Genomic DNA, 139,657 nt, shown 5'->3' on the forward strand with positions numbered 1-139,657 from the left:
GCCTCGGCCGCCCATGACCCTGTCGCTGGTTCACCACTGTTCCTTCCTTGGACCACTTTTGATAGATACTGACCACTGCAGACCGGGAATACCTCACAAGAGCTGCAGTTTTGGAGATGCTCTGATCCAGTCGTCTAGCCATCACAGTTTGTCCCTTGTCAAACTCGCTCAAATCCTTACGCTTGCCCATTTTTCCTGCTTCTAACACATCAACTTTGAGGACAGAATGTTCACGTGCTGCCTAATATATCCCACCCACTAACAGGTGCCATGATGAAGAGATAATCACTTCACCTGTCAGTGGTCATAATGTTATTCCCGATCAGTGTATATCCCCTAACTGCTATTCAGTGAAATTGTTTTGTATTGAAATTACATATCAGAAAGTCTTTTTATGTCCTCACTCACATCTGACTATAAAAAATTGATGAATCAGCACATCATTTTTTGTTTCAATGGGAGAACGTATATTACTTTAAGCAAATATCGTCTGCGAGTCTGATGAATTCCTCCAGAGGTGGACAAAATAATTTAAACACAAGTTGAATTATATAAAAAGCAAATAAATAACCAAATGTATTTATGGTGTTCCACAGTTAATAACAAAATTAACAAAAATGACAGTGGACAAGAAAATGCAGAGCAACCCTGCTGTTCAAATTCCTCATCATGAGAGAGAAAGCAACCTCTTACAAGGTGATGGCAACTACCTGTCTGATGGGGAGGACATCTCTTTTCCGGGTCCTCTGATGAGGTGAGTGCTTATTTCTCCTCTGAGATAACACACACACACACACACACACACAAACTGAACATTCAGCAGGAATGTTTGGAAACATATCATCAGCTGGTCAAGGTGTATGTTCAATAATCTGTATCCATCCATTACAGCAGTAAGATCCAGATGGAGGACGTGATGCGTTTTATCCAGAGGAAATCCCAGGAGTGCCTACAAAAGGTGGAGGAACCTGACCAGAAGGAGACCTATTTCTTCTGGAAGGTGATGGAGCTGCGTTGCAGCAAAAATGGAGTAAGCGTTTTAGTTGACTTTCACAGCAAAATTACTCACGATAAAAGCAGCAAGAGATTTAATAAGCTAAATTTGTCAGCATGAATAAATATACTGTGTCTAGAGTAGTGATGGAAGTTAAGCATGTTTCTTTTACAGAAAGCAGAGCTGGCAGATGCTGCAACTGTCCTTTTCAAGAACTACAGGCTTCTGAAGAAAAGGGTATAAACTTGTCATTTTATGTTGTAATATGTTATATTAGCTATACCTTTGTTTATTAATGCATCAGCATCACCATCTGTCTACTTTTTGTGTTGTTTTTGCTTTATTTGTTGCTGTCTAATGTGCCAATTCCATCTACAGAGAGCGGTTAAGAACCAAGATAACTGGTGTCTTTCTCTGGCGAAACTTTTGTGCTCTGCCGACCCAGAAGACGAGATATTGGATGCTCTGATTCAAATGGGACAGGACCTTGGTATGGATAACATAAACAATATTCTAGGAACTCCGCATGTTGTGATCGGATCATGAACTCTGGACTGTTGCACTGACCCAAATCCTTACATGCATGTTTGGTCTTTCATCTGCAGACTCCAGAGGACTGACCTATGCTGCACAGCTGTGCTACGTAGCTGCAACGGAGGAGTTGCAGATTTTACAGAGCCCCAGCTTTGAGCTCATTGGCTGTAACAGGTATTGTGTGTGTGTGTTCGTGTGTGAGAGCGCTTGGGTATGATTATTCTTCTGACTTGCTACTAAGACACTTTTCTCTTTGTACAGTCTGCCAATCAGGCAATCAGCCATAAGGGAAGCAATTGAACGAACGGAGGTGTATGAATACATATGCTCGCTGACCACAGGGCTTCCCCAGCCAAATTTCCAAGTTAGAATTTCTCTTTGTATTCCTTTTTAATATTCTTTTTACCAAACTTAAGGATGAACTTTTTTGCTAAGATGGAATGACTCCGTCTGTCTTAGATCTTCAAGTGCTATCACGCCAGCAGGCTAGCCGAGCTCGGCCATTTCGACCAAGCCCTCGAGTACTGCAAGGCCATCGCTACAGCAATTGCTACTTTACCACGGCAAATCACCAAGACCACGATGAAAATGACCATTGCGGTAAATATGATTATTGATACTTGTAAAATGATTCCAAGGTTTTATATACAAAATATTTAGTCGGTTTATTTTCCCTGTCTGTCTCGTAGCTGTCTGAGAAGCTACACCAAGGGAAGGAAGAAGAACCGGAGTGGCTGGTAAACCTTCGTCAGCTGTACGCGGACGGAGTGTATAAGCTGAAGAACTCCGGACGTGGCCTCATGACTAGTGAGATGTTCAGTCTCCAGCGTCCACGTCAGGAAGGCCACATTACACCATGGGGTATGTTCATCCACCATTTGGACATAAAACTGTACCTAAAGAATCACACAGCAAAGAATTTACAGTAATGATTTAAAGTCCGGTAAAGATTTTTAGCACACGTCTGTCAGATCTTTAACACATTACACTGGGCCAAAACAGTCTAATCAGCTTCATATATTTTGCCTGAAAAGGTTTATTAAAAGGTTTGAATTTAATATGGTCATATTTATATAAAGTGTACGTTAGTCTTTGGGTAAGAGACAGAAGGGATCAGAGCTTAGGTAGCAGAAAAGATGATTTCAGATTGATTTTTCAAGACAACACACTTCTTATTTGTTACTGAATGATTGTATATTTGTTTAACAGAGGTGTTTGAGTCCCTGTACACTCCGGGAGAGCTGCTGGGTGAAGGAGGCTTCGGGAGCGTCTGTGCAGGAGTCCGTAATGCTGACGGAAAACAGGTAAGCGGACTGCACATCTACAGTTCATTTGCACTAATCGACACAATTCATCACAACTTATATGTCTTAGTGAGGTTTTCTATAAGAATGTAATTGTGTTGTATATGCGAACAGGTTGCCATTAAATACGTGGGGAAGGAAATGAATGAAGCTTTCATCACCATTGTAAGTAAACTTCCTTTACTTCTGAGGTTATGTGTGGAATTATGTGTCAATTACTAATCCAAGCCTTTTATACTGTAACATTTCTGTTTACCATAATTTAGACCTAATCACGCCGCACCCATGCTAAGTGTGTCTGTTTATATTTCAGCCTGGAGAGACAAACAGCCTTCCTCTGGAAGTTGCTTTAATGCAAATGGTGTCCAAGCCATATTGCCATGAAAATGTCTTGGAGCTGATCGAGTGGTTCGAGATGTCGGACTGCTTCATCTTGATCCTGGAGAGACCAATCCCCTGCACAGACCTCCGAAAATTCCTAAAAGGTCACAAAGGGCGACTGTCTGAATCACTGGCAAAACACATCATGCGTCAGGTGGTTCAGGCCGCTCGCCACTGCTCTGAATGTGGTGTCCTGCACCGTGACATCAAGCCGGAGAATATTCTCATCAACAGCGACACACACCAGCTGAAGCTGATAGACTTTGGCTGTGGTGATTTGCTGCAGGACACCCCCTACAGATATTATGCAGGTAAGCACATCATAGGTCTTGGAAAGAATAAAAACATGCAGTGGAGAACCATTTTTGTGACGTTGCTCCTTCTGTCTTTTTCACTCAGGAACTAGAGTTTACTTCCCACCTGAGTGGATATGTGAGGGCGAGTATATGGGTGATCATGCTACCGTCTGGAGTCTGGGAGTTCTACTGTTTGACATGGTATGTGGAGAACTGCCCTTCTGGTGCGAGAAGGACATCGTTGCCCGGGACTTGCACTTTGCTAACGACCTGTCCGAAGGTGAGAAAGTCCAAACACATCAAGTTTATATATGTATAGTAATGTTGGAAAACTTGCCTTTCACAATAAATGAATCATATTAATTGATTTTCCAAAATCTAGAATGTCTGACTAAATGTCTCTCTCATCACTACACACAGGTTGCCGTGACCTGATCCAGTGGTGTCTAGAGCTATATCCTCACTGGCGCCCAACGTACGAGCAAATCCTCAGCCACCAGTGGTTTGAGGAACCTAAGAAGAATGTCAAGGTGAGTCAGTGAGAAGAGATTAGACCGTAATATATCGAGCAGAAACATGCTATACTAGTCCAGATTACATGGCTTGTACTGCTCAGTAACAGAGATTGGTGTGCTTACCTGATTCTATGAGATTACACAAATCTAATCACATAGAGGCTCAAAATAAAACAGATTATCCTTGATAAAATAGTTTTCAATGAGATCATCTAGAAGTAACGCTAACAACCCATTAACACACAAAGTAATCTGTGGCTATAGAAATGTTCAGCTCAAAAATAACGCTAAGAAATATGTAGAACACGTTCATTTCACTCTTCTATTCTAGGAAAGTGAAGGCTGTTTCTGTTTAATTCATTTCTGAAGATGTGTTTGCATTACATGCAGTCAAATATTAGGCATATCCAGTATTATTTATGACGTGTGAATTAAGTATGTACAATACTTTTTTCTGGTACAGAACCTGTGTCCTCTTCCTGAGAACATCATCACGCCATGGGGTATGTTAGAATCCACCATTTCCAAAAATGTTGCTGTAATGTGTTGCTAGTGAATGTATAACTTTTCTGCAGATTTTCTTATTTCAGCTTGATTTGAATGATGGTCTGTTTGTTTAACAGAGGTGTTTGAGTCGTTGTACACCCCGGGAGAGATGCTGGGTGAAGGAGGCTTCGGGACAGTCCGTGCGGGAATCCGTAATGCTGATGGCAAGCAGGTCATTAGACTGTGCATGACATCTACAGTCCATTTGCACTTAGTAACCATTGTTAAGCGTTTGAAAAATGATCGATGTCCCTGAGGGACAATCCCAGGGTTAAACAATAACACTTGCCTGATTGTCTGGGGCAAAAATAAAACACACTATGTCAGAACAGCCGAGTTAAAAAATCATAATTTTTGCAGGGAACTGTTTAGTAACTGAACTATGTAACTGGTACCACTGTGACGTATTTAAATGTTTAATCTTCAGCAAATGCTGAAAATTGGTCTGATTCAGTTGTGTGTTCAGTCAACGTAAAGAAACCGCATTATTTAGTGTCAATCATCTGCAAAGTGAGAATTGCAGCAAACTGTTGGCAAAATGGGAGTATGAGGCTAAGCCAGTCTGAAGCCTATTGGAATAGATTCATTTTATTTCTGATCACAACTCTGTAGAAATTACGAATTGTATATGTTCTGTTCATGTTTTACAATAAGAATGTGCATGTTTCTTTATGTCTGAACAGGTTGCACTGAAATATGTGGAGAAAAAAACAGAAGATAAATTCATCACCATTGTAAGTAAACTTCTACTTCTGAGATTCTTCTGCAGAGACGACATAGAGTCCAAATAACACCCACCTGATAGACCAAATGATGTGTCCGTTTACTCAGTCCTACTAAAATAATCCTAAACTACTTACCTTCAACTTAGAGTTCACATTCAGATTGTATTCCCTATCATCCATAATAGATATCTGAATCATTACCAGTTCATACCTTCGTATTGTATCATCTCTGATTCAGTAGTTTAGAAGAATTCGCTCCAGTCCAGGACTAACTGTATCTGTTCGTATTTCAGCCTGGAGAAACAAGCAGCCTTCCCCTGGAAGTTGCACTAATGAAAAAGGTCTCCAAGCCGCTTCCTTGTGACAATGTGCTGGAGTTGATTGAATGGTTCGAGATGTCCGATTGCTACATCTTGGTCCTGGAGCGACCCAGCCCATGCATGGACCTAAAGCAGTTCCTTAAACATCACGACGGCAGATTGTCAGAAGCACTGGCTCAGAAAATCATGAGCCAGGTGGTTAAAGCCGCTCGCCACTGCTGTCAAGCCGGTGTTTTCCATGGTGACATCAAGGCGAAGAACCTTCTCATCAACCCTGACACGCTGGATGTGAAGTTAATCGACTTTGGCTGTGGAGCTCTGCTCTCTGACACGCCCTACACAGAATATGAAGGTAAGTGCATAATAGGTAGGAGACAGAATCAAAGAGAACGAAGTGAAGTTTCCACAGTGCTGACGGTGCTCCTTCTCTCTTTTTTGCTCAGGAACTTGGAGTATCTCTCCACCTGAGTGGGTGTGCGATGGAGAGTATTTCGGATATCCTGCCACCATTTGGAGTCTGGGAGTTCTCCTTTTTTACCTGGTCTGCGGACACATGCCCTTCCATAATGAGGATGACATCTTTTACAGGAAGATGTACTTCGCTCCCGGCGTGTCTGAAGGTGAGGAAATGTAGAAGCATCACCATTTAGAACTGCTGAAGTTTGTGAAACTGGCATTACAAGATGAATTGATTTTTGAATAATATTAATATCTATCTAAATGTCAAAGCACTAGCTATAATATCTCATCACTGCACACAGGTTGCCACAATCTGATAAATTGGTGCCTGGACTTGGAACCTGAATGTCGGCCCGCATTTGAAGACATCCTAAGCCATGAATGGTTTAAATCTGGTGAAGGATCTGAGTGAAGGCGGAGCTGTTGAAGACCCTCGAAAGAAAGAAACAACCAAACATGAATGTATATATAAATGTATATACTGTATACACAAATAAATTGTTTTATATATAAATGAAACTCCATTGTAGCACCAGTTATTTTCTTATTTAGCCATGGATCATTGTCCTGTTGCATGTTCCACTTTCACTCCAGCCTAAGCTGCTGAAGTATAGTCCTATACCTGATTTGGAAATAGATGTACACACATGGACAAAATTGTTGGTACTCTTCCATTAAAGAAAGGAAAAGCCCACAATGGTCAGTGAAAGAACTTGAAACTGAGAAAAGTAATAAATATAAGTTGACTAATGAAAATCAGACATTGCTTGGTTCATGGGTGTTTCTTGGGTGTTTTTAGCTCTTGAGTTTTGGGTCATTATCCTGTTGACCTGTGACTGAGACCACGCTTTCTGACCCTGGGCAGCACATTTGATAGTCTTGAGATTTCATTGTACCCTGCACAGATTCAAGACCTGTGCCAGATGCAGCAAACTAGCCCCACAATATAACAGAACCTCCTCCATGTTTCACAGTAGGTATACTGTCAGTATGCATTTAGCAAATTCCAGTCTCGCTTTTTTATGATTTCCTTTCAACAGTGGAGTCCTCTTCGGCCTTCTTCCATTTAGTCCATTTTGGCTCAAACAGCGATGGATGATGTGATCTGACACTGATGTCCCTTGACCTTAGAGTTCACCTCTAATCTCTTTGGAAGTTGTTTTAGGCTCTATGGTTACCATATGGTTATCTGCCTCTTCAATTTGTCATAAATTTTCTTCTTGTGGTCACATCCAGGAAGGTTGGACACAGTCCAGTGGACCTTAAGCTTCTGAGTAATGTGCAACTGTAGTCAGAGGAATATCAAGCTGTTTGGAGATGGCCTTTAACATGCTTGTCTATAATTTTCCTTCTAATCTCCTGAGACAACTCTCTCCTTAGCTTTCTGTGCTCCGTGTTCAGTGTGGTGCGCACCATGATACCAAACAGCACAGTGACTACTTTTCACCCTTTAAACAGGCAGACTGACTGACTACAAGTGGGAAGACACCTGTGATGCTAATTATAGGACACACTTTAGTTGAACGTGTCAATCTTTTCGAGTTCAAAAGCATTGTCTGATTTTCATTAGTCAATTTTCAGTACAATTTTATTCATCATTACTTTTCAAGTTATTTCACTGTCCATTGTGGGTTTTTCTTTCTTTAACGGAAGGGTAGCAACAATTTTGTCCATGTGTGCACATGAGCTTCGGATGAAAGACGAAAGAGTCAGTAATCACACCGAGGTCTTTTTCTGCTGAACATAAGAAAGCTTACTTGCACAAGGCAACGTGATCAGGCTTCAATTCAGTTTCCTTATAAACATCGCATGTGAAACCTCACACATACATAATGCTAATGTGCTTATTAGGAACAGGATTACTTCAGATATTCTTCAAGGATCTGTTCTTCAGTTACACTATCTACATAGGCAAACCAAAATCCCTGCACTTAAGCACATCTACAACACCCAGTGGCCACAAGCTTCATCAGAGACACGTCACACCCGGGTCACCACCTCCTTCATTCCACTCACATACCTAAATGTTCATGCATTATTTGTAAGATTATCACCTTGAGAAAATATTGTCCTTACTCTGGACATTTTTAAGTGATAAAATTAGATAGATATCATTTATTAAGGATCAGATATATTAATTATATATAGATAGTTATCGATACCGTGAAATCCTTTTTTATATATACTGTATATGTATCCTCTGTATATATATGGGGTGTTTTAAAGAAAACTAACAAATTAAAGACACATCCACCAAAGTGCAGGGGTTTAGCATAGAAAAAGCAAAAGGTTTTTATGAACTGTGTTTTATGAACCTTTGCAGCTATAACAGCTTCAACTCTTCTGGGAAGGCTTTCCACAAGGTTTAGGAGTGTGTTTATTGGAATTTTTGACCATTCCACTAGAAGTACATTTGTGAGGTCAGGTACTGATGTTGGATGAGAAGGCCTGCCTCACAGTCTCCACTCTAATTCATCCTAAAGGTGTTCTATCAGGTTGAGGTCAGGACTCTGTAAAGTCCCTCCACAACAAACTCGCTCATCCATGTCTTTATGGACCTTGCTTTGCCATGTTGGAACAGGAAGGGGTCATCCCCAAACTGTACCCACAAAGCATAAAATTGTCCATAATGTCTTGGTATACTGAAGCATTAAGAGTTCCTTTCACTGGAACTAAGGGGCTAAGCCCAGCCCCCTGAATTCAGTGATTTGGAGGGGCGTCCCCAAACGTTTTTCAATACAGTGTATTTAAATGTATTACTTATTACTAAAGCAGAAGCAGAGCCCTTGTAAGACTACAGTATAATATAATATCAGATGAAACATTAACACAATATTAGTGTGAAACGTGATAATTCACATCATACACTTGAACACCAGACATTAAAAACATCAAGTCTTTATTGAAATCTAATTTGATTCTTTTCTGTTTTCAGCTCATGGCAGGGTACAAAAGATTAGGCACAAGAGACTAACAGCAACACCACTAAGTCAGGAAAAGGGAGCCCTAGAAATACAGAGCAGGAAAATAAAAGATTGACAAAACCAAAAAAAAGCAAAGTTATTATTCATAGCTACTAAAAATCTTTAAGCGGTTCTCATGAGAAAACCATATGATTGATTAGAGACGGCAGAGAATGTGTTCACTTATCACTACAGTGTATTCATATATGGAAATCATTTTGACGTCCATTTTCATCTGCGAGACAGAGGCTGCAAAACCATGATGGTTAGCTTCTTCCTTATACACTAGAATGGGATCATGGACTAAAACATAACTCCTATCTCATTTCATTTCATCAGTTTCTTCTGATATATTACAACTAATTCCTTGGGCAATTAAGGCATCTAACTAACGTATACATTGATATGGATTACATGTAGCTGTGTGTAATCGCCCATCTTCTCACTTACTCAAGACAGGTTCAAACACTAACTGGCAGAGTCACGCGTCAGTGACGTCACTTTACTGATTGGCTAGAGAAGGGCAGTAGGTTGAGAAGCAGTGGACCAATGGGGACTTTTATCCCGCCCCCTAATCTGCATAAAACTCTACGCGTGATTTTTGGAATAACAAACACTAGCATGCTGGAAAGAACACACTAGCATCCTTGTGATTCACGTGTTTTGAGGAGTATGATATTTTTTTGTTACAAGTACGATATTTTTTACAAGTATGATTTTTTACAAGTACTTTTATTTTTTTACAAGTACGTTTTTTTTTTACGAGTACGATGGTTTTTTTTACAAGTACGATATTTTTTTACGAGTACGATATTTTATTTTACGAGTACGATATTTTTTTACGAGTACGATATTTTTTTTACGAGTATGATATTTTATTTTACGAGTACGATTTTTTTTACGAGTATGATATTTTATTTTATGAGTACGATATTTTTTTACGAGTACGATATTTTTTTACGAGTACGATATTTTATTTTACGAGTACGATATTTTTTTACGAGTACGATATTTTATTTTACGAGTACGATATTTTTTTACGAGTACGATATTTTATTTTACGAGTACGATATTTTTTCACGAGTACGATACTTATGGTGCGGATTTGACGCTATCGATCACCAGTATGAAATACTCAAACCTATACCAATAACCATGCCACAGTTAAAGTCGCAGTGATTTCAGTGACTTCAACTATGGCATGATGGTTGCTATCAAGTGGGCTGCTTTGAGTATTTTCCCCATTCTGATGTTTTATGTGAGCAGAAACTCGTGCACTGCATCTGCATGATTTCATGCACTGTGTTTGCTGCCACATAATTGGCTGATTAGATAAATGCATAAATGTCAAGGTGTCCCTGATAAAGTGGACGTGGAGTATTAGACTTTGCTGACGACAGACGTTGCTGTCTGGCTACCTCTCTGTTTCAAAACAGAAATAAAAAAAAGCTTTGAATGCAAGCCTATGGCAGCCACATGTCTACACACTAGCTAGGCGTCCTACTTAGGGTACTCAAGTGCACAGAGCGGACAGTTTTGCGGAAGTCAGTAGTCTCAGCCTCAGACGTCATACTCATGAACCGTTGGCTGAACCTCTGATGCATGTCAAATACTGTAGTGTGTTTGATTATGCCTGTATCTCTGGATTTCTGTCATATTCATTCATATACAATGTTTATAAGCGTTAAATAAAAAAAATCGTTATCTGATTGGATTCGTGTGTGTCGCGTTTTTAATGGTCCGCCTAGAAACAAAGCCCCCGTGACGCTCTACTTGCCTCTTAGAAATGCTTCTAAGCATTTAGAATTGTGACAATGAGCGGTTATGGGGATGGCTTTTCCGAATTATGTGCAGTTCACCATATAGGCGCATTAATTTTGGACGACTTTATTAAATGAAGGTTCTATTGTTGCACAACGGGCTATTTTGTAGTGATTTTGCCCCGCCCCTAAACATAACGCTGAACAAAGCGAGCTGTGATTGGTTTCTTTACATGTCAGTCAGTCGGTTCTTGGCCAATAAACGTTGCTATAGCGTCCAGACCTTCTGCCGTTAGTCTGAAGGTTTGGCTACGCGTGACTAGGCTCTCCATGACCTTCCTGACGTGAAGCACGTCTCGTGTTCTCGAGGTATTCCAACCTCCTGAAATGTTGGAGGATTGGAAATGGCAAAGAATTCAAGATAAACGACTCCTCCGAGTTTGGTAAGCATTCGGTCGTTTTTTCTGTCGTTTCGGTATTAATATTAGGACTCCTGGCAAAAAGTTTCATTCAGACCTGATGTAGCATGCTAGCGCGTCCAGCAGGCAGTAAGCGTGTTGGTTGGGTCAGTGATATAAGGTTTAACTAGCTTTGATTAATTATTAAAACACAACTGTTAATGTTCTAGTCCCCAACATTTAATAACATTTTAAATTATTAAATAAAAAAAGTAGAAAACTATTAGTGAAGATGTCGTCATAGTGTCCGTGGTTTTTAGTATTATTACGTCATCAAACACGCGCTACCCAGGACCATGAAGAATAATACAGATCATAAACTTGACTGGTGTTTTGACAGCGACGTATCTTTTTGTCTTTGCTCATTATTTTCAACATCCATCTGCTTTAAGTGTATTATTGTTGTGCATTTCAGTTGTTACAGCTTTCTCCTAGACTTCATTTAGAAATTTTCTGGGCTTTCTTTTTCTTTCCTGATTACAGCTTTTTGCTAAAGCCACTTCACTGGGAACAATGGTGAAGTATTTCAACTGTGCAGCCTCTCTTAAAGGCACATGGGACCAAGTTTCTCAAGCCTTCTGGCAAAGATACCCAAATCCGTACAGGTAAAAACCAAAGATTACAAGATCTATTTTAAATCCCTTTTATACGGCAATTGTAGCAATTTCTGGCAATTCTCATTCAACATGGCTGTTGATGGTTGTGTTTTGAAATATAAAGCAATATACTTTAGATACACTATATTGCCAAAAGTATTCGCTCACCCATCCAAATAATCAGAATCAGGTGTTCCAATCACTTCCATGGCCACAGGTGTATAAAATCAAGCACCTAGGCATGCAGACTGTTTTTACAAACATTTGTGAAAGAATGGGTCGCTCTCAGGAGCTCAGTGAATTCCAGCGTGGAACTGTGATAGGATGGCACCTGTGCAACAAATCCAGTCGTGAAATTTCCTCACTCCTAAATATTCCACAGTCAACTGTCAGCTGTATTATAAGAACGTGGAAGTGTTTGGGAACGACAGCAACTCAGCCACGAAGTGGTAGGCCACGTAAACTGACGGAGCGGGGTCAGCGGATGCTGAGGCGCATAGTGCGAAGAGGTCGCCAACTTTCTGCAGAGTCAATCGCTACAGACCTCCAAACTTCATGTGGCCTTCAGATTAGCTCAAGAACAGTGCGCAGAGAGCTTCATGGAATGGGTTTCCATGGCCGAGCAGCTGCATCCAAGCCATACATCACCAAGTGCAATGCAAAGCGTCGGATGCAGTGGTGTAAAGCACGCCGCCACTGGACTCTAGAGCAGTGGAGACGCGTTCTCTGGAGTGACGAATCGCGCTTCTCCATCTGGCGATCTGATGGACGAGTCTGGGTTTGGCGGTTGCCAGGAGAACGGTACTTGTCTGACTGCATTGTGCCAAGTGTAAAGTTTGGTGGAGGGGGGGATTATGGTGTGGGGTTGTTTTTCAGGAGCTGGGCTTGGCCCCTTAGTTCCAGTGAAAGGAACTCTGAATGCTTCAGCATACCAAGACATTTTGGACAATTCCATGCTCCCAACTTTGTGGGAACAGTTTGGAGCTGGCCCCTTCCTCTTCCAACATGGCTGTGCACCAGTGACCAAAGCAAGGTCCATAAAGACATGGATGACAGAGTCTGGTGTGGATGAACTTGACTGGCCTGCACAGAGTCCTGACCTCAACCCGATAGAACACCTTTGGGATGAATTAGAGCGGAGACTGAGAGCCAGGCCTTCTCGTCCAACATCAGTGTGTGACCTCACAAATGCGCTTCTGGAAGAATGGTCAAAAATTCCCATAAACACACTCCTAAACCTTGTGGACAGCCTTCCCAGAAGAGTTGAAGCTGTTATAGCTGCAAAGGGTGGACCGACGTCATATTGAACCCTATGGATTAGGAATGGGATGTCACTTAAGTTCATATGCGAGTCAAGGCAGGTGAGCGAATACTTTTGGCAATATAGTGTATAACGTGGTAAATATTTTGATGAGAGAGAAAACTTTTCGACAAACCAACATCGGTTGAAATCATAGATGCATTTTTTAGATTATGGCAAAAAGAAGCTTAGTTATCGCTCAGGATTCTGTTATCTGGCATTGTTTTGCCGCAGTGACTTCTGGGTCAGTGTTTAATGCATCACTGATCTCTAGAACAAGTACTCAAGATTGCATGAGAATACTTTTCGAGTCCCAAGTAATTCTGTCCTCTTCTCGGTAGTAATCATGTGTTGACCGAAGACATCATCTTTCGGGAGGTTACTCCTGATAATCGCCTCATTTCCCGGCGACTCTTGACCAAAACCAGCCGAGTGCCACGTTGGGCAGAAAAGTTTTTGCCCGGCCACATGGCACGCAAGGCCTACATCATCGAGGACTCTGTAGTGGATCCCCAAAAAAGGACCACGGTCTCTTTTACCTGGAACATCACTCATGCACGTCTCATGGTGAGTGAACCTCTGTATCTGTAAGCTTCTCCTGAGGCTGCAGATGTCACTGATGCACAATTTAATGTGACTCACTGATGACCTTTACATTTCCTGTTTGAATTGTGGACTTCTAAAATGGTAGATTTGCGCCCTGCATGTCTGACCTGACTCGTACAGAGTTGAAGTTTGTTGAATGTAGGTTAATGAATCTTATTTTGCCAGTAATGTTTCTTTGTCTATTACTGAAACGTTCATAGTCATTCATATGCAGATAAATAGTCTTTGGAGCTGAATAATTTAGCCATTAGATTGGCTGACATTCTGGTATTGAATAGAAATGTACTTCTCATAAATTTAAGGTTTGCGCTGTCCTTTTGTTCACACTTTATTCAAAACACAAACATGCACGATATGGCAAAAATATCTGGATGCATGGTTTCAACACATATGTGAGCAAAATGTCTTTGTATGCTGGGCATGAAGAGCCCACACCAGTTCCAGTTCAAGTGAAGACATGGTGGTTGGTGTGGAACAACTCAAGTTGCCTGCACAGAGCCTCCACAAAACATCTTTGGAATACCGACCACATCTGGAATACCGATCATATGCCTGTTTACTGGCCTTCTAGCCGGTCATCAGGACCTGCCTTACCTACATCAATACCTGACTTCTTGTGGCTGAATGAACACACATCCCAAAATACAGTGTAAAGCAGTTCCAGAAAAGTGTAGGGTGTTATTTATATAGCAGACTGAATAATTGTTTTAAATATGTATTGACCACTTATTTTCTTTCATTAGTCCGTGCAGGAGCGCTGTGTGTACACAGTCAGCCTTGACAACAGCAACATGACAGAGGTCAAGAGAGAAGCGTGGATCTCCTCCAACCTCTGCGGCTTTTCCAGAGCTGTTCAGGTCAGTGGGTTAGAGGGGTTAGAATCATGACTCCGCCAAACCAGGCGATAAGTCATGGTGTTTTAAATAACATCGAGCCAGCAGTGACTCGAGTTTAATGTTGTTACAAGCAGCCACTGAAAATAGCAGGAACAGTTGTGGCTTGTTGACAGCTGAACAGCTGCCTAGCCCCTAGTCTGTAGTTTAAAGTGCTGAATCTCATGCATTACATGGCAACATGCTTGTCTAAAAATCCTGTTTTTCTTTTTGTTAAATAAAGGAATTTGGCCTTGCCCGGTTTAAGAGCAGTGTAGTAAAGACCATGAAAGGATTTGAATACGTCTTGGCCAGAATGCAAGGTAAGAATCTGTTGTGATGTGAATAATTTAGGTTGTAAATTCATTGTTTTTTTGTTTTGTTTTTTTACTAAGCCACGCTGTCCTTCTGTTCAGGTGAAACGCCCACAAGAACACTGGCAGAGACTGCAACAGAGAAGGCTCGAGAAACGGCTCTCGCTGCTAAAGAGAAGGCGAAAGGCCTGGCCTCTCATGCACAGAAAAAACAATATGTATGATTTTGAGACTTTGATGGGGGCACCATCTTTCTAAGCTTGTGCCGGGTTTCATCTACTGCACCCATTCCCTCACTTACGCCCTTCAATTTTTATCACTAACTTATCAGTAAATTGGATTCGGTTGTGGATGCATGATCCTGTCACGGCTCACGTAGTCAGCATTTTTATACAATGTGAGTGGCTATGTTCAGATAGGTAGCAGAAATCGGATTTATAAGGGTATCCTGTTTTGGTGGGAAACATCAGGGTGGGTTTTTTTCCCCCCCATATGGATTTAAACCTCATTTTTATCTTTATTTCAGATTTCAGGGCATTGTTAAGAAGTGTAGACAGTGTTGCAGCAGTACATTAGTAATAACCGCATAAGGCGGTTTAGTTTACATTATCTGTGTTAAATATATATATATGACGGGGCATTGCTGTTATATAAAACATGATCCTTAATGTCCTTTTCTCACCTACATAAATACTATATCATTCAAATATTTTAGATTAAATGTGCCACCCAGCTTTCTAACTAGTGTGGACGTTTAGTCTGAAATGAACATTTTAAAGAAATGATCTGTTTTGTTATGCTGTCTGAACATAGCCTATGTGTTTCTGCTCCTATCCTAATTTACAAGATATTTTAAAATCATTTTGTTAATTAATATATATATTTTTTTAATTGTTTTTTTTTTTTTTTTTTCCTATTTGTTAATTATGAAGAATATCATCTCAGAATCCAGGTTCAGATGTGCTCTTAGCTTTAAAAAAAATCATCTTTCTGTTTTGCTGTATATGATTTTATTGCTTCAAATTGAAGTGATATGAGCGTTGCCGGGGTCCACATTACAAAAGTCATTGCCCATGTCTGCTGCACAAAGAAAGAAACACAAACGATATAATTGCAGCAAGATGGCAATGCCTGGGTATATGCTTGAATCTTAGTGTTTTAAAGTTATACACTATATTGCCAAAAATTTTGGGAAACCCCTTCAAATCATTGAACTCGGGTGTTGTTTTTCAGGGTTTGGCCCCTTAGTTCCAGTGAACTAAGGAACTCTTAATGCTTCAGTATACCAAGACATTTTGGACAATTTCATGCTCCCAACTTTGTGGGAACAGTTTGGGGATGACCCCTTCCTGTTCCATCATGACTGCACACCAGTGCACAAAGCAAGGTCCATAAAGACATGAGTGAGTTTGGTGTGAGGAACTCGACTGCCCTGCACTTGACCGAGTCCTGACCTCAACCCCATAGATTCTTCTAGAAGCACATTTGTGAGGTCAGGCACTGATGTTGGACCTGGGTTCACAAGAGTTTCTTTCACTGGAACTATTCAATTATATGGAGGGGGTGTTCCAAAACTTTTGGCAATGTAGTGTATTTACTGGGAAAACAAATCCTGAAATATAAAGTACATACTGTTTAATGTTGAATCTGTGAAGCTCTTAATTCAGTAGCATTTGCTTACTGTCAATAAAAACTTTTTTAATCAAATATATTGATCACCAGAGTTATTTCTTATGTGGGTTTTCATTTCCCATGCACAATCTCTAGCTTGTACCTCTCAGTAAGGTCAAAATGCTTTCAGATAGTCAAAGTAAAACAGATTAAATTGCATTGCTCAGAAAAAAAATGAACTGGGAACACGCAAGGCAGTCGCTCTTGAAGACTATCTGAAAAACAGCCTCATTAGCAACAGGGATTCTTTTTAATCAAATAACTCCATTGCTGTGTCAACACCATTAAGAAAGAAAGAGGCTATTTAACTAAAGGGACACAAACTTTATTTGAAGGACATTAAATAATTCAAAATGAACGTCATGGGACAGTAGGGTGGTGTTTTCCCCCTCAGGGGAATATACAGAATGGCACATGCCCAAGAGTTAACAACTGCTCAGGTCACAAATGCCAAAAAAAAAATATCTCAGTTTTTCACGCTGAGACGGTTAAGGATTCACCGAATTCACATCAGAGGTCATTTTGATTCAATTTAAGACATTTATTTCAGTTTTATATGACTACTGGACATCAGAATTCCATCCCAGGGATGAATAAACGTGTCCAAAAGGTTCAACAGAACCCCAAGACAACAACAAATGGTGAATGAGTTGAGACATCAGATGTACAAATCACATACAACACATCCACCATTAAGAGAGCCCTCTGTCACTATAGCCCGAAACAGTGAGAGTGAAGTTTGCAGGTGATTACAACGTTTTTTTTAAATGAGTCTTCTGTGGTCTGATAAAGCAAGCATTAAACTGACCATAAGGATCAGCTCTGTGTAAGGAGAAAAAAGGAGTTTACTGTATTTTGAAAACATCATTCTCACTGTGACGCATCAGAAAATAGAAGGAATTCTGAGAAAGCAGGATCGTCTAGAAATACTGGATCGTCTAGAAATACTGCAGTAAAACCTGAAAAATCTGAACGTTAATGTGCATGTCAAGTTTGGAAATTTGAGCTACAAAATATATGCTAAAATAAATCTGTTTTATTATTTTCCATTTTATTTGTAATGCATATGAAATTCATCATTCTCTAAGGTGTGTTTTTTTCTATTCTTTTAATCCTAGTCTTGACCAGTCTTATTCCCACAGACAATTATTATAATCATAGTGGCCCTGATCAATATACACCGATCAGGTATAACATTATGACCACCTGCCTAATATTGTGTTGGTCCCCCTGTTGCTGCCGAAACAGCCCTGACCCGTCGAGACATGGATGCCACTAGATCCCTGAAGGTGTGCTGTAGTATCTGGCACCTAGATGTTAGCAGCAGACCCTTTAAGTCCTGTAAGTTGTCCTCATAGTCGATGTGTTAGAAGCAGGAAAAATGGGCAAGCGTAAGGATTTGAGCGAGTTTACAAATTGTGATGGCTAGACGACTGGATCAGAGCATCTCCAAAACTGCAGCTCTTGTGTCAGTATCTATTACAAGTATCCTTTACATCCTGTAAGTGTACTTTAAGTCCTGTAAATTGTGGGTTAGGGCCCATGGAGGTCAGTATCTATCAAAAGTTTCCTTTAAGTCATGCAAGTATCCTTCAGGTCCTGTGAGTTGGGGCCGCCAAATGATACTGGACACTCACAGGATTATTCACTTCACCCGTCAGTGCTCATAATGTTATGGCTGATTGATGTATAGCATTTTCTGAAAATAAATGAATGTGGTGACATGTAATACCATACAAGCATCCAATTTGCTTCAATATTAATAAATGTGACCTTTGTCTTTGTCCCACAGGTTGCTATGAAAACACTTATTCCAACAGGTCTGAACACCTCCGCTCTGGAGCCCTAACCCCCTCGGCCTTTCGAAATTCAGCACAAGTGTCAAGAATCTATTCAGTGCTTATCCCACCTACGGTACCTATGCGGTAAATAACTCTGGAGTTTTAACAGACTTCTCTGAACATAAAAAATACCTTTCCAATACAGACTATTTCCTTCACGTTAGCAAGTTAAAAACTCTCAAATGACCTCCGAAACATTCAACATGAACTTGGACTAGAAGTCAAGTTAAATACATAAAATATTTATTTGTACAAAAAGGTTTACATTGGTAAGAAAAATGCTACATACGAATACACATAGGGCAGATAAATACAAAAGTGATGGCGATCCAAAGGCGTACAAAAAAATCCATAAGGCTTTTGGTGTTCACAATCACATATACAGTGTACTATTTAGCTGTGTATATTTACACTGAATAACTGAACATTAATTAATTGCATAAATGCCAGGTTCAGCAGGATTGCTGATATTTCAACAGAATTTATTGTACATACACATTTTTTTTATTTTATTTTTTAAAAAAGTCCTAAGTATTAGATACACCTTCCAGGTGAAGCCTAGCAACTACGTTGGTAGGAACGTGGGGGGGGGGATGCTTACTATTAATCTACATTTTCCATCTAAAAATACACTGTTTCTGGAATCATTTTTAGGAAAACTGATCTGAATGGCACCTAAAATTAGCTTACCTAAAAACTAGTGCAGGAAAAAAGTATCATGTAAGGCATGAACCACTTTCAGTAGACACGTGTATAAATCAGTAGGAAATACTTGACTTAAACATGCCACTGCTAAATGAAGGAAGCTGGTGTAAAGACAGATAAGATCATGCCAGCTGATCAATACTGAATTTAATTTGTATCAATGCCATCATCGGATTAACTTTCTATCCAGAGATTATTATAGATTGAATTTAACTGGGCAAACGAGATTGTTTACTAGAAGAAGTTTTTCCCCCACTGGCTGCACAGAATACACCTCCATGAGTGCTTTCCAAAAACACTGATATGGACACGATCTGCATTTGACATGAAACGAACAAACGCCTTAAGTACGGATGATGAAGTTAAGTGCTGATGCAGCTGCTTTTGTGCAACATATCAAAACATTAGAGAGCAACATTTGTTAAATAAGTGTAAGGTCTAAGTGCAAGCAAGTATATACTGCAGGATGACCCTGACACAGAGCCAATTAGCTGCAAGAAGAATGACAAGGACATTAAAGGACAAAAAAATACATGACCGAACTGTCAGACCTCCATTAAAATCACTGCGTATCTAGAGCACCACGTCATAAAAAATATCATATATTACCAAAAATCCAGTAATGCTTGCAAACAGCCTGAGTCTGATGGTTATAAAATGGCAGCGGTGTGTTTCTGTGGCAAGCTGTCATGTTTTTGGTTTGAGGCCTCTTTTTGTTTTTTTCTTCAGACTTATGATAGTTTTTTTTTTTTTTTTTGGAATGTTTCAGAAATTATTGAGAGCGGTTTTGTATTCGTCATAACCAGGAACGGCCGGAAGTGGAGTAACTATGATCTGCGTCGGTGTGCGTCAAGCCCAGGCCGTCAGAGTCCAAAGTCCACACCATGCTCTCAACATCAATCTCCACATCCTCTGCAATAAGAGAACAGATAGTACATTTTAACACTACACATTTCTAACCCCTTTTGCTTTTTATTATACAGATTGCCTTAATCATGATGTGTAAATACACTACTTTATACTTAACAGTCTGTCTAAACAGAAATGATAAGAATTATAAGCACTGTGAAGGGGAAAAACAAACACTTCTTGATAAATATCAGTTAAGCACTAATAACCAAGAGGGAGTGCGTCATTATTTCAAATGTCTATTTTTAACAAAGGACATTTCATTCTCCACAAAAAAAAAGAAAAAAAAAAAAAAAAAAGAGTTCCACTGCAAGGGGCCTTTGTAACGATAAGAGAAAAAAAAAAAAAAAGTCATTTGCCAAGCCTGCAAATCAAGTGGTCCCATCCAGGGAGTATTTCCACCCCATTACCGAAGATGAAGAACATGTCTACAAGTTGGTTTAGTTCGTCTCCTCAGTCTGGATGTACTGTCTGGACTATTTTCAAAACTAATCGTAACTTGTATTTCAATTGCGGTTTCATAAAATGTGACAGTTTAAATGAACATACAAATTGTACACTGATCAGGCATAACATTATGACCACGGACAGGTGAAGTGAATAACATTGATTTCATCATGGCACCTGTTAGTGGGTGGGATATATTAGGCAGCAAGTGAACATTTTGTCCTCAAAGTCGATGTGTTAGAGGCAGGAAAAATAGGCAAAAGTAAGGATTTGAGCGAGGGCCAAATTGTGATGGCTAAACGACTAGAATGGGGCATCTCCGAAAAGGCAGCTCTTGTGGGGTCTTCCCGGGCTGTAGTGGTCAAAAGTATCTATCAAAAGTATTCTTTAAGCAAACTGCTGCTAGACGTAAAGGATCTACTGCTAACATCTTGCTGCCAGATGCCACAGCACACCTTCAGGGATCTAGTAGAGTCCATGCCTTGATGGGTCTGTTTTGGCAGCAAAAAGGGGGGACCGACACAATATTAGGCAGGTGGCCATAATGTTATGCCTGATTGGTGTATATTACAGTTTGCATTTTCATTTACACTGATGTACATAATAATGTGTCTGCCATATTTTCAATGGAAAGTCCATCTTTGCGATTGCATTTCCCTTTGCGTATGGCAAAACTCTAATTACAATTCCATTTGCATTCTAATACCTTGCATAGAAACTGTCAGAGTTGGACTGGGAGTATAATATGGGACGTGTTTGTATTTGGACATGAAGTCAGTCACAGTCGATGAGCAAGAATGAAAATGTGCAGAACAGATGATTGTGCCTTGATATATATTTGAATCTCTTGTCCAATAATTAAAACCAATGGCTCGGTTTTTACTTTTAATTAGTTTTGAAAACAGTCTGAAAGATACTTCCATCCATATTTTACACAGGTTACCTCAGTATGAGGGGAAAAGAAATCACTTATTTTTTGGATTGCTAATTTACTAGCAGCTGAATGGTATTGCTTTTGTCCTTTATCCAACAGCAAGGATAATTAGCTGTGTGAAAAAGTCACTCTAGAGAATAGTTAAATCCCCGGTGGCCTACAGTTTATGCATATCTGATGCAGAAGTTAAATAAATAATTATAAAAAAATAAATAATAATAATAAAAAAAATACACAAACAAAAATAAAAAATAATGTCACAGGTTTGCAACCTCTTGGAATAATGCAGCGGTTCCCATGACTTGGCAACTCGTGATTAGTGGAATGATACAGATTTAGTGAAAACATCTTGCTGTTATTAGACGTGACAAGTATAGGATATTTTTCACCAGTCGGACTATACGCTCAGAACTATTGTACTACTTAATGTACTCTGATGATAGTTTGCAAAAACAATTACCTCTGTCTGAATCGGATCTTTCGGAGGACATGGCCGATCCCAGGCTGTCATTACGCATCCTCTCTGTGCCACCCTGCAGCTGTTGCAGACGCAGACGCAGCTCCTGCTGCTCCCAGCGCAGCCGGTCCTTTAGTAGCTCAGCCCGCTCGTCTTGCTCCTGCAACTTCTGCAAGCAAACCACCAGCACAATGAGACTCCAGTGTAGTTGACACTAAACACATCCTGCAATCTATACTGCCAGGTTATGAAGCATTTTAAGATGTGTGTCATACACATACAACAATCAAGCATAACATTACAACCACCTGCCTAATATTGTGTTTGTCCCCGTTTTACTGCCAAAACAGCCCTGACACGTCAAGGCATGGACTCCACTAGATCCCTGAAGGTGTGCTGTGGTATCTGGCACCAAGATGTTAGCATTAGATCCTTTACAGGACTTAAAAGATACTTTTGATAGATACTGACCACTGCAAACCCAGGGCACCCCACAAGAGCTGCAGTTGCTCTGATCCCGTCGTCTAGCCATCACAATTTTGACCCTTCGTCAAACTTACTCAAACTTTGAGGACAAAATGTTCACTTGCTGCCTAATATATCCCACCCCCTAACACTTCACCGGTCTCAATGTTATGCCTGTTCAGCGATGAATATGAGAAAGCAGATAAGATGATTATGTATGTGTAAATAACACTTCATATTTGCTTTCAGTTTTCTTGGGTGCAATAAATACATCAAGCCATCACCGAACAATCATGCTTTACCAGGCTTGTACTTCAGATTCTGTATATTTTAAGGTGTACCTCACTTCGGTCTACTCTTAGTTAGTGAAATGCTGCTCAACTGTATCTGGTGCAGCCATGCAAGCCCAAGGCATGACACTACCTCCACCATGCATGACAAATGAGCTTGTTAATGTTGCATAAAGAGCAGATTTTTTTTTCTCCACAGTTTGGCCTTTCCATCACCAATCTTGGTTCCAGAACTTCGTGGCTCATCTCTTTCTTTCTTTCTCAATACCAATCCGAGTCTACTATTGATAAGTGGTTCGGATCTTATGCTATGTCCTCTATATTCATGCTCTTGAAGCCTTCTTGCATGTATGGTTAGTGACACCTTCACCACTGCTCTGTGTAGCTGTTGATGATAATGACCTGTTGTTTTTGGGTGCTCCTTCACAGCTCTTACAAAGTTTCGGTCATCAACTACGGTTGTTTTCCTTGGCTAAACTGTTTCCCTGTCTAATTATTAGTTATTCCCCACTTTCTGAGCTTTTTTCCCCCACTTTTAGATCTTTCTTCTTAAAAGATCTTTAATCTTTAAGAGGCTTCAATCTTTTCTCACCTTTATGTGCATCTGTGCCCGTCTAAGCAAGTTCAAAGTGGTGTTCCTTGAAGAGTCTGAGGACAGTGGGACCTGCTGTTTCAGCTGCTCCAAGCAGTGCCGCAACTGAGCTCGTCTGCACACAGAAATCAGAGAAATTTACAGTTTTTCCTCCTCACCCAATTTTAACTGCTTGTAATAACTCACTGGAATAGAAGTTAGATAATATGGATGTGATCATACCTGTGCTTTTCCAGTTCATTGTGAACTGACCTGGAAAAAACACACATTACACATTTAAACCCAACAAATGATGATACTAGTTTCAAGAATATATGCTATTTTTTATGAAATTTCAAATTGTCTAAGGCCATTATAGTTAACATATAGTGACCACAAATTATACACCACAAGCATTATGGACACTGCATACAGACATGATCCCAAAACCTGCCTGAAAAGTTTTTGGCTAGATATACAAATCTACCAAGCAGAATTTATGAGTTTGGGTATATATACCCAATAAAGAGATCCATGTCACTAGTTTTTTCATACATTTGTTCATAAGTTAAGTCTGTCACATATACATTACTGCACAGTGAAATTCTTTTTTCGCATATCCCATCCTTGGGGGGGTTGAGGTCAGAGCGCAGGGTCTGCCATGATGCAGCGCCCCTGGAGCAGGTGGCAGCTTGGTGGTGCTGGGGCTTGAACCCTGATCTTCCATTCAACTACCCGGATATAGGTGTTTACATCAAGGCATTTTGGTGTGTAGTGGTTACTATGATGCTAAACTATAGTCAAACCATTTCCACTCCTCCTTTACTTAAGATTCTCTAGTCACCTTACTGATACTGCGTTATTTTCATAAAAGAAATGAGCAGGACCAACTGAAACTGTTTCCATCTATCAGCTGGCAAAGGTGGTCTACATGTTTAACCGGTCTGTGTTTTGGCATCTAGTAATGGATCAGATTAAGCAGGGTTTTTAGCTGATAGCTAGATACTTGAAATGCTTGGTTATATTTGTCTACAATTGAACTGTGTGGAAAATCTCTGTACATCTTCTTACATTTGAACCAATAATAATAATAATAAAGAAAATTTTATTTTGAGACAGTTCTGGGTTTCTACAGGGGATGTGGGAGCTTAGTGGCTTAGAAGTTTAGTGGACTACTGATCGGAAGGTTGTGAGTTCAAATCCCAGGTCCACCAAGCTGCCACTACTGGGCCCCTGAGCAGGGCCCTCAATTGCATAAAATGAGATAAATTGTAAGTCGCTCTGGATAAGGACGTCTGCTAAAAGTAAATGTACTTACTACATAGTCACTGCTAGACTTCTTAGACAACACTTATCAACGAGTAATTGATAGACTGCATAATTATGCCTAAATGAACCGTTTCAACTCTCAGGATTTTTCTATACTAATACAAAGAAAACAAAAGGAATACGCGCATGCGCGGTAGGATTCGGCAAACAACTCACCTGCTGCTCCCAGCTGAATTCTTTTTAGTTTTTGCTTTGCTTCTTTTTTCTGTCGTTTTACTGTAAAATGGAAGGACCGAAGCGTAGCCATGCTCAGCTTCTGTTAAAAAAAACAAAAGAAAAACAAACAAACAAATAAATAAATAAAAAACGATAGTGCTCCAGAATAAACCGTGTACTTTGGTGGTGGACGCCCGGATCAGAACTGGTACAGTAACGTTAGCTAGCATGCTAACTAGATACCTAAATAAAGGACAGGGGGGTAACTAAATGAAATGGTTAAAAATATATAGAGAGAAAATAAATAAATGAATAAAATCGTTATGGCGAAGTCAAGACCAGAACATTAAAGAGGTTTTCATTCATTCATTAAGCGATAAAAATCCAAATGCAGTCAATCAGCGCGAGCGCAGTTTTCATGTTTTCGTCCTATTTTTTTGGCGCCAGCGGTTTAATTATTTAATGCATTTCCTATTGCATTTTTTTTGCACAATCGTGGTGATAAATAATGTTAAAAACACACGGTTCGTCTAATAATGTTTGTATAACTAAAGTGAGGTTTAATGGCAGTGTACGGTGGGAATAGTTTTTCAAATTTACCGCCGTTCGCGCCTTTGTGTACAATGGAGGGGCTGAAAAAGAGCTCGAGTCAAACACAGCGTTCCCATGACTAAACATCATTTTTAAACCAGGAACTAAAAACATAAGGACGAAATCTTGAAAGTCGGCGTTAAAAATATATTAGTTTCACTATATAAGAAGCACATTTTTTTTTTAATGCTGAGCGGCTTGATTGTCTGTAGCGGGGGTTGGTCTCGTTCTGTGATAATATAATCACAAAGAAATAACAACATACGTTCATGTTACAATACCTCTTTCTTTTCTTTCCAAGTATTCGGCAGCTTGCAGAAGAACTTGGATATTGCATGTGTTAACTTCCATCCTGATTAGGGATTTAACTAAAGATTAGCACCAAAAGCGGCAACACCCGTGAAGATGTGTGTGTTTTTGTGCACAGAGAGATTTTGGCAGCTCAACTCGAGCTGCTCCAGCTGCCACGTAATACGCGTCAGCCTATCACGCCCTTTCACAAGGTTTCGCTTAGTGTCTCAAATGCATCCTTGCTCACTATATAGGTACACTAGGGAGGGCTAATAGCAGTGGTAGTAGCATGAGAAGGAAGCGCACTAGGACTAGGAACCTAAGTGGATTTTGGTGTTGTGCATCAAACTTGTATGGTTTCTTTTCGTATTATCATTTTGAGGCAAACGGTGCACATCAAATTTGTTAATAATTTACTAATAATATAGATAATTTGTTTTAAACGTATAAAAATAAAAATATTCAGAGATTAAAAAAAAAATACGCCGTTTCTCGGCTTTTGTTTTGGGTTGCTAAGGCGGAAGCGGATGTGACTCCATGACGTTATTTTTGTTATGTATACCAGCTGATCAACAGCGCGAGCGTTGCAGTCAAGCCGCGACGTTGGAAATAATACAAAAGAAACGGTCTATTTTCGTGTCTAATCGTGTTTATTTCCGTCCTTTGTTCGGTTTGTATAATTCAGGATTAATTCAGCAGCCAGCAAAAACCTTTTCCAGATGAGCGACTCGACCGCCAGTGTGCTGTACAGGTTGGGCCACAACAAACTGGCCTGATACGCTGGCCTTAGGTGTAGCAGCAGTTATTAACTGATATCCAGGAAAATACGTGGCGGGTGGTGGAAATAATGGACATTGTAAAAGCTGTAAGAACTTGCAGTGGTCAGTGACTAAAGATCAGGCAGTCATCTAGAGGCTAACACAGAAGGAAAGTGTTTTAAGTTGCTAGCAAGACATAAACGTCATATAATTAGGCTACCTGTTGGTCTCTGATGTCAGACAGCACAGCCATTGCCATAACATATATATATAGCTACCAGAGAAATTGAGTACAATGTGGTTAAAACTCTTTTTCTTGCTCCTGTATTTTTTGGTTTTGTTTGTCCTGGCTCGATTTTTCGAAGCCATTGTGTGGTATGAGACTGGGATCTTTGCCACCCAGTTGGTGGATCCTGTAACACTGAGCTTTAAAAAGCTGAAGACCATCCTGGAGGGCAGAGGACTGGGATACTCCGGTCTTGCTGAGAAGAGGGATGTCAGAGAGCTGGTTGAAAACTCTGGTAACTTGGTTTTTACATGTAAAGATAATGCGATCAAACACCTGAGGTCTTGGTAGTGATACAGAAATATCTAGTTTTTGCACAATGTGAAGTTATTCACAGTAGATACACTATATTGACAAATGTTATGGGGCGCCCCCCCAAATCATTGAACTCAGGGGTTGGGCTCGGCCCCTTGGTTCTAGTGAAAGGAACTCTTAATGCTTCAGCATACCAAGACATTTTGGACAATTTTATGCTCCCAACTTTGTGGGAACAGTTTGGAGATGACCCCTTCCTGTTCCAACATGACTGCACACCAGTGTACAAAGCAAGGTCCATAAAGACATGGATGAGGGAGTTTGGTGTGGAGGAACTTGACTGGCCTGACTTGAGTCCTGATCTCAACCTAATAGAACACCTTTGGGATGAATTAAAGTGGAGACTGCGAGCCAGGCCAAAACTGCGGCGTCTGTCTTTACATGCACATGAATGTAATATGGAGTTAACCCGCCCTTTGCAGCTTTAACATTTTCAGTTCTTCTGGGAAGGCTTTTCACAAGGTTTAGGAGTGTGTTTATTGGAATTTTTTGACCATTCCTCTAGAAGTGCATTTGTGAGGTTGGGCACTGATGTTGGACGAGAAGGCCTGGCTCACAGTCTCCACTCTAATTCATTCCAAAGGTGTTCAGTTTGAGGTCAGGACTCTGTGCAGGCCAGTCAAGTTCCTCCACAAGAAACTCACTCATCCATGTCTTTATGGACATTGCTTTGTACACTGGTGTACAGTCATGTTGGAACAGGAAGGGGTCATCCCCAAAATGTTCCCACAAAGTTGGAGCATGAAATTGTTCAAAATATCTTGGTATACTGAAACATTAAGAGTTCCTTTCACTAGAACTAAGGGATCAAGCCCAAACCCTGAAAACATCTGATTTGGAGGAGTGTCCCAAAACGTTTGGCAGTATAGGGTATGATGCACTGAGAATCATGTTATTGGGTTGTGTCATGGTGTATACTGAAAATGTTTCCAAAAGTTGAAGGCATCAAGTGACACACTACTGGTGCAGCATTAGTAAATATAAATGCAGTCAATGATTATTGACAGAACACTGTTAAAACCTTTCTCAAAAAAGTTCCTGTTCCTGTCATTCTTCCTGTTTTCCCAAAACAACTAAAGACCACCAACATCCAATCAATCTGGCCAAGGAGGCATCTTTACTTGTTTGTCCATCATTTGGTCATGTCAGTTGAAAAAGCTCCCCCATTAGCATTGATTTCTATGATCTCTGAATGTTTTCAGGACATGGCTTTGGAAACACTGAAGGTAGACCAGTATTTGTTTCAGTATTGAATTTCAAAGCAGTAATCTTCAGATAGCAGAAATGCTCTATACTTCTAAATTATATTGTTAGGAAAAGATTAAAGACACTAAAATAAAAATCAACCTCAGTCTGTATTTACCAGTGTAACGTTAATCATATATATATTTTTTGCTTTTCAGGAGACCTGATGCAAGGGGAGCTCTATTCAGCTTTAAAAAATGAAAAAGAAGAAGCAGGATCAGATTCCAGCACCAGTTTTAGTGGGGAGATGCACTTCTATGAGTTGGTGGAAGACACTAAGGATGGCATCTGGTTGGTCCAGGTAGATATTATCCTGCTTATAAGCATGTTTTCCTGATCTAGTTCCATTATTGGCAACACTTACCTGATCTTTTGAGGTTTAAATATAAATGAATGAATGAACACGGCTTACAAATCATGTGTGTATTCTGGAAATACATGCGTTTTTATCTAGGTAATAGCCCAAGACAGAAATCCACTACTGAGCACAGTCAACTGGGGGAAGATGGTACAGAAAGTTTCTCGCTTTGGCATTCGCACTGGCACGTTCAACTGCTCGAGTGATGCCAGGTCAGGAATTACATTGCAAGTGCATACACTTGATTTGAGTTTCTAACCAGTTGGTAATGTCTAGATTGTAAACATATAGAAATATTTTTATTGTCTTATTTGTTTTTGTATTACACTCTAATTTGTTTTTTTTTTTTTTTTTGTAATACCCTCTCCTCCCCAAATTATCAGATATTGCCATAAACGTGGCTGGATGAAGTCCACTTTGATCATGTCAGTCCCCCAGACTTATGCTTCTAAAGGAAAGGTCATACTGAAAGAGTATAACGGTAGGCGAATTGAAACCGAGCACATCTTCAAATGGATGACTGCCCATGTTGCCTCTCGCATCAAGACCATCCGTTTCTCACAACAGTTAATAGATGACTGGTACCAGAGAGATACGCAACCTGTGAAGATGTTTTTGTTTGCCAAACTGCTCCAGCCCCCTGCCTTCTTCTCAGCCCTCAGCATCAAATTCACAGGGCGCATAGAGTTCATCTTTGTCGATGTTCGCAACTGGGACAACACCACTTGCTTGGAGGAGATCGGGGTGCAACAGATGCCCTCGTATATTCTCAAAACACCAGAGGGTATCTACAGATATGGCAACAGCACTGGGGAGTACATTTCTTTGCATGCCATGGAAACATTCCTACGCTCTGTTCAACCAGAGGTCAATGATCTATTTGTTCTAAGCTTGGTTATGGTCAACCTGATGGCCTGGATGGACCTTTTCATAACACAGGGAGCCACGATTAAGCGCTTTGTGGTTTTGATCAGCACACTAGGTACCTATAATTCTTTACTCATCATTTCTTGGCTCCCTATTCTTGGATTTCTTCAGCTACCATATTTGGATAACTTCTATGAGTATAGTCTTAAACTGCTGCGCTATGCAGACACCACCACTCTTGCCTCTTGGGTTAGGGCAGATTGGACCTTCTATTCTTCACACCCAGCACTTTTCCTGAGCACATACCTGGCCCACGGGCTCCTCATAGACTACTTTGAGAAAAAGAGGAGATGTGGCAACGAAGACCAAAATGCAAACAACCTGGAGTGGCTGTCCAGCCTTTGGGATTGGTATACCAGCTATTTAGTACATCCCATTGCCTCCTTTCAGAATGAGTCAGACTGGGATGATGATCCTAATTTCCTTTTAGAAAGGTTGGCCTTCCCAGACCTCTGGCTTCGCCCACTTGTTCCCATCGACTACATCAAAAATCTGCCCACTTGGAGGTTCAGGTGCACAAAGTCAGTGGGGACCACCAGAATGGACCAAGATAATCCAACAAACAAGATAGACCATCTGTCATTCGTGGAACCAGGCAGTGAGCAGCGAGAACAAGGCTACAACTCCGAGAGGGCTCATACCAGTAAAGAAAGTTCTGTTGGGAAGAGGTCTCAAGATTCTGGGTCTTGTGGAGAGGAACAGGACACTGATTGGTCCCAGTGGCCCTGTGGTATGCTTCATTGCACAGAATGTGTTGTTTGTTTGGAAAACTTTGAAACAGAATGCCTTGTCATGGGACTGCCGTGTGGCCATGTGTTTCACCAGCAGTGCATCGTGGTGTGGCTGGCAGGCGGGCAGCACTGCTGTCCAGTGTGTCGATGGCCATCCTATAAGAAGAGACCAGCCAGACAACCCTATGCAGATTTTCCACTCGAACCAGAATAGCATATACCTTTCATTAAAATTCTCATACATAACTTATGAATCCTTGATGTGCCCATTGTAAGTCTGTAGGCCTATAGATTCATCTTATTGAGTCCTGTTTTTATTTGTGGTGATATTAATCTGCATACACATTAGTGTGTTATGCCATTTTCTTTTTGGACACATCAAGTCTAGACATGGACTATATATTAATTAGAAACATTAAATTAACCTTTTTAGTCCATGACTAATGCTTAATATATACCAAAAAAATTCGCCTACTGGGTACCTAAATCTTGCTAACATGATTTAAGTATATACCTAGAGATTGTGTGAAAAGTACGTTTTTATAACTGGCAAAGTGAAGCACTTTTATTTGTATCAAAGAAGGTAACGGCATAACTATTGAAAAGACAAGTAGCTTTCTTAGCTCTTAAAGTTTTGAAGTTTTATTGATGAATTAAAAAAAAATCCCTGTCATAGTTCCATGTATATGTTTATCGTGTATTCAGTATAGAAATGCAATCAATTACAATTAAAATTTCAGACCTTGTATAACACAAATCAACCACAGCTCTAGGCATCTCAACTGATGATTAGTAATTACATCTTTAGACCTTTCTCAGGTGGACAGCTCTGACCAGTATCTAACATGGTGGACTTTTCTTAGCGGTTCTACTAAAATTCTGGTGATTCTTTAGTTAGTTGCTGGTTATTTGAGTAGTAGTCTGTAAGAGGACAAGGATTAACGCAATTAAAAAGCTGTACTGTCACATCTAGCAAAACTGGCTTTAGTGTTTAAACAGCATTGGCATGTAACAATTAAACTCAACGTTCTTTTATATCGGAGTTTTCATTTCCAGTCCAATTTAAGGCAGAGATTGTGGTATGATATTAATACAAGGAGTCTCGCACATAAACTCACTATATAGGGGGAAGTTCTTTACACAAGTACCCGAGTTGTTTGATGTCTGAAAGGGAAAAACGCCCACGGAAATGTGGGTGATAATCCAGTTTTATCTGCATTTACTGGTCAGTTAGAGATGCTTAAATGTAGACTATGGGCACATCGAAGTCAGATTCACCTAAAACACCTTCTCTCAAGTCTTCTCAAAATAGAATTTTGTCCTGAAAACAAAATACAATAAATGTCAGTCTTGCATAATAACTGTGTAGTAAAAACAAATGTTAATATTTGTTAAAGTAACTGACCTGTTTGACTGTCATTTTAATTTTGCCAACATCAGGATTCATTCCCCAAGTACGACTCTTCTACACGGCCCACTGGCCTTCTTAAAGGTTAGCTTGCTCACATCAAGCTGACCTAATCAGGCATTGTAAACATGGGAGGATGTCTTGACCATCCTAACCGGCATTTATTTCAGCATTGCATTTTGTCAACTGTTCATGCAGACTGTAAGATTTAGACAATTTAGTAAATGTAGCTTTTCAGAGTCAGGTTGTAAGTCTGTAATTTTATTTCAGTCATCAGAGACCTCTAGACACATCAACCTTATGTTTAATCCAAAAAAACAACAACTTAATCAAACAAAAATGGAAAAACCTGCTTGCATACAAGGTAAAATGGCCAAGATTGATCTGCCTGCTAGATCCATCTCTAGTCAAATATTTTTTTGCCTTATTTTTCCCCATGAAGCATGGAATTTGTTTTCCCTCTGGCCAGAATGTATGTATTGTAATACCATTATTAATGACCTTACCCCACTGACTTTTTGTGTAAATTTGAAACAGAAATTGGATCATTGGCTTAATGTGATGTTCAATTCATTAAAGTTGACTTTCACAGTTTTATGGCTTTTTATGGCCTATTTTATATCTGTTTTTCAAAATATAAATGATCATCAAGTTTGTTATACATTTCATTTTAGTGATTTGTGATTAGTTTCAGTGATTTTAGTGTAATTAGGGAAAAAGGATGTTCTGAGATTTGTGATCGATTTTAACTGCGTTAATGCGTTGGACATTAAAAACTGATCAAAAGCTACATTCTCAAAGTATCCAAGAAGTACAGACTCTAGTTTTATGAAGAATGGAGAAGTTATAACAGCAAAGGAAGGACTATATCTAGAATTGTTTGTTCAAAATGTGTGATGGTCAGATGTGCACAAAGTTTCGCATAATATTTTGCATCTTAAAATGGGTGAGTTGCCTGGTTTCCTACTAAAAAACATACACTCACTGCTTTAGGAACACACGTGCATTTGCACATGCAAGTCATCAGCAGTGCAATGCATACAGCCATGCAGATACTGTGCAAGAGCTTCAGTTACTGTTCACATCAAGTGTCAGAATGAGGAGACATACTCAAACCGGTCCATCTGATACCAACCACCATGCCACAGATCACTGTAACCTTATCTCTGACATGGAGATGTTGGTGCTAGATGAACCGGTTTGAGTCATGTAGAAAATGCTGATCTCATGGGATTTTCACACACAACAGCCTTTAAAGTTTACACAGAATGGTGCAAAAAACCAAAACATCCCGTGTGGAAAGAGTCTGCAGGCTACAACACCTTGTTGAAGATGAATGAGCAGACTAGTTTAAGACCGTAGTAACTCAAATAAACACTTTGCAATCATGCTGTGCAGAAAAGAATCTCAGCATGCACAAAATATCGCCTCCTGGGCTACAACAGCAGAAGACCACATCAGGTTTCCACTCCTGATAACCAAGAAAAGCAATCTGAGGATATCATGGGCATAGATTCACCCAGTCAGGACAGTTTAAGATAAGAAAACCCAATGGATACTTGTTTATGGTTAATAGCAGTGGAGTGCATGTTATTTTTGTCTTTCCTTAGGCTGATTAGATAGCTGCATGAATATGCAAGTGTTCCTAATAAAATGGACCGCGCGTGCTAAACGAACTTGTCTGTGGATATTTCCTTCTTGTGCCTTCAGTGTTTCAGGTAAAGATGGAAGATTCAATAACAAGAATGAATAATTGAAAATTAAAAGTAAAACGTCGTAAAACGTGAGAAACTTTAATTATACACTCACATATTTTCCCCAGTGACGTGACTCCGTGACAACTTTGGAAGACGTTAGTACGCATGCGCAGGATGTCCGTCACTCGGCGGAACAGGCGGTATCTATAGTGTGGGGTGGAATTGCTAACCGAGGCGTGAGCACTTTTATAATGTTTTGCTGAGCTGAGTCGTAAATCTATTTATTGAAACCGAGACGCAAAGGAGGAACAGCTACGATGCTGCGTGTGTGCTGGAAAGGTGCAAACACAGCGGCACGGGTAAGCTTCCCCCTGGTTAGCTTGCATAGCTAGCTTGCTAGTTTAGACGAGTGCGGTCATTCAGTGACCCACAGAAACAGGCCTGCGCCTATGCTGCTAATGTCCTTGAACGTAAGTTTATTTTGTGCATCCGGGTTGTTGTGTTTCGGGTTTAACACCACACATAAGTTATCCTTGAATGACCAGAGTATGTTATTTGTCACCGCTGAAGATGTAGTTGGCAGTCGGTGATTTTTTTTTTGCAATGAAATGCAAGTGTACGTAAACTGCGTAAGATGAAGTGCGGAGGCGGGGCTTGTGAAGTTGAATGACAGGCAGCTAAACCAATCAAATGAGCGCCTCACAGGAATCCATTCAATTGAAGCCTCGTATTCTTCATGGACGTGGATGTGGGAGGTCAACATGTGATTCATGCTTTCCCCATCCATTCATGTGAATCTGGTGAAGAATTTAAGATCTCTTTGAAAGTATTTCTTTCCCTAGCTAGATTCATTGGTGTCTAAGTTGGAATGGATTAGTAAGGTATATTCAGGCTTTATGTCTCCATTAATAGCTTGAAGACATGACCTTGCAAGTTTTTTTCCCCCTTAATAGGTGAATAGTTTGTTGCCATTATTCCTTTGTAAACAAACTTGATGTGAATTAGTGCAAATCAAAAACAACAATTCATAAACTGGAGCATTTGTACATAAAACGGTTGAATATTTTTCTTAACTTGTATTCGTGTTTGATTACTTTTATTTTTGTCCTCAGAAATGCCTGTGTGAAAATGTGGCGGTCCATCCCCGGCAACACTGTCGTCGTTATACGTCAGCTGGACAATCTGGGTAAACACATGTTTTCAAAACCAACTGTTTAAATACAACGTGTAGAATTGTGCTTCTTATTTATATACACCGATCAGGTATAACATTATGAGCACTGAGAGGTGAAGTGAAAAACACTGATTATCTCCTCATCATGGCACCTGTTAGTGGGTGGGATATATTAGGCAGCAAGTGAACATTTTGTCCTCATAGTTGATGTGTTAGAAGCAGGAACAATGGGCAAGAGTAAGGATTTGAGCGAATTTGACAAGGGCCAAATTGTGATGGCTAGATGACTGGATCAGAGCATCTCCAAAACTGCAGCTCTTGTGGGGTGTTCCCGGTCTGCAGTGGTCAGTATCTATCAAAAGTATCCTTTACATCCTGTATGTGTCCTTTGAGTCCAGTGGGCCCATGGAGGCTCCACCTCTCAATTTCCAGGACTCAATGCCTCGACGACTCAGGACTGTTTTGGCAGCAAGAGGGGTACAAACAATATTAGGCAGGTGGTCATAATGTTATGCCTGATCTGTGTATAATGAACATTTCTCTGCTTGGCAATATTTAGTATGCAGAACTTGTCATGTAAATATGTTTCACATTTTTCTGTTAAAAAACTTCATATTTGTGTACTGCAGGTCTGCTGCAGGTAAGATTGTGGCTGCCAGTCTCCTGACCGTCGGTGGAGGCCTAGGTGGTACAATCCTTTACGCCAAATGGGACCCGAAATTCAGAACAAACATTGAAAAGAGCGTACCCTATTCTGATATGCTGTTTGAAATGATTCTTGGTCCCCCTCCACCTCCAGTTGTCCCTTTGCCAAAGAAACCGGTAAGAGCAAAACCTATAGAACCTGACCTTTTGGTCTGTCTCCTAGAAAATGTCCTTATCTTTTAACATTTTATACATAAGCTACAATCTCAGAAGTCCTGTAAAGTCTCACTTTACGTGTATGGTAGGCAAAGTTTGAACCACTGCAGATATCGTCAGTGTCTGAAACTTCAAAAGATTCAAAACAGCCAAAAGTAAAAGGCAGAGCTAAAGAAAAGCAGCCGGAGTCAGCGCCTGTGGAACCCATCCCTGCTCAGCCTGTAGAGGAGACTCCTGCAAAGTCATTACAGACCCTCGAGGGTGAGTGTTTTCAGAGTGTATACACAGTGTTTGAGAGAAGTGTCTGGAAAAGTTCAGGAATCAATAGATAACTCCCTGTCTATTTGTTTGGCCCAAATTAAACAAAGTGGAACATATCACTCAAATGGTTTTAATTTGCTCTCTTATGTTGATGAAATGTTTTCTAAAAGTTAGAATTTAGTCATTACAGTTTACTTACAAGTCACTTAAGGTTTCATTTAAATTCTGTTATGTTTATTGCATTTGTTATTTGTACCTTTTTACTAGAGTCTCTTATGACTGAGAACACTGTGTTTACCCAAGACAGTCTAATGTCTAATTTCCATGCATTTCATTATTTGCCTTTCATTATAAGTAATACTACATGCTTGAGTATCAATCGGCAACAAAGACTAAAGACTTTTTAAATCCTGAAGCTCTTTCATACTGTGGAGCTGACTCTAAAGCTATTTTGTCATTAGCTTATTGGAACAGGGCATTTTATTAAAGTGGGAATCAAATTGGCAGAATGTGGACAGCTCTGATTTAATTTATACCCTCATATAGTCAGCTTGTGACTCAGCAGTTTCCATCATCATTGGCATGGCACCTGATGCGAGTTCTGCTGTTGTTGCAGAGGCCTCAGCTGAGGCGGCCCATATAATTTCAGCCATCAGTGAGGTGCCGTCTGTTCCCGCACCGGGCACCAGCCTCGACCCTACATCAACTCCGACCAAGTCTGGGGCAGGTTAGAGCTTGCCATTGATGCCTGCCATTTCCACATCGTTTGCGTTGCTGTCTCTTAACCATACACTACTAACCCCTTTTTTTTCCCTTTGCATCAATCCCTAACAAAAATCGAACTCCTCTAAATCACAGACTCCGTATTACTAATTCTCTTAAAGCCTGAAATCATCTCAGGCCTGAAATCATCTTGGGCTTGTTTTTGTATGCCTTGGTGAAAAGATGGAAGTAAGATATTTTGTGTTCATTGCTCTGTGTGATCTACATGTGTTTTTAGGTGAAGAATGTCATGAGTGTTCTCACCATGAACCGGTACTGAAAGAGCGACCCATGGAGGAAGTGGCTGCCCGCTTGGCTCAGCAAGACCAGGCTGAACAGGACACTCTGGCTGGTATGTGCACTTCTTTCATATTTACACTTGCACAAACATACCTATTTCACACCCTATACCTAATATTTAGAATAGAAGTATGGAGGGAAGTAGTAGCTTAGTGGTTAGGTGTTAGACTACTGATCAGAAGGTTGTGAGTTTGAACCCCAGGACCACCAAGCTGCCACTGCTAGGGCACCTGAGCAAGGCCCTTAACCCTCAATTGCTCAGTTATATAAAATGAGATAAATGTAAGTCTCTCTGGATAAGGATGTCTGCCAAATGCAATAATCATAAATGTAAATATAAGCATAAATGAAAAGGAATTTATTGTTTCCAATATATTAGGGCTTTTCAACCTTTTTTTGGCCAGTGATACCATTTTAAAGGACCTAGAATTGGTAATATTTAAGTGGTGGTTATAGCATGTAGGTTCTTAATCATTTAACAGTGCTTATCTTTAACTTACCTACTTACTTATCAAAGTGAGAGACAAATAGTTGAAAGTGCTCATCTCATTTCTGCTGTTACATTCAACATGTCTACTTTGATTAACTCTGTGGTCATAAATTAGTTCTAACTGGTAGCAGAAGTATAATTATTCCGTTAATCAGGTTTGTTTGTTCATTTGTTCATTTTTATGAGCACAAAGTCCATTTAGACCAAAACCATAACATCCCATGCACCTTTCTGTTCTTTCTACGCTGATTTAGTGAATATAATTGATTTGTGCAAATGTCTATAAATATTAAAAGCATGCCTTACCACTTTACATCATCATGCAATGTTTGTTAATCCAATGACATAAGGCTTTTGTCATACTGAATTCAGTCAGCACAACAAGAATGGGATGAATGCCAAAATAACGAAGTTCTGTGGTGGGGAAAAAGATGCATCCATCCATTTAGAACCAGACATGACCCAGTTATATATACAAGGTGTTGTTTAGGGTATTCTAGATCGTGCTTTAAGTAGAACGGCAGTATATCAGTCTGAAATAGCTTGGAGCAGATGCACAGAGCACTTATCTGAAACATGACGGAGGGAGAGTTTACCCAGAAAGGGCCTGAATGGCACACTTTTTAAACACCTTCTATAATCATCTTTATTGATGATACAATTTTTGTCACCAGTTTGGATACTGATGTATGAGGAGATTGTAGCATTGCCGAAAACGACTCGATTAGTTCCATGTACCTTCCTGTATGTGATATATTTATATTATACCTCTATTTGTTAACATGAAATATGTGGACACACGCATAGAATGCACACAATATGAAATGCGATGCTTTTTGTATTTTTGTCTTGTAGTCTAGTCATCAAGTAGGATGATGCTGATTAATAGCAATGATCTATTATTGTGTACAGCTTTATCATTTGGACTGGAGGAGACCCTGGGAGCCTCGGCCAAGGTTACCCTACATGCCATTGGAGCCCAGGAAGCAGCACTCCTCTCCATCAACGCCCACACACAGAGACTCCGAGAGGCCATGGACTCAGAGGTGAACACTCATTCCGTTTAGGAACCCTTTGTCATTTATATATGCTATTATGACCGCAGAAGAGCCAAACAAGTTGTGTATCTAGAATTACTGACCATTGCGTTGGCGTTTTAAACTCTCTGGTATTGACCAGCTTACTCTGTAACTGTCTATATTTGCATTATCAGGATTCTCCAGATAAGAAGTCAGCTCAGTGGAAAGAGCTGGAGGATGCACTCAGTCAGCGCACACATGCCGTGAACCAGGCTGGAGAGGCTGTACTCCAAGCCAAGTACTGCCAAATGCTTAAAGGAATAGTTTCTAATATTAAATTACAATTTTATATGGGACATTTCAGCCCATTTAGCTTAATGGTTAGTCACGTTTCTGTTTATTTTGAAGTCATATGACTGCAGAAGCTTGTATTGCATCTAGTGCAGTGATGATTCTACAAATCGATGCACTTGGCAATAAACATGTTTAGCATATGATGAATTAATGAATATACAGTTGTTTGTAGGAATTAGCACATTGCATCACTATTCCTTGTTACCATTACAATGAAGTAATCTTTTTATTGACTGATTTCTGTACATTTATTCCTATTTTTTTGTGTTTGTGATCAGAGAACAGCTTGAGAAGCTCAGAGGAAAGATCAACAATGCTAAGGAAGCAAAGATTGATGCTGCCAGACCACAGATTCTGGCTGCAGAGGAAAATCTACACAGTATGATTGTGGATCTGGACAAAGCTGTAACCAAAGTATGTGTTATCAGACTTACTAATGTAGTCATATACAATATATTGCCAAAAGTTTTGGGACACCCCTCCAAAGACTGTTAGCCAGGCCTTCTCATCCAGCATCAGTGCCTGATCTCGCAAATGAGGAATAATAAAAAAAAAATAAAAATTCCCATAAACACACTCCTAAACCTTGTGGAAAGCCTTCCCAGAACTCTGTGCAGGCCAGTCAACTTCCTCCACACCAAACTCTCTCATCCGTGTCTTTATGGACCTTGCTTTGTGCACTGGAGTGCAGTCATGTTGGAACAGGAAGGGGTCATCCCCAAACTGTTCACACAAAGAGCATGAAATTGTCCAAAATGTCTTGGTATACTGAAGCATTAAGAGTTCCTTTCACTGGAACTAAGGGGCCAAGCCCAACCCCTGAAAAACAACACCTGAGAGGTGTCCCAAAACTTTTGCCAATATAAGTGTATGTTTTAACAGCCAATTATCCAGTTTAACAGAGGGTCACACTTGGTGTTTTTTCCTTGTTTAGAGTAATTGCATAATTTAAAGTGAGACTCTGTTCAAGCTTATCCTAATGTAGCATAATACTTAGTCTATAACTTACATTTACAATGATAGCATGCTAAAGCATAAAAATGATGCTTTATTCTAGTTTACTGGTCTTTTAGTAGCTTTGTGATGGTGTAAAACCCACCTGCTAATCTCCATCCTCCAATTCTGTCCAGGTGCAGGCGGCTCAGTCTGAGGCAAAGATTGTGTCTCAGTACAGTGAGCTGGTGAAGGAGGCCAAGGCTCAGTTCCAAAAAGAGCTTAGCAACATTACACCTGAGGTCCAAGCAAACTGGAAGGGTCTCAGTAAGTAGCCATACCCTTAATCCATAATCTTATACAATTCACAAGTTTTAAAGTTTCCTCTGAATTGTGGAAACAGACCTTGAGGTTAGTTGTGGTGGTTCCTTTATATTTAGTTTCCTTTATGTAATTATCAGGAGCAATTCTGTATCCCCCCGCCACACCCCCCACCCTTTATATGTTCCTCTCACCTAAAGCAGGGAAGCTGAGTGCTGATGATCTGAATTCACTGATTGCCCATGCTCATCGCCGTATTGACCAGCTAAACCGCGAACTGGCCGAGCAGCGAGTGCGTGAGCAGATCCGTATCGAAACCGCACTGGACCAGCAGAAGCATGAGCACCAGAAATCTGTGGAACAGGCTGTGGTCACTGCACTGGAACACCACCATGAGGAGATGAGACTCGAGCAGGAGAAGAAAGTAAGTGACCAATGGATGCTGTCAAAATGTTCTACGTGGGGTTTGTGGGAAATGGATACTGGGGAGGAAATATATGAAGCAGATTGGAGAGCAGCATGCAAAACACCTTGCTGTTAAGCAGATAATGCATTCTGGGAAATATTGCACAGGTTACATATTATTCCGGTTCACAGGCACAAAATGAACACCAATTTTTCCAGCTTCTGCAATAAATGCAAGATTGCTGAGGGAGTCCTCATACACTGCTTTTGGGAGTGTTTCAAGGTCCAACAGTTCTGGTCAACTTCTGTTTTCTTAGAATTGGAGAAAGTTTTCTCCTGCCCTCTGCAGTTAGGACCTAAGATCTGTCTACTGGGCCTTATACAGGAACTCCCTTATGGTTTTAAAGGTACTCAGCTCTTGCGAATATAGTGCTTGCAAGTGTATTTTGTTGCAGTGGATAGTGGTCATAACCCCTTCTGTGGCCCAGTGGATAAGTATCGCTAAGGGACTTATCCCTGACGAAGCCTACTCCACAAACCCTTTAAGTTTCATAGGAATTGGGACTCCTTCCTTAAATATCTAGGTGTAGAGGTGGAACATGTTATCCCTGGGAATAAAAAAAAAATCTAGCGTGGAAGGGATCGAGGTGAAGTTGAGTGAATCCCCCCATTTTAGTGATATATTCCATGTATAATGTCTGTGATTTCCCTTTTTTTTGTTTTTATTTTGTTGTATAATTATTATTATTATTATTATTATTATTACTATTAGATTATCCCTTTATTAATTAATAATTTTATTAATTAAATCAAGAGATATAAAGACAAATATACAAATAAAGTTCTATGTAAATCTATGTAAAACATAATATTTAAATATTAGGAATAGCATGCAGCTGCTGTTGTATTTATACAGCTTAGAAGTTTATTGTAGGTCACTTTGTAATTTAGACTGTATTGTAACATGGTGATTTAACCGACTCTTTGTGTTGGTGCTGCAGGTGCAGGAAGTGCGGGAGGTGATGGAGGCAGAAATGAGAACTCAGCTGCGTAGGCAGGCAGCCGCACACACAGACCACCTGCGCGACGTGCTTAAAGTGCAGGAACAGGAGCTGCGGGAGGAGGCTCAGGAGGTAAGAGCATTCAGCGCAAACACTTGGTGAAGTATGACATCTCTGCTCACTCAGAAAGGCATGATTATTTCCTGAGCTTAAATGATCTCATGGTCATGAAAAATGCTTCAAAAGGAATCTTTAAATGTTCAGAGACATTTCTGTCTGTCTCAAATTAACTGTGTTTTAATCAATTTTTGTTTGCGTTTTCAATTATTAAATTATTATATTATATAATAAAATATTATTATTATTTATTATTATAATAAATTTGCCAGACCAGGCACAGATATATTGGGCTATTGTTGGTGTGATAAAGTATTGTGGTGGCATATTTAATTCATTTGAGTTTGTTTATATTTAAGATTTAAAAAGATATGTAGTCATGTAGCCCTACACTCATTGTGTATATGAACATTTTATATTCAAAGGTATTATGAGGACAAGATCAACTACTAATTTCCCAGGCAAAAATATAAGTAGTGAATGTGTATTAGAGCAACACTAATGACTCAGATTTCATTAAAAGGAGAAATTCAATGCTACGGTTATTGGACTAAACCTGCTTTCTGGTGTAGAATCTGACCAGTAAGATAATGGAGCAGGAGATGCACTATCGGCGTTTGGCCCAGGAGCAGATAGACTCCTTCACTCTGGACATGAACTCTGCCTACGCCAGGCTCAAGGGCATAGAGGAGGCCATTGACAGTGAGTCTTGCATTGCAATTTTTTTTTGTTGGTGCTGTTTTTTTTACTTAAGGCCCAGTCAGCTATAGAAAGCATGTTGTTATTGGCATCCTAAAAGGTCTGCAGTGGGATAAAATGTGGCTACCCTGCAACACATGTTATGCAATTTGCAGACAATTCCATCTGCTGTTTCCTTACAGGTCATGTAACTGCTGAGGAAAAAGCACGTCAAGCTCATCAACTGTGGTTATCTGTGGAGGCTCTAAATTATGCAATGAAGACTGCAGTGGCAGATTCACCCTCTGAGCCTCTAGAAGGCGCTGTGCTCGCCATCAAAGAGAGTTGTGCACAAGATGAGTTTGCCCAGGTCTTGGCTTCAGCCCTACCCGAGGAGTCGATAAAGCGTGGCATTTACAGCGAGGCCTCACTGCGTGCTCGCTTTTATGAAATCCGTCGGCTAGTCCGACGCGTGGCACTAATAGACGAGACGCGTAACAGTCTTTACCAGTACTTCCTGTCCTACTTGCAATCCATCCTGCTTTTTGAGAAGGAACAAGAGGTGCCACCCAGCAAGCTGGCACAAGAAAACCTCGACGCTTTCAAGCTGCTCGCCTACGCCACCTACAGTGTGGAGCGTGGTGACCTCGAGTTAGCTGCGAAGTTTGTCAACCAGCTGCAAGGCGAGGCACGACGTGTAGCTCAGGACTGGCTCAGAGAAGCCCGGCTCACTCTGGAGACCAAACAGGTAGTCAATTTGTTGTCAGCATACGCCAATGCCGTAGGCTTAGGCACCACACAGGCTCCTTAAATTACTCACACCCGATTAAGAGTTAAAATGAATGAGGACTGCTGTCCATCTGCTGCTAACAGCAATCTGCCCTCCTAAGATTAATTTATACGCCAGCCCAGGTTGGGTTGGTGTTATTTGTTTTGGCTTTTTTTTTTATTATTGTTAAAAGCACTTTTGCAAGAAGGCTTTGTCCGGAAATAATGGCCTGTCACTCAACATCTGTATTCATAATCTCTCTAGGTACATAACTACACAGCATTACACTGTTTAAATTTAGAGTGTGTGCGGCTGACACATGGACCATCGGGTGAGGAACACTGTCTGAACCATGTTTGTTCACAATTCAAAGTTTTAGGTTCAGTATCCTAATCGGTGATTAGTCCAGGTTTTTGGAAATGGTCATATGTCATGCTATGGTTATGAATCTGCCCCTCTGTACTGGATGTTAATAAATCAAGGATGTTGATGCCTGTTTCATTGCTTCCCTTCATGACATGTTTGCTAAGGAGTCTAGGCAATAAGTGACTATGGTGATTTAAAAATAAAAACAGGGCATATTGCTTGTATTTGTATAATTAATCATCATACCTTTAATGGATCTGACCATTCATAATCACTATTCGAGCCGGATTACTGGCGCCTGTGGATGAACTGAAACTGTACGGTTATTTATGACTACAGAGCAGTATAAATCTACACCGTCCAGTCCACAAAGTAGTAATGGACAAAGGTCATTATCTGTAAAACTGGGAATAAACCTTTTTTTGGGGAATTCAGGAAAATTATACATAATGTAATCACCCATTTTTAACTAAAATTTAAGCTTAATTCCTGCCTAATACTGAGTACTGCATATATTTGGTAGGTTGATCATAGAAAATAAAAAGGAGGATCAAGACTCACTGTTTGTATTAAAAGACAAAATCTAAAGTCAAACTTTGATTACAGGTTGCATTTTATTATTGTAAAGACATGATAAATTACACAAAGCACTCACTGCCTTTTAAATCACTCGTATGTAGAAGACTCCAGCTCAGATAACATCACCCTGATGGCAAAAAGAAAGAAAGAAGCATATTCAATTATTTCTATTCATGCATCTATAATAATAATAATAATAATAAAAGAGACTTACTTTTGCTCATCAGTTAGCTCAAACTCCTTCTGCACCCTCTCGATGAGATGTGGAGTAACCGGAAGGCAAAAACTGGCAGAGATCTGGACCAGCTCGACCGCCTGCTGAACGTCATTGTGTGCCTTTATACAGGCAAAAAACTCATTCATCAGGTCCTCACTGTGAGCAGGGAAAGTGTTTTAAGGTTTTTGGCTAACAGATTGCAAAGGAAAAAAAAAAAGGAGAAGTTTGGGACAGGAGCCATACTTACGATGGAATTCTGTTGGTAGATTTGAAGATGTTCAACATTTCCCTGGAGAAAAAAAAAACAACCCAAAAACAAATAGGTACATTATTCATCCTGTATCATTCTTACTATCCAGTGTTTACCATGGCTTGCTTAAGTATTTATCCCCTTATGTAACTTATGACCTAGATATGAAATGGCTTTAACTGGGATAGTGTCAACTCTGCACAAACTAATCCCTAATACTGAAGTGGTGGGAAAAATAGTTTATAGATAATTAAAAAGATTTTACACAGCAAGAAGGTCCTGAGTTCGACTCCAGGGTTCAAACAGGTAGGGGCCTTTCTGTGTAGAGTTTGCATGTTCTCTGTGCCTGCGTGGGGTTACTCCGGTTTCCTCCCACAGTCCAAAAACCATGTACATTAGGTGGATTGGTAATTCTAAATTGCCCATAGGAGTGAGTGTGAGTGTGTGTAGTTCTCTATTTATGTGTGTGGCCCTGTGATGGACAGGCGACCTGCTCCAGCAGATCCCCGGGACCCTGATTAGGAATAATGCAGGTATTGACAATAGATGGATGGATAAAAAGATTTAAAATTCAATTCATTTGTTGTAAAACAATTAGTTCTGGTGCATAATCAGTCGAGTCAAGCTACATTCAATTAGCTTGGGGCCGTGATGGGTCAAGTGGTTAAAGCTCTGGGTCATTGACCGGAAGATCGGGGGTTGAAGCCCCAGCACCGCCAAGTTGCCGCTGTTGAGCAAGGCCCTTAACCCTCTCTGCTCCAGGGGTGCTGTATCACGGCTGTCCCTGCGCTCTGACCCCAACCTCCAAGGATGGGATATGTGAAGAAAGAATTTCATTGTGCTGTAATGTATGTGAGACAAATAAAGGCTATTTCTTTCTGAGTGTCTTATGATTTCAATATAAATACAGTTCTTTAAAGACAACTAAACATCATAAAGCTCTCAAACAGTTCTGAAAAAGCATCTAGTCATGGTTTGGTTATGAAAACATCCCACAGAGTATGATTAAATCTATTATTATTTTTTAAAAATGGGAATATTATTGCACAACCACAACTCTGCATCGAGGAGTCTCTCTAACAAAAGTCTTTCTTGAGCAAAGAGAGACCAGAAAGAATCAAGAGAAGCAACCAAGAGTAGTGCTGAATGAGCTGTAGAAAGTCGTATGTATGAGGAAAGAAGCCGTTAACTGGACAACTAAAGCCAGGACATGCCACGATGCTGGAGGAAAGTTCAACAGGAGTGATTGCTTATGCAAGGCACTCTATATGGATCCCTTTCTCAGTGCCATTCTTACCCAGCCTCCTGTATCCTTTCTGCTGCCAGCAGGATGGAGGTGATGCTACTGAGGGAATTTGTTGACCAGTTTAGTGGCACTCTGCCATGGTCACTCGGCATGAACAGTCTTTTTATATCCAGAGCACAATCTGCGAATGAATGCTGAACCTGCAAAATACATACAAGGTTATTTATAGATGTTTTTCATTCTAGACCAGTGCTGTTTGTACAGTTTAACAACCTGTATCCTTCTTTTATCTGTTTTACTTAATGAATGGAATACGTCAACAAACGTAATTTTTCAAACACTATCATATTATGTATCCTTACACTGAACTGCAATCTTAGCTAAGAAATGTAAAAATCATTCTTTAGATAGGTTTGAAAAATGGACCTAAAGTCTAAAAGCTTATCTCTCTGGACAAGTACTGATTCTCAGTCAACAAAATCGGTGGTCATAGCAACAAAATGCATGTCTGAGACATACAGGAGACTAAATTACAGAGAAAATAAAAAGGAAGACTAGTTTCAGGTTTTATAATGGTGGAAACAAGGGTCTGTATCTAAAAAGACAGATAATGCTGCTATAGGCTATAGTCTGTCCAGGACAGGGATGCCTGGATGACCCTCACCAGTGGCCTGTGCCCCAGGAAAGCGCTAGGCTTAAATAATTAAAAGTACTTCTCTTTCTGTAAAGGTATTACCTCTGTGCTTTGTTTCTCCCGAGCCATGAGGGAAAGGATCTGCTCCAGCAAGTCCAGTTTATTGTCATGTCCCATCCGTTTGATATCTTACACATAACACACAAAGTGAATTGGGGGGAAAAAATCTTTGTCCTTCACATATACACATACACTATATTGCCAAAAGTTTTGGGACACCCCTCCAAATCACTGAATTCAGGTGTGGTTTTTCAGGAGTTGGTTTGGCTCCTTAGTTCCAGTGAATAAAAGGAACTCTTAATGATTCCGTATACCAAGACATTTTGGACAATTTCATGCTCCCAACTTTGTGGGAACAGTTTAGGGATGACCCCTTCCTGTTCCAACATGACTGCACACCAGTGCACAATGCAAGGTCCATAAAGACATGGATGAGCGAGTCCTGACCTCAACCTGATAGAACACCTTTGGGATGAATTAGAGCAGAGACTGCGAGCCAGGCCTTCTCGTCCAACATCAGTGACTGACCTCACAAATGCGCTTCTAGTCGAATGGTCCCATAAACATACTCCTGGAAAGCCTTCCCAGAAGACTTGAAGCTGTTATAGCTGCAAAGGGCATATTAAATTCATGTGCGTGTAAAAGCAGGCATCCCAAAACTTTTGGCAATAGTGTACACACATACTGTTTTTGACTGCACAAAATCACAGAAACCTACATGAATGATTTCAGGAGTTACACACACCTTTCCATATCTGAGGAAGCAGGTCTAATCTGTTGTCTGTGTCAAGTGCCTGAAGCAAATCTTTTATTCCTTGAGAATTGGGGAAAAAAAGCTGCAAGCAAGAGCACGAGTACAAGAAACATGAAATATCTGCGGTGAAAGATCAGCACTTTTTCCATTTGTTTGCCTTTATGTTTTTCTACTCACTGAGGGAATTAACTCTCTGTACCACTTTAACACCACGTCAATGTGCTCCATCATACAGAGAAGATTGAAGAACCGCCCACTGTAACAATAATAATAATAATAATATGGGGTTAAAATGGGGGGGGGGGTCATACACTTACAATAAATAAACATTATACAACTTCTCATTTCCTCAAGCCTGTGTATTTATACTCACTAGTAGATGCTCTGGTTATAGGAATCCCCCAAAAGCTGCCAGTTGTCCCCTACTTCAAGCAGGCTGTGCACTCTGTAAGCCTGTTCAATGTCCTTATTGTCCAGGCACTGTAGAGAAACAGAGAGACAGAGAAAGAAGACGTTGTTGTTGTTGTTTGGCAGAAATCAAATAATCAGAATGCAAAATGTACAAAACAATCAAAAGTTCACTTACAATTCTCATCACGTTTGGGAAGAATTGCACTGCAAAAGAGTGAGCGTGTGTTTATTAAGTTAATCCCAGATATACACATTTACCCTAGAGCTGTGTTAGAACTTTGCGTCACACTAGGGAACTGTACATGTTTATTTTACACCGATCAGGCATAACATTATGAACACTGAGAGGTGAAGTGATTATCTCCTCATCATGGCACCTGTTAGTGGGTGGGATATATTAGGCAGCAAGTGAAAATTTTGTCCTCAAAGTCGATGTGTTAGAAGCAGGAAGCATAAGGATTTGAGCGAGTTTGACAAGGGCCAAATTGTGATGGCTAGACGACTGGATCAGAGCATCTCCAAAACTGCAGCTCTTGTGGGGTGTTCCTGGTCTGCAGTGGTCAGTATCTATCAGAAATATCCTTTAAGCCCTGTAAATGTCCTTTAAGCCCCACCTCGCAACTTATAAGACTTAAAGGATCTGCTGCCAAGATCTTGGTGCCACAGCAAACCTTCAGGGATCTAGTGCAGTCCATGCCTTGATGAGTCAGGGCTGTTTTGGCAGCAAAAGGGAGGCTGACACAATATTAGGCAGGTGGTCATAATGTTATGCCTGATCAGGGTATTTATAATTTATATATTTATTAATTGTCAGTATTGTAGTGTCTCATGAAATATATAAGTAGTAGCTAGCTTCCGTTATACCATCATCTGGGTCCTGGGCAGTAAAGCTCTTTCCTGACATCTCATTTAACACTTCCTGTAGGATCTCCGTGTGCCCCTGAGCCGAGCTGGCTGCAAGACAAGATCACAGACAGACAACCAGAGCAAAAGTTTAAGTAAATAATCATCATTTGTTCATGTGCATATATGAATACATGAGACGTTTTGATCTTAATAAATAAAAGAAATCAGATAAAAAAAAATGTATTTACCTGCTTTATAGAAGATGCCAAGGATATGATCATAGGTGGCCAAACTGGGACCTAATTAGAAGAAAGTGACACAAAACTATTTGTAAAAGCAATGCAATAAAACTATAAGTAATCACATATGGCTCATGTATTTTGTTTAATAGGGATATCAGAAATCATTTTCTTGGTTAAGTCCTTACAACTGTGATGAGCAGAAAAGCATTTCAGCATGAACAAAACATCAAACCTTGTGGCTGATGAGTTACAACAACAGAAGACCACAGCAGGGTCCAGTCCTCTCAGCCAACAACAGGAATCTGAGGCCATCGTGAGCAAATTAATCAAAACTAGACGATTAAAGATTGGGAAAACAAAATCATCTGGTCTTTTCCAAGTCTTTAATTGTCCAGTCTGAGTGCTCATGATGACCTCTGATACTTCGGTTCTCGGCTGATTGAAGTGGAACCTGCTGTGGTCTTCTGTGGGCTGTTGTAGCTCACCCACCTCAAGGTATGATGTGGCATGAGAGGAGAACAGGAATCTCACTGTTGGCCATTCTGAGATGCTGTTCTATTCACCAAATCTGAAGCCTTCCTGTCAGCTTACACCAAACTGGATTCATTATAAAAAGTGTAAAAAATGACTGAAGGTAAATAATTAAATATGCAAATTAATCTTAAAACTTTTGCCTTTTTGCCAAAGAAAATAATACATTTCACTTTCCCTGTTTATGTGATATGACGGCATAGAGAAGAATAAAATGAGAGGGAAATTAAGAGTCAAGTGCACTTTACTAAATACTATCTTTTAAAAATAATTAATTAATTAATAAATAAATAAAAATTAAAATCCAATAATTAAATTCATTCTGGCATGTTCAACAGAGTCCAAAATGTCCTGACCATGCAGACAGAAGATCTGATATGAAAATAAGTCTGTCTGTGTGTGTGTGTGTGTGTGTGTGTGTGTGTGTGTGTGAGAGAGACAAACCGATGCCCAGGGCCTTCATCTCATTGAGGATGGGGAAGGCCTGCGATCTGGCCAAAGAGCCGCACCAACGCAGTACCTTCAGCACTGTGTTAAATGTTATCAGGTTAGGCTTCACCTTCTGTTGAGCCATCTGCTTCAGCAGGTCCTACACACACACACACACACACACAGTGAGAACCACAGTGATAGCACAAGCTGTGTCTTCAGGAATTAAACAAACCAATACGACTTACAATGATCAGATCCCATTTATCACCATATTTGTCCCTCACTTCTGCAGCAGCAATGATGAGTGCATTGAAGGTGTACACGTCAGCTACAGGGAAAATGAATGATTTGTTCATATTGAGCAGCGTGAGTAATAATTTATATTTTTATATTAAAAAGCCAAAGCTGTTTCTGCTCAACTTCCTTCAATCAGTGTTGTTTTACTTGTTAAAAAAATGAAAGTGTAATTTTCATGACAGCAAAATAAAACAAAAGAGAGGAGAGAGAGAGAGAGAGAGAGAGAGAGAAAGAAAGAAAGAAAGAAAGAAAGAAAGAAAGAAAGAAAGAAAGAAAGAAATCCTACCAGTCAGTCGGTTGTTCAGCAGGTCTGTGTACATGTCAAAAGCCTTAGAGTAAGCTCCATACTGTGGGGTCAAAACATAATGTCCACTTACACATATATAGCGGGTTTTTTTTTTTTTGGGGTGGGGTGGGGGGTTGTCTAAGTTTTTAAAAAGCTGAGATTCTAACACACACCTTCACCATGCCCCTGATGAGCGCTCTGTATGATCGACTGTTCCGTTCTGGCATGGTGTTAAAGATCCTCTGTGCATTATTATTCTCTCTGTTGGTGATAAGATGGATGAGATTCGTTTTCACACTGATCAGGCATAACATTATGACCACCTGCCTAATATTGTGTTGATCCAGCTTTTGCTGCCCAAACAGCCCTGACCCATCATGCACTGTGTAACACCTTTCTATCAGAACCAGCATTAACTTCTTCAGCAATTTGAGCAACAGTAGCTCATCTGTTGCATCGGATCATGATCCTGTCACCGGTTCACCACTGTTCCTTTCTTGGACCACTTTTAATAGATACTGACCACTGCAGACCAGACGGGAACACCCCACAAGAGCTGCAGTTTTGGAGATGTTCTGATCCAGTTGTCTAGCCATCACAATTTGTCCCTTGTCAAACTCTCTCAAATCCTTACCCTCGCCCATTTTTCCTGCTTCTAACACATCAACTTTGAGGGCAAAATTTTCACTGCCTAATATATCCCACCCACTAACAGGTGCCATGATGAGGAGATAATCAGTGTTATTCATGGCACCTTTGAGTGGTCATAATGTTATGCCTGATCTGTGTATCTCTTAACAATAAACTGAAAACAGAACTGAATATCAGTTTACTCAGGTGTGAAGTCTTAAATAAAATATTTACTACCTGACCTCCACCTTACTATAACTCACCTCCATACAATCGTTAGTAGCTCAGAGGCTTTTCGGGGTCTTCCCTTTCTCCGCTTCGAGTCCTCTTTCTCTTCTACCTATTAGAAATCAAAGCACAAACATACATGTAAAGGAATCAAATGAATTAATACAAATTACACAAAAGAAGCCATTCTCCTTTGACCAATCCTTGAATAAAAATACACTACAAAAGAAAGTTTAAAATATGTCTGAAATTTATTCTACACTAAATGAACAGGATATATTGACTGTTCATTACCACACTGTCAGTTCTCTGTTCTGGGGAGTCTTCTCGTGCTGGATCCCGATCTCCGTGTAGACAAATCAGATCCAACAGATCATTGGTCAGATCCAGTGACACGGGGGAGCCTGTGAAAAGTACAGTAGCCAGGTGCTGGGTGGTTGTTTGGGCAAACATTTTTGTTCAGACCCTCACACAAAACTTGAGCTCAGTCTAAAAACTGCAACAAAATGAACTGAAGCCATGTATTATAGGAGATCCTGTTATGAGAGATCCTCCTACCTGCCTGAACAAGTTGATCATACATGTCCACAGCCGCCTTGACCTTTCTCAGCCTGATACGCTCCACAAGGGCTGCCTCAGACACCTCCTCGATTTGCAGCTCCAGAGTCTCTGGCATTAAACACTGCCAAAGAACAAAAAAGAACAATAATTAAATAGAGTAGCAATTAATGGATTCTACACCAATCAGGCATAACATTATGACCACTGACAGGTGAAGTGATGATCTCCTCATCATGGCACCTGTTAGTGGGTGGGATATATTAGGCACCAAGTGAACATTTTGTCCTCAAAGTTGATGTGTTAGAAGCAGGAAAAATGGACAAGCGTAAGGATTTGAGCGAGTTTGACAAAGGGCCAAATTGTGATGGCTAGACGACTGGATCAGAGCATCTCCAAAACTGCAGCTCTTGTGGGGTGTTCCCGGTCTGCAGTGGTCAGTATATATCAAAAGTATCCTTTAAGTCCTGTAAGTTGCTTACAGGACTTAAAGGATCTGCTGCTAACATCTTGGTGCCGGATACTACAGCACACCTTTAAGGACCTAGTCCATGGACCGGGTCCATGTCTCGACGGGTCAGAGCTGTTTTGGCAGCAAAAGGGGGACCAACACAATATTAGGCAGATGGTCATAATGTTATGCCTGATCAGTTTCAATGCGATACAGTACTTTACAATGTGATCTCAGTATTGTGCAAACAGAAAACACTGAAATTACTTCTTTAATCACTAAATATGCACTAGATATAATATAGATATGGAATGTTTTATATAAAGCAATATATTAGGGGCAGCAGTAAGGAGACACTGAAATACATTTTCAGAATACTAGTTTATGCTTTGCTGTGACTCAACATTTAATAATTGATAGTGCTAGTAACTAGTAATTCTTACTCCTGCTCATTATATATTTCTACACACACACACACACACACACAGTTTGACAACTTTCGCATGTATGTTACTCACTGGAATATGCGGTTCTGCAAAGTGCTTCTGGAAGTACCTGGGGTACGTGTTAATGAAATATTTAGCTGCATTTCTGCCAGATTCCTGGGACAAGGAATACAGTTTCTAGGGAAACAAAAACAAAAACAGAAAGGTGAATATACCTGCATGTTGGCAAAATTCTAGTTGTACACAGTCTATTACACCTGACAACTGGCTTTTTATTCAACAGCTGAGTTTCTACAAAACTACCGTGATGATGTTCCTCATCATAAACTGATGCTGGTGTTGTTCTTTCAGTTTCTCGCTGTTTGGGGTCGCCACAGCGGATCATCAGGTTTTACACCAGATACCCTTCCTGACACAACCCTCCCATTTAACCCAGGCTTGGGACCGGCACTGAGAGTTAACTCTTCAATGGCTGGGTTAGCTCACTGCCCGGGAATCGAACCTGAGCCACGGCACTGAGAGCGCTGGACTATCAGGAGGCTCTTACTCAGTATACATTGACACTGACTGGTGTATATTTTCTAGAACGCAGACTGAACACTTACAAACTCTCCAGATGTTCTTGGTGTGAGGTAGGAATCATCCTGAAACATGTACTGATAGGCAGTAGGGTCCTGAAAAATAAACATACACTTATTTATTATATTCCTTAAGCTTGCTATTTCTTCATCTAGAGCACAGCTAAAAAAAGACAGAAAAGTTGTGACATACCCTATTCACAGTGGCCGCCAGAGCCTGCAACACAGCCTCTTTACTCCTATAGAGAAAATACGCATGTGAAACGTGACTCGAGCAATAAGTAAGAAACGCTTATTGTGCTGAAAAATAATCGATGAGGACATGCTGTGATGTAGCACCGTGTGAAGTGGACTGTGCCTATCCTGAAGATGGTCATTTTCCAATAAGTGCATTTCCTGAAGTGCTTTATTCCTCTTATAACATACCATTGAGAATTGAGCAGTGGGTTAATGTCATTGCCTTACCATGTTTTCTTCCGTGGAATCACAATTTCCCCTTCTGAGCCTGACAACCAATAGCAGAGAGGAATATGTTTGAACATGCATCATTAACAGATTGAAATTAATGAGTTGAAGGTTTCAATTTAAGCGATTTTCATTTACAAGTTGGTCTATTTTCACTTTGGTTAATTGTTTCCTGTATTACTCACAATGCCAATTGACTACCTGTTGATAATGTTGCCAGATTTCCAAACTTCAACTTTAATGCTAATACTGCTGTCCTAAATGAATGCCATCATGCTTGTCATTTCACTTACACTATATTGGCAAAACCCCATGAAATGGACAATTTCATGCTCCCAACTTTGTGGGAACAGTTTGGGGATGACCCTTTCCTGTTCCAACATGACTGCACACCAGTGCACAAAGCAAGGTCCATAAAGACATGGATGAGAGATTCAATGATTTGGAGAAGTGTCCCAAAACTTTTGGCAATATAGTGCATGTTGAAGTTTGGTGAAATATTTGCTTCTAATACACATCACTGAAACTGTGCCAGCGATGTCCTCCTGTGATGTCAGAACAGCACACACCTGAAGACTTCACAGAATTACAAAATACATGACAGATATTTCAGTCCAAACATTTGATGTGTTTCAGGGTGGACCTTTCCTTTTTTTCTCATCTGCTAACACATCGCAATGAAATTACATGACATAACTTGGACTAACCTGACACTGCAGCTGCAGGTTCCTGGCAAACAGCAGGGCTGAGTCCAAAATACCTATTACATTAAAGAAAATAAAGCACACACACCAAAAAAAAAAACAGTCACCAAAGATAAACATGGGTAGTTTTGTGGACCAGTTACCAGATTAGGAATAGATCTTCAGATTCCTGGGCACGAACATTGCTGAAGATCTCTCTTAGACTACAAACATCTCAGCAGCAATCGAAAGAGTACACTACTTTTTAAGGATCCTTAAGAAAAACCGCCTGCTGCTAGTGTCCTTCTATCGCAGCTCCATCGAGAGTATAGTAACGTACTGAATCTCCACCTGGTACACCCGCAGCACAGAGGGTGATCAACTCGGCAATTAAAATCATCGGCTGCTCTCTGCGTTCTTCCTTGAAGGAAATGTACACAGCACGCCACCTCAAAAGGGCAGCAAACATCCTAAAGGACGCTTCTCACCCAGGATATCACTTATTTCAACTGCTGCTCACTGGCACACGGTTCAGGTCCATCACTTTACAGACCAACAGATGTAAGAACAGCTTCAACCCCAGCACCATACAGGAGCTGGTTTGTGAACACACACACATGCACATGCACCTGAAGGATCGCAACAATCTGATTCAGCATTTTTCTATCCACAAGACTTATTAATTTGCACTCTCTGTACACCTCAGTATGTGTCTATTCACATATACTCAGTATGTTTACATCTCGTGACACTTCAACACCCTCATTATATGCAATCCCTATGTTCAACTGTTGTGCAGTGACTTATTTATATCTATATATATAGTGTTTACATGCTTATTTTTACCGTATACATCATTACAATAAAGACTGCTCTAACTTCTCTGTATAGTGACAATAAAATCTTGAATGTAAGACATGACCTCCATCCTTACTTTGGTCATCAGTGCACACAGAGGGACCATCACTGGAGCAGCATCAGTATGAAAAACAAAACAAAACAATGAGAGAATAAATAAAAAACTGCAGCCATCTTACCTCCAATGCCATGGTTCTTTTAAGCTTTTATTAAATAAACGGCCAGTCTTGGAAATTTGACGCACTAGGTGCGAACAGGAGGACGCCATTTGCAACAAAGTCGAAGTGCATTCTGGACAGGAATATACCAAAGTGACAGTCGTGCGGGGACAAACACATTTCTCCTGCTGCGTTTATTTAATCTGTAATTATACCAAACAGAAATAGGATTTAAAAAAAATATTTTTATAGTTTACATTTTTATAGAAAGCATACCGTTTGTGAAATATATAATTAAATGGCATGAGAAGTATTGACCGCTCTCCTCTCTTTGTTTTTGGTTCAGTCCACATTGGACCCACGTGCTGGAGTTCCTGTGGTATGCCCATGTGAAATTGAAGCTAAGCTAACTAGCTTCAGGATGAAGTTTAGTGGAAGTGTATAAGTGTAAATTTATCTAATTTTTTAAAAGAAAAATGCTTTTTTCTAAAGAAACGCCATGGAGGCGATTGGAAGGCATGTGTTTTGGCATGTACTCCTCCGAGGAAATAAGGTAAATTTACAGAGCTGACTTTATAAAAAACAAAACAAATTACTAGCTCTATTAGCTTAGCATGTAATGCGAGCTGTTCATAATCCTGTCCAAGAAACTACACAGCTTTGACAACTTCTCTGTTTTAGTTTTTTTCTTGTAATATGCTGCCTTATGTTTAATTAAATAGATACTTTTGTTTAAGAACGTGATTGTTTACATTTGTAGGAGGGTTTATATTGGGAGACAGTAGCTGGTGGTTATTACTTAGTAGGTACATATATATATATATATATATATATATAGCAGATTTTACTCATTGTCAGTCATCGCTTATAACGTATATATAGAGGTTCAAAGTTTCAGTTCATGTTCACATCAGACAGCAGAATGAGGAAAAAGTCTGATCTCTTTGCTTTTAATTGTGGCATGGTGGTACGAGAAGGGATGGTTTGAGGATTTCAGAAACCACTGATCTCCTAGGATTTGCACCAACACTATATATATATATATATATATACACACACACACAGCTGGTATTGAACCCGTCGCAATTTTCTTTCAGTAAATATATCTCTAAAGGGGCAATTGACATGCTATTTTCACTGGATGTTGATAACATCCCATGCAATCCAGACATGCAAAGAAATGAAACCATAGATATCCATAAAGTAAGTTACATTATATTCTGGGACACCTCTCTAAATCATTGAATTCAGTGGTTGGGCTTGACCCCTTAGTTCCAGTGAAAGGAACTCTTAATGCTTCAGCATAACAAGACACTTTGGACAATTTCATGCTCCCATCTTTGTGGGAACAGTTTGGGGATGACCCCTTCCTGTTCCAACATGACTGCACACCAGTGCACAAAGTAAGGTCCATAAAGATATGGATGAGCGAGTCTGGTGTGGAGGAACTTCACAGAGTCCTGTCTTCAACCTTATAGAACACCTTTGGGATGCATTAGACTGTGAGCCAGTCCTTCTCATCCAACATCAGTGCCAGACCTCACAAATATGCTTCCAGAGGAATGGTCAAATCCTGATAAACACACTCCTTAACCTTGTGGAAAGCCTTCCCAGAAGAGTTGAAGCTATTATAGCTGCAAAGGGTGGGCTAACTCAATATTACATTCATGTGCATGTGAAGGCAGACGTCCCAGTTTTGGTCTGGCTCGCAGTCTCTGCTCTAATTCATCACAAAGGTGTTCTATCAGGTTGAGGTCAGGACTCTGTGCAAGTTCCTCCACACCAGACTCTCTCATCCATGTCTTTATGGACCTTGCTTTGTACGCTGGTATGCAGTCATGTTGGAACAGGAAGGTGTCATCCCCAAACTGTTCCCACAAAGTTGGGAGCATGAAATTGTCCGAAATGTCTTAGTATGCTGAAGCATTAAGAGTTCCTTTCACTGGAAATAAGGGGCCGAGCCCAAGCCCTGAAAAACAACACCTGAATTCAATGATTTGGAGGGGTGTCCCAAAACTTTTGGCAATATAGTGTATATCCCATGTGCAGAGGGGTTGCAGGCCCAGACACCTTGCTGATGGGAGAGATCAGTGGAGAATGACTTGAGAGGCTCTAAAGTTGTGTGTGAAAATTCCAGATTCCAGAATTCTGTCGTGTCTGTTACTGTAGTGTCTGTTATTGATTTCTGCCAAGATTCATTTGGGGTTATTTTGTAGAGAGTAACAATAACAATCCTAAAGACTGTTGCACTGTGTAAAATCACGAGTGTTTGTGTTGAACAAATTTGAAGGAAAGATTGTGTCTGATCATATTCTGTATGAAAGCGGAATTAGAATTGGTGTACCGAATAAATGATATTTTAGTAACATTTGTTAAAAATATTGCCATTTAATACATATAGCTAAAAGATATTTTATCATTTGTAATACTGCATTCTTTCTCCCACAAAGGAAACTGAGTGTCAAAAGTGTCACCAATCCTCTGCTCCTGGACAACGTTGGTAACCCCGCCCCTAATGGACTTTATGATCTGTCATTGGGTCCAGCGGACCTTAAAGAAATCTGCACAACCTGCATGCAGGACTTCAAAAACTGTCCCGGACACTTCGGTCATGTTGACTTGCACCTACCTGTCTACAACCCTTTCTTATTTGACGTAAGAGATCAACATTTCTGCTTTGAGTGATTCAGGGGTTCTCAAACTTTCTGCAGACACTTTCAGGCATAACATTATGACCACCTGCCTAATATTGCGTTGGTTCCCCTTTTGCTGCCAAAACTGGCCTGACCCATCATGGACTGTGTATTCTGACACCTTTCTATCAGATTTTCTATCAGAACCAGCATTAATGTTTTCAGCAATTTGAGCAACGGCAGCTCGTCGACCACACGGGCCAGCCTTCCCTTCCCACATGCATCAGTGAGCTTTAGCTGCCCATGACCCTTTCATCGGTTCACCACTGTTCCTTCCTTGGAGCACTTTTTATAGATACTGACCACTGCCGACCGGGAACACCCCACAAGAGGTGCAGTTTTAGAGATGCTCTGATCCAGTGGTCTAGCCATCACAATCTAGCCCTTGTCAAACTCGCTCAAATCCTTACGCTTGCCCATTTTTCCTGCTTCTAACACATCAACTTTGAGGACAAAATGTTCACTTGGTGCCGAATATATCCCACCCACTAACAGGTGCCATGATGAGGAGATATTCATTTCACCTGTCAGTGCTCATAATGTTATGCCTGATCAGTGTATATGCACACCTGTGTTAATATGTCTAATGACTAGGTCTCTCTTATAGTTGATAGTCCCACACCTAAAAACAGGTAATGTCCAAGAAACTATTGCTGAATTATTAAGACTGTCCTGTGCTCTTCCCAGAACTTTTATTCATACGTTTTATTCAACATCACTTCAACAACTTAGTAGTGTTGCTAGTATACGGTTGTAAAATAGTAATTATTTCTAAACTGATTATCCTGTTTCATCCAGAAAAGAATGGATTTACTTTTCAGGCTGGTTTCTCCTAGGCTTTCTCTCTCATGTTGTCTTAAGGACAAAGATTTTCCATGGTTCTGTTGCATCTGGGAAGCTCATTAGGATTGAAATTTATATCTGTATTCCTATAAAGCTATTTTGTGATGGTAAAAAAAAAAGACATAGCTTTATACAAATAAATTCAGTTTAATTGGTAATGTAATACTCACCGTTCTATTTTGTCAACAGAAATTGTACATGCTTGTACGAGGCTCTTGCCTGTCATGCCACATGTTGACGTGTCCCAGGGCTGCCATTCACCTGCTTCTCAACCAGCTCAAATTATTAGATGTGGGAGCGTTGAAAGAAGTCTGCGAACTCCCAATTGTTCTTAATCAGGTGAGCATGAAGAATCTATCACCAGACAGAGATGAATATTGAAATATCATTAAGCATGCACTGCCTTATCAATTATCGTGTTTGCCGTAGTTTTTAGAAGGAGGTCCACAAGCATCGGGGGCAGAAATCCAAGAAGTTCTGGAGGAATTTACTTCTCCTATTATAAAAGCCAACCACAGCAGCCGTGGCTGTCCACCTGTGAGTTTTTGTTTAGTGTTGACTGTCTAAATGAGCTGGAATCAGACGCTAACTAAAGCTGCTGTTTCCCTGCTTTTGTGTGTGTTGTGCACATTTATGGACTGTGTCTAATTTGCTGACCAGGTCAAACATATCTGTGAGATGAAAGGCAGCCTCATCACTGAATTTTGGAGAATTCACATGGCATCTAGAAAATGCCCCAACTGCAAGTAAGCAAATGTTGAGTCTTTTCGCTTTCGCGTCACTGCTTTTTGTCTTGGTCATCAATTTTATTGTGATTATAAATTGTTATTTGTTTTGACAAAGTGCTAGCAAGTCACAGGTACGTCGCGAGCATAACAGCAAGCTAATCGTCACTCGTTCGGGCGTCAAAGACGACAGCAGTGTACACAAAGGTTTGTCTAGCTTTCATCATTGCTTTACGATCTATAGATGTAGTCTTTCATGCTTTTTTTTTCTTTGCCTATCGCTGAACTTGTGTTTTCTGTCTCAGACGATGTTCACGTGGCTAAACGTGGATATCTGACTCCAAGCTTGGCCCGAGATCATGTCGTCAAAGTGTGGGAAAAAGAGGGTAAGATGTGCTTCCCTTTATGGATGACATGTTCACTCGAAATTAACTTATTAGTAACCTTTTAAACTCTGATGATTTATACTGTTTCTTTTTCCCCTCTGATGACTAAAGCTTGCTATTTAAAGGTGCTGTTGTCTGTCAGACGTTGGCACACGAATATAAAAAAAATATACAGTGAAATTCAAGGTAGTTGTGGCCAGAAAAGAGCGTTTGAAGTTGAAATAAATATTAAAATAACAGCATGGTTTATATCGAGCTTTTTTGTCTTTTTTGGAGCTTGTGTAAAAGTGTGTGTATAAATAACATGTACACAACAGAAAGAGTGTGAATGAAATAATCCTCAGCTGAAGTACATGCTACTGCAGTAGTGGTCACTCTCCCTGTCTCATTTTGAAGGCCAGCCCATTTTATTTTTGTAGAATCTGCTTTTAAATTTTAAAAAAAGGGTGTTAAAAAAAATCAGAAATGAGAGAAAATCCAGGTAACATTTTTTGCTACATTTATTGAAACCTATAAGTGATTTAGAGTTGCTGATCCATATCCTGGCATTGAGGAAAACCCAGGGATGCAATGCACAACTTGAAATACACCAATCAGCCATAATATTATGACCACCTGCCTAATATTGTGTTGGTCCTTGCTGCCAAAACAGCCCTGACCCATCGTGCACTGTGTATTTAGACACATTTCTATCAGAACCAGCATTAACGTCTTCAGCAACAGTAGCTCGTCTGTTGGAGTTCCTTCCTTGGAGCACTTTTGATAGATACTGACCACTGCAGACCGGGAACATCCCACAAGAGCTGCAGTTTTGGAGATGCTCAGATCCAGTGGTCTATCACAATCTAGCCCTTGTCAAACTCGCTCAAATTCTTACACTTGCCCATTTTTCCTGCTTCTAACACATCAACTTTGAGGAGAAAATGTTCACTTGCTGCCTAATATATCCCACCCACTAACAGGTGCCATGATGAAGTGAATAACAATGATTATCTCCTGAACTGTCAGTGGTCATAATGTTATGCCTGATTGGTGTATATGCAGTTACTCTTAATCGTTACCTTGAAGTTGATCTTTAAGCCTGTGATTAAGAGCAGTCATAAAAATATATTCACATTGGCTTTATTCTCTGATCAGCATAAAAGTACAGCTTCCATATTACGAACATTAAAGCAATTGCGCAGTTAGTGTGTTGATGTGCGGATAAGAGACTGTATTGTGTGTGTGTGTGTGTGTGATGTGAATTGATACTATTAATCTGTTACAGGTTTCTTCCTGAAGCACTTGTTCTCAGGCCTGGCGGAGAACAGTCCAAACAGTTTTAGCCCGGATATGTTTTTCTTAAAATTACTGATGGTTCCTCCATCCAGGTAGTTTTCAATCTATATTCTTACATCTCTTTTAGTTTCCCAAATACTGTGATCTGTCTGCTTGTGCTTTATCTTGGTATAAATGCTGATTTTCTGCATGGACCAGGTACAGGCCTGTCAGTCGGCTGGGAGATCAGATGTTCACCAACGGTCAGACAGTCAACATGCAGGCGGTGATAAAAGACAACATGGTCATTCAGAAACTGCTTGCCCTTATTGCAGCTGAGAAAGCCGAAACGATAGATGATACTCAGACAGAGCTAGAGGAGGTATAGAAATATTAAATCTGTAGGAATATTAAGCGATTCTGTTTGCTGTTACATGATAACATGATTAAAAAGGAATAGAAAATATTCAACGACTGGATTGTTCACAGAAATTTGCCTATGATTTTGTATTAAAGAAGTGAACTAAGTGTTATATTAGAATATAATATATTAACTTGTGGTATAATTAACTAACTGTAAATTGTGTTTTTAAGCCATTTCATGTTTAATGCAAATGCATTGTTCTGGATCTTTCCAGCCTAGTTATAAAACAGAACCCACTCAGATGGATCAGGCGTTTTTAGCCGGGCTACCTGGAGTCACCCTTACAGACAAACTGTACAACGTTTGGATACGCCTGCAGAGTCACGTCAACATTGTGTTTGACAGCGATATGGACAAGCTGATGACCGAAAAGTTCCCCGGAATCCGCCAGGTTTCTTATGTTTTTACCCTTTTTTTTGTGTGTGTGAAGTAACTTTACATTCACAAAGCTTTTCGTTATTTAGTTAGCTGGAACATAGAGTTATATTTAGTGATTCAAATAGTGACTTCACATTGCAGTCAGTATTTAACTGTCTGATAACACCCTAGCAACTACCTGACATGGCATAGCAATCAGTGAGCAACATCCTAGCAGCCAGCTGCTATAACAGTACAACCTGAGCACCAGGAAAACTGTAGGAATCGCCCAGCAACCTCTTAGCAACATGCCTGAGAGATCGTAGAAGCCACCTGAACACCATAACAACTGGCTAGCAACACCTTAGGGATCAATATGGAGGTTGCTATAACTATAGCAATATCCTACTACCCACCTAAGTTATTATCTCAACTATCTCGGACACCATTGGAAACCCTCCCCCCCCCAGCAGCTATCACCTGGAGCCCTAAAGAAACCTTCTTGAAACTACTTTGCATTCCTAACCCACACTAAAAATAATTCCATATCAACCTCTTAGCAATCATCTGAGATACTATATTAACACCCTAACAACCACCTGGAGCCCTAAAGAAACCTTCTTAGCAACTACCCTGTTCCTAACCCACACTAAAACACTATACCTCCTATCAAGCATCTGAGATACTACATGAACACCCTGGCAACTACCTGGAGCACCACAGCAGCAGTCTTGCTTAAGCTGGCTGCACAGTCTCAGTGGGGACACACTTTTAGGTTTATATTATAAAATACAAAATTTGGTTTCAGAATATTTAATAACGCATGTCATTTCAGGTTTTATTTTGATTACACTGTGTTTAAATGGGTTTATTGTGACCGTTCTATTTTTGTGCGTGTGTTTCAGCTCTTGGAGAAGAAGGAGGGTCTTTTTAGGAAGCATATGATGGGAAAACGAGTGGACTTTGCTGCTCGCTCTGTCATCTGTCCTGACATGTACATTGGAACTAATGAGATTGGAATACCCATGGTAGGAGAAGCATAATAACAAGACGCTTATTTTTATTAACTTTGTTGAAGATTAAGGATTTGTAAATCAAATCTTGTGTATATTTATTTATTTTTATTGTTTACCTCGACATTATCGACTATCTTCGTGTCTTCATGAATAAGCTTTTACTCAGTGAATCTGCTCGTTTCATTCAGTGAATTTATTTTGGTGTAATTGCATTGGTTCGTTGCAGATGATCAGAATGCAGCAGGTTAGATTAGATTTTTTTTAGAAATATAACTGATTGCTTTGGCTGACTGCAGGTGTTTGCGACTAAGCTGACGTACCCACAACCAGTGACGCCATGGAATGTGAAGGAGCTGCGGCAGGCCGTGCTTAATGGGCCTGATGTGCACCCAGGAGCCTCTATGGTTATCAACGAGGATGGTTCACGCACCATTCTGAGCCGCACCAACCCCACCCAGAGAGAAGCTATTGCTAAGCAGCTGCTAACACCTAGTACAGGCCAGCACTGTATGCCCATGAAAATCGTAAGTGTCCTTGAAGGGAATCCAAAAGACATTTACTTAATGTTAACCAACGACAGGTCTGAATAACAGGTACAGTTAAAACAACAACGACTGAATTTGAATAACTTAAGAAATGGAGCACTTAAAGTTGTAATATTTATGATCACTTGAAATCTCTAAAGAAGGTGTTGTTTCATATGTTTATTCTCTCTCTCTCTCTCTCTCTCTCTCTCTCTCTATCTCTATCTCTAACCCCTTCCTCCTCAGGTTAATCGTCACATCAAAAATGGTGACGTTCTCCTCCTGAACCGGCAGCCAACACTACACAGACCATCTATCCAGGCTCATTGTGCACGCATCCTGCCTGGAGAGAAGGTGCTACGGCTGCATTACGCCAATTGCAAGGCCTACAATGCTGACTTTGATGGTGATGAGATGAATGCGCACTTCCCACAAAGTGAGCTGGGACGGGCTGAGGCCTACACGCTTGTCAGCACCGACCAGCAGTACCTGGTGCCCAAGGTGAGGTGTTGATTATGCTCGGGACGCTTTATCTGCATTTTAGGGAATCCGTTTTGAAAACTTCCGTATTTCCATGTAAATTTTCTCACTTCAGGATGGGAAGCCCCTGGCTGGATTAATCCAGGACCATATGGTGTCCGGCACCAGCATGACAATCCGTGGCTGTTTCTTCCCACGTGATCAGTACATGGAGCTGGTCTATAGAGGTCTCACTGATAAAAGAGGCAGAGTCAAGCTGCTCCCTCCTGCTATCATCAAACCTCAGAAACTTTGGACTGGAAAGCAGGTAGCTGCACTATGTCTGTCTCTCAGGGCAAATTCAGGACATGCAGTTACTGTATTATTTTTATTATTTATTCTGTATTGAGCTGGAGATATAAAAATAACGATAAAGATGTACTGATGTTAGAGAATACAACAAAAAATAATCATGATAATCAATAATAAAATCTCATCATCTACATGCCCCACCCCCCGACATTGTAACCAGATTTATTCTTATTCTTAGATCTTATTCTTGTCTTTTTATCTCACCCTTACATATTTTAAAAACTGTGCTTAATATTAAACAGTGATTATATTCCTTCTCCATTCTAAATATGGCTTAAAAACTCCAGGATCTAGAACAGTCCACTACCCACATGAGATAAGAGATAACCTGAGCTGAGCTAAAGAAAATATGGAAGAAAATTATTATATTTCTTCAAAAAGCTTTGCCATATTTTTGTCATCAATATGTTTTTATCTAAAATAATTTTAGCTAGCTATAACAACAGTTTAGATCTGCATTTTGTAATAATAATAACTATATATTGTTTTGTTTTTCCCTACACAACCAGTGTCCAATGCCTTCTTTACTAAAGGAAGACAGAAACAATTAAAATAAATAGCCCTGTGTGATAATATTATCCAGGTGCAGATTTTTTAAGTTTATTCCAGAGCTTTGTATCTAAAGGCACTGATGCTTGAGTCATATTTTGGATGATTTTATTCCCGAAAGGTCGTGTCCACCCTCTTGTTGAATGTCATCCCGGAGAAACACATCCCTCTGAACCTGACAGGAAAGGCCAAGATTCCCAGTAAAGCATGGGTGAAAGAGCCTCCTCGATCTGTGCAAGGCTATCATCCAGATTCCATGTGTGACTCTCAGGTACCGTACGAAGCTGTAATATAGAGCAGTAATTATAATTGTCAATTTTCATTTTATTTAATAATATTTCATTGTTCTGCTGAATTGCTGGGTTTAGGTGGTCATTCGTAATGGTGAGCTGCTAGTCGGTGTTCTGGATAAAGCACACTATGGGAGCTCTGCATATGGCTTGGTGCACTGCTGCTATGAACTTTATGGAGGAGAGACCAGTGGCAAGCTTCTAAGCTGTTTGGCCCGTCTTTTTACCGCCTACCTGCAGCTCTATCGTGGCTTTACCATGGGTAAGAGCTATTATCTGACTCTATAACAGTGTCCAGCTGTAGCATAGAACCTGAGCGCTAACGTGACTCTGTCTAATGCTGTCTGTTGTTTTTTGTTTTTTTTAACAGGCGTGGAAGACATTTTGGTAAAACCAGGAGCCAATAAGCGAAGAAAGAAGATCATCAAAGACTCAGTTAATTGTGGTATCAAGGTCAGTGAAAATGATCCACTGGTTCATTTGTATCAGAATCACTAATAATGCACACTTAATAGACTTAGTTTTCCAGGATGTTTTATTTACAAGAGGTAAACCTTAAGCACTGCTCTGATCAGTAAGAGATTTAAGCAGAAACAAATACTAACAATAGACGTTGAGTCTGAGATGTGGCCTGCTCGGATGAAAAGTTAGTCCAAATATTTCACCAGATTATCTGTTTTTCACAGGCACTTGGAGCAGCCTTTAACCTGCCTGCTGCAGAAAATGAAGGCCGAGACCTTTGGCAGAATGCCCATCTGAACATAGATCAGCGAGACTTCAACATGGTGGACCTCAAATTCAAAGAAGAGGTCAATCAAGTCAACAACAGCATCAACAAAGTATGTGAATGTGACAAGCGTGTTCAAAATGCACATTTTATTTTGATTCATTATTGATGTTTTATGGACGTTTCTGGAGGTACATAATGATGATCTGGTTTCTTGTTTAAGGTGTGCATGCCATTGGGTCTGCACCGCTCATTTCCTGAGAATAACCTTCAATTGATGGTGCAGTCTGGAGCCAAAGGTTCTACTGTCAATACAATGCAGGTGAGCCACCTTAAAGAAAATTGAGAAATATAATGTTTGGGAAAAGTGTCTATCCTACATCACACAATACCCTTATATCTGTCATTTATAATGATATTTATATGGGATTTGAATAATAACCGTGAATTTCCCATCTCTGTCTATGTTTAGATCTCATGTCTGCTGGGTCAGATTGAGCTAGAGGGCCGTCGTCCTCCCCTGATGCCTTCTGGGAAATCTCTGCCTTGCTTCCAGCCTTATGAGCCGCAACCTCGCTCTGGTGGCTTTGTGACTGGGCGGTTCCTGACTGGGATAAAACCTCATGTGAGTTGAGTTTAAAGTGAAATTTCACATCAGACTTGCTAACTCAAATTCCCTACAGACACAAAGATGAAATTTCCTTGGCAGAACTCACTCTGTTTATTCTACTGCTTTCAGTAGTGATATTTTGTTGTTGATTATTCTTACTATTATTAATTTTCAGGAGTTTTTTTTCCATTGTATGGCTGGTCGTGAAGGCCTTGTGGACACGGCTGTTAAAACCAGTCGTTCTGGCTATCTGCAAAGGTGAGACAGTCACGAGATGTTCAGTAAGGACGGCTTTTACATGATTTACAGATTTATGAATGAATAAATCTTATCGCTCTCACACTCTTGACTCAATTATACAGTAATTACACTGTGCAGTAGAGATACGCAGCATCCATAACATTATTCAAACCCCAGCCACAGTCTGTTCTCTTATATAAATCTATTCTCACTGTAATTGTACCAACTTAAATACATTTTAATCATTATAAATTAGGCTGATTTTATTCACAAGCAGAAGAAATCCTTAAAATGGGTATACTGTCCATCAACGTGTGTTGTTCTCCCCAATTAAAATTGTGCATTTAGGCTTGTAAGTACATTGTGTACATAAGAAGCAAAGGTTTTCACACAAAATGTGACCTTTGTGTGAGAGAGGAGATTGATATATTGATGCACATTTTCCTGCTATTACCATTTCCATTCATGTCGTTACAACAGGAACCATTTTTAACTGGTATTCCCATATCCACAGAACAGTATTCTGTTCCTGCTCTCCACTTTCCTGTATAGCTCTGTAATGTAGAGTTATGAAGAGTTACCATAAAGATAGGGCTACTAACAGCAGCTACTAATGACCGCATTAAGATTTTGTTAATAGCCATGTTATCTGTTTCGGCTAGCTTTGGTAACCCTCTGCTTATTTGTGTTGTTTGATTTCGTGTTGCAGATGCGTGATAAAGCACCTCGAGGGACTTGTGGTTCAGTATGACCTGACGGTGAGGGACAGTGATGGCAGCGTGGTGCAGTTCCTCTACGGAGAAGACGGCCTGGACATTCCCAAAACTCAATTCCTGCAGTCTCGTCAGTTCCCTTTCATCAAAGACAACTTTGAGGTAGGACACACTGCTTAACTAGTGTTGGCAAATCACCATGCACTTTGAAAGCATTATTATATATTTTTTTCTCTCAGTCAATTCTTTCTATTTCATTTTGCTCTCATAGCTGTCTTGTTTTCAGAACAGTAATGAAGACATTAAAGCATGGAGTTTGTTTGTTTTTGAAGGTTATCAGAAAATCACAGTGCTTGGATGAAGTGCTGGCTAAACTGGACCCACAGGCAGCTCGTAGTCACTTTAAGGCCATTAAGAAGTGGAAGGCTAAGCATGAGCAATCCTCTCCCAGAGATGGCGCCTTCCTGCTCTTCTCTCAGAAGAAACTGGGCAAGATTAAAGCTCAGTCTGAAGGCCAGTTAGGAGTGTTGAATAACGGGAGAGACGGTGCTACTCTGCAGGTAAAGAGTCTTATATGCTGTTGTGCTTGATGCACTCACACCAATTCAAGACACATCACCATGTTTCTATTATTTCAGCATTACTGATCTTATTATATTATATGGTTGCACAAATAAACATGCAAGTCAGATGGTGCATTGCGAGTTTCCTTTAAGAACATCACACCTATTTTACTGTTATTTGTTTGTCACAGTTGATGGACAGTTGGACAAATATGGATGAATCCAGTCGTGCCAAGTATCTGAAGAAGACAGCCCATTGCCCAGATCCATCTCTAGCTATTTATAGGCCTGATATCTGTTTTGGTTCTGTATCTGAGACTTTTGAATCCATCATCGAGTCCTACCTCAATCAATTCAACATCCAGCAGGAGTTTCACTCTTCGTCTGAAGATGTTGACAGTGAGAGGTGGGAAATTCTTTGTAAATTTCAGGTAGCTGTCTGAGAAATTGGTGAAACATTTGAATATGTTATATATGTTGTTTGTATATGCACATTCCAGATTAAGGCATCTGTTGCATTTGAAGTGGCAGAGAGCATTGTGTGAGCCGGGAGAGGCTGTGGGACTACTGGCTGCTCAGAGTATCGGTGAACCCTCCACTCAGATGACTCTTAACACCTTTCACTTCGCAGGCAGAGGAGAGATGAACGTCACTCTGGGTATTCCCAGGTCTGTGGATTCATGTTAGAGTATCACATCAGGAATCTAGAATATCCTGTGTCACGATATCAAAAGCAGAAATTCTTGCAGCAGCTTAAATAGTTAATGCATATAAAAATACGAAATGATTTTTAAACAGTAAACTGAGCAATAATTCTCTAGTAAAAATATGTATATCTGTATGTTTTTGTTTTTTGATTCTAGGTTGCGTGAAATTCTTATGATTGCTAGTTCCAAAATCAAGACCCCTATGATGAGCATTCCCGTTTTAAGCAACAAAAAAGCTTTAAAACGGGTGAAGACCCTGCAGAAGAAGCTCACACGTGTGTGTCTGGCAGAGGTACAATTTAATGCCTATACTTTTTAAATATTCCTTACAGCCTGAACAAAAAAATTTTTCTTAAATAAAAAGTTTTTCTCAGGGCAAAACCTGTAGCATCTCTGGGTTCTGTATAACAGAGAAAGAATAAATGATCCAAAGCAGCAGCATTTAATGAATCAGGACAAGAAGTCATTTTACCCATCTCATTGCATTCATATATATAATTTTTAAGCTAGGGAGTATTTACTGTTTTGGTGGTGTGGATTTGGAGGGAACAGTATTTGTACACAGATCAGGCACAACATTATGATCACTGACAGGAATAAGTGATAACACTGATTATCTCCTCATCATGGCACCTGTTAGTGGGTGGGATATATTAGGCAGCAGGTGAACATTTTGTCCTCAAAGTTGATGTGTTAGAAGCAGGAAAAAGGGGCAAGCGTGAGTTTGACAAGGGCTAAATTGTGATGGCTAGACCACTGGATCAGAGCATCTCCACAACTGCAGCTCTTATGGGATGTTCCCGGTCTGCAGTGGTCAGTATCTATCAAAAGTGGTCCAAGGAAGGAACAGTGGTGAACCGGAGACAGGGTCATGGATAGCCAAGGCTCATTGATGCACGTGGGGAGCGAAGGCTGGCCCGTGTGATCCAATCCAACAGAGAAGCTCAGGGTCAAGACTTGTTTTGTCAGCAAAAGGGGGACCAACACAATATTATGTAGGCGGTCATAATGTTAAGCCTGGTCTGTGTACGTTTCCCATTAATCTAGAAATGTGAACACTAACGCTTCATTTAAAAGAATGTATGAAAATCAGTGCTGACCTGTTATGATTTTATCCTACGTAGCTGTTGTTCATTAATATAAATCTGTATAGTCAAAAATTATGTGAAAGTAAAATCCTTTTTCTGCAGGTGTTGCACAAAGTGGATGTGATGGAGACGCTTCGAATGGAGGGAAAAAGAGGACAAAAGAAGCGAATCTTCACCGTCACATTCCACTTCCTTCCTCCAGAGCGTTACCAGCAGGATAAGTTGCTGTCGCCCCAGCAGATCCTCCGCTTCATGGAAGATAGGTGAGTTTGCCCTTCTCTTGACTCGTTTTAAGTTTATTGCCCTAGCTATGTTGAGTTTTCTCACTTTTATTTTATATGCATTCATGTGTCTTAAATATCATGGGCAGAGATAATCCACATAAGCATGTCTAAATCACTCAGGATGCCTTAAAACATTTTAAATCTGAAAATGAAAAAGTAGAAAATATATATAATTATTTATTATTTCACCATCTGACTCTTTAAACTACATTTGAGAATCAAAACCCCTTCTTTCATTTTTTATAAAACAAATTCCCTGCAAAGTCATAATTTATGATGTAGAAAATATACATGCAGACTAGATAACTGTACGAATGTGCTGGTCCTAATAAAGTGGATTGTATCCAACCCCAAAGATTCTTCATTTTACTTCTTGAGGCCATCAAGAAACTGAGTGCCAAGCTAGCCTCTATCAATTCAGTGGACACACGCAAGGCCACATCAAAAGACACAGATCAGGATGCAGAGGACGCCACTAACAGAGCAGTAAGTTTCAGAACATCTGAAATCTGTCTTTAAGCAGTATTAGAGGAGAAATTGTGAATAAAAACTGTTGTGCTCACATTTGAAGGATGATGTAGATGAAGAAGTAGAGGAGGACAGAGTGGTGGACGATGAGGCAAATGAAGGGGATGCAGACGCAGCCGACGCCAAAAGAAAGGAGAAGCAAGAGGAGGAGGTAGAGAACAGGACACACACACTTGTAATCTATTACATGTCTACAAGTCTTGTCTCAGAAAGGGGTTATGAGTGACATGAACTGGATGTCCCCAGTGTCACACAAATGTTTTTGCCTTGTTTGATCAAGTTTGTATTAGTTTTACATGCTGGCTTACTAGCGGTAGAAACGGTGTCAGAAAAGGCTTAAAAACAACCATCTGTTCTTACAGGTTGACTATGAGAGTGAGGAGGGGGAGATGAGTGGGGATGAAGATCAAGAAGAGGTAACCGAGCAACCAGAGGAGGGGGTGGCATCAGAGGAAGCATCTGACGAAAGGCACGGCAACAGTCAACCCTCTATCCAGGAGAATGTGAATGGAGACACACAGGAATCAGTGAGAGTCAACAAAGTGCTGCAGCTCAGCTCCAGCATTGAGGCCTACAAATACGACCAGGAAAATGGCTTGTGGTGTGAGGTACGGTCATCTAGTGTTCCTTCAACATCGCTCTGTGTTATCAGTGTTCTTGAATATCCTACCATCTGAGATCCTTCTTTATATCAGTGGGAAACCTGAAACAAAACGTAGATAATCATTTTCCCATTGTATAATATAAATGTAGGAGGTATTATAGCTGATGTATAAAAATCAACAAAAAAAATGAAGTCTTACCTTTTTCTTTTTGTCCTGAGAAATGACTTTCCCCCTCCCACGCCCTCACTTACTCTTTAAAGCCCTAATTTATACGCATTTGGTCAGATCATCATGTCACACCCATATGTTTTTTAAACATCCCATTACAGATTTACATCCCTCCCTTCCACCTTTGCTAATATAATAACCTCCAATCCTCTGGGAATGCTTTTCACTACATTTTGGAGTGGGGCTTTGGACTGTCATATGCAAGATTTTTAGTGAGATCAGGCACTGATAATGGGTGAGGAGGTCTGAGGCTCAGTCAGCAATCCATTTCAACCCAAAGGTGTTCATTTGAGATCAGGGCTCTATGCAGCCCACTTAAGTTCAACTATATGTTTATGGAGCTCGCTTTGTATGTAATAGCTGGAACAGATTTGGCTGTGTTTCCGGTAAAGGTACATTTTTATGTGACTCCGTGCAATTGCGTGCTTCCAATTTTGTGGCAACAGTTTGTAGAAGAACAACATATGGGTGTAATGGTCAGGTGTCTACAAACTTTTGCCCGTACCGTGTATACTGTATATGACCACGTACAGTGATCAGGCATAACATTATGAACACTGGCAGGTGAAGTGAATAAGACTGATTATCTCCTCATCATGGCACCTGTTAGTGGGTGGGATATGTTAGACAGCAAGTGAACATTTTGTCCTCAAAGTTGATGTGTTAGAAGCAGGAAAAATGGGCAAGCGTAAGGATTTGAGCGAGTTTGATAAGGGCCAAATTGTGATGGGTAGACGACTGGATCAGAGCATCTCCAAAACTGCAGCTCTTGTGGGGTGTTCCCGGTCTGCAGTGGTCAGTATCTATCGAAAGTGGTCCAAGGAAGTAACAGTGGTGAACCAGTGACAGGGTCATGGACGGCCAAGGCTCATTGATGCACATGGGGAGCGAAGGCTGGGCCCGTGTGATCCAATCCAACAGATAGATAGCAAAATTGCTGAAGACATTGATGCTGGTTCTGATAGAAAGGTGTCAGAATACACAGTGCATGACGGGTCAGGGCTGTTTTGGCAGCCAAAGGGGGACCAACACAATATTAGGCACATTTATTAGAACACCTGTACACCCAGATCACAGTTTTTCTTCAGTCTGATATTGAACAGTAACTGAAGCACTTGCATGATCTGTATGATATTGTACATTGTGCTGCTGAATTGAATGAAACTTCATGAATGTGAAGGTGTACTGGTGTTCCTAATAAAGTGGATGGTGAGTGTATAATCAAAAATGATAATCATTAATCCTTAATTAATGTATTATGTCCTCAGTTCTAAGTTCTCGTTATGTTGACACGTTCTCATAGAATTGTATGCTATCTTTTTTTTCCCCCCAGGTCACCCTTGTACTTCCAGTTAGTAAAGTTCACTTTGACCTGACCTCTCTGGTGGTAGCACAAGCTCAGAACGCAGTAATCATGGAAACAAAAGGTATCACACGTTGCTTACTTAATGAGGTGACCACTAAGCAGGGGGCCAAGGAACTGGTTCTGAACACCGAGGGCATCAACATGCAGGAGATGTTCAAGCATGGAGATGTAAGTTCAAGCTAATCTTAGTCTGTAGCAAGTATATGATATGTAAAACTAATGTAGTGTCTAATGTTTCTAAATATTATTTGATAGTTTTGATAGAAGTAGTTGGAAAAATAAATGAAATTTGGTGAAATGTCAGCAGACTGAATGAATACCTATTTGTTTTAAGGTTCTCGACTTGAATCGTTTATATTCAAATGAGATCCATGCCATGGCCAACACGTATGGTATCGAAGTGGCTCTGAGAGTCATTGAGAAGGAGATTAAAGACGTGTTTGCTGTTTATGGTAAGACTTTATCACAAAGCTGTGCTCATTTTTATGGCTGTTACGTGCAACCGGTTGTTCATTGCTGCTCTTTTCCATCTGTTCAGGTATCGAGGTGGACCCACGCCATCTCTCTTTAGTGGCTGACTACATGTGCTATGAAGGCGTGTACAAACCACTGAACCGCTTCGGCATTCAGTCCAACAGCTCCCCACTGCAACAGATGACGTTCGAGACCAGCTATAAGTTTTTAAAACAAGCCACTATGTTGGGTATGGATGATTATTATTAGTAGTAGGAGTGTTCTGCCAAATAGTTCAATATGAATAGATTTCCATTTATAACATTGTCTTCTTTTTCTTGCATTATAGGCTTGTATGATAAATTGAATTCACCTTCAGCTTGCTTGGTCGTGGGAAAACTTGTTAAAGGAGGAACTGGACTCTTTGACCTGAAGCAACCCTTAGTGACCTAAATGTCCACTTGATCTACAGACACAATGTTCAGTTTTGGCCAGAAGAATAAAGGGCAGCGTTTAACTATGACAAGTATTGTTCAGCATATTATTAAATGGTTTCATTAAAAAAATTAATATACATTTTGCATATTTGTGTCTTTTATTTCTGTGTTTTTAAGCCCAAAAAGAACTGGCTGATTTTTATTTTTGCTGTTAGTTCTATCAGCCTAGGTTAGACATAATTACATGAAAGTAAACAGGTGCAGAAAGCTGATCTGTTGTAGGTATAAAAAACAAAACAAAACTGATCTTACTGAAGATGGAGGAAGGGAGGGTAGAGCAGGGGTGTATTTTTTTTTTTTAAATTTATTTTCTCTCTCTCTCTCTCTTTTCATTTCATTGTCTGTACTGCTTATCCGATCTATATTCGGGTCATGGGGAGCCTGTGCCTATCTCAGGCATCATCGGGCATCAAGGCAGGATACACCCTGGATGGAGTGCCAACCCATCGTAATATATGTAGAGAACATCATGACTGGATGAGCTACATGTTTGTGGACACCTGACCAACACACCCATATATGGGCCTTCCCTAAACTGTAGGATGTACACAGCCATATCATATGCTTTTGTATCTTGTAGCATTAGATTTACATTACACAGATTGATTTCCCTTTGCTGGAACTAAGGGGCCCCTAATATGTTTTAACATTACACTGCCTCTGTGCAGGTAAAGCAAGACCTATGAACTCAAGTGTTCTGCACAGAGCCCTGACCTGAACCCACTGAATACTTTTGTGTATGAATTGGATTGCTAACTGAGCCCCAGGCCTCCTTTCTTCCCAACACCAGGGCCTTGAACTAATTGCTGTGGTAACTCAGTGGGCAAATCCCCACAGCCATGCTGGGGAGAGTAGAGCTTATTCTAACAATGGGGACTAGATCTAATGGCACGTTCCTAAAGAACATGTGGGTGTGATGGCAAGATGTCCACAAACATTTGGCCATTGAGTGTAGAAGAACTGTCTAACAGAGATAGAAGAATCATTGCCCTTCCTGAATCAGACATTCTAATATGATATCTAATAGCTACAACAAGAATGTCCCTCATGGGGTCAATAAAATCTGTCTGTTCGTTTGTCGATCTATCTATCTGTCTTTATCCATCTATCTATCTATCTATCTATCTATCTATCTATCTATCTATCTATCTATCTATCTATCTATCTATCTATCTATCTATCTATCTGTATATCTGTCTATCTATGCATCAATCAGGCTGTGTCTATCTATCTGTCTGTCTGTCTATCTATCGGGTTGTGTCTATCTATCTATCTATCTATCTATCTATCTATCTATCTATCTATCTATCTATCTATCTATCTATCTATCTATCTATCTGCCTGTGTCTATCTATCTATCTATCTATCGGGTTGTATCTATCTATCTATCTATCTATCTATCTATCTATCTATCTATCTATCTGCCTGTGTCTATCTATCTATCTATCTATTTTTCTATCTATCTGTCTGTCTGTCTATTTAGAATGTAGAAGTAGTAACAATAACTTATTAAAAAATCCTCAGATGAAGACATAATATTCATATTTACAGGAGACAAACCTTTCTATGTGATGAAGTGAATTAATTTAAAAAATTTCCGATAATTTGAAGAAAATTTCCTCCTTTTGGCGCTGACCGTCTCTCACTGCGGAGGACTTGCTATCCCACAATGCACCGCGGTACATTTTGAGCGCTCGCTGCTCCCAACGTGTTCCGATTGTGGGCATGTATGTGTGAGCTCGAGCTCTGGTAAAGATTAGAGATTTTCGCTTTAGCGTCTTTATACAAATTTACCTTTTCTTCTCCGGGGCTTTTACCTGCATGAGTTAAAAGACCCGAGGCTCGTCGGCCCAGCGAACATGTCTTTAGTTTGTGCAAGTAAGTTTAAAAGCTCCTTTTGTAATCTCCGGTAGCTAGCTAGCTAGCTAGCTGCTGTTAGCGAGCTGTAAAGCTTTTCTGTGCAGGAAGCTAAGCTAACGATGCTAATTGAAAGCATTCTACACAAGCAGCAAATCGGGTTAAAGCTGAGGTTTGGGGTCGCGTGGTGTATTTTAAATGCGATATTGTGGTGTAGTTTGTGTTTGTGTAAACAAATCTGTAACCTCACGGAGAACTTCTCCCGGTTGGTGAAAATCTGAAACGGCTTCCCCAATGCAGGGCAATGAAGGCCATTATACTATAGCGTGTGTAGTGCACTTCATTCAGGAATAGGGAACCATTTGGGATTCAGCCGAGTGGACTTTAACCCAACATCCAGCTCTTATTTAAGCTGTTTAACTATGCATTAATGTGAACTTAACGATTTCCTGAAAACAGGAACATTGTTTGTGTGTGTGTGTGTCCGTCCGTGTCCTTCACAGGCAGAAAAGGGGCCAGTTTGCTAGTAAACGTGAATAAAATGTAAATTATATAAAAGCGGTTATTAATCACTGTGTACAGTTTAATATAGTCAATAAAAGTTAGGTAAATTCACTGTAACATTACCTCCATTTTCATACAGACGTTATGAAAATGTCTTATGTCTTTATGGTGTCCATAGTTTATTTGAAAGACTCAAACAGTATATAACCAAGCACAACAGGTCAGTAATAAGCCAGTTTGATTCAGGTCAATGTGTGTGATCTAACTAACAGCGTACCATTCCATCTTGTTTTTCAGTCTCAAACGAGGTACCGGAGCACCCGTGTGTCTCTCCGGTCTCCAACCAGGTATTTGAACGCCGCCTCATCGAGAAATACATCGCTGAGAATGGAGCTGATCCCATTAACGGGCAGCCTCTGTCTGAGGAGCAGCTTGTCGACATCAAGGGTAGATAGTACAATATCGCTCGCAGTTGTGGTTTTATTCATCCAAACGTTTTGTTACTTTCGTAACAGGAAAAAAAATTCTGAATTGTCTTGTCTTGTCCACATGTATAGTCTCTCACCCCATTCGACCAAAGGCACCATCCGCTACCAGCATTCCTGCCATTCTGAAATCACTCCAAGATGAGTGGGTATGTGACAAGTTTTTTGCAAGTTCTCTCATTAAAATATAAAGGATTATTGGTTCACTCTGTAGGACCCAGACCTCATTGTCTCAGTCTGTTGTAGAATTAGGTTTATATGATCATCTCCTACAGTGTAACAAGAAACAGTCCTAAATGGCAGCTTTCATTGCAGAATAAACACACTGTTACTTATGAACACACCTTGTCTGTTTTTTTAGGATGCAGTGATGCTGCACAGTTTCACACTGCGCCAGCAGTTGCAGACAACGCGCCAGGAGCTGTCACACGCACTCTACCAACATGATGCCGCCTGCAGGGTCATCGCTCGTCTCACTAAAGAGGTCACTGCTGCCAGAGAGGGTGAGTTTTACACACGGTTTTGTAGGGGTTTCTGAGGTTAATCACAAGGCTTGAAATCCAGGAACACAGCCATGGAAGGTTTCACCCTCATGCTTGTTCCTGGCACTCAATGTCTTGTTTGGCTAGATCAGCTGTTTTTGTAGTCTTTGAAAACAAAGAATTAGGTCCTTTCACATACTGTACTTTCATTTTGATTAATATGTACGAACTCTGTACATAATGCGTATGCGTAATCAAGCCGGTTCGTGCTAACTTCCTCTATATTGTTGGATATTCTGTTATAAGAGCTTCTTGATGAAACCACTGATGCTAGGTCTTTTTATGCTAAGAGTTTAAATGAATAGAAATAATAAGAGGTATGTTTACACATGACATGTAGTAGAATGATGTGCAGTTATGGTTCATGTAGTAACGGTACAGAATGTGCAAATATTACAAATTGGAAAGTGGTAACAGTGCAGTGTGCTGATTTTTGCTTAATGCAAATTTTTATTTAAGTGAACAACAGCAGGATGAAACAGAAACTCTAGTTTGGATATAGCAGTTTCCAGAAAAATAGAAAATGTATACATTTTTACTGTAGCTCCTGTTAATATTGCAGTGTGCTGGGGTTACTTTCAGGGTTTGTGAACATGTCCATGCATACACATGCATATATTGACTCATGTACTCATTGTGTTTGCAGCTTTGGCCACACTCAAACCTCAAGCCGGATTGGTTGCTCCCCAGGTTGCTCCTGCCTCCCAACCTGCAGCAGTGGTCAGTGTTCACCTAGAGGTTCATTTAATGAGCTGTCATGCTTCTTGTGTATGGTTGATTGATTGGTTGGTTTGTTTGTTGCTCAGGGTGTGGGTGGTGAGCCCATGGAAGTCAATGAACAGGTGGGAATGACTCCAGAGATCATCCAGAAGGTACGTTCACCACCACAACTGTCACTTATTTCTAAATAAAACACTGTACAGTAGGTGGGTTGCTTCGGTTGTTGACATTGCATTGTCTTAATTTTTTTCTTTCCCAGCTGCAAGACAAGGCCACTGTGCTGACCACCGAAAGAAAGAAGGTAACAGTATGATAGTTTTAGATTAGAAATTAGAAAATTACCTGCCTTTAGTGTACGTCTGATTGATCTTTGCATTATAAGGTCTGAAAATGTATTTTTTCTTTGTAACTCAGAGGGGAAAGACCGTGCCAGAAGAGCTGGTCAGAGCCGAGGATCTCAGCAAGTATCGCCAAGTGGCCTCCCATGTTGTAAGTCTCTTACTTTGGCTTTTAAGTGTAGATTTTCAAAGTTCTATGGCACGGGTCATCTACTAGTGGACCACAATCTGGATATGGGCACAGCAAAATGCCTTAAAAAGATACTGTAATAGAAACAATAGACACATGGAAAAATAAACTGTCTGTACTTCACTCATCACATGTGGCTATGTAAATGATTATGCTACCTCCCTGAGACAGTAACGGTTTTCTCAGTTATGCATAGATGCTTGATTTATTTCTCTTCTCTTCTGGGATTAGTGACAGATAGTTAAAAATAGACATTTTATCTGTTTACAGCCCATGCCCCTAGTCCAAAGTGGTAAATGTCAAGTTCCAGTACAAATAAATCCAGAACTGTAATCTACAACAGTTAAGCATTAAGAAGTTAACCTCCTAATTATTCCACACACTAACATTCCACATATGCTGTGTCTGCTTCACACAACTCCACCTGACTGTAGAAAGGACATTGTCCATAATCACACACTCCGGTGTTTATAATAATTTATAATCACACTCTTCTCCTCTCCTCGTTCAGGGTCTGCACAGTGCCAGCATCCCTGGAATCCTTGCTCTGGATTTGTGTCCCACAGACACCAACAAAGTGCTCACAGGTACAGGCACATACACAAAACATCTGACTCCACAGGAACTTTTAGAATTGTGATATCTATACTGCAGATTAATTTATTTTTTTTCTCTCTGTTTCATCTTTTTCACCCTCCAGGTGGCGCGGATAAGAACGTGGTGGTGTTCGATCGCCGAGAGGAGCAGATCGTGGCCACTCTCAAAGGCCACACCAAAAAAGTCACCTCTGTCATCTACCACCCATCTCAGGTTCAGTCTTCCTCTAACCTCATAGCATGTGCATACAAGTTTCGGTACTTTTATGAAGCTAATATGTTTTGCCTTTCCCCTCCACAGTCAATGGTGTTTTCGGCGTCCCCGGACAGCACCATCCGTGTGTGGTCTCTTGCAGCTGGAAACTGTGTGCAGGTGGTTAGAGCTCATGAGGCAGGAGTTACCGGTCTCTCCCTGCATGCTACTGGAGATTACCTGCTGAGCTCCTCTGAGGATCAGGTAATATATACACAAAATACACAGATCAGGCATAACATTATGATCACTGACAGGTGAAGTGGTGATCTCCTCATCATGGCACCTGTTAGTGGGTGGGATATATTAGGCAGCACGTGAACATTTTGTCCTCATAGCTGATGTTAGAAGCAGGAAAAATGGACAAGCATAATGATTTGAGCGAGTTTGAAAAGGGTCAAATTTTGATGGCTAGATCAGAGCATCTCCAAAACTGCAGCTCTTGTGGGGTGTTCCCGGTCTGCATTGGTCAGTATCTATCAAAAGTATCCTTTAAGGCTAGTAAGTGTCCTTTGAGTCCTGTAAGTATCAACTTGCATGACTTAAAGGATCTGCTGCTAACATCATGGTGCCACAGCACACCTTCAGGGGTCTAGTGGAGTCCATGGCTGGAGGGGACAGGGCTGTTTTGGCAGCAAAAGGGGGGGCACACAATATTAGGCAGGTGGTCATAATGTTAGTTTGGGGCTTCAAAAAAAAAAAGTGGTCCAGAATTTCAGCTATGTGATTTTATTTATTTATTTATTTATCTATCTATCTATCTATCTGTCCATGCAACACACATTCCTTTTGATGGGAATGTTTAACAGGAAAGCTGACTGCATGTAGGTGTAGAAGAGAGGTATATGACTGCCATGCTTTTGTTTTGTCACGGTTTCTACATACAATTCCACAAATAGTTTCTGAGGAGATCAGGCGTCATAAGACGTGCATGATAAATCGGCATAGCAAAAAAACTAAGTACAGCGGGCTTCAGGGTCCAGCACAGGGTTTATCACCCATGTTGGGAAACACTGTTATGTCAGTAAGCAGGTCTGATTTTAAATATATATTAAAGGTATAACTTTGTTAAAAGAAGAACAGAGCTGAGGATGCTGCTTGCAGGTTCATGTTGGTTTTTCAGACCAATTCTAACATTCTGGTCTTTTTTATCATCTAGTACTGGGCCTTCTCTGATATCCAAACTGGACGTGTTCTCACCAAAGTCACTGATGAGACAGCAGGATGTGGTGTGTAATTTTCTCTCTTTTCTCTCTCTCCCTCTCTCTCTCTTTCTTTTGCATGCTCTCTCCTCTCTTTCTGTTACTCTCTCTCTCTTGTTTTCTTTCTCTCTCTCTTGTTTTCTTTCTCTCTCTCTCGTTTTCTTTCTCTCTCTCTCGTTTTCTTTCTCTCTCTCTCTCTCTCTCTCTCGCTTTCTTTCACTCTCTTTCTATTTCACTCTCTCTCTCTCTCTCTCTCTCCCCCTCTCTCTTGTGTCACTGTGTGATTCTTGCCTGTGTGTATAACCTCCCTCTCCTCCCTCTGGCTACAGCGCTGACCTGTGCTCAGTTCCACCCTGACGGCCTGATTTTCGGCACTGGTACAGCAGACTCACAGATTAAGATTTGGGATCTGAAGGAGCGCACTAACGTGGCCAACTTCCCCGGTCACTCTGGCCCTGTCACCGCCATTGCGTTCTCTGAGAACGGATACTACCTTGCTACTGGTAAGGGGGATGGATAGTTTTATTTTTCCCCTTTTTTAAAAATATTTCTTTGTATTTGTGTTTAAATAATCGTGGTGTTTTTGTAGGTGCTCAGGATAGCTCTCTGAAGCTGTGGGATCTGAGGAAGCTGAAGAACTTTAAGACAATTACTTTGGATAATAACTATGAGGTTTGTTATTATTATACAAGTGTTGGTTTGCTGATATGTTGCCATGTGTACTGCAATTGTTTTTACTAAATCACAAACAAATTGAAATAATCAGATCATTAAGTGCAATGAACCAGTATCAGCCTTTTCATTTCCTCCTTCTCCTCTTCCTCCTGTTGACCTGCAGGTGAAGTCTCTGGTGTTTGACCAGAGCGGAACGTATCTGGCTGTTGGAGGGTCTGATATTCGAGTGTACATTTGCAAACAGTGGACTGAGGTTCTCAACTTCACTGGTGAGTGCAGCAGCTTTACTGTTATACATTTATATCGTGTGTTAAGTGTCCATGCTTCCCATAAACAATTGTTTTCAGCTTTTAAAATGAATAACTGATTGAAAATGATGATTGGGTCTTTCTCCTCTTTGCTTTCTATAGATCACTCAGGTTTGGTGACTGGTGTGGCGTTTGGTGAGCATGCTCAGTTCCTGTCCTCTACTGGCATGGACAGAAGCCTCAAATTCTACAGCCTGTAGGACATCAGGAGAAACTGATGAAATGAAATGAGAGATAGGAGTTATGTTTTAGTCCATGATCCCATTCTAGTGTATAAGGAAGAAGCTAAGAGCAATAGAACCCATCCACATAATGCAAAAAAAGGACCATCATGGCCTCTGTCTCACAGATGAAAATGGACGTCAAAATGATTTCCATATACGAATACACTGTAGAATTCTCTGCCGTCTCTAATCAATCATATGGTTTTCTCATGAGAACCGCTTAAAGATTTTTAGTAGCTATGAATAATAACTTTTGCTTTTTTTTGGTTTTGTCAATCTTTTATTTTCCTGCTCTGTATTTCTAGGGCTCCCTTTTCCTGACTTAGTGGTGTTGCTGTTAGTCTCTTGTGCCTAATCTTTTGTACCCTGCCATGAGCTGAAAACAGAGAAGAATGCAAATTAGATTTCAATAAAGACTTGATGTTTTTAATGTCTGGTGTTCAAGTGTATGATGTGAATTATCACGTTTCACACTAATATTGTGTTAACGTTTCATCTGATATTATATTATACTGTAGTCTTACAAGGGCTCTGCTTTAGTAATAAGTAATACATTTAAATACACTGTATTGAAAAACGTTTGGGGACGCCCCTCCAAATCACTGAATTCAGGGGACTGGGCTTGGCCCTTTAGTTCCAGTGAAAGGAACTCTTAATGCTTCAGTATACCAAGACATTTTGGACAATTTTATGCTTTGTGGGAACACTTTGGGGATGACCCCTTCCTGTTCCAACATGACTGCAAACCAGTGCACAAAGCAAGGTCCATAAAGACATGGGTGAGTGAGTTTGGTGTGGAGGAACTTCACAGAGTCCTGACCTCAACCTGATAGAACACCTTTAGGATGAATTAGAGCGGAGACTGTGAGGCAGGCCTTCTCCAACATCAGTACCTGACCTCACAAATGCTCTTCCAGTGGAATGGTCAAAAATTCCCATAAAAACACTCCTAAACCTTGTGGAAAGCCTTCCCAGAAGAGTTGAAGCTGTTATAGCTCCAGTGGTTCATAAAATAGTTCATAAAAACCTTTTGCTTTTCTATGCTAAACCCCTGCACTTTGGTGGATGTGTCTCTAATTTGTTAGTTTCCTTTAAAAAAAAACCCATATATATATATATAAGGGTTTCACGGTATCGATAACTATCTATATATAATTAATATATCTGATCCTTAATAAATGATATCTATCTAATTTTATCACTTAAAAATGTCCAGAGTAAGGACAATATTTTCTCAAGGTGATAATCTTACAAATAATGCATGAACATTTAGGTATGTGAGTGGAATGAAGGAGGTGGTGACCCGGGTGTGACGTGTCTCTGATGAAGCTTGTGGCCACTGGGTGCTGTAGATGTGCTTAAGTGCAGGGATTTTGGTTTGCCTATGTAGATAGTGTAACTGAAGAACAGATCCTTGAAGAATATCTGAAGTAATCCTGTTGCTAATAAGCACATTAGCATACAGTTGAAACCAGATATTTACATACACTTCAGAAAAAAAACACAAAAACTTTTTTTTCTTTACTGTCAAACATTAAATCAGAGTAAACTTTTTCTGTTTTAGATCAATAAATATTATCATATTTTTTTTGCATTTGTTAAACGTCAGAATCGAGCGAGGGAGAATTTTTATGTATTTTTTTGTATCACTTTCATCAAAGTCAGAAGTATACATACACTAAGGTTATTGTGTCTTTAAACAAAAAGAAAACTCCAGATGATTCCATTCTGAGCTTAAGAAGCTTCTGATAGGGTTAATTGATTCCAACTGAGTTAATTGGTGGCAGACCTGTGGATGCATGTAAAGGCACACCTCAAACACAGAGCCTCTTTCTTTGACATCATGGGAAAATCAAGAGAAATCAACCAAGACATCAGGAAAAGAATTGTGGACCTCCACAAGTGTGGCTCATCCTTAGGTGCAATTTCCAGATGCCTGAAGGTCCCACGTTCATCCGTTCAGACAATAATACGCAAGTATAAAAAACATGGGAATGTACAACCATCATACCGCTCAGGAAGGAGACGGATTCTGAGTCCCAGAGAGGAACGAAATGTGCGAATCAACCCCAGGACAACAGCAAAAGACCTTGTGGAGATGCTGGCTGAAACTGGTAAGACAGTGTCATTATCCACAGTAAAACGAGTCCTGTACCACCATGAGCTGAAAGGTTACTCTGGGAGGAGAAAGCCATTACTTCAAAACCACCATAAAAAAGCCAGACTACAGTTTGCAACTGCACATGGGGACAAAAATCTTAATTTCTGGAGACATGTCCTGTGGTCTGACAAAACAAAAATTGAACTGTTCGGCCATAATGATAAACGGTATATTTGCAGGAAAAAGGGCGAAGCTTTGAAGCTTCAGAACACCATCCCAACTGTGAAGTATGGGGGTGGTAGTATAATGTTGTGGGGCTGCAGAAGGGACTGGTGCACTTCACAAAATAGATGGCATCATGAAAAAGAAAATGATGTGGATATATTGAAGCAACATCTGAAGACATCAGCCGAGAAGTTAAAGCTTGGGTGCAAATGGGTCTTCCAAATGGACAATGACCCCAAGTATACCTCCAAATTAGTTACAAAGTGGCTTAAGGACAACAAAGTCAATGTATTGGAGTGGCCATCACAAAGCCCTGATCTCAATCCCATAGAAAATTTGTGGGCGGCACTGAAAAGGCAAGTGCGAGCAAGAAGGCCTACAAACCTGACCCAGTTACACCAGTTCTGTCAAGAGGAGTGGGCCAAAATTCCAGCAAACTATTGTAGAAAGCTTGTGGGAGGATACCCGAAACGTTTGGCCCAAGTGAAACCGTTTCGGGGCAATTCTACCAAATACTAAGGAAGTGTATGTAAATTTTTGACTGATGAAAGTAATAAAAAAAAAAAAATCCATAAAATTCTCCCTCACTCGATTCTGACATTTAATCAAATGTCAGGAAAAAAAAGTTTTTGTGTTTTTTTCTGAAGTGTATGTAAATATCTGGTTTCAACTGTGTGTGAGGTTTTACATGCGATGTTTATAAGGAAACTGAATTGAAGCCTGATCACGTTGCCTTGTGCAAGTAAGCTTTCTTATGTTCAGCAGAAAAAGACCTCGGTGTGATTACTGACTCTTTCGTCTTTCATCCGAAGCTCATGTGCACACATGGACAAAATTGTTGCTACCCTTCCGTTAAAGAAAGAAAAACCCACAATGGACAGTGAAATAACTTGAAAAGTAATGATGAATAAAATTGTACTGAAAATTGACAAATGAAAATCAGACAATGCTTTTGAACTCGAAAAGATTGACACGTTCAACTAAAGTGTGTCCTATAATTAGCATCACAGGTGTCTTCCCACTTGTAGTCAGTCAGTCTGCCTGTTTAAAGGGTGAAAAGTAGTCACTGTGCTGTTTGGTATCATGGTGCGCACCACACTGAACACGGAGCACAGAAAGCTAAGGAGAGAGTTGTCTCAGGAGATTAGAAGGAAAATTATAGACAAGCATGTTAAAGGCCATCTCCAAACAGCTTGATATTCCTCTGACTACAGTTGCACATTACTCAGAAGCTTAAGGTCCACTGGACTGTGTCCAACCTTCCTGGATGTGACCATAAGAAGAAAATTTATGACAAATTGAAGAGGCAGATAACCCTAACCCTAACCCTAACGCTAACCCAGCTTAGGCTGGAGTGAAAGTGGAACATGCAACAGGACAATGATCCATGGCTAAATAAGAAAATAATTGGTGCTATAATGGAATTTCATTTATATATATATATATATATATATATATAAACAATTTGTGTATACAGTATATACATTTATATATACATTTATTTGTGTATACAGTATATACATTTATATATACATTCATGTTTGGTTGTTTCTTTCTTTCGAGGGTCTTCAATAGCTCCACCTTCACTCAGATCCTTCACCAGATTTAAACCATTCATGGCTTAGGATGTCTTCAAATGTGGGCCGACATTCAGGTTCCAAGTCCAGGCACCGATTTATCAGATTGTGGCAACCTGTGTGCAGTGATGAGATATTATAGCTAGCGCTTTGACATTTAGATAGATATTAATATTATTCAAAAATCAATTCATCTTGTAATGCCAGTTTCACAAACTTCAGCAGTTCTAAATGGTGATGCTTCTACATTTCCTCACCTTCAGACACGCCGGGAGCGAAGTACATCTTCCTGTAAAAGATGTCGTCCTCATTATGGAAGGGCATGTGTCCGCAGACCAGGTAAAAAAGGAGAACTCCCAGACTCCAAATGGTGGCAGGATATCCGAAATACTCTCCATCGCACACCCACTCAGGTGGAGAGATACTCCAAGTTCCTGAGCAAAAAAGAGAGAAGGAGCACCGTCAGCACTGTTGAAACTTCACTTCGTTCTCTTTGATTCTGTCTCCTACCTATTATGCACTTACCTTCATATTCTGTGTAGGGCGTGTCAGAGAGCAGAGCTCCACAGCCAAAGTCGATTAACTTCACATCCAGCGTGTCAGGGTTGATGAGAAGGTTCTCCGCCTTGATGTCACCATGGAAAACACCGGCTTGACAGCAGTGGCGAGCGGCTTTAACCACCTGGCTCATGATTTTCTGAGCCAGTGCTTCTGACAATCTGCCGTCGTGATGTTTAAGGAACTGCTTTAGGTCCATGCATGGGCTGGGTCGCTCCAGGACCAAGATGTAGCAATCGGACATCTCGAACCATTCAATCAACTCCAGCACATTGTCACAAGGAAGCGGCTTGGAGACCTTTTTCATTAGTGCAACTTCCAGGGGAAGGCTGCTTGTTTCTCCAGGCTGAAATACGAACAGATACAGTTAGTCCTGGACTGGAGCGAATTCTTCTAAACTACTGAATCAGAGATGATACAATATGAAGGTATGAACTGGTAATGATTCAGATATCTATTATGGATGATAGGGAATACAATCTGAATGTGAACTCTAAGTTGAAGGTAAGTAGTTTAGGATTATTTTAGTAGGACTGAGTAAACGGACACATCATTTGGTCTATCAGGTGGGTGTTATTTGGACTCTATGTCGTCTCTGCAGAAGAATCTCAGAAGTAGAAGTTTACTTACAATGGTGATGAATTTATCTTCTGTTTTTTTCTCCACATATTTCAGTGCAACCTGTTCAGACATAAAGAAACATGCACATTCTTATTGTAAAACATGAACAGAACATATACAATTCGTAATTTCTACAGAGTTGTGATCAGAAATAAAATGAATCTATTCCAATAGGCTTCAGATTGGCTTAGCCTCATACTCCCATTTTGCCAACAGTTTGCTGCAATTCTCACTTTGCAGATGATTGACACTAAATAATGCGGTTTCTTTACGTTGACTGAACACACAACTGAATCAGACCAATTTTCAGCATTTGCTGAAGATTAAACATTTAAATACGTCACAGTGGTATCAGTTACATAGTTCAGTTACTAAACAGTTCCCTGCAAAATCTATGATTTTTTAACTGGGCTGTTCTGACATAGAGTGTTTTATTTTTGCCCCAGACAATCAGGCAAGTGTTATTGTTTAACCCTGGGATTGTCCCTCAGGGACATCGATCATTTTTCAAACGCTTAACAATGGTTACTAAGTGCAAATGGACTGTAGATGTCATGCACAGTCTAATGACCTGTTTGCCATCAGCATTACGGATTCCCGCACGGACTGTCCCGAAGCCTCCTTCACCCAGCATCTCTCCCGGGGTGTACAACGACTCAAACACCTCTGTTAAACAAACAGACCATCATTCAAATCAAGCTGAAATAAGAAAATCTGCAGAAAAGTTATACATTCACTAGCAACACATTACAGCAACATTTTTGGAAATGGTGGATTCTAACATACCCCATGGCGTGATGATGTTCTCAGGAAGAGGACACAGGTTCTGTACCAGAAAAAAGTATTGTACATACTTAATTCACACGTCATAAATAATACTGGATATGCCTAATATTTGACTGCATGTAATGCAAACACATCTTCAGAAATGAATTAAACAGAAACAGCCTTCACTTTCCTAGAATAGAAGAGTGAAATGAACGTGTTCTACATATTTCTTAGCGTTATTTTTGAGCTGAACATTTCTATAGCCACAGATTACTTTGTGTGTTAATGGGTTGTTAGCTTTACTTCTAGATGATCTCATTGAAAACTATTTTATCAAGGATAATCTCTTTTATTTTGAGCCTCTATGTGATTAGATTTGTGTAATCTCATATAATCAGGTAAGCACACCAATCTCTGTTACTGAGCAGTACAAGCCATGTAATCTGGACTAGTATAGCATGTTTCTGCTCGATATATTACGGTCTAATCTCTTCTCACTGACTCACCTTGACATTCTTCTTAGGTTCCTCAAACCACTGGTGGCTGAGGATTTGCTCGTACGTTGGGCGCCAGTGAGGATATAGCTCCAGACACCACTGGATCAGGTCACGGCAACCTGTGTGTAGTGATGAGAGAGACATTTAGTCAGACATTCTAGATTTTGGAAAATCAATTAATATGATTCATTTATTGTGAAAGGCAAGTTTTCCAACATTACTATACATATCTAAACTTGATGTGTTTGGACTTTCTCACCTTCGGACAGGTCGTTAGCAAAGTGCAAGTCCCGGGCAACGATGTCCTTCTCGCACCAGAAGGGCAGTTCTCCACATACCATGTCAAACAGTAGAACTCCCAGACTCCAGACGGTAGCATGATCACCCATATACTCGCCCTCACATATCCACTCAGGTGGGAAGTAAGCTCTAGTTCCTGAGTGAAAAAGACAGAAGGAGCAACGTCACAAAAATGGTTCTCCACTGCATGTTTTTATTCTTTCCAAGACCTATGATGTGCTTACCTGCATAATATCTGTAGGGGGTGTCCTGCAGCAAATCACCACAGCCAAAGTCTATCAGCTTCAGCTGGTGTGTGTCGCTGTTGATGAGAATATTCTCCGACTTGATGTCACGGTGCAGGACACCACATTCAGAGCAGTGGCGAGCGGCCTGAACCACCTGACGCATGATGTGTTTTGCCAGTGATTCAGACAGTCGCCCTTTGTGACCTTTTAGGAATTTTCGGAGGTCTGTGCAGGGGATTGGTCTCTCCAGGATCAAGATGAAGCAGTCCGACATCTCGAACCACTCAATCAGCTCCAAGACATTTTCATGGCAATATGGCTTGGACACCATTTGCATTAAAGCAACTTCCAGAGGAAGGCTGTTTGTCTCTCCAGGCTGAAATATAAACAGACACACTTAGCATGGGTGCGGCGTGATTAGGTCTAAATTATGGTAAACAGAAATGTTACAGTATAAAAGGCTTGGATTAGTAATTGACACATAATTCCACACATAACCTCAGAAGTAAAGGAAGTTTACTTACAATGGTGATGAAAGCTTCATTCATTTCCTTCCCCACGTATTTAATGGCAACCTGTTCGCATATACAACACAATTACATTCTTATAGAATACCTCACTAAGACATATAAGTTGTGATGAATTGTGTCGATTAGTGCAAATGAACTGTAGATGTGCAGTCCGCTTACCTGTTTTCCGTCAGCATTACGGACTCCTGCACAGACGCTCCCGAAGCCTCCTTCACCCAGCAGCTCTCCCGGAGTGTACAGGGACTCAAACACCTCTGTTAAACAAATATACAATCATTCAGTAACAAATAAGAAGTGTGTCGTCTTGAAAAATCAATCTGAAATCATCTTTTCTGCTACCTAAGTTCTGATCCCTTCTGTCTCTTACCCAAAGACTAACGTACACTTTATATAAATATGACCATATTAAATTCAAACCTTTTAATAAACCTTTTCAGGCAAAATATATGAAGCTGATTAGACTGTTTTGGCCCAGTGTAATGTGTTAAAGATCTGACAGACGTGTGCTAAAAATCTTTACCGGACTTTAAATCATTACTGTAAATTCTTTGCTGTGTGATTCTTTAGGTACAGTTTTATGTCCAAATGGTGGATGAACATACCCCATGGTGTAATGTGGCCTTCCTGACGTGGACGCTGGAGACTGAACATCTCACTAGTCATGAGGCCACGTTCGGAGTTCTTCAGCTTATACACTCCGTCCGCGTACAGCTGACGAAGGTTTACCAGCCACTCCGGTTCTTCTTCCTTCCCTTGGTGTAGCTTCTCAGACAGCTACGAGACAGACGGAAAATAAACCGACTAAATATTTTGTAAATAAAACCTTGGAATCATTTTACAAGTATCATATTTACCGCAATGGTCATTTTCATTGTGGTCTTGGTGATTTGCCGTGGTAAAGTAGCAATTGCTGTAGCGATGGCCTTGCAGTACTCGAGGGCTTGGTCGAAATGGCCGAGCTCGGCTAGCCTACTGGCGTGATAGCACTTGAAGATCTAAGACAGACAGAGTCATTCCATCTTAGCAAAAAGGTTCATGCTTAAATTTGATAAAAAGAATATTAAAAAGGAATAAAAAGAGAAATTCTAACTTGGAAATTTGGCTGGGGAAGCTCTGTGGTCAGCGAGCATATGTATTCATACACCTCCGTTCGTTCAATTGCTTCCCTTATGGCTGATTGCCTGATTGGCAGACTGTACAAAGAGAAAAGTGTCTTAGTAGCAAGTCAGAAGAATAATCATACCCAAGCGCTCTCACACACGAACACACACACACAATACCTGTTACAGCCAATGAGCTCAAAGCTGGGGCTCTGTAAAATCTGCAACTCCTCCGTTGCAGCTACGTAGCACAGCTGTGCAGCATAGGTCAGTCCTCTGGAGTCTGCAGATGAAAGACCAAACATGCATGTAAGGATTTGGGTCAGTGCAACAGTCCAGAGTTCATGATCCGATCACAACATGTGAAGTTCCTAGAATATTGTTTATGTTATCCATACCAAGGTCCTGTCCCATTTGAATCAGAGCATCCAATATCTCGTCTTCTGGGTCGGCAGAGCACAAAAGTTTCGCCAGAGAAAGACACCAGCTATCTTGGTTCTTAACCGCTCTCTGTAGATGGAATTGGCACATTAGACAGCAAAACATAAAGCAAAAACAACACAAAAAGTAGACAGATGGTGATGCTGATGCATTAATAAACAAAGGTATAGCTAATATAACATATTACAACATAAAATGACAAGTTTATACCCTTTTCTTCAGAAGCCTGTAGTTCTTGAAAAGGACAGTTGCAGCATCTGCCAGCTCTGCTTTCTGTAAAAGAAACATGCTTAACTTCCATCACTACTCTAGACACAGTATATTTATTCATGCTGACAAATTTAGCTTATTAAATCTCTTGCCGCTTTTATTGTGAGTAATTTTGCTGTGAAAGTCAACTAAAACGCTTACTCCATTTTTGCTGCAACGCAGCTCCATCATCTTCCAGAAGAAATAGGTCTCCTTCTGGTCAGGTTCCTCCACCTTTTGTAGGCACTCCTGGGATTTCCTCTGGATAAAACGCATCACGTCCTCCATCTGGATCTTACTGCTGTAATGGATGGATACAGATTAGTGAACAGTTAGTGAACAATTAGTGAAGAAGTACACCTTGACCAGCTGATATGTTTCCAAACATTCCTGCTGAATGTTCAGTTTGTGTGTGTGTGTGTTATCTCAGAGGAGAAATAAGCACTCACCTCATCAGAGGACCCGGAAAAAAGATGTTCTCCCCATCAGACAGGTAGTTGTCATCACCTTGTAAGAGGTTGCTTTCTCTCTCATGATGAGGAATTTGAACAGCAGGGTTGCTCTGCATTTTTGTCCACTGTCATTTTTGTTAATTTTGTTATTAACTGTGGAACACCATAAATACATTTGGTTATTTATTTATTTGCTTTTTATATAATTCAACTTGTGTTTAAATTATTTTGTCCACCTCTGGACGAATTCATCAGACTCGCAGACGATATTTGCTTAAAGTAATATACGTTCTCCCATTGAAAAAAAAAAAAAAAAATGCCGATTCATCAATTTTTTATAGTCAGATGTGAGTGAGGACATAAAAAGACTTTCTGATATGTAATTTCAATACAAAACAATTTCACTGAATAGCAGTTAGGGGATGTACACTGATCAGGCATAACATTATGACCACTGACAGGTGAAGTGATTATCTCCTCATCATGGTACCTGTTCATGGGTGGGATATATTAGGCAGCACGTGAACATTCTGTCCTCAAAGTTGATGTGTTAGAAGCAGGAAAATGGGCAAGCGTAAGGATTTGAGCGAGTTTGACAAGGGACAAACTGTGATGGCTAGACGACTGGATCAGAGCATCTCCAAAACTGTAGCTCTTGTGGGGTGTTCCCGGTCTGCAGTGGTCAGTATCTATTAAAAGTGGTCTATGGAAGGAGCAGTGGTGAACCGGTGACAGGGTCATGATTGGACAAGGTTCACTGATGCACGTGGGGAGCGAAGGCTGGCCTGTGTGATCCGATCCAACAGACGAGCTACTGTTGCTCAATTTGCTGAAGAAGTTAATGCTGGTTCTGATAGAAAGGTGTCAGAATACACAGTGCATCAGTTTGTTGTGTATGGGGCTGCATAGCCACAGACCAGTCAGGGTGTCCATGAGACCCCAGGAACTCCCTACCACAATAGGTTCATGATCAAGGTATGGAACAGTAGAAAACATCACCCGACAGAAACTCAAAAATACAATTCTTTATTACAATCAAGGGATACAGGAAAGAATAAATAAATAACCAGGGTCCAAAGTCCATGCTCAGTAGCAGTCCGGAGTTAAAACAGTCTCAGCCTGGCATCAGAAATCACAGGCACCGTCCTTTTACCCTCAGTTCCCCAATAAAGGCCATGGGAATGGTGATGCTGATGCTGGAGACAGCACTTAATATCCACACAGATCTTTCAGTCTACTCAATAACACTAGTATACCCTAAAAAATCAAATCGGCCGATCTAATCATTTATTTAATAAAATCATCCAACCCCGCTATCCAGTCTGGTGTAGTCATGCGCAGAAGAATCCCGTCAGTGTTCGCTCTCGTCTCGCAGCACGCGCAGTAGACTCCCGCAAACATCCATCCACCCATCACGCGTGCTGCTCGCCCACGGTGCTCCACGAACCGATAACCCTTCCGGCATTACTGCCACGCTGAGCACTCCTTATTGGAAACGCTGGCGCAGAATCATCATCATCATCATCATCATCATCATCATCTCCTCCTCCTCCTCCTCCTCCTCCTCTCGTTAAGCCAGTTCCATTTCCGCTCACACGGTGCTGCCACTTCACACCTGTCCCCAATCACAACTGCTCTTTTATAGAAAAGCACTCTAACTCCGTCGTCCAATCCCATCGTTAGTCCAATTAATTTAAATAAGCATGTGTCTTGGAATACTGCCTACAAACAGAAAAAGAAAATACACAGCAACCCACACAAAAGCAAAACAACCCAAAGCAAACGCATGCACAAAAAAAGCACATATACACAAACACAAAACAAAACACCATGCAACACAACCAACTCTCTCCCCATCACACTAACAGGAGCGTTAATATGTCTCTGTTTGCTCGAACGTCCGATATAGATCATGATAGGCAAGAAATACAACAATAAATCAATGGTCAGTGCTTAATACTTTCAGTATGTGAGTGTCTTTCGGGTTGTTTGCTTAACGTTGACGTCATCAGGGTGACAGCGTCATCAGGCCCCAGCGTCACGAGAAAAAAACGCTTTGAGATTTAAACCAATACAAATTTAAACAGTAACAACGTCATTCAGCGACTTTCAAATCAACGGCATTCAGAGACTTTCAAGAGAAGAGATCGTGGATTGACTTTCTCCTGAGGACTACTACAACTACAACAAAGAAGAAGAAGAAGAAGAAGAAGAAGAGGAGATCGTGGACTGAATTTCTCCCGAGGATCACCAACGAAGACGAGGATGAACTACCACCACTACAGCGAGGAACCTTGCGACGCGATCATCGAGGCTGGAGGCGTTTATTTCCCGGTGCACCAGCAGGCGATGTTGGACTTGAGCCCAACATTTTTCAGGTAAGGTTAAAAAATCACCACAGAGAAAAAGTGCTATCTACAGATTACCCTCGCTAACTGTTTCTTAGCTCGTGTTTTATCGCTGATTTTGAGCTTATACTAATGTTAGGAGTGTCATTTTTTGTGCTTGTCGCTGTCATAATTATAATGATGAACTTTTTCAACTTTAATAATGCTGTAGATCAATACGGCTAAATCGCCGATTCCCGTTTACTCACTACGCGTTTGTCCCAACAAAAAGACTCGACCTGAGAGCCTGAACTTTGTTTATTTTAATACATACATATTGGAGTAACTCATAGTTTTTGTCTTTTTTTTCTATATATTTCAGTGATCTGTTCGCAAAGGGCCCCACTGAATTCTCGGTGTACACCGTCCATAATGTGTCTGTGAACATCATGAGGTCCATCATCCAGTATGCTTACTCCAAGAAGATAAACATCACGCGGAGAAACGTGAAGGATCTGTTGGCGGCAGCTGAATACCTGTCCGTGAGCGACATTGTTCAGCTCTGCAAACAGTTTCCGGAGAAGCAGCACTGTGAAGAGGACAGCTGTGACACGACGGAATCGCCTGCTACCCACTTCTGGCCTGATGTTCCACCATGGGAGAGGAGCCTGCTGTACAAGCTTGGTGTTTTTCCACCAAGTGCATATGAGCCAAATGCCAGTCCACCAAGTGCATATGAGCCAAATGCCAGTCCACCAAGTGCATATGAGCCAAATGCCAGTCCACCAAGTGCATATGAGCCAAATGCCAGTCCACCAAGTGCATATGAGCCAAATGCCAGTCCACCAAGTGCATATGAGCCAAATGCCAGTCCACCAAGTGCTTATGAGCCAAATGCCAGTCCACCAAGTGCTTATGCACCAAGCGCTAATGGACCAAATGCTTATGGACCATTTGCTTATGGACCAAATGCTTATGGACCAAATACTTATGGACCATTTGCTTTTCCACCAAGCGCTTATGGACCATTTGCTTCTGGACCATTTGCTTATGGACCAAATGCTTATGGACCAAATACTTATGGACCATTTGCTTCTGGACCAAATGCTTATGGACCATTTGCTTTTCCACCAAATGCTTATGGACCATTTGCTTCTGGACCATTTGTTTATGCACCAAGTGCTTATGCACCAAGCACTCATGGACAATTTGCATATGCACCATGTGCTCCTGCACCAAGTGTTTATTGCCACCGACAGCAGCGCATTACTTTCTGTTACTCTTCCCGCAGACAGCGTCAAACACCGTACTCGCGTCCATCTCTGAGGAACAGAAACCAAGCTGGCACATTGCATGAAATCATGCATACATATACATATACTTACACATATTAAACCTATTACTGTATATATATTAGTTAAAATATCAAAGATCTGCCACATGTAAAGTAATATATATGTAATGTAATTTTTTTTCTTTCTGCAGCTCCATTTCAACTTTTTAGATATTTTCTCCACAGGTAGGTATAAATAAATTTTGTTATATTTTAGCTAACACTGTATTTAAATCTGTCTTTTCTTTTTTAACAGGTCTGCAGGACTTAAGGACATCATCTTTAGCCTGTATAGAATTTGTATCTTTTCCCATATCAATCCCACCACCCCAATTACCCCCTCATCCCTCTTTGTAGATATCCCTCTTATCTTATATATCATCTGTAAATAGTTCTATATCTGTAAATAGTTTTTTCTTTTAGTGTAGTGTCTATATAGATGAAGTCAATAAAAATATTTTATTAGCATCTATTGAAGCCTCATTCTGATCATTTCTATTCATTAATATACAGTGTTCCTTTAAAAAGCAACCCAAACACACAAAATGAATTTCTCATTAATGTAAATATATAATAATCCTTTTTAAAGAATGACTGAAACTGTGAGTTATTCACTAAAATGTGAAAAATGAAAAATAACAAAATTCAGATTTTTATAGCCTACACAAATTTAAGAGAGCCAGCCTGTAGAAAAGTCTGATTATAGATTGTAATTGTAGAAACCAACAATCTGTGATTTTCTGTGTATAGAGCTGAAGTTTTTACTGATGCAAAATTACTCCTTAAACCTTACTGTCTGCTGTAGGTGGCACATTCATAGTAGGGGAATTATTATTATTATTATTATTATTATTATTATTATTATTATTTGGAAATCTCTCCTAGCTTCTAAAGAGTTCATGTTATAATTACATGTGTTTTCACCTCATAATTATAATATTTTCACCAAGGCATCTTTTGTGAATGTGGTCAACAGCAAGCAGGAAATTACCTATGGTTTATTTAGCTTTTTCATGAGGTTATAAATTTGTCATGACATTATTTATACACATATTTATCATGCATACAGCGATCAGCTTCAACATAAAAAACACAAGTGTAATACTCTGTAGATCCTCCACCAAAAACAGCTCTGACCCCTCGAGCCAGGGACTCCACAACACCTCTGAAGGTGTGCTGTGGCATCTGGCACCAAGATATTAGCAGCAGATCCTTCAAGTCTTGTAAGCTGGGAGGTGGGACCTCAATGAATCAGACTTGTTTGTCTAGCACAGCCCACAGATGGTCTGTTGGATTGAGATCTGGGGAATTTGAAGGCCAAATCAACACCTTCTGGAGATGCTCTGACCAAGTCATCTAACCATTACAATCTGGCCCATGTCAATTTGCTCAGATCCTTACACTTCCAATAATCTTAATTTATTCTGGTAGCTACTTCATTTATTCTGGCAACAATCAGACATAACATTATGACCACCTGCCTAATATTGGGTTGATCCCCCTTTTGCTGCTAAAACAGCCCTGACCCAACGAGGCAGGGACTCCACTAGATCTCTGAAGGTGTGCTGTGGTATCTGGCCCTAAGATGTTAGCAGCAGATCCTTAAAGTCCTGTAAGTTGCAAGGTGGGACCTCCATTAATTGGACTTGTTTGTCCAGCACATCCCACAGATGCTGGATTGGACTGAGATCTGAGGAATTTGGGGGCCAAGTCAACACCTCAAACTCATTATTGTGCTCATCAGTGCAAAGAACCCTAAAGTGGAAATAAAAATGTCCTTATACAGTTAAACCTGATCAATTATCTATAGCTGTTAATACATCCACCTGGTGTCATGCTATTACCTGCTTCATATTACTTGTAAAGGTGGGGGTGAAAAAGCTTACAGCACCTGGTATTCCCAGGAGGTCTACCCTCCAACTTCTAACCAGGTCCAACCCTGCATAACTTCTGAGATCAGACGAGATCAGGCGTTCTCAGGGTGGTGTGGCTGTAAGCGAGAGATGACCCGCACTACTGGCTCTTTGTAGTGTATGACGTAGACAACACCTTTCTCTCACTTCCTAATTTGCTGTTGTACAGAGAGAACAACCTCTTCATCTAAACTAACATTTCTGTCTCACCTCCTGCAACACACACACAAACACATGGCTCTTCACCTCTTGGGATTCCTACCACTTAATGTCATGTTACTCCGCTTAATTTCTCCAAATATTTAAACGGGCACGTTGTATCTCAGCTTCTTGCTTTATTTTATTGCCACATATACGACTTCTTAATCACTTTAAATAACACATAAGATAAAGAAAGAGAAAGAAAGGTGACTGAGAACAGACTATTACCACTTCATCCACAAATACTTTGCTTGCTTCAATTTTTTGCGTTAAAAACAATTCAGATCAACAATTTAAAAGCCGCTAAAACTACGAGAGCCGCATGCCTTTTTTTCTTTGCACTGCACACAAAGGCACAGAAAGCACACTATGTTGTTAATATTTGTCAGGACATCATGGATGTCACAGCTCTGCTGACAGCAGTTTTCTCTAGTTTTCCCATCATCCTTAAAGAAACTACTTGTTAATGTTCCAAATGTTTTGGTACACTGTTACTATAAAATAAATGATTGGACCTCAGTTACTTTTTGGCTTTACTCATTTTTTGTTAGTTTAGCTTACTTAAAAACACTTTAAAAAGCTGCAGGTTAATTATCGGCAAAGTGATTCCCCGCGAAGTGAACTACACAGGGAGCAGGATGTACACTTTAAAGTGCACTGCGACACGGGCCGAGAAATCGGCAATCCATTGCTCTTCCTGTAATAGCCCGGATGTTAAGACCTGAATTTTTTTCAACCTGAATTTTAATACCTGAATTTCCTGTAAATCCTGTAAGGATTTTTTTCATTCAGATCAAATTGCAAATTGACAAGTTTTTATTCAGTTCATGTGATTCAATATGCTATTTTGCTTTCAGGAATTTTGGCACTATTATACTTCCATACCTCGTGAAAAAAAATACACATAAAAAAATAAAACACGCAAATCACAGAATTGAAAACACAATTTAAAAAATAAAACAAACAAAAAAAGAAGAAAAAATATTAAAAACAGACATTTTTGCTTACTTTACACGGATGTTTGTTCTTTCTGCTACTTTTTGCTCGTCATTAAATTTTCTGTTTATTCACGCTTCACTTTTCTGAGTTTTATGCAGATTAAGTGGCGGGATAAAAGTCTGCATTGGTCCACTGCTTCTCAACCTACTGCCCTTCTCTAGCCAATCAGTAAAGTGACGTCACTGACTCTGCCGGTTAGTGTTTGAACCTGTCTTGAGTAAGTGAGAAGATGGGCGACTACACACAGCTACATGTAATCCATATCAATGTATACGTTAGTTAGATGCCTTAATTGCCCAAGGAATTAGTTGTAATATGTCTAAAATGGTCCTTAAATGTTCCAGTTGTTTTGTGCAGGTGTGGAGGACATGGTGCTTTCTTCCTAGAGGAGCAGAGTGTTGGGGTTGTGCTTACAAAGACTGAGTGGATGCTGTGGTCACAGTTTAGGACAGACATTGAACCAGACTCCCCATCCCGAATTAGTTTTAAACTGTGTGAGGCAAATTGTGGAATAAATCTGTTTTAATTACATTTATAGTATCACTCTACAATGCTTATGTCTAATAACCCTAAATCCTTCTGCAGCTTTTATGGTGGCATGTAACTCCATAATGATGTTGATCTATCTCTAGCACACAGACAGAAATAAAGAGTCTAGAAATAATTTCTAATTTAAAGACTTATTTTCAGTTGACAGATTTTTGACTCTGACAAGAGGCCATTGTTATAATATGAATAAACATCTCTCCCTCTCTCTGGCATTAATATACAACATTAACAGTCACTACTTTAATAAACTTCATTTTCTTTCTTTCTTTTTTTCAATATAGGCCAGAACTAGCAGTAACAGCCCTGGACACAGAATTATAAAAACTGCAGCAAGACACTACTGCAATGGGCAGAAACAGAAGTGCAGAGTCAAATACTTTAAAACCAAATCAAACAAATCAAACGTACATCTTTTATCAACAAGAACGCTACTGTAATGGCAGTCCTGAACATTCAGACTAAAGCTTTTATCTTTCCTGGTTTCTGGATGCAGTGTTTATTCTTCTTTTTCCACAGACAGTCTGCATCCTGAAACTATCAGGTAAAGAGCTATAAGTGTCATAAAAAGTAATACAGCAGACTTTCATATACTCATATAAAACTGCAAATCTAGCTATTATTAACGGTCATCTTGAAAATATTGCACGGGGAATCTATGCTTCAGTACAGCACCAGCATGCACTTGGCCATGTTCTGATCAGTGAATGTCCGTCTCTGATCCTGGTGCCCCTTGATCCTGTATCTGACTGACCTGAGCCTGTGGACACGGTGATACAGGACTCTGATTAAGAGTCTGGGTTAATACAGTAACAATAACGCTATGCTATGATGCTAATGATGGTATAATGATACACTTGTCCAGTTTATTTAAATATTCTTTAGCATAACAACAGGAGGTTTGACACCATACTACAATAGACACACACAAGAAGCTTTAAGCATATTAATTGACTCTATGCACGACTACCTCCGCGTTTTGTCTCAGTTGCTCCACAACTTCCAGTGCTGTGCCAGAAGTGTTTTTTACCCATCGTTTCAATGAGAGCTACCAACATGGCATTTTACACTCGCTGCATGCAAGAACTTCCACAGATATTACAGTGAACGATGTCCATCGAATTTTAAGATTAGCATCGGTCACTCCTTCAAGTAAAAAGGCCTTCAGATTGTATGTTTCCAGTTATATCGACCACTTTGAAGGTATGTGTTCTCAAGCTAACGAGCTAATGTACCTTAATGAACCTTTTTAAAATCTTCTGTTTTTAGTTTCACTAATGTTATGTTAATACGATCTGTATGACACTTTAAAGCTATAAATGTCACATTTTTCTGTTTCTGAAAAGCATCAGGTGACCGGAGAGATCAGCGTGAGGGTGACTTGTGTCAGATCTATGAGGAAGACAGAGAAGCCACAATGTTGTAAAGTTATTTATATTTATATGTTTACAGAAACACTGTATTAAAGTTATATATATTTAATAGTGTTTCAGTAACCATGTAAATATATATAACTTTAATAGTGTTTCTGTAAACATGTAAAGTCATTTATATTTACATGTTTACAGAAACGCTGTATCAAAGTTTTTTATATTTACATGTTTACAGAAATGCTGTATCAAAGCTATTTATTTACAGACACATTATTAAAAATGGTTACAATTACTCAACTGCGGTTGCGGGTCTGCGGTTGTGAGGCCGGTTGGATGTACTGCCAAATTCTCAGAAACGCCTTTGGAGACGGCTTATGGTAGAGAAATGAACATTCAATTCACGGGTGGTCAACAGCTCTGGTGGACATTCCTGCAGTCATCATGCCAATTGCACGCTCCCTCAAAACTTGCGACACCTGTGGCATTGTGCTGTGTGATAAAACTGCACATTTTAGAGTGGCCTTTTATTGTGTCCAGCCGAAGGCACACCTGTGCAATAATCATGCTGTCTAATCAGCACCTTGATATGCCACACCTGTGAGGTGGACGAATTATCTCGGCAAAGGAGAAGTGCTCACTAACACAGATTTAGACAGATTTGTGAACAATATTTGAGAGAAATAGGCCTTTTGTGTACATAGAAAAAGATACTTAGATCTTTGAGTTCAGCTCATGAAAAATGGGGGCAAAAATCTCCAGTATTCTTCTAGAATATAGAAAATAAATCCCTAAACAAAAAACACTGAATTAAAAGGTGTGTCCAAACTTTTGACTGGAAGTGTATATACATACATATACATTATATATATATATATCTATATACATATATACACATATGTGAATAATACAAAAAATTCTCAATTATCAGAAATATTGACAGAAATAATCCATCAACTCAATTATTTGAGTGGATTACATCACGAAGTCCAATTAAGCAGATTTTTTTTAAATCAAAAATTGCTAATTTTTTCCCCCTTTCTTAAACCTTCAAAAAATTAGCCACTTAATCAGGCGTTGTTTGACCACAAGAAACACCGGTCCCGTTGCCTTATGGGATAGTATTTCTGTCGTGCAGCATCACGGTGGCAGAGCAGTAGGTCATCCTCTACTGCTGTATTTCTCGTCTACTGATTTAATAATACTGATCAAATCCACACTACACTGCTATACAGGCTTTGGTCTACTTTATAGCAGGGGAGGAGAGATTTGCTTTCACATGAAATTTGAAAAGTTTGCTTTATTGTCATTTCAACCACATAAAGCTGACGCAGTACATAGTGAATTGAAATAACGTTTCTCCTGGACTTGGTGCTACATAAACATACAACAACAAAGAGTTCAACACAAAAAAACAACACCACAGAGCTAGGACAGAAGTTAGTCTTAGCCACGTAAAGTGCACAGTGTGCAGCTAGGTGCAAACAGAGCATAGACAAGACAGTGCAAAAGACAATAAATACAAGAAAGACAACACAAAAAGAACACAGGACACTTAGCGCCGAAAAAGAAAGAAAAGAACATGTGTAATGGAATGTAAGTGAAATAAAATAAGATAAAATGAAATGATGTAAAAAAAAAATATTGTGCAGCAGTGGTTGAGGTAGTGCAAATAGAAATAAACATAAATACAACTATAGCAGCAGATGACAGGTGGAGGTAGTGCAATAAGTAATGAACAATATAAATTATGTGTGCGTGTGTGTGCGCATCCACACAGTCAAGAGAGAGAGTGTGTGTATATGTGTGTGAGAGAGACAGAGAGTTGTATACAGTTCAGTCCTGAGTGAGAGTGTGTGTGTGTGTGCTATTTTTATTAGTCATTATTCCAAATGATGTAATAATGATATAGTCTAAAATGTATAGTATTAGAAAAAAAAATAAGAAAAAGCATAAAAATAGTGCCTTCAGAATGGACAGAATAAACATACACATAGAAATATAAAAACAGGGGAAAGGGTAGCAGAGACCTGGGTGATGGAACCAAAAGAAAGGCTAGTGGTGTAGATGAGTGCGTCGGGTACGTGAGATGGGGGTGGTGACCTTTGGAGTCTCACTCTCTGCCATGACAGCATCTTAAAAAAAAGAAAAAAGAAAGAAGCACAATTATGAATTTAGCTGTATGTGTCACAGATCATACACCCAGTTTACACAATATAAAACATTATACAATTATCCCACAAACAGATATAGTGACAAAAAAATAAGTCAGAATATTTCATTTTGATATAGAAAGTCAGTTCTCCCTCTGTAGCAGCTCTCTCAGTAAGGTAATATCAGATGCATGCCACTGCTATGCTGAGGACACTCAACTCATTCTCTCCTTTGCTCTCTGCTGTTCATCCATGGAGATCCATACGTTAGGATTTTGTGATCTCCCTGGACAACTCTCAGATCACAATCTGTACACCCACCCCTGGGGTAGACCCAGACAACTAAACAGCCTTCTCACCTCACATTCCTAAACTGAGTCACACCGGTTTCTCCCTAATATCAGGAGGATTTGACCATTTCTACATTTCCATACAGGTAACTCAGGTGCTTGTTGCTATTCTGGTCCATTCTGGTATACAGGTTTTCTCAAATTATTAAAGACTGGAGCTTTGCACTGCCATCTCACCTTCTTCCTCCTCTTCTTCGTCACTGCTAAAGGTGATGACTGTTTTGGGGCGAGCATGGGAGGTTTTGGGGGTCACCAAGTCACTGTCATCCATCTGGGATTTCCCACGACCTGCAAGATGTTATTTTCAAGATGTTATGGTGACATGCAGAATGTGTCACATTAATTATTTGCCCTGGATGCGCATTAAAGAATATAGATAAGAATATAAAGAATATACATATTTAAAAGAAGGGATAACCCCTGCCTTGTGTAGAATGTTAGTCAGGCATTCAGACGGTACCAAGAGGTGCGAAAATAAGCTGCAGTTGATGTGTCTATAAATAAACCAGGCACACAGAAAGTGTGTGAGGGAAATCATTTTGAGAAACAGCAATGTGTCATCTTACCTCGTGTTGGTCTGCGAGCACTCTTGGGCACAGGAGTGTTTTTCTGCTTTTCCAGCTGCTGCTCTCGCTCTTCATTTTCCACATCTTCCAGACCTTTTGTATGCACTGCTGTTAACTTCTTCTCAAACTCCTCTACCTGAGCCTGTGGCATTAGAGGACAGCAATAAGACATTCAATTAAATTGGAGCATAAACAGTTTAGCAAACATTTATAATCAAAATGACACTTTACATATAGTTTGAAAGGTAAGGATAATTGTAAATAGAGTGCTATGAAAATGTATTTTAAAGGTTTTTCATTATTTTGTGGTTTCCATTTTGCATTTAAACCTTTGTTTTTTAATATATGGTTTTAACAAAATCTATTCATTTTAATGGAATCACCAACATCTTGCAATCACCTCAATAACAGCATCAGCTGAAGATTATATCAGAGGTATTCAAATGTGGGTGTGTGCAGGGGAGTACAGTTAAAGACGTTAAAGAATAAATAGAATTTACCATCAGACTTATTGATTTTGCCAAAGAGCTCTAAATTTTAACTCTAGAGTACACTGGAACTCAAAAATATCCACCCCCACCGACGCAAAAACAAAATCCATCAATGTGTTCATCTTATCTTTCATTAAAAGCGTTTAGTTATTGTTAAACAAAATTAATTGGGGAAAACAAGTGTCAAATCTAACTTAAATAATTTTAATGGTAATGATTTTTGGATAGTGCTTTAAAATGTGCAGCCTATATGCGTTGATCTCCTTATCTAGCCATGGGGTCACAGTCCAGTGGCTTCATGCCCAGAAAGAGCACAACAGATGCAATTTTTGCTCTGAGAATGTTGATGGAGAAGTATAGGGATGGTCAGAGAGAGTTGCACTGTGTGTTTGTAGACTTGGAGAAAGCGTATGACAGGGTGCCAAGAAAAGAGCTGTGGTACTGTATGAGGAAGTCAGGAGTAGCAGAGAAGTATGTCAGAGTGGTGCAGGACATGTATGAGAGGAGCAGGACAGTGGTGAGGTGTGCTGTAGGCCAGACAGAGGAGTCCAGAGTGGAGGTGGGACTGCATCAGGGATCGGCTCTGAGCCCCTTCCTGTTTGCTATGGTGATGTCAGAGGAGGTGAGACAGGAGTTGTCAGAGGAGGTGAGACAGGAGTCTCCTTGGACAATGATGTTTGCAGATGACATTGTGATCTGTAGTGAGAGCAGGGAGCAGGTGGAGGAAAACCTGGAGAGGTGGAGGTTTGCGCTGGAGAGAAGAGGAATGAAAGTCAGTCGTAGTAAGACTGAGTACATGTGTGTGAATGACAGGGAGGGAAGTGGAACAGTAAGATTACAGGGTGAAGAGGTGAAGAAGGCACAGGAGTTTAAGTACTTGGGGTCAACAGTCCAGAGTAATGGAGAGTGTAGGAAAGAGGCAAAGAAGCGAGTGCAGGCAGGTTGGAATGGGTGGAGAGAGGTGTCGGGAGTTCTGTGTGATAGAAAAATTTCAAGGGGAAGGTGTACAGGACAGTGGTGAGACCGGCCATGCTGTACGGTTTAGAGACAGTATCACTGAGACAGAGACAGGAGTCAGAGCTGGAGGTAGCAGAGCTGAAGATGTTGAGGTTCTCTTTGGGAGTGACACGGTTGGACAGGATTAGGAATGAGTACTTCAGAGGGACAGCTCATGTTGGACGTTTGGGGGACAAAGTTAGAGAGGCCAGGTTAAGATGGTTTGGACATGTCCAGAGGAGGGAGAGTGAGTATATTGGTAGGAGAATGTTGGACATGGAGCTGCCAGGCAGGAGGAAAAGAGGAAGGCCAAAGAGGAGGTATATGGATGTAATAAATGAGGATATGAAGCGAGTGGGTGTAAGTGTTGAGGATGCAGAAGATAGGGATAGGTGGAGAGAGATGATTCGCTGCGGCCACCCCTGAAGGGAAAAACTGAAAGCAGAAGAAGATATGCGTTGATCTCCTGTGGTCAGCTCAGATGCAAACAAATACAAAATACTGCAGGAGATAAACAGTAAAAGTGTCAGCAGTGTGGAACCATCTTAAAGTTTCTAACAAGCAATTAGCAATAAGACAAGCAATTTTTAAAAGCATATGTTGAAAATATACTGCATTATATTTTTAACTGTTCAGTGTTTCCACTTCTCACCCTGCAGTACTTGAGTACCAAAGTTAGGGATTTTTGGGAGGGCATGAGAAAAGTTATGAATATGCCTACATCCTTGTGTGGAGTGTAACGTACTTTAAACTGGGGCTCGGCTCTGCGGCGGAGTTTGGCCAAGATGGAGAGCAGAGGTTGGTAAACTGCATCCTCTGTAAGTTTATCACTGTAACACTCCCAGCACTCCTGTAGCTTCTTGAAGCCTCGCTCACACATGGAGAGCAGCGACAGAGATACAGCAATATCTGCCCACTGCCGCTCGGTCCTGAACAAAAACACAAACAGACAAGTGTTTATATTTTCTAACTTTAGTGAACCATTGCACCAAAGCATTATAGCTCCTGGATAAAACATTCACATCACTACTCTACTAAATGATAACAAACTATGTACATATATTCTTTGTAATAAAGTTTTTTAGTAGAAAGGGAAATGAAAACACTGATTTTTGCTACTCACTTTGCAGTTCTGAAACGCTGACAGAGCTTCTCCACCAAGCTCTCCATCTGCCTCTCCTTAGTTATATAGGAAAACAGTTGCCTATGACAAAATGAGTACAATTAATCAATTACATATTTACAAATATATTAACCAAAAATCCAAGCAATACCAAACCAAATACCAAATTAATTTTTTACTTCATAACAGTGCTGAAGTCCTCCTCTTTCATTCCTCTCTCTGGATCGGACAGCCTACTTATAATGTCTGGCAGCAGATTATAGATGGCATTATCCTGAGAGAGGAAACCAACAACGACTAAACAAAGAAAGAGAAATAAAAAGTACATCAAGACGTACAACTCACAAATAAGTGCCTACCTTTGCAGCGAGTTCATTGAAAAAGTTGACTCCAAGGTTGTCAATATGTGGCTCAGGGTCAAGCAGGAGTGCAGCAACCTCGCTGACCTGACCTTTGACCTTCATCACATCCTTTAGCACCAACTGAGTCAGAACCGTGATGGCAGTCAGGCGCACCGACACGTTTTCGTCACACAACCTTCACAGACACATCCAATATAGAATGATAAACGACTCGTCACAAAACAACTTGCTGTGTAGTGTGCCAGAGTGCAGACTAGAATTTAATTTCAATTTATTTGTGTAGCGCTTTTAACAATGGATATCGTCTGTCTGTGGGAACAATAGTCTGTTTCGGGTGGGGAAGAAAGGGAAAAAATGGGGAAGAAGGGGAAGGAAGAAAAAAGCACACACCTAAATATGCAGTAACCTCCTAAAACTTATAAATAATGATTAAACAAAGAACACATTCAAATCAAGTCAAGTCCAGAAGCTTTTATTGTCCTTTTGACCACATATAGCTGATGCAGTACACAGTGAAATGAGACAACGTTTCTCCAGGACCCTGGTGCTACATAAACAACACAACAACATATAATTACAAAACAACACAGAGAGCTAAGGACAGAAAGTAAGCTGTCCTAGCTACATAAAGTACATCGTGTGCAACTTGGTGCAAACAGTGCAAGACAAAAGACAGTGCAAAGAGACAATGCAGTACGTATAGCAGCAGTTGAATAATGTGCAAATACAATTCAAATAATAGATGACATGTACCCTAACAATAAATACAGGAACAAATTATAAAATAGCAATATATTAAACTATAAACAAAAGAGAAAAATAATATTTAAACATCAAATATTTCAATATAAAATAGACATATAACTTTGTAAGAATACAAGCGCTATATGCAACATATCTATATTTTCTTAATTTTTTTGAGCAACTGCTTTTGTCATCGTCTCTGTCACTGGACAATAAATTCTGGCCTTGTCCTGGCTATGTCCAGTTGCTGATGTCCACACTTTCTGCAAGTGTTGGCCTTCCACTCACCTAATGTATGCACGTAGTTGACGTGGCACAGGTGGTTGAATGCTGTTGGAGGAACACGTCTCGGCTGATGGACCATCACGTAGGGTGGAGTGCTGCTGGGCTGGGGAGTGCTGGTTGCCGAGGGTCCAGGGTCCATGTCCAGAGTCCGAATGTGGGTTCGGTGTGGGGACCGTGCTTGATAGAAGTGCTGGGCTCGATGGGAACAGCACCAGCTTGCGCCGGTATGCCTAAAACAACATGATGAAAAAAATATACATTAACAGTCTACATATATGGCAGTAAAATTTAAGCAATGGGTAAAGAGTTTAGGAGAGATATTTCAGATATAATATACTGAGATATTTACATACCAAATTCTCCTCCATAACTTGAGTGGGAGAATCTGAAGAAAAGTGATGAGTGTCCACAGGCCTGCACTGGACATTTACTTATCTGTAACATTAAAAAAACACTGTCAGTTGACATGCAACCTATAGATTACATGGTATGGCTTTATGTCTTTTCTATACATACCCTCTGTTGAGGAGCAGGTCTGTCCCCAGCTGCAGAGGGACACACACCTGTGCTGGAAAACTGCCATGGCCTTACGAGATTTTTGAGGCTTCAGTAGTCGAACATCTGTGAAAGTTAAATTCAGCAAGCTAAACTGAATAATAATTAAATCATAATGTACAATAATTCAAAAAATCGAAACGAATTAAAATGAACAACATGCAATTCTGTACAATTACCAGCCCTCTTAGATTGTAAATCGTAAATAATAACACTATAATAATAGTGCACTGTGATGTATAATAACAGTAAACTATGATGTAAAAAAAGCAAATATTGGTAAAAAGGGATATAGTTCATTAACAAAAGCATTCCGGATTATAGTATTGGACAAATTTATGTTAGTAATAGAAACTCCATTCACCAATAGCCGAGGAAGACGAGGTGTTACATTATTTTCAGATAAACTCCAAGATATCTGAACTATAGACTGTGGGATAGCTTTGATGATGTTATCATATTGTTTTCTGTCAAATAAATTAAATTTGGAACTAAAAGTTTCAAAAGACATTTGTATGACAGACCATACTCCTTTCTCCCACCAGTTTTTGTAGAATATAGATTTGTTCCTAAACACAACATATCTACAGTTCCATAGAGGGACATTATGAGGACTCAAATTATGCTTATAGATCATTTTCCAATAAAGTAAGACCTGTTGATGAAACACTGATAACTTAACAGGGTCATAATCACATCTAAGGAAAAAAATGGATACCTCCAACTTTCATAAATATTTGGCTAGGGATATGAAACCAAAAACTATTTTCATTTTTCAAAAAGGATTTTAGCCAGTTTGTCTTAATCATACCATTAATACACTCAATGTCAAGGGATTTTAGTCCCCCTAACTGTGCTATTTGTGTCTTTATAAATTAATTTAACTAGATTAATAAAGTTTTCTCCAAAACCAAGTAATTCTAAAGTACGAAAATAAATTTGTGTTCAATCATGTCAAAAGCCTTAAAAAATCTAGAAATAAAATGAAACAATCTACGATTAAATAATTATAATCCAGTAAGTCAAGCACAAGTCGTATATTATTGTGAATTGAGCGGCCTTTCAAAAAACCTGACTGTGTCTCTGAAATAATCTGTGAAACTCCAATTTTTAATCTGTTAGCATAAATATGAGTTAAAACTTTAATAGTCATTATTAAGCAGAGTTATGGGCCTTCTTTGAGATTGTCTATTAATTTTGGATTTTTTCCAGGTTTAGGGATGAGAGTGATAATCCCTTGGTTCATAGTAGTCGGAAGAATATGGGATTCAGATATTTCTTTCAACATATGAAAAACAAGGTCTTTAATAAATATCCAAAAATGCCTATAGAAGTTACTCGTCAATCCATCTGAACCAGGCGATTTGTGTAATGATAAATAATTCATTGCTTTTTCAAGAAGCGTTTCTTCATCTCAATCTCAGTTCTTCACTGATGTATGTGATATCCCGGAGGTCATGTGATGTCCAGTAAGATGTGTTACCATGGTGAAAGTACACCAGTTTGAAGGATCAGTTACCTTTAGCTCACATCATGTTACTTGATCAATTTATAATGAATATGTTGTTGCTTATATGTGATTTGATGTAATCTAGTTATTGACCCTAACTGTCTGATTGGGGTGGGGGTGTTGACTTATGAAAGTAGTCATGAACAGTAACTAATGCAGCATCTAGGATTCTTATACCGGAAAATGACAGCAAGGTGCATTAGTTTTGCATAGTTTTGGTCTTTAAATCAATTGTAAACAGGACTTTATTGCTACTATCACAGCAGTCAAGTAAGGTTACTTACAACGGTGATGTACAGGTCCGAGCCGTCCTTACGGAGGTGTTTAATGGCAACCTACAAACAAAACAAAAACAAAACACCCCTGTGAAGTGTAGCAGTGGACAGATGGAAAACTTTCAAAAAGGTGAGGGCGGAAGGTGCGAACAGAACAGTGAAAAAGGTGGGACAAATAACACGTGGGGAAAACAGAAACGAGATCACGTGACCCAGAAATCATAAACACAGGCTTAAAACTAGTGCCGGGATTAATCAAGTTTTATCTAATCTTATCTTAGGGATGCCCTACAATGAAATGACAACCAGAGAAAGTTTTTGGAGAAAGTGCACATGCAAAAATCTGGACAATGCTCATGTCATTAACCTCATTACGCTCTACAGTTCATGTATTGTGTTGACCAGTGCAATCTGCAGGATTTGCACAGGCATTTACCTGCTGTCCATCTTTCCTACGAACACCTTCGTACACTGATCCAAAGCCTCCACTCCCCAGCAGATTTCTGATGGTGTACAGATTGAGATATCTCTGTGCTAAAGAAAACAAATAAAAAAAAAGACAAAATGAGCCTCGTGTTTGTTGTCCTCTTCTGTGTGTATGTAACGCGCTGAGTTAGCATTAACGTAAGGGATCGCTCGCCTAACTCAAGTTGCAGCAGAAATCACACGAAGCTCACACAGGTCGCATTTCACATCTCGAGGGGTTTTTATTTTTTACTAGCAACAGTGTTATTTATTTAAAGAAGAAAAATTAAATGAGCAACAGAAATGAAAATAAAAACATCGGAGCCGCACTCATGCTGTACTCGCGGCTCACGTGACTGCAGACTGACCACAACACAAAAAAACAAAATGGCGCCCTGCTCTTAAAGGAGCCACAGCTTATTTCACTCGTTACAGGTGAAATGGTCAGTAATAAATCAGTGGTTTATTTCGTGTATGTGTTTTTTATTTCTTTTTATACAACAGCACAATAACTGCTAACCTTATCACAGCATTCTGATCATGGGTAAAAAAAAGCCAGTTGTTACTTATATAAAAAACAGCTTTCGTATCTACCTCAGATATACACTGCGGTCAAAAGAATTGACCACAACATTAACATCCCAGAGTTTCCATCATTTTCTTTTTTCTTTTTCTTTTCAAGCAAAAACCTTTTGCTGTTACTGCTTAACTAGCCTGAAATAGTGAATACTTAAGCATCGGCTAGTCACGTGACTGTCACATGATCGTACTGCACTGAGAGAGTTGTGGTCAGTCAGTATTGTCCTGTTCATCATGTTCATGTGTTTGTCAGCTTGATAGGACCATACAAATTTGTGTATCTTATATTAGAGCATTTAAAATTTAGTGCTTTGAGTACAATTCACTCACCTGTTAGTGGGTGGGATATATTAGGCAGTAAGTGAACATTTTGTCCTCAAAGTTGATGTGTTAGAAGCAGGAAAAATGGACCTGTGTAAGGATTTGAGGCAGTGTCATGCTTTGGGCAATGTTCTGCTGGGAAACCTTGGGTCCTGCCATCCATGTGGATGTTGACACGTTCCACCTACCTAAGCATTGTTGCAGATCATGTACACCCTTTCATGGAAACGGTATTCCCTGATGACTGTGGCCTCTTTCAGCAGGGTAATTGTCGGAACTCAGAGCCCCCTCCGAGTGGACATATCACCGGGTGGAATTTTTAGATTGTGTCTATTTCTCTTAGCTTTCCATAATCTTACCCAATGAACTCAATAAACTATAAAAACTTAGCCAAAATAAAGGAGATCTCAGTCAGCAGATGAGAAGAAGCAGGTTTCTTTATTCAGCCATGCAGTCAACAACATGCATTTATGAAGAGAGCAGCTGGTTTTTAAAATCCCTGAGAAATTCCCCTCTACTTATACCCGTTTCTCTAATTTAAATATTTCCAGCAATTTCCCATTATATTCAATGTATGGCTACATAATTTACATACTTTTGCCATTTCCCATTATTTTCCTACTTGTACCGATACCGCCCCTAAATTAATATCATCCTCCCCTTGATGACGTCAATTTTTCCTCCTCTCAAGTTTCCCTTGTTTTCAGGCTAAGTCAGCAGATTTCAAGAAAAAATAGCACTTACTTATAAGCGCTGCTTCCTTATCAACTTCATTTGACCGCAGCCTCCCAAGCTGCTTCCTCGGATCATCCCGACCTCATACGCTGCCTTCCACAACTATGTGTAAGTACCCTGACCTCTCCTCTGTGTCATATTGACATTTCTTTATCTGCTTGATCTAAGTTAGATGCGTTTGTATTTTTTAAATAAGCCTTCCCATTATGCTGTCTCATATCCTTCCCGCCAATGCTCTTCACTACCATAGACCAAGTCACACTGCCCTAACAGTCTACCACTGCCCTGTCAACCCAAGGCAAGAGTTTCCTCTTGCCTTAGTGCATATCCTGGGCCTTGAGCTTTTAAGCGTTTCACTCTTATTGTCTGCTAAGCTTTATTTAAGATTACATAGTCACACAATATGCACCTCACTCATCCCTATTTTTCCTTCTAGCTCAGTCAGCCTGCCGTGCTATCTTCCGAAGAAGTCCCAGGGGTGCTCTGCGACGCTGTCGCCAGTATCGGCTGTCTTGCCTGGCTATTGAGCTTACTGGTTTCCTGGAACACCTATCTGACACCTCCATCCCCGAGTCCTCTCACCTTACTCACCATATCGTGAGAGATGCCCTCTGTCTCGATCAGAGCACCCAATTTCACCCCAAAACCTGTGATCAGTCTACTCAGACCCTCTACTGGCATTGGACACGCACTACCTCTCAAGGCATCCAGACTATTGAGATCTCTTCTGATGATTCTTCCTCTGACTCTTCTTCACCTCCTAACTCTCCTGACGTTCCCCAACGTTCTCCTGGCTTTGTGCCTTTGCTTTACAGTATTCACAATATTCCCCAATCTTCTCCTGTCTATTCGCCTCCAGTTTCTCCCACTGATTACTCTCCCACTTCTCCTCAGGAACCTGAGGTCCCTTCTTCTACAGCTGACCCTCCGGTCCCACTGATCCCACTGGATAGGCTGACTGACTGAGCTGTAACTCCTAATGTTTCAATAAATTTCTCTTTCCTTCTTCCTGTCTCAGTGTGGTTATTACACCAGTATACTAATATTAATGGTTTTGCATGTTTATTATAAAGGTTATACATGATTATTATAAATTTGCATTAATCAAAGCCAGCTACTAGTCAATAGCTAAATATTTTGGATAGGTAAACACTACTGATAAGCAGGGTATTGCTATCTTAAAGCTAGGCATATAATTTTCTCCGACATAATGCACCGTGCCACAAAGCCCAAATGGTTCAGGAATGGTTTGATGAGCACAACAATGAGTTTGAGGTGTTGACTTGGCCTCCAAATTCCCCAGATCTCAATCCAATCCAGCATCTGTGGGATGTGCTGGACAAACAAGTCCGATCCATGGAGGCCTCACCTTGCAACTTACAGGACTTTAAGGATCTGCTGCTAACATCTTGGTGCCAGATACCACAGCATACCTTCAAGGATCAAGTGGAGTCCATGCCTCGATGGGTCAGGGCTGTTTTGGCAGCAAAAGGGGGACCAACACAATATTAAGCAGGTGGTCATAATGTTATACCTGATCAGTGTATATGATACTGTATGTAAACGGTTTTAGAAGACGTTTGTTTTTAGCTGGTCAAACAACACGGAAAAATCTGGAAAAGGCGCAGATTAAGATGAAAAAGCTTTTTGATCGCCAGTCTGAAAAGCGTGTATTTAATCCTGGGGATCAGGTTTTGGCATTGCTTCCGTTTGTGGATTCTCCGTTCTGTGCGAAATTTGTGGGACCCTATACTGTTGTGCGTGCACTGTCTGATCTTAATTATGAAATCGCAACTCCAGACAGAAAGAAAATAACCCAAGTCTGTCATGTAAATTTACTGAAACCTTTTTTCTCCCGCGATTGTCAACCAACTGATGTTAAATCATCCGCTCCGGTTAGTCCTGTGACAGATGGGATGGGTCAGTCTTTGGTATAGGAGAGATTAAGGTTGTAGACGATGCTGTAATACAACCTCGACTGAAAAATTCTGAGACCTTGAAAGATTTCTTGTCTCATTTATCCGTTTTGCAGCAAGCAGAGTTGTCACAGCTGATACGCGAGTTTACGTCATTGTTTGGGGATCTTCCATCAAAAACTCATTTAATAGAGCACGACGTGGATGTGGGTGATGCTTCATCTCTACATCAGCGCTATTATCGTGTCCCTTTTGAAAGACGTCTAAAGTTGGAAATCACCAAACCTGACGCTTTTCCCTCCCGAGAATGGAGGACTGCGTTGACCAAGTGGGCTCGGCAAGGTATGTTAGTAAATTTGATTTACTTAAAGGATATTGGCAGGTGCCTTCGACACCACAGGCACAGGAAATTACTGCTTTTATAACTTCTTCAGGGTTGTACTCCTATTCTGTCATGAGCTTTGGTTTACACAACGCTCCAGCTACATTTCAGAGATTAATGAATCGTGTAGTCTCTGGTTTGGAAGGCTGCGCGGTCTATTTGGACGACGTTATAGTTTATAGCGATAGCTGGGATCAGCACTTCACACGGGTACGAGATTTATTTCGGCGTTTAGTGGAGGCTAATTTGACGGTGAACTTGGCTAAATGTGATTTTGCACAGGCAACGGGTTCTTACTCGGGAAACGAGGTGGGCCAAGGTGTGGTGCGCCCTTTGCACGCTAAAATAAGTACGATAGATAATTTCCCTGCCGGTCAGGTGGGAGCAGGAGCTGTTCTTCTCCAGACTCATTCTGGTGGTATTGGTCACCGTAACTGAAGAACAGATCCTTGAAGAATATCTGAAGTAATCCTGTTCCTAATAAGCACATTAGCATTATGTATGTGTGAGGTTTCACATGCGATGTTTATAAGGAAACTGAATTGAAGCCTGATCACGTTGCCTTGTGCAAGTAAGCTTTCTTATGTTCAGCAGAAAAAGACCTCGGTGTGATTACTGACTCTTTCGTCTTTCATCCGAAGCTCATGTGCACACATGGACAAAATTGTTGCTACCCTTCCATTAAAGAAAGAAAAACCCACAATGGACAGTGAAATAACTTGAAAAGTAATGATGAATAAAATTGTACTGAAAATTGACTAATGAAAATCAGACAATGCTTTTGAACTCGAAAAGATTGACACGTTCAACTAAAGTGTGTCCTATAATTAGCATCACAGGTGTCTTCCCACTTGTAGTCAGTCAGTCTGCCTGTTTAAAGGGTGAAAAGTAGTCACTGTGCTGTTTGGTATCATGGTGCGCACCACACTGAACACGGAGCACAGAAAGCTAAGGAGAGAGTTGTCTCAGGAGATTAGAAGGAAAATTATAGACAAGCATGTTAAAGGCCATCTCCAAACAGCTTGATATTCCTCTGACTACAGTTGCACATTACTCAGAAGCTTAAGGTCCACTGGACTGTGTCCAACCTTCCTGGATGTGACCACAAGAAGAAAATTTATGACAAATTGAAGAGGCAGATAACCCTAACCCTAACCCTAACGCTAACCCAGCTTAGGCTGGAGTGAAAGTGGAACATGCAACAGGACAATGATCCATGGCTAAATAAGAAAATAATTGGTGCTACAATGGAATTTATTTATATATACACATTTATTTGTGTATACAGTATATACATTTATATATACATTCATGTTTGGTTGTTTCTTTCTTTCGAGGGTCTTCAACAGCTCCGCCTTCACTCAGATCCTTCACCAGATTTAAACCATTCATGGCTTAGGATGTCTTCAAATGTGGGCCGACATTCAGGTTCCAAGTCCAGGCACCGATTTATCAGATTGTGGCAACCTGTGTGCAGTGATGAGATATTATAGCTAGCGCTTTGACATTTAGATAGATATTAATATTATTCAAAAATCAATTCATCTTGTAATGCCAGTTTCACAAACTTCAGCAGTTCTAAATGGTGATGCTTCTACATTTCCTCACCTTCAGACACGCCGGGAGCGAAGTACATCTTCCTGTAAAAGATGTCGTCCTCATTATGGAAGGGCATGTGTCCGCAGACCAGGTAAAAAAGGAGAACTCCCAGACTCCAAATGGTGGCAGGATATCCGAAATACTCTCCATCGCACACCCACTCAGGTGGAGAGATACTCCAAGTTCCTGAGCAAAAAAGAGAGAAGGAGCACCGTCAGCACTGTTGAAACTTCACTTCGTTCTCTTTGATTCTGTCTCCTACCTATTATGCACTTACCTTCACATTCTGTGTAGGGCGTGTCAGAGAGCAGAGCTCCACAGCCAAAGTCGATTAACTTCACATCCAGCGTGTCAGGGTTGATGAGAAGGTTCTTCGCCTTGATGTCACCATGGAAAACACCGGCTTGACAGCAGTGGCGAGCGGCTTTAACCACCTGGCTCATGATTTTCTGAGCCAGTGCTTCTGACAATCTGCCGTCGTGATGTTTAAGGAACTGCTTTAGGTCCATGCATGGGCTGGGTCGCTCCAGGACCAAGATGTAGCAATCGGACATCTCAAACCATTCAATCAACTCCAGCACATTGTCACAAGGAAGCGGCTTGGAGACCTTTTTCATTAGTGCAACTTCCAGGGGAAGGCTGCTTGTTTCTCCAGGCTGAAATACGAACAGATACAGTTAGTCCTGGACTGGAGCGAATTCTTCTAAACTACTGAATCAGAGATGATACAATACGAAGGTATGAACTGGTAATGATTCAGATATCTATTATGGATGATAGGGAATACAATCTGAATGTGAACTCTAAGTTGAAGGTAAGTACTTTAGGATTATTTTAAATAAATAAATTAGTAAACGGACACATCATTTGGTCTATCAGGTGGGTGTTATTTGGACTCTATGTCGTCTCTGCAGAAGAATCTCAGAAGTAGAAGTTTACTTACAATGGTGATGAATTTATCTTCTGTTTTTTTCTCCACATATTTCAGTGCAACCTGTTCAGACATAAAGAAACATGCACATTCTTATTGTAAAACATGAACAGAACATATACAATTCGTAATTTCTACAGAGTTGTGATCAGAAATAAAATGAATCTATTCCAATAGGCTTCAGACTGGCTTAGCCTCATACTCCCATTTTGCCAACAGTTTGCTGCAATTCTCACTTTGCAGATGATTGACACTAAATAATGCGGTTTCTTTACGTTGACTGAACACACAACTGAATCAGACCAATTTTCAGCATTTGCTGAAGATTAAACATTTAAATACGTCACAGTGGTATCAGTTACATAGTTCAGTTACTAAACAGTTCCCTGCAAAATCTATGATTTTTTAACTCGGCTGTTCTGACATAGTGTGTTTTATTTTTGCCCCAGACAATCAGGCAAGTGTTATTGTTTAACCCTGGGATTGTCCCTCAGGGACATCGATCATTTTTCAAACGCTTAACAATGGTTACTAAGTGCAAATGGACTGTAGATGTCATGCACAGTCTAATGACCTGCTTGCCATCAGCATTACGGATTCCCGCACGGACTGTCCCGAAGCCTCCTTCACCCAGCATCTCTCCCGGGGTGTACAACGACTCAAACACCTCTGTTAAACAAACAGACCATCATTCAAATCAAGCTGAAATAAGAAAATCTGCAGAAAAGTTATACATTCACTAGCAACACATTACAGCAACATTTTTGGAAATGGTGGATTCTAACATACCCCATGGCGTGATGATGTTCTCAGGAAGAGGACACAGGTTCTGTACCTGAAAAAAATATTGTACATACTTAATTCACACGTCATAAATCATACTGGATATGCCTAATATTTGACTGCATGTAATGCAAACACATCTTCAGAAATGAATTAAACAGAAACAGCCTTCACTTTCCTAGAATAGAAGAGTGAAATGAACGTGTTCTACATATTTCTTAGCGTTATTTTTGAGCTGAACATTTCTATAGCCACAGATTACTTTGTGTGTTAATGGGTTGTTAGCTTTACTTCTAGATGATCTCATTGAAAACTATTTTATCAAGGATAATCTCTTTTATTTTGAGCCTCTATGTGATTAGATTTGTGTAATCTCATATAATCAGGTAAGCACACCAATCTCTGTTACTGAGCAGTACAAGCCATGTAATCTGGACTAGTATAGCATGTTTCTGCTCGATATATTACAGTCTAATCTCTTCTCACTGACTCACCTTGACATTCTTCTTAGGTTCCTCAAACCACTGGTGGCTGAGGATTTGCTCGTACGTTGGGCGCCAGTGAGGATATAGCTCCAGACACCACTGGATCAGGTCACGGCAACCTGTGTGTAGTGATGAGAGAGACATTTAGTCAGACATTCTAGATTTTGGAAAATCAATTAATATGATTCATTTATTGTGAAAGGCAAGTTTTCCAACATTACTATACATATCTAAACTTGATGTGTTTGGACTTTCTCACCTTCGGACAGGTCGTTAGCAAAGTGCAAGTCCCAGGCAACGATGTCCTTCTCGCACCAGAAGGGCAGTTCTCCACATACCATGTCAAACAGTAGAACTCCCAGACTCCAGACGGTAGCATGATCACCCATATACTCGCCCTCACATATCCACTCAGGTGGGAAGTAAGCTCTAGTTCCTGAGTGAAAAAGACAGAAGGAGCAACGTCACAAAAATGGTTGTCCACTGCATGTTTTTATTCTTTCCAAGACCTATGATGTGCTTACCTGCATAATATCTGTAGGGGGTGTCCTGCAGCAAATCACCACAGCCAAAGTCTATCAGCTTCAGCTGGTGTGTGTCGGTGTTGATGAGAATATTCTCCGGCTTGATGTCACGGTGCAGGACACCACATTCAGAGCAGTGGCGAGCGGCCTGAACCACCTGACGCATGATGTGTTTTGCCAGTGATTCAGACAATCGCCCTTTGTGACCTTTTAGGAATTTTCGGAGGTCTGTGCAGGGGATTGGTCTCTCCAGGATCAAGATGAAGCAGTCCGACATCTCGAACCACTCGATCAGCTCCAAGACATTTTCATGGCAATATGGCTTGGACACCATTTGCATTAAAGCAACTTCCAGAGGAAGGCTGTTTGTCTCTCCAGGCTGAAATATAAACAGACACACTTAGCATGGGTGCGGCGTGATTAGGTCTAAATTATGGTAAACAGAAATGTTACAGTATAAAAGGCTTGGATTAGTAATTGACACAATTCCACACATAACCTCAGAAGTAAAGGAAGTTTACTTACAATGGTGATGAAAGCTTCATTCATTTCCTTCCCCACGTATTTAATGGCAACCTGTTCGCATATACAACACATAATTACATTCTTATAGAAAACCTCACTAAGACATATAAGTTGTGATGAATTGTGTCGATTAGTGCAAATGAACTGTAGATGTGCAGTCCGCTTACCTGTTTTCCGTCAGCATTACGGACTCCTGCACAGACGCTCCCGAAGCCTCCTTCACCCAGCAGCTCTCCCGGAGTGTACAGGGACTCAAACACCTCTGTTAAACAAATATACAATCATTCAGTAACAAATAAGAAGTGTGTCGTCTTGAAAAATCAATCTGAAATCATCTTTTCTGCTACCTAAGCTCTGATCCCTTCTGTCTCTTACCCAAAGACTAACGTACACTTTATATAAATATGACCATATTAAATTCAAACCTTTTAATAAACCTTTTCAGGCAAAATATATGAAGCTGATTAGACTGTTTTGGCCCAGTGTAATGTGTTAAAGATCTGACAGACGTGTGCTAAAAATCTTTACCGGACTTTAAATCATTACTGTAAATTCTTTGCTGTGTGATTCTTTAGGTACAGTTTTATGTCCAAATGGTGGATGAACATACCCCATGGTGTAATGTGGCCTTCCTGACGTGGACGCTGGAGACTGAACATCTCACTAGTCATGAGGCCACGTTCGGAGTTCTTCAGCTTATACACTCCGTCCGCGTACAGCTGACGAAGGTTTACCAGCCACTCCGGTTCTTCTTCCTTCCCTTGGTGTAGCTTCTCAGACAGCTACGAGACAGACGGAAAATAAACCGACTAAATATTTTGTAAATAAAACCTTGGAATCATTTTACAAGTATCATATTTACCGCAAGGGTCATTTTCATTGTGGTCTTGGTGATTTGGCGTGGTAAAGTAGCAATTGCTGTAGCGATGGCCTCGCAGTACTCGAGGGCTTGGTCGTAATGGCCGAGCTCGGCTAGCCTACTGGCGTGATAGCACTTGAAGATCTAAGACAGACAGAGTCATTCCATCTTAGCAAAAAGGTTCATGCTTAAATTTGATAAAAAGAATATTAAAAAGGAATAAAAAGAGAAATTCTAACTTGGAAATTTGGCTGGGGAAGCCCTGTGGTCAGAGCATCCAATATCTCGTCTTCTGGGTCGGCAGAGCACAAAAGTTTCGCCAGAGAAAGACACCAGCTATCTTGGTTCTTAACCGCTCTCTGTAGATGGAATTGGCACATTAGACAGCAACAAATAAAGCAAAAACAACACAAAAAGTAGACAGATGGTGATGCTGATGCATTAATAAACAAAGGTATAGCTAATATAACATATTACAACATAAAATGACAAGTTTATACCCTTTTCTTCAGAAGCCTGTAGTTCTTGAAAAGGACAGTTGCAGCATCTGCCAGCTCTGCTTTCTGTAAAAGAAACATGCTTAACTTCCATCACTACTCTAGACACAGTATATTTATTCATGCTGACAAATTTAGCTTATTAAATCTCTTGCTGCTTTTATTGTGAGTAATTTTGCTGTGAAAGTCAACTAAAACGCTTACTCCATTTTTGCTGCAACGCAGCTCCATCACCTTCCAGAAGAAATAGGTCTCCTTCTGGTCAGGTTCCTCCACCTTTTGTAGGCACTCCTGGGATTTCTTCTGGATAAAACGCATCACGTCCTCCATCTGGATCTTACTGCTGTAATGGATGGATACAGATTAGTGAACAGTTAGTGAACAATTAGTGAAGAAGTACACCTTGACCAGCTGATGATATGTTTCCAAACATTCCTGCTGAATGTTCAGTTTGTGTGTGTGTGTGTATCTCAGAGGAGAAATAAGCACTCACCTCATCAGAGGACCCGGAAAAAAGATGTCCTCCCCATCAGACAGGTAGTTGTCATCACCTTGTAAGAGGTTGCTTTCTCTCTCATGATGAGGAATTTGAACAGCAGGGTTGCTCTGCATTTTTGTCCACTGTCATTTTTGTTAATTTTGTTATTAACTGTGGAACACCATAAATACATTTGGTTATTTATTTATTTGCTTTTTATATAATTCAACTTGTGTTTAAATTATTTTGTCCACCTCTGGACGAATTCATCAGACTCGCAGACGATATTTGCTTAAAGTAATATACGTTCTCCCATTGAAAAAAAAAAATATGCCGATTCATCAATTTTTTATAGTCAGATGTGAGTGAGGACATAAAAAGACTTTCTGATATGTAATTTCAATACAAAACAATTTCACTGAATAGCAGTTAGGGGATGTACACTGATCAGGCATAACATTATGACCACTGACAGGTGAAGTGATTATCTCTTCATGGCCCCTGTTAGTGGGTGGGATATATTAGGCAGCACATGAACATTCTGTCCTCAAAGTTGATGTGTTAGAAGCAGGAAAAATGGGCAAGTGTAAGGATTTGAGTGAGTCTGACAAGGGACAAACTGTGATGGCTAGACGACTGGATCAGAGCATCTCCAAAACTGTAGCTCTTGTGGGGTGTTCCCGGTCTGCAGTGGTCAGTATCTATTAAAAGTGGTCTATGGAAGGAGCAGTGGTGAACCGGTGACAGGGTCATGATTGGACAAGGTTCACTGATGCACGTGGGGAGCGAAGGCTGGCCTGTGTGATCCGATCCAACAGACGAGCTACTGTTGCTCAATTTGCTGAAGAAGTTAATGCTGGTTCTGATAGAAAGGTGTCAGAATACACAGTGCATCAGTTTGTTGTGTATGGGGCTGCATAGCCACAGACCAGTCAGGGTGTCCATGAGACCCCAGGAACTCCCTACCACAATAGGTTCATGATCAAGGTATGGAACAGTAGAAAACATCACCCGACAGAAACTCAAAAATACAATTCTTTATTACAATCAAGGGATACAGGAAAGAATAAAAAAATAACCAGGGTCCAAAGTCCATGCTCAGTAGCAGTCCGGAGTTAAAACAGTCTCAGCCTGGCATCAGAAATCACAGGCACCGTCCTTTTACCCTCAGTTCCCCAATAAAGGCCATGGGAATGGTGATGCTGATGCTGGAGACAGCACTTAATATCCACACAGATCTTTCAGTCTACTCAATAACACTAGTATACCCTAAAAAATCAAATCGGCCGATCTAATCATTTATTTAATAAAATCATCCAACCCCGCTATCCAGTCTGGTGTAGTCATGCGCAGAAGAATCCCGTCAGTGTTCGCTCTCGTCTCGCAGCACGCGCAGTAGACTCCCGCAAACATCCATCCACCCATAACGCGTGCTGCTCGCCCACGGTGCTCCACGAACCGATAACCCTTCCGGCATTACTGCCACGCTGTATACAGAGCACTCCTTATTGGAAACGCTGGCGCAGAATCATCATCATCATCATCATCATCATCATCATCATCTCCATCTCCATCTCCATCTCCATCTCCATCTCCTCCTCCTCCTCCTCCTCCTCCTCTCGTTAAGCCAGTTCCATTTCCGCTCACACGGTGCTGCCACTTCACACCTGTCCCCAATCACAACTGCTCTTTTATAGAAAAGCACTCTAACTCCGTCGTCCAATCCCATCGTTAGTCCAATTAATTTAAATAAGCATGTGTCTTGGAATACTGCCTACAAACAGAAAAAGAAAATACACAGCAACCCACACAAAAGCAAAACAACCCAAAGCAAACGCATGCACAAAAAAAGCACATATACACAAACACAAAACAAAACACCATGCAACACAACCAACTCTCTCCCCATCACACTAACAGGAGCGTTAATATGTCTCTGTTTGCTCGAACGTCCGATATAGATCATGATAGGCAAGAAATACAACAATAAATCAATGGTCAGTGCTTAATACTTTCAGTATGTGAGTGTCTTTCAGGTTGTTTGCTTAACGTTGACGTCATCAGGGTGACAGCGTCATCAGGCCCCAGCGTCACGAGAAAAAAACGCTTTGAGATTTAAACCAATACAAATTTAAACAGTAACAACGTCATTCAGCGACTTTCAAATCAACGGCATTCAGAGACTTTCAAGAGAAGAGATCGTGGATTGACTTTCTCCTGAGGACAACTACAACTACAACAAAGAAGAAGAAGAAGAAGAAGAAGAAGAGGAGATCGTGGACTGAATTTCTCCCGAGGATCACCAACGAAGACGAGGATGAACTACCACCACTACAGCGAGGAACCTTGCGACGCGATCATCGAGGCTGGAGGCGTTTATTTCCCGGTGCACCAGCAGGCGATGTTGGACTTGAGCCCAACATTTTTCAGGTAAGGTTAAAAAATCACCACAGAGAAAAAGTGCTATCTACAGATTACCCTCGCTAACTGTTTCTTAGCTCGTGTTTTATCGCTGATTTTGAGCTTATACTAATGTTAGGAGTGTCATTTTTTGTGCTTGTCGCTGTCATAATTATAATGATGAACTTTTTCAACTTTAATAATGCTGTAGATCAATACGGCTAAATCGCCGATTCCCGTTTACTCACTACGCGTTTGTCCCAACAAAAAGACTCGACCTGAGAGCCTGAACTTTGTTTATTTTAATACATACATATTGGAGTAACTCATAGTTTTTGTCTTTTTTTTCTATATATTTCAGTGATCTGTTCGCAAAGGGCCCCACTGAATTCTCGGTGTACACCGTCCATAATGTGTCTGTGAACATCATGAGGTCCATCATCCAGTATGCTTACTCCAAGAAGATAAACATCACGCGGAGAAACGTGAAGGATCTGTTGGCGGCAGCTGAATACCTGTCCGTGAGCGACATTGTTCAGCTCTGCAAACAGTTTCCGGAGAAGCAGCACTGTGAAGAGGACAGCTGTGACACGACGGAATCGCCTGCTACCCACTTCTGGCCTGATGTTCCACCATGGGAGAGGAGCCTGCTGTACAAGCTTGGTGTTTTTCCACCAAGTGCATATGAGCCAAATGCCAGTCCACCAAGTGCATATGAGCCAAATGCCAGTCCACCAAGTGCATATGAGCCAAATGCCAGTCCACCAAGTGCTTATGAGCCAAATGCCAGTCCACCAAGTGCTTATGAGCCAAATGCCAGTCCACCAAGTGCATATGAGCCAAATGCCAGTCCACCAAGTGCATATGAGCCAAATGCCAGTCCACCAAGCGCTAATGGACCAAATGCTTATGGACCATTTGCTTATGGACCAAATGCTTATGGACCATTTGCTTTTCCACCAAGCACTTATGGACCATTTGCTTATGGACCAAATGCTTATGGACCATTTGCTTCTGGACCAAATGCTTATGGACCATTTGCTTTTCCACCAAATGCTTATGGACCATTTGCTTCTGGACCATTTGCTTATGGACCAAATGCTTATGGACCAAGCGCTTATGGACCATTTGCTTCTGGACCATTTGCTTTTCCACCAAATGCTTATGGACCATTTGCTTCTGGACCATTTGTTTATGCACCAAGTGCTTATGCACCAAGCACTCATGGACAATTTGCATATGCACCATGTGCTCCTGCACCAAGTGTTTATTGCCACCGACAGCAGCGCATTACTTTCTGTTACTCTTCCCGCAGACAGCGTCAAACACCGTACTCGCGTCCGACTCTGAGGAACAGAAACCAAGCTGGCACATTGCATGAAATCATGCATACATATACATATACTTACACATATTAAACCTATTACTGTATATATATTAGTTTAAATATCAAAGATCTGCCACATGTAAAGTAATATATATGTAATGTAATTTTTTTTCTTTCTGCAGCTCCATTTCAACTTTTTAGATATTATCTCCACAGGTAGGTATAAATAAATTTTGTTATATTTTAGCTAACACTGTATTTAAATCTGTCTTTTCTTTTTTAACAGGTCTGCAGGACTTAAGGACATCATCTTTAGCCTGTATAGAATTTGTATCTTTTCCCATATCAATCCCACCACCCCAATTACCCCCTCATCCCTCTTTGTAGATATCCCTCTTATCTTATATATCATCTGTAAATAGTTCTATATCTGTAAATAGTTTTTTCTTTTAGTGTAGTGTCTATATAGATGAAGTCAATAAAAATATTTTATTAGCATCTATTGAAGCCTCATTCTGATCATTTCTATTCATTAATATACAGTGTTCCTTTAAAAAGCAACCCAAACACACAAAATGAATTTCTCATTAATGTAAATATATAATAATCCTTTTTAAAGAATGACTGAAACTTATTTAGTTTAGTTATTTAGTTTAGTTATTCACTAAAATGTGAAAAATGAAAAATAACAAAATTCAGATTTTTATAGCCTACACAAATTTGAGAGCCAGCCTGTAGAAAAGTCTGATTATAGATTGTAATTGTGGAAACCAACAATCTGTGATTTTCTGTGTATAGAGCTGAAGTTTTTACTGATGCAAAATTACTCCTTAAACCTTACTGTCTGCTGTAGGTGGCACATTCATAGTAGGGGAATTATTATTATTATTATTATTATTATTATTATTATTATTATTATTTGGAAATCTCTCCTACCTTCTAAAGAGTTCATGTTATAATTACATGTGTTTTCACCTCATAATTATAATATTTTCACCAAGGCATCTTTTGTGAATGTGGTCAACAGCAAGCAGGAAATTACATATGGTTTATTTAGCTTTTTCATGAGGTTATAAATTTGTCATGACATATTATTTATACACATATTTATCATGCATACAGCGATCAGCTTCAACATAAAAAACACAGGCGTAATTCTCCTGTAGATCCTCCACCAAAAACAGCTCTGACCCCTCGAGCCATGGACTCCACAACACCTCTGAAGGTGTGCTGTGGCATCTGGCACCAAGACATTAGCAGCAGATTCTTCAAGTCTTGTAAGCTGGGAGGTGGGACCTCAATGAATCAGACTTGTTTGTCTAGCACAGCCCACAGATGGTCTGTTGGATTGAGATCTGGGGAATTTGAAGGCCAAATCAACACCTTCTGGAGATGCTCTGACCAAGTCATCTAACCATTACAATCTGGCCCATGTCAATTTGCTCAGATCCTTACACTTCCAATAATCTTAATTTATTCTGGTAGCTACTTCATTTATTCTGGCAACAATCAGACATAACATTATGACCACCTGCCTAATATTGGGTTGATCCCCCTTTTGCTGCTAAAACAGCCCTGACCCAACGAGGCAGGGACTCCACTAGATCTCTGAAGGTGTGCTGTGGTATCTGGCCCTAAGATGTTAGCAGCAGATCCTTTAAGCCCTGTAAGTTGCAAGGTGGGACCTCCATTAATTGGACTTGTTTGTCCAGCACATCCCACAGATGCTGGATTGGACTGAGATCTGAGGAATTTGGGGGCCAAGTCAACACCTCAAACTCATTATTGTGCTCATCAGTGCAAAGAACCCTAAAGTGGAAATAAAAATGTCCTTATACAGTTAAACCTGATCAATTATCTATAGCTGTTAATACATCCACCTGGTGTCATGCTATTACCTGCTTCATATTACTTGTAAAGGTGGGGGTGAAAAAGCTTACAGCACCTGGTATTCCCAGGAGGTCTACCCTCCAACTTCTAACCAGGTCAAACCCTGCATAACTTCTGAGATCAGACGAGATCAGGCGTTCTCAGGGTGGTGTGGCTGTAAGCGAGAGATGACCCGCACTACTGGCTCTTTGTAGTGTATGACGTAGACAACACCTTTCTCTCACTTCCTAATTTGCTGTTGTACAGAGAGAACAACCTCTTCATCTAAACTAACATTTCTGTCTCACCTCCTGCAACACACACACAAACACATGGCTCTTCACCTCTTGGGATTCCTACCACTTAATGTCATGTTACTCCGCTTAATTTCTCCAAATATTTAAACAGGCACGTTGTATCTCAGCTTCTTGCTTTATTTTAATGCCACATATACGACTTCTTAATCACTTTAAATAACACATAAGATAAAGAAAGAGAAAGAAAGGTGACTGAGAACAGACTATTACAACTTCATCCACAAATACTTTGCTTGCTTCAATTTTTTGCGTTAAAAACAATTCAGATCAACAATTTAAAAGCCGCTAAAACTACGAGAGCCGCATGCCTTTTTTTCTTTGCACTGCACACAAAGGCACAGAAAGCACACTATGTTGTTAATATTTGTCAGGACATCATGGATGTCACAGCTCTGCTGACAGCAGTTTTCTCTAGTTTTCCCATCATCCTTAAAGAAACTACTTGTTAATGTTCCAAATGTTTTGGTACACTGTTACTATAAAATAAATGATTGGACCTCAGTTACTTTTTGGCTTTACTCATTTTTTGTTAGTTTAGCTTACTTAAAAACACTTTAAAAAGCTGCAGGTTAATTATCGGCAAAGTGATTCCCCGCGAAGTGAACTACACAGGGAGCAGGATGTACACTTTAAAGTGCACTGCGACACGGGCCGAGAAATCGGCAATCCATTGCTCTTCCTGTAATAGCCCGGATGTTAAGACCTGAATTTTTTTCAACCTGAATTTTAATACCTGAATTTTTTCTGCCTGAATTTGTGAGGTTGAAAAACAATGAAGATTGTATTTTTTTTGTAAATGCTGTAAGGATTTTTTTCATTCAGATCAAATTGCAAATTGACAAGTTTTTATTCAGTTCATGTGATTCAATATGCTATTTTGCTTTCAGGAATTTTGGCACTATTATACTTCCATACCTCGTGAAAAAAAAAATGCATGTAAAAAAAAATAAAACACAAATCACAGAATTGAAAACACAATTTAAAAAATAAAACAAACAAAAAAAGAAGAAAAAAAGAAACAGTAGGAATTAAAAACAGACATTTTTGCTTACTTTACACAGATGTTTGTTCTTTCTGCTACTTTTTGCTCGTCATTAAATTTTCTGTTTATTCACGCTTCACTTTTCTGAGTTTTATGCAGATTAAGTGGCGGGATAAAAGTCTGCATTGGTCCACTGCTTCTCAACCTACTGCCCTTCTCTAGCCAATCAGTAAAGTGACGTCACTGACTCTGCCGGTTAGTGTTTGAACCTGTCTTGAGTAAGTGAGAAGATGGGCGATTACACACAGCTACATGTAATCCATATCAATGTATACGTTAGTTAGATGCCTTAATTGCCCAAGGAATTAGTTGTAATATGTCTAAAATGGTCCTTAAATGTTCCAGTTGTTTTGCTTTCTTCCTAGAGGAGCAGAGTGTTGGGGTTGTGCTTACAAAGACTGAGTGGATGCTGTGGTCACAGTTTAGGACAGACATTGAACCAGACTCCCCACCCTGAATTTGTTTTAAACTGTGTGAGGCAAATTGTGGAATAAATCTGTTTTAATTACATTTATAGTATCACTCTACAATGCTTATGTCTAATAACCCTAAATCCTTCTGCAGCTTTTATGGTGGCATGCAACTCCATAATGATGTTGATCTATCTCTAGCACACAGACAGAAATAAAGAGTCTAGAAATAATTTCTAATTTAAAGACTTATTTTCAGTTGACAGATTTTTGACTCTGACAAGAAGCCATTGTTATAATATGAATAAACATCTCTCCCTCTCTCTGGCATTAATATACAACATTAACAGTCACTACTTTAATAAACTTCATTTTCTTTCTTTCTTTTTTTCAATATAGGCCAGAACTAGCAGTAACAGCCCTGGACACAGAATTATAAAAACTGCAGCAAGACACTACTGCAATGGGCAGAAACAGAAGTGCAGAGTCAAATACTTTAAAACCAAATCAAACAAATCAAACGTACATCTTTTATCAACAAGAACGCTACTGTAATGGCAGTCCTGAACATTCTGACTAAAGCTTTTATCTTTCCTGGTTTCTGGATGCAGTATTTATTCTTCTTTTTCCACAGACAGTCTGCATCCTGAAACTATCAGGTAAAGAGCTATAAGTGTCATAAAAAGTAATACAGCAGACTTTCATATACTCATATAAAACTGCAAATCTAGCTATTATTAACGGTCATCTTGAAAATATTGCACGGGGAATCTATGCTTCAGTACAGCACCAGCATGCACTTGGCCATGTTCTGATCAGTGAATGTCCGTCTCTGATCCTGGTGCCCCTTGATCCTGTATCTGACTGACCTGAGCCTGTGGACACGGTGATACAGGACTCTGATTAAGAGTCTGGGTTAATACAGTAACAATAACGCTATGCTAATGATGGTATAATGATACACTTGTCCAGTTTATTTAAATATTCTTTAGCATAACAAGAGGTAACAGGAGGTTTGACACGATACTACAATAGACACACACAAGAAGCTTTAAGCATATTAATTGACTCTATGCACGACTACTTCCGCATTTCGTCTCAGTTGCTCCACAACTTCCAGTGCTGTGCCAGAAGTGTTTTTTACCCATCGTTTCAATGAGAGCTACCAACATGGCATTTTACACTCGCTGCATGCAAGAACTTCCACAGATATTACAGTGAACGATGTCCATCGAATTTTAAGATTAGCATTGGTCACTCCTTCAAGTAAAAAGGAGAAGGCCTTCAGATTGTATGTTTCCAGTTATATCGACCACTTTGAAGGTACATGTTCTCAAGCTAACGAGCTAATGTTAGCTAGTTTGGTTTGTGACACAGCATACTCTTAGTGTCAGTGTTTTGTTTACTTAACCTTTTTAAAATCTTCTGTTTTTAGTTTCACTAATGTTATGTTAATACGATCTGTATGACACTTTAAAGCTATAAATGTCACATTTTTCTGTTTCTGAAAAGCATCAGGTGACCGGAGAGATCAGCGTGAGGGTGACTTGTGTCAGATCTATGAGGAAGACAGAGAAGCCACAATGTTGTAAAGTTATTTATATTTATATGTTTACAGAAACACTGTATTAAAGTTATATATATTTAATAGTGTTTCAGTAACCATGTAAATATATATAACTTTAATAGTGTTTCTGTAAACATGTAAAGTCATTTATATTTACATGTTTACAGAAACGCTGTATCAAAGTTTTTTATATTTACATGTTTACAGAAATGCTGTATCAAAGCTATTTATTTACAGACACATTATTAAAAATGGTTACAATTACTCAACTGCGGTTGCGGGTCTGCGGTTGTGAGGCCGGTTGGATGTACTGCCAAATTCTCAGAAACGCCTTTGGAGACGGCTTATGGTAGAGAAATGAACATTCAATTCACGGGTGGTCAACAGCTCTGGTGGACATTCCTGCAGTCATCATGCCAATTGCACGCTCCCTCAAAACTTGCGACACCTGTGGCATTGTGCTGTGTGATAAAACTGCACATTTTAGAGTGGCCTTTTATTGTGTCCAGCCGAAGGCACACCTGTGCAATAATCATGCTGTCTAATCAGCACCTTGATATGCCACACCTGTGAGGTGGACGAATTATCTCGGCAAAGGAGAAGTGCTCACTAACACAGATTTAGACAGATTTGTGAACAATATTTGAGAGAAATAGGCCTTTTGTGTACATAGAAAAAGATACTTAGATCTTTGAGTTCAGCTCATGAAAAATGGGGGCAAAAATCTCCAGTATTCTTCTAGAATATAGAAAATAAATCCCTAAACAAAAAACACTGAATTAAAAGGTGTGTCCAAACTTTTGACTGGAAGTGTATATACATACATATACATTATATATATATATATCTATATACATATATACACATATGTGAATAATACAAAAAATTCTCAATTATCAGAAATATTGACAGAAATAATCCATCAACTCAATTATTTGAGTGGATTACATCACGAAGTCCAATTAAGCAGATTTTTTTTAAATCAAAAATTGCTAATTTTTTCCCCCTTTCTTAAACCTTCAAAAAATTAGCCACTTAATCAGGCGTTGTTTGACCACAAGAAACACCGGTCCCGTTGCCTTATGGGATAGTATTTCTGTCGTGCAGCATCACGGTGGCAGAGCAGTAGGTCATCCTCTACTGCTGTATTTCTCATCTACTGATTTAATAATACTGATCAAATCCACACTACACTGCTATACAGGCTTTGGTCTACTTTATAGCAGGGGAGGAGAGATTTGCTTTCACATGAAATTTGAAAAGTCTTGTGAGAGTCTCATGTGTCATTTATACACGATTTCTCACTGAACCTCAACACCTTCAAGGAGATAAATAAATAAACAAAGAAGATAAAGTAAAGGGCATGCAAAGAGCTAAAAGCCACAACTGCTATCTATCTGAAAGCACTGTTAAACTAGCCACACATAGATTGTAGGGGTGCAGCTTTTACATACAAAAGGCTTTTAGGCCAAATAATTGAATCACATTGTTCAAGCAATCACATTCTCAGCCATTCAAAAAACATGTAATTCATGTATTTATGCAATGAATCTGAGTAAGGCCCTTATTTATACATACATATATATATATATATATACACTATATTGCCAAAAGTATTCGCTCACCTGCCTTGACTCGCATATGAACTTAAGTGACATCCCATTCCTAATCCATAGGGTTCAACATGACGTCGGTCCACCCTTTGCAGCTATAACAGCTTCAACTCTTCTGGGAAGGCTGTCCACAAGGTTTAGGAGTGTGTTTATGGGAATTTTTGACCATTCTTCCAGAGGCGCATTTGTGAGGTCACACACTGATGTTGGACGAGAAGGCCTGGCTCTCAGTCTCCGCTCTAATTCATCCCAAAGGTGTTCTATCGGGTTGAGGTCAGGACTCTGTGCAGGCCAGTCAAGTTCATCCACACCAGACTCTGTCATCCATGTCTTTATGGACCTTGCTTTGGTCACTGGTGCACAGTCATGTTGGAAGAGGAAGGGGCCAGCTCCAAACTGTTCCCACAAAGTTGGGAGCATGGAATTGTCCAAAATGTCTTGGTATGCTGAAGCATTCAGAGTTCCTTTCACTGGAACTAAGGGGCCAAGCCCAGCTCCTGAAAAACAACCCCACACCATAATCCCCCCTCCACCAAACTTTACACTTGGCACAATGCAGTCAGACAAGTACCGTTCTCCTGGCAACCGCCAAACCCAGACTCGTCCATCAGATTGCCAGATGGAGAAGCGCGATTCGTCACTCCAGAGAACGCGTCTCCACTGCTCTAGAGTCCAGTGGCGGCGTGCTTTACACCACTGCATCCGACGCTTTGCATTGCACTTGGTGATGTATGGCTTGGATGCAGCTGCTCGGCCATGGAAACCCATTCCATGAAGCTCTCTGCGCACTGTTCTTGAGCTAATCTGAAGGCCACATGAAGTTTGGAGGTCTGTAGCGATTGACTCTGCAGAAAGTTGGCGACCTCTTCGCACTATGCGCCTCAGCATCCGCTGACCCTGCTCCGTCAGTTTACGTGGCCTACCACTTCGTGGCTGAGTTGCTGTCGTTCCCAAACACTTCCACGTTCTTATAATACAGCTGACAGTTGACTGTGGAATTTTTAGGAGCGAGGAAATTTCACGACTGGATTTGTTGCACAGGTGGCATCCTATCACAGTTCCACGCTGGAATTCACTGAGCTCCTGAGAGCGACCCATTCTTTCACAAATGTTTGTAAAAACAGTCTGCATGCCTAGGTGCTTGATTTTATACACCTGTGGCCATGGAAGTGATTGGAACACCTGATTCTGATTATTTGGATGGGTGAGCGAATACTTTTGGCAATATAGTGTATATATATATATATATATATATAAATAAAGAGATAAATGTATAAATGTAAGTCGATCTGGATAAGAGCATCTGCCAAATGCCATTAATAATGTAAATGTATAATGTAAATGTAAAATGCAATCATTTGATAGAAGACATACAAAACCTCCTGTGTTCATTAGCAACTTCAATTTTTCACTATTACACAGATGGTCGAGTCCAGCAAGACACGAAGAACCCTCAAAATAGCTTTTAAAACAAACATTGTACTTGAATTGCTTGGGAATACTTTTTTTTAAAACAGTGCTGAAATGTAAATATAGCTATGTTGCTATATGATGTCTCTCACATGCTAACTTGACCAGTCAGTTAACTGAAGACCCTTAAGCAATCCAACGTGCTGGCCATTGCCTAAATATCAAGAAATAACATACCACATCTTATAGAGCATAGACAAGACAGTGCAAAAGACAATAAATACAAGAAAGACAACACAAAAAGAACACAGGACACTTAGCGCCGAAAAAGAAAGAAAAGAACATGTGTAATGGAATGTAAGTGAAATAAAATAAGATAAAATGAAATGATGTAAAAAAAATATTGTGCAGCAGCGGTTGAGGTAGTGCAAATAGAAATAAACATAAATACAACTATAGCAGCAGATGACAGGTGGAGGTAGTGCAATAAGTAATGAACAATATAAATTATGTGTGCGTGTGTGTGCGCATCCACACAGTCAAGAGAGAGAGTGTGTGTATATGTGTGTGAGAGAGACAGAGAGTTGTATACAGTTCAGTCCTGAGTGAGAGTGTGTGTGTGTGCTATTTTTATTAGTCATTATTCCAAATGATGTAATAATGATATAGTCTAGGACAGATATGTTACAAACTTGTTGTTTTAACCTGTTTAGAAACATTGTATAAAGAGATAAAATGTATAGTATTAGAAAAAAAAATAAGAAAAAGCATAAAAATAGTGCCTTCAGAATGGACAGAATAAACATACACATAGAAATATAAAAACAGGGGAAAGGGTAGCAGAGACCTGGGTGATGGAACCAAAAGAAAGGCTAGTGGTGTAGATGAGTGCGTCGGGTACGTGAGATGGGGGTGGTGACCTTTGGAGTCTCACTCTCTGCCATGACAGCATCTTAAAAAAAAGAAAAAAGAAAGAAGCACAATTATGAATTTAGCTGTATGTGTCACAGATCATACACCCAGTTTACACAATATAAAACATTATACAATTATCCCACAAACAGATATAGTGACAAAAAAATAAGTCAGAATATTTCATTTTGATATAGAAAGTCAGTTCTCCCTCTGTAGCAGCTCTCTCAGTAAGGTAATATCAGATGCATGCCACTGCTATGCTGAGGACACTCAACTCATTCTCTCCTTTGCTCTCTGCTGTTCATCCATGGAGATCCATACGTTAGGATTTTGTGATCTCCCTGGACAACTCTCAGATCACAATCTGTACACCCACCCCTGGGGTAGACCCAGACAACTAAACAGCCTTCTCACCTCACATTCCTAAACTGAGTCACACCGGTTTCTCCCTAATATCAGGAGGATTTGACCATTTCTACATTTCCATACAGGTAACTCAGGTGCTTGTTGCTATTCTGGTCCATTCTGGTATACAGGTTTTCTCAAATTATTAAAGACTGGAGCTTTGCACTGCCATCTCACCTTCTTCCTCCTCTTCTTCGTCACTGCTAAAGGTGATGACTGTTTTGGGGCGAGCATGGGAGGTTTTGGGGGTCACCAAGTCACTGTCATCCATCTGGGATTTCCCACGACCTGCAAGATGTTATTTTCAAGATGTTATGGTGACATGCAGAATGTGTCACATTAATTATTTGCCCTGGATGCGCATTAAAGAATATAGATAAGAATATAAAGAATATACATATTTAAAAGAAGGGATAACCCCTGCCTTGTGTAGAATGTTAGTCAGGCATTCAGACGGTACCAAGAGGTGCGAAAATAAGCTGCAGTTGATGTGTCTATAAATAAACCAGGCACACAGAAAGTGTGTGAGGGAAATCATTTTGAGAAACAGCAATGTGTCATCTTACCTCGTGTTGGTCTGCGAGCACTCTTGGGCACAGGAGTGTTTTTCTGCTTTTCCAGCTGCTGCTCTCGCTCTTCATTTTCCACATCTTCCAGACCTTTTGTATGCACTGCTGTTAACTTCTTCTCAAACTCCTCTACCTGAGCCTGTGGCATTAGAGGACAGCAATAAGACATTCAATTAAATTGGAGCATAAACAGTTTAGCAAACATTTATAATCAAAATGACACTTTACATATAGTTTGAAAGGTAAGGATAATTGTAAATAGAGTGCTATGAAAATGTATTTTAAAGGTTTTTCATTATTTTGTGGTTTCCATTTTGCATTTAAACCTTTGTTTTTTAATATATGGTTTTAACAAAATCTATTCATTTTAATGGAATCACCAACATCTTGCAATCACCTCAATAACAGCATCAGCTGAAGATTATATCAGAGGTATTCAAATGTGGGTGTGTGCAGGGGAGTACAGTTAAAGACGTTAAAGAATAAATAGAATTTACCATCAGACTTATTGATTTTGCCAAAGAGCTCTAAATTTTAACTCTAGAGTACACTGGAACTCAAAAATATCCACCCCCACCGACGCAAAAACAAAATCGATCAATGTGTTCATCTTATCTTTCATTAAAAGCGTTTAGTTATTGTTAAACAAAATTAATTGGGGAAAACGAGTGTCAAATCTAACTTAAATAATTTTAATGGTAATGATTTTTGGATAGTGCTTTAAAATGTGCAGCCTATATGCGTTGATCTCCTTATCTAGCCATGGGGTCACAGTCCAGTGACTTCTGTGCCGGTGCCAAGCCCGGATAAATAGAGAGGGTTGCATCAGGAAGGGCATCCTGCGTAAAACATTGCCAAATTTAACCATGCGAATCGTCAGGACTCTAAATTTCATACCGGATCGATCGAGGCCCGGGTTAACAACGACCGCCATCGGCGCCGTTGACCTACAGGGCACTCGTGGAAATTGGGCTACTGTTGGTCAAAGAAGTAGAGGAGGAAGGAGAGTGTGCAGACAGAGAAAGAAGAGGAAAGGTAAGAGTGTAGGACTGAGAATAGGAACTCTGAATGTTGGTGCTGTGACAGGGAAAGGTAGAGAGCTGGCTGATATGATGGAGAGAAGGAAGGTGGATATACTGTGTGTACAGGAGACCAGGTGGAAGGGTAGCAAGGCTCATAGTATAGGAGCAGGATTCAAGCTGTTTTATTATGGTGTGGATAGTAAGAGAAATGGGGTAGGTGTGGTCCTGAAGGAGGAGTTTGTGAGGAATGTTCTGGAGGTGATGAGAGTGTCAGACAGGGTGATGAGTCTGAAGTTTGAGATTGAAGGGGTGATGTTGAATGTTGTTAGTGGTTATGCCCCACAGGTAGGTTGTGAGTTAGAGGAGAAAGAGAGATTCTGGAGTGAATTAGATGAGGTGATAGAGACTATTCCAACAGGTGAGAGAGTGGTGATAGGAGCAGATTTTAATGGACATGTTAGTGAGGGGAACACAGGTGATGAGGAGGTGATGGGCAAGTTTGGAGTTAAGGAAAGGAACCTTGAAGGACAGATGGTAGTGGACTTTGCTAGGAGGATGGACATGGCTGTGGTTAACACTTATTTTCAGAAGAGGGAGGAGCATAGAGTGACTTACAGGAGTGGAGGTAGGAGCACACAGGTAGACTACATCCTATGTAGAAGAGGCAATCTGAAAGAGATTAGTGACTGTAAAGTGGTAGTGGGAGAGAGTGTAGCCAGACAGCATAGGATGGTGGTGTGTAGGATGACTTTGATGGTCTGTAAGCAGAGGTCAAAGATAGAGATGGAGAAGAAAACCAAGTGGTGGAAGCTGAAAAAGGAGGAATGTTGTGAGGAATTTAGACAGAAGTTGAGGCAGGCTCTGGGTGGTCAGGTAGTGCTGCCAGATGACTGGGAAACTACAGCAGAAGTGATCAGGGAGGCAGGAAGAAAGGTGCTGGGTGTGTCATCTGGAAGGAGGAAAGAAGATAAGGAGACTTGGTGGTGGAATGAGGAAGTTCAGGATAGTATTCAAAGGAAGAGGTTAGCCAAGAAGAAGTGGGACATGGACAGGACCGAAGAGAATAGACAGGAATACAAGGAGTTACAGCACAGAGTGAAGAGGGAGGTGTCTAAGGCCAAGCAGAAGGTGTATGATGAGTTGTACACTAGGTTAGACACTAGAGATGGAGAGAAGGACTTGTATAGGTTAGCTAGGCTAAGGATGTGTGGCAAGTTAGAGTTATTAAGGATAGAGATGGAAAGGTGCTCACAAGGGAGGAGAGTGTACAGAGGAGATGGAAGGAGTAGCCTGCTTTGAAGAGCTGATGAATGAGGAAAATGAGAGGGAACAAAGAGTAGAAGGGGTGAACTCTGTGGAACAGAAAGTAGATAAGATTAGAAAGGATGAAGTCAGGAAGGCTTTGAAGAGGATGAAAAGTGGAAAGGCAGTTGGTCCTGACGACATCCCGGTGGAGGTCTGGAAGTGTCTAGGAGAGGCGGCAGTGGAATTTTTAACTAGTCTGTTTAACGGGGTTTTAGAGAGTGAGAAGATGCCTGAGGAATGGAGAAGAAGTGTATTAGTGCCGATCTTTAAGAATAAGGGTGACATGCAGAGTTGCAGCAACTATAGGGGGATAAAGTTGATGAGCCATACAATGAAGCTATGGGAAAGAGTAGTGGAAGCTAGGTTAAGGAAGGTTGTGGAAATTTGTGAGCAGCAGTATGGCTTCATGCCCAGAAAGAGCACAACAGATGCAATTTTTGCTCTGAGAATGCTGATGGAGAAGTATAGGGATGGTCAGAGAGAGTTGCACTGTGTGTTTGTAGACTTGGAGAAAGCGTATGACAGGGTGCCAAGAAAAGAGCTGTGGTACTGTATGAGGAAGTCAGGAGTAGCAGAGAAGTATGTCAGAGTGGTGCAGGACATGTATGAGAGGAGCAGGACAGTGGTGAGGTGTGCTGTAGGCCAGACAGAGGAGTCCAGAGTGGAGGTGGGACTGCATCAGGGATCGGCTCTGAGCCCCTTCCTGTTTGCTATGGTGATGTCAGAGGAGGTGAGACAGGAGTTGTCAGAGGAGGTGAGACAGGAGTCTCCTTGGACAATGATGTTTGCAGATGACATTGTGATCTGTAGTGAGAGCAGGGAGCAGGTGGAGGAAAACCTGGAGAGGTGGAGGTTTGCGCTGGAGAGAAGAGGAATGAAAGTCAGTCGTAGTAAGACTGAGTACATGTGTGTGAATGACAGGGAGGGAAGTGGAACAGTAAGATTACAGGGTGAAGAGGTGAAGAAGGTACAGGAGTTTAAGTACTTGGGGTCAACAGTCCAGAGTAATGGAGAGTGTAGGAAAGAGGCAAAGAAGCGAGTGCAGGCAGGTTGGAATGGGTGGAGAGAGGTGTCGGGAGTTCTGTGTGATAGAAAAATTTCAGCGAGAATCAAGGGGAAGGTGTACAGGACAGTGGTGAGACCGGCCATGCTGTACGGTTTAGAGACAGTATCACTGAGACAGAGACAGGAGTCAGAGCTGGAGGTAGCAGAGCTGAAGATGTTGAGGTTCTCTTTGGGAGTGACACGGTTGGACAGGATTAGGAATGAGTACTTCAGAGGGACAGCTCATGTTGGACGTTTGGGGGACAAAGTTAGAGAGGCCAGGTTAAGATGGTTTGGACATGTCCAGAGGAGGGAGAGTGAGTATATTGGTAGGAGAATGTTGGACATGGAGCTGCCAGGCAGGAGGAAAAGAGGAAGGCCAAAGAGGAGGTATATGGATGTAATAAATGAGGATATGAAGCGAGTGGGTGTAAGTGTTGAGGATGCAGAAGATAGGGATAGGTGGAGAGAGATGATTCGCTGTGGCCACCCCTGAAGGGAAAAACTGAAAGCAGAAGAAGATATGCGTTGATCTCCTGTGGTCAGCTCAGATGCAAACAAATACAAAATACTGCAGGAGATAAACAGTAAAAGTGTCAGCAGTGTGGAACCATCTTAAAGTTTCTAACAAGCAATTAGCAATAAGACAAGCAATTTTTAAAAGCATATGTTGAAAATATACTGCATTATATTTTTAACTGTTCAGTGTTTCCACTTCTCACCCTGCAGTACTTGAGTACCAAAGTTAGGGATTTTTGGGAGGGCATGAGAAAAGTTATGAATATGCCTACATCCTTGTGTGGAGTGTAACGTACTTTAAACTGGGGCTCGGCTCTGCGGCGGAGTTTGGCCAAGATGGAGAGCAGAGGTTGGTAAACCGCATCCTCTGTAAGTTTATCACTGTAACACTCCCAGCACTCCTGTAGCTTCTTGAAGCCTCGCTCACACATGGAGAGCAGCGACAGAGATACAGCAATATCTGCCCACTGCCGCTCGGTCCTGAACAAAAACACAAACAGACAAGTGTTTATATTTTCTAACTTTAGTGAACCATTGCACCAAAGCATTATAGCTCCTGGCTAAAACATTCACATCACTACTCTACTAAATGATAACAAACTATGTACATATATTCTTTGTAATAAAGTTTTTTAGTAGAAAGGGAAATGAAAACACTGATTTTTGCTACTCACTTTGCAGTTCTGAAACGCTGACAGAGCTTCTCCACCAAGCTCTCCATCTGCCTCTCCTTAGTTATATAGGAAAACAGTTGCCTATGACAAAATGAGTACAATTAATCAATTACATATTTACAAATATATTAACCAAAAATCCAAGCAATACCAAACCAAATACCAAATTAATTTTTTACTTCATAACAGTGCTGAAGTCCTCCTCTTTCATTCCTCTCTCTGGATCGGACAGCCTACTTATAATGTCTGGCAGCAGATTATAGATGGCATTATCCTGAGAGAGGAAACCAACAACGACTAAACAAAGAAAGAGAAATAAAAAGTACATCAAGACGTACAACTCACAAATAAGTGCCTACCTTTGCAGCGAGTTCATTGAAAAAGTTGACTCCAAGGTTGTCAATATGTGGCTCAGGGTCAAGCAGGAGTGCAGCAACCTCGCTGACCTGACCTTTGACCTTCATCACATCCTTTAGCACTAACTGAGTCAGAACCGTGATGGCAGTCAGGCGCACCGACACGTTTTCGTCACACAACCTTCACAGACACATCCAATATAGAATGATAAACGACTCGTCACAAAACAACTTGCTGTGTAGTGTGCCAGAGTGCAGACTAGAATTTAATTTCAATTTATTTGTGTAGCGCTTTTAACAATGGATATCGTCTGTCTGTGGGAACAATAGTCTGTTTCGGGTGGGGAAGAAAGGGAAAAAATGGGGAAGAAGGGGAAGGAAGAAAAAAGCACACACCTAAATATGCAGTAACCTCCTAAAACTTATAAATAATGATTAAACAAAGAACACATTCAAATCAAGTCAAGTCCAGAAGCTTTTATTGTCCTTTTGACCACATATAGCTGATGCAGTACACAGTGAAATGAGACAACGTTTCTCCAGGACCCTGGTGCTACATAAACAACACAACAACATATAATTACAAAACAACACAGAGAGCTAAGGACAGAAAGTAAGCTGTCCTAGCTACATAAAGTACATCGTGTGCAACTTGGTGCAAACAGTGCAAGACAAAAGACAGTGCAAAGAGACAA

At 40.3% G+C, this 139,657-nt stretch overlaps 14 protein-coding genes, 2 long non-coding RNA genes and 2 pseudogenes across 18 annotated transcripts in view; 7 read left to right on the forward strand and 11 right to left on the reverse strand.

The window, feature by feature from the left end:
* The first annotated feature begins 11,081 nt into the window (after positions 1-11,081).
* Positions 11,082-16,650, forward strand: prelid1a (PRELI domain containing 1a). Its single transcript, XM_058397911.1, has 6 exons — positions 11,082-11,240; positions 11,739-11,860; positions 13,493-13,718; positions 14,501-14,614; positions 14,874-14,952; positions 15,046-16,650. Exons 2-6 carry the CDS (start codon positions 11,769-11,771, stop codon positions 15,165-15,167), a joined length of 633 nt encoding a protein of 210 aa, XP_058253894.1. The 5' UTR covers positions 11,082-11,240; positions 11,739-11,768; the 3' UTR covers positions 15,168-16,650.
* A 2,026-nt stretch (positions 16,651-18,676) lies between these two features.
* On the reverse strand, positions 18,677-25,776 carry mxd3 (MAX dimerization protein 3). Its single transcript, XM_058397961.1, has 6 exons — positions 25,591-25,776; positions 24,719-24,818; positions 23,477-23,506; positions 23,255-23,369; positions 21,911-22,076; positions 18,677-20,072 (listed from the first exon to the last, which is right to left on the reverse strand). The coding sequence occupies exons 1-6, from the start codon at positions 25,658-25,660 to the stop codon at positions 19,957-19,959; spliced, it is 597 nt and encodes a 198-aa protein (XP_058253944.1). The 5' UTR covers positions 25,661-25,776; the 3' UTR covers positions 18,677-19,956.
* Positions 25,777-26,135: 359 nt separating this feature from the next.
* Positions 26,136-32,225, forward strand: rnf103 (ring finger protein 103). The gene is made up of 4 exons (XM_058397960.1): positions 26,136-26,879; positions 28,363-28,505; positions 28,659-28,774; positions 28,946-32,225. The coding sequence occupies exons 1-4, from the start codon at positions 26,654-26,656 to the stop codon at positions 30,432-30,434; spliced, it is 1,974 nt and encodes a 657-aa protein (XP_058253943.1). The 5' UTR covers positions 26,136-26,653; the 3' UTR covers positions 30,435-32,225.
* Positions 32,226-33,496: 1,271 nt separating this feature from the next.
* immt (inner membrane protein, mitochondrial (mitofilin)) lies at positions 33,497-43,260 on the forward strand. Of its 3 annotated transcripts, none has more exons than XM_058397957.1 (14): positions 33,497-33,684; positions 34,438-34,511; positions 35,129-35,321; positions 35,450-35,621; positions 36,238-36,348; positions 36,622-36,735; positions 38,086-38,219; positions 38,387-38,490; positions 38,825-38,960; positions 39,677-39,806; positions 40,004-40,224; positions 41,207-41,338; positions 41,896-42,025; positions 42,205-43,260. In XM_058397957.1, exons 1-14 carry the CDS (start codon positions 33,643-33,645, stop codon positions 42,810-42,812), a joined length of 2,301 nt encoding a protein of 766 aa, XP_058253940.1. In that variant the 5' UTR covers positions 33,497-33,642; the 3' UTR covers positions 42,813-43,260. The 3 variants fall into 3 exon arrangements, with proteins under 3 accessions (XP_058253940.1, XP_058253941.1, XP_058253939.1); XM_058397956.1 differs by having other exon boundaries at positions 33,498-33,684; positions 40,001-40,224; XM_058397958.1 differs by lacking the exon at positions 36,238-36,348 and having other exon boundaries at positions 40,001-40,224.
* A 453-nt stretch (positions 43,261-43,713) lies between these two features.
* Positions 43,714-55,112, reverse strand: ptcd3 (pentatricopeptide repeat domain 3). Its single transcript, XM_058397959.1, has 24 exons — positions 54,998-55,112; positions 53,985-54,037; positions 53,278-53,317; positions 53,006-53,051; positions 52,840-52,908; positions 52,307-52,411; positions 51,338-51,461; positions 51,074-51,183; positions 50,815-50,891; positions 50,095-50,182; positions 49,922-49,982; positions 49,584-49,666; positions 49,351-49,495; positions 48,382-48,432; positions 48,152-48,241; positions 47,463-47,491; positions 47,250-47,356; positions 47,054-47,132; positions 46,868-46,958; positions 46,165-46,250; positions 45,480-45,628; positions 44,180-44,221; positions 43,930-44,088; positions 43,714-43,842 (listed from the first exon to the last, which is right to left on the reverse strand). Exons 1-24 carry the CDS (start codon positions 55,084-55,086, stop codon positions 43,803-43,805), a joined length of 2,013 nt encoding a protein of 670 aa, XP_058253942.1. The 5' UTR covers positions 55,087-55,112; the 3' UTR covers positions 43,714-43,802.
* Positions 55,113-55,356: 244 nt separating this feature from the next.
* polr1a (RNA polymerase I subunit A) lies at positions 55,357-73,559 on the forward strand. The gene is made up of 34 exons (XM_058397138.1): positions 55,357-55,529; positions 57,427-57,631; positions 58,702-58,851; positions 58,942-59,049; positions 59,173-59,258; positions 59,356-59,444; positions 59,543-59,623; positions 60,891-60,993; positions 61,100-61,262; positions 61,519-61,695; positions 62,567-62,689; positions 62,974-63,201; positions 63,448-63,702; positions 63,797-63,988; positions 64,703-64,852; positions 64,950-65,133; positions 65,242-65,324; positions 65,558-65,710; positions 65,822-65,920; positions 66,071-66,223; positions 66,384-66,466; positions 67,158-67,323; positions 67,494-67,721; positions 67,916-68,130; positions 68,225-68,392; positions 68,588-68,723; positions 69,622-69,782; positions 70,160-70,289; positions 70,375-70,482; positions 70,694-70,939; positions 72,498-72,698; positions 72,865-72,982; positions 73,069-73,233; positions 73,333-73,559. Exons 1-34 carry the CDS (start codon positions 55,453-55,455, stop codon positions 73,434-73,436), a joined length of 5,088 nt encoding a protein of 1,695 aa, XP_058253121.1. The 5' UTR covers positions 55,357-55,452; the 3' UTR covers positions 73,437-73,559.
* Positions 73,560-75,166: 1,607 nt separating this feature from the next.
* prpf19 (pre-mRNA processing factor 19) lies at positions 75,167-81,804 on the forward strand. The gene is made up of 16 exons (XM_058397139.1): positions 75,167-75,358; positions 76,139-76,288; positions 76,399-76,475; positions 76,688-76,829; positions 77,515-77,588; positions 77,675-77,740; positions 77,848-77,889; positions 78,003-78,077; positions 78,628-78,703; positions 78,817-78,926; positions 79,014-79,169; positions 80,125-80,194; positions 80,497-80,670; positions 80,757-80,839; positions 81,006-81,111; positions 81,253-81,804. The coding sequence occupies exons 1-16, from the start codon at positions 75,340-75,342 to the stop codon at positions 81,348-81,350; spliced, it is 1,518 nt and encodes a 505-aa protein (XP_058253122.1). The 5' UTR covers positions 75,167-75,339; the 3' UTR covers positions 81,351-81,804.
* Positions 81,805-84,781: 2,977 nt separating this feature from the next.
* Positions 84,782-86,142, reverse strand: LOC131357972 (serine/threonine-protein kinase pim-1-like). Its single transcript, XM_058397403.1, has 3 exons — positions 85,803-86,142; positions 85,535-85,711; positions 84,782-84,798 (listed from the first exon to the last, which is right to left on the reverse strand). The coding sequence occupies exons 1-3, from the start codon at positions 86,140-86,142 to the stop codon at positions 84,782-84,784; spliced, it is 534 nt and encodes a 177-aa protein (XP_058253386.1).
* Positions 86,143-92,967: 6,825 nt separating this feature from the next.
* LOC131357973 (zinc finger and BTB domain-containing protein 42-like) lies at positions 92,968-99,765 on the forward strand. The gene is made up of 3 exons (XM_058397404.1): positions 92,968-93,398; positions 93,730-94,256; positions 99,686-99,765. The coding sequence occupies exons 1-3, from the start codon at positions 93,286-93,288 to the stop codon at positions 99,763-99,765; spliced, it is 720 nt and encodes a 239-aa protein (XP_058253387.1). The 5' UTR covers positions 92,968-93,285.
* Positions 96,560-96,678, reverse strand: LOC131358489 (5S ribosomal RNA; annotated as a pseudogene).
* Positions 99,766-101,389: 1,624 nt separating the features above from the next.
* Positions 101,390-105,852, reverse strand: LOC131357974 (condensin complex subunit 1-like). Its single transcript, XM_058397405.1, has 7 exons — positions 105,748-105,852; positions 105,568-105,662; positions 105,389-105,469; positions 105,011-105,194; positions 102,779-102,920; positions 102,390-102,500; positions 101,390-101,844 (listed from the first exon to the last, which is right to left on the reverse strand). Exons 1-7 carry the CDS (start codon positions 105,850-105,852, stop codon positions 101,765-101,767), a joined length of 798 nt encoding a protein of 265 aa, XP_058253388.1. The 3' UTR covers positions 101,390-101,764.
* Positions 105,853-106,636: 784 nt separating this feature from the next.
* On the reverse strand, positions 106,637-109,913 carry LOC131358180 (uncharacterized). Its single transcript, XR_009205354.1, has 5 exons — positions 109,556-109,913; positions 109,129-109,179; positions 107,296-107,400; positions 107,133-107,214; positions 106,637-107,009 (listed from the first exon to the last, which is right to left on the reverse strand). It is a non-coding gene; the product is annotated as an uncharacterized LOC131358180 (long non-coding RNA).
* A 4,514-nt stretch (positions 109,914-114,427) lies between these two features.
* Positions 114,428-115,733, reverse strand: LOC131357975 (serine/threonine-protein kinase pim-1-like). Its single transcript, XM_058397406.1, has 3 exons — positions 115,394-115,733; positions 115,126-115,302; positions 114,428-114,444 (listed from the first exon to the last, which is right to left on the reverse strand). Exons 1-3 carry the CDS (start codon positions 115,731-115,733, stop codon positions 114,428-114,430), a joined length of 534 nt encoding a protein of 177 aa, XP_058253389.1.
* Positions 115,734-116,002: 269 nt separating this feature from the next.
* On the reverse strand, positions 116,003-120,332 carry LOC131357976 (uncharacterized). Its single transcript, XM_058397407.1, has 14 exons — positions 120,214-120,332; positions 119,925-120,063; positions 119,724-119,786; positions 119,463-119,582; positions 119,227-119,367; positions 118,975-119,146; positions 118,532-118,626; positions 118,365-118,415; positions 117,840-118,218; positions 117,575-117,751; positions 117,325-117,434; positions 116,837-116,882; positions 116,622-116,716; positions 116,003-116,110 (listed from the first exon to the last, which is right to left on the reverse strand). The coding sequence occupies exons 1-14, from the start codon at positions 120,330-120,332 to the stop codon at positions 116,003-116,005; spliced, it is 1,815 nt and encodes a 604-aa protein (XP_058253390.1).
* A 1,989-nt stretch (positions 120,333-122,321) lies between these two features.
* Positions 122,322-124,322, forward strand: LOC131357421 (uncharacterized). The gene is made up of 2 exons (XM_058396393.1): positions 122,322-122,628; positions 122,960-124,322. The coding sequence occupies exons 1-2, from the start codon at positions 122,516-122,518 to the stop codon at positions 124,014-124,016; spliced, it is 1,170 nt and encodes a 389-aa protein (XP_058252376.1). The 5' UTR covers positions 122,322-122,515; the 3' UTR covers positions 124,017-124,322.
* Positions 124,323-125,858: 1,536 nt separating this feature from the next.
* LOC131358503 (5S ribosomal RNA) lies at positions 125,859-125,977 on the reverse strand (annotated as a pseudogene).
* A 6,929-nt stretch (positions 125,978-132,906) lies between these two features.
* LOC131357977 (condensin complex subunit 1-like) lies at positions 132,907-139,070 on the reverse strand. Its single transcript, XM_058397408.1, has 7 exons — positions 138,966-139,070; positions 138,786-138,880; positions 138,607-138,687; positions 138,229-138,412; positions 134,040-134,181; positions 133,651-133,761; positions 132,907-133,105 (listed from the first exon to the last, which is right to left on the reverse strand). The coding sequence occupies exons 1-7, from the start codon at positions 139,068-139,070 to the stop codon at positions 133,026-133,028; spliced, it is 798 nt and encodes a 265-aa protein (XP_058253391.1). The 3' UTR covers positions 132,907-133,025.
* Positions 139,071-139,448: 378 nt separating this feature from the next.
* The window catches only part of LOC131357423 (uncharacterized), a 3,461-nt gene continuing 3,252 nt past the window's right edge, over positions 139,449-139,657 (reverse strand). The window contains exon 5 of the long non-coding RNA XR_009205265.1: positions 139,449-139,657. This exon is cut by the window's right edge and continues 570 nt beyond it. This is a non-coding gene — a long non-coding RNA (uncharacterized LOC131357423).

The sequence above is a fragment of the Hemibagrus wyckioides genome, linkage group LG08, assembly GCF_019097595.1.
Source record: "Hemibagrus wyckioides isolate EC202008001 linkage group LG08, SWU_Hwy_1.0, whole genome shotgun sequence".
In the NCBI taxonomy this organism is placed as follows: Eukaryota; Metazoa; Chordata; class Actinopteri; order Siluriformes; family Bagridae; genus Hemibagrus; species Hemibagrus wyckioides.

Coding starts and splice junctions, on each gene's coding strand:
- prelid1a (XM_058397911.1), top strand. CDS start 11,769: ATGGTGAAGTATTTCAACTGTGCAGCCTCTCTTAAAGGCACATGGGAC. Junction 11,861..13,492: donor AGATACCCAAATCCGTACAG/GTAAAAACCAAA, acceptor TCTTCTCGGTAG/TAATCATGTGTTGACCGAAG. Junction 14,953..15,045: donor CGTCTTGGCCAGAATGCAAG/GTAAGAATCTGT, acceptor CCTTCTGTTCAG/GTGAAACGCCCACAAGAACA.
- LOC131357421 (XM_058396393.1), top strand. CDS start 122,516: ATGAACTACCACCACTACAGCGAGGAACCTTGCGACGCGATCATCGAG. Junction 122,629..122,959: donor TTGAGCCCAACATTTTTCAG/GTAAGGTTAAAA, acceptor TATATATTTCAG/TGATCTGTTCGCAAAGGGCC.
- mxd3 (XM_058397961.1), bottom strand. CDS start 25,660: ATGGAAGTTAACACATGCAATATCCAAGTTCTTCTGCAAGCTGCCGAA. Junction 24,819..25,590: donor CTTGGAAAGAAAAGAAAGAG/GTATTGTAACAT, acceptor TTTTTTTAACAG/AAGCTGAGCATGGCTACGCT. Junction 22,077..23,254: donor GGGCACAGATGCACATAAAG/GTGAGAAAAGAT, acceptor GTTTGCTTGCAG/AAGTTGCAGGAGCAAGACGA.
- rnf103 (XM_058397960.1), top strand. CDS start 26,654: ATGTGGTTAAAACTCTTTTTCTTGCTCCTGTATTTTTTGGTTTTGTTT. Junction 26,880..28,362: donor AGAGCTGGTTGAAAACTCTG/GTAACTTGGTTT, acceptor TTTGCTTTTCAG/GAGACCTGATGCAAGGGGAG. Junction 28,506..28,658: donor ATGGCATCTGGTTGGTCCAG/GTAGATATTATC, acceptor GTTTTTATCTAG/GTAATAGCCCAAGACAGAAA.
- LOC131357975 (XM_058397406.1), bottom strand. CDS start 115,733: ATGAAAAAGGTCTCCAAGCCGCTTCCTTGTGACAATGTGCTGGAGTTG. Junction 115,303..115,393: donor GCCCTACACAGAATGTGAAG/GTAAGTGCATAA, acceptor TTTTTTGCTCAG/GAACTTGGAGTATCTCTCCA.
- LOC131357974 (XM_058397405.1), bottom strand. CDS start 105,852: ATGAAGGTCAAAGGTCAGGTCAGCGAGGTTGCTGCACTCCTGCTTGAC. Junction 105,470..105,567: donor GACTTCAGCACTGTTATGAA/GTAAAAAATTAA, acceptor ATTTTGTCATAG/GCAACTGTTTTCCTATATAA. Junction 105,195..105,388: donor CAGCGTTTCAGAACTGCAAA/GTGAGTAGCAAA, acceptor GTTTTTGTTCAG/GACCGAGCGGCAGTGGGCAG.
- LOC131357976 (XM_058397407.1), bottom strand. CDS start 120,332: ATGCAGAGCAACCCTGCTGTTCAAATTCCTCATCATGAGAGAGAAAGC. Junction 119,787..119,924: donor TGCGTTGCAGCAAAAATGGA/GTAAGCGTTTTA, acceptor TTTCTTTTACAG/AAAGCAGAGCTGGCAGATGC. Junction 119,147..119,226: donor CAATGAAAATGACCCTTGCG/GTAAATATGATA, acceptor TCTGTCTCGTAG/CTGTCTGAGAAGCTACACCA.
- LOC131357973 (XM_058397404.1), top strand. CDS start 93,286: ATGAACTACCACCACTACAGCGAGGAACCTTGCGACGCGATCATCGAG. Junction 93,399..93,729: donor TTGAGCCCAACATTTTTCAG/GTAAGGTTAAAA, acceptor TATATATTTCAG/TGATCTGTTCGCAAAGGGCC. Junction 94,257..99,685: donor GCCAAATGCCAGTCCACCAA/GTGCTTATGCAC, acceptor GTTTCTGAAAAG/CATCAGGTGACCGGAGAGAT.
- LOC131357977 (XM_058397408.1), bottom strand. CDS start 139,070: ATGAAGGTCAAAGGTCAGGTCAGCGAGGTTGCTGCACTCCTGCTTGAC. Junction 138,413..138,606: donor CAGCGTTTCAGAACTGCAAA/GTGAGTAGCAAA, acceptor GTTTTTGTTCAG/GACCGAGCGGCAGTGGGCAG. Junction 133,106..133,650: donor CGAAGAAGAGGAGGAAGAAG/GTGAGATGGCAG, acceptor CTTTTTTTTAAG/ATGCTGTCATGGCAGAGAGT.
- immt (XM_058397956.1), top strand. CDS start 33,643: ATGCTGCGTGTGTGCTGGAAAGGTGCAAACACAGCGGCACGG. Junction 34,512..35,128: donor ACGTCAGCTGGACAATCTGG/GTAAACACATGT, acceptor TGTGTACTGCAG/GTCTGCTGCAGGTAAGATTG. Junction 38,961..39,676: donor TGGACAAAGCTGTAACCAAA/GTATGTGTTATC, acceptor AATTCTGTCCAG/GTGCAGGCGGCTCAGTCTGA.
- LOC131357972 (XM_058397403.1), bottom strand. CDS start 86,142: ATGAAAAAGGTCTCCAAGCCGCTTCCTTGTGACAATGTGCTGGAGTTG. Junction 85,712..85,802: donor GCCCTACACAGAATATGAAG/GTAAGTGCATAA, acceptor TTTTTTGCTCAG/GAACTTGGAGTATCTCTCCA.
- polr1a (XM_058397138.1), top strand. CDS start 55,453: ATGCTTTTTTCTAAAGAAACGCCATGGAGGCGATTGGAAGGCATGTGT. Junction 63,202..63,447: donor ACTGTATGCCCATGAAAATC/GTAAGTGTCCTT, acceptor CTTCCTCCTCAG/GTTAATCGTCACATCAAAAA. Junction 67,324..67,493: donor TCATCAAAGACAACTTTGAG/GTAGGACACACT, acceptor TTGTTTTTGAAG/GTTATCAGAAAATCACAGTG.
- prpf19 (XM_058397139.1), top strand. Junction 76,289..76,398: donor GCAGCTTGTCGACATCAAGG/GTAGATAGTACA, acceptor CCACATGTATAG/TCTCTCACCCCATTCGACCA. Junction 78,078..78,627: donor GCCAAGTGGCCTCCCATGTT/GTAAGTCTCTTA, acceptor CTCCTCGTTCAG/GGTCTGCACAGTGCCAGCAT.
- ptcd3 (XM_058397959.1), bottom strand. CDS start 55,086: ATGGCGTCCTCCTGTTCGCACCTAGTGCGTCAAATTTCCAAGACTGGC. Junction 51,184..51,337: donor TGATCAACTTGTTCAGGCAG/GTAGGAGGATCT, acceptor TACTTTTCACAG/GCTCCCCCGTGTCACTGGAT. Junction 47,357..47,462: donor TCCCAAACGTGATGAGAATT/GTAAGTGAACTT, acceptor GTTTCTCTACAG/TGCCTGGACAATAAGGACAT.